The sequence below is a fragment of the Pelobates fuscus genome, chromosome 1 (assembly GCF_036172605.1).
Source record: "Pelobates fuscus isolate aPelFus1 chromosome 1, aPelFus1.pri, whole genome shotgun sequence".
In the NCBI taxonomy this organism is placed as follows: domain Eukaryota; kingdom Metazoa; phylum Chordata; class Amphibia; order Anura; family Pelobatidae; genus Pelobates; species Pelobates fuscus.
In genome coordinates this window covers 78,140,948-78,285,126 of record NC_086317.1, presented here as the reverse complement: position 1 = coordinate 78,285,126, position 144,179 = coordinate 78,140,948, and the positions used below count along the sequence as shown (strand labels likewise).

General features: G+C 40.2%; 2 protein-coding genes across 2 annotated transcripts; one reads left to right on the top strand and one right to left on the bottom strand.

Annotated features, from left to right (window-relative positions):
* The first annotated feature begins 54,887 nt into the window (after window positions 1-54,887).
* Window positions 54,888-70,570, top strand: IFT22 (intraflagellar transport 22). Its single transcript, XM_063444102.1, has 5 exons — window positions 54,888-55,155; window positions 56,961-57,043; window positions 62,216-62,302; window positions 64,120-64,322; window positions 70,127-70,570. The coding sequence occupies exons 1-5, from the start codon at window positions 55,117-55,119 to the stop codon at window positions 70,273-70,275; spliced, it is 561 nt and encodes a 186-aa protein (XP_063300172.1). The 5' UTR covers window positions 54,888-55,116; the 3' UTR covers window positions 70,276-70,570.
* A 7,822-nt stretch (window positions 70,571-78,392) lies between these two features.
* Window positions 78,393-119,211, bottom strand: NOS2 (nitric oxide synthase 2). The gene is made up of 27 exons (XM_063444089.1): window positions 119,153-119,211; window positions 117,360-117,535; window positions 111,674-111,746; window positions 111,120-111,239; window positions 109,753-109,901; window positions 109,337-109,499; window positions 108,220-108,311; window positions 107,200-107,341; window positions 106,707-106,846; window positions 103,885-104,059; window positions 103,193-103,294; window positions 101,264-101,458; window positions 100,799-100,881; window positions 99,565-99,709; window positions 98,735-98,839; window positions 97,304-97,353; window positions 96,085-96,259; window positions 95,332-95,464; window positions 92,560-92,635; window positions 91,295-91,476; window positions 88,558-88,721; window positions 86,207-86,417; window positions 85,160-85,247; window positions 84,083-84,204; window positions 82,761-82,909; window positions 81,211-81,405; window positions 78,393-80,087 (listed from the first exon to the last, which is right to left on the bottom strand). The coding sequence occupies exons 2-27, from the start codon at window positions 117,470-117,472 to the stop codon at window positions 80,001-80,003; spliced, it is 3,429 nt and encodes a 1,142-aa protein (XP_063300159.1). The 5' UTR covers window positions 117,473-117,535; window positions 119,153-119,211; the 3' UTR covers window positions 78,393-80,000.
* Between the last annotated feature and the right edge of the window lie 24,968 nt (window positions 119,212-144,179).

Sequence of the window (144,179 nt, the reverse complement as noted above, 5' to 3'; positions counted from 1 at the left end):
AAACCCTCCTCTCTATCTCAGATGGACAGCTATGCACCTGTCACAGATGGCGCGCCTATTCCACCACCGCGCAAAAGAGCCACTAGCCGGGCAAAATCGGCTAGGTTATGGAAGAGGGCAAAAGCCCAACTAGACTCTGAGTCGGATCTCAGTGATATTGAGGAGGATACTTATCAGGATTCTGAAGATCCCTCGGATCTAGAATCAGATAGTCTGGCTGAAGGTTACGATCCTGACTGAGACCGCACTGCGTCTCAAGCCGATGTATATCAGGTGCACCAACAAACCCCAGGGGACACGGATACGGTCCTGGACCCCCACGGGGAGCCCCTGTTTGACCCTGTTGACGTGCGTCACCCGCGATCAGCGGAATGGTCACCCTCGGACCATGTGGCCAGATATATTGCATCTAGAGTGCGCAAGCCTTTGGATAAGGCGACACGCAATAAACTCCGGGCAGAATGCCCACGACCCACGGTCCCTGATGATGCTTGCAGAACACCTGCAGTAGACCCAAAAATTATACAATTCCTGAGTAAAACAGGTTGGAAGCCTAACAAAGGCTTGGATTTTTCCCTGCGCAATTGCCAGGATAAAGTGTTAGACATACTTGGTCCAGCAACCAAGATTTTTGAGATGGTCGAAGACGACCAGGAGTTGGACCGAGCCGCCATAAGCGGGTGGATCCAAAGACTGATTTGCTTAATTGGCAATGCCAACACTGTGATGGCTACGGAGCGTTGCAAATCAATATTGCTTAAAATTGAACCAAAATTAATTAATATGGCTCTGAATGAGCCGGGCACCCAAGCCAAAGGTCTCCTGTTCGGAGACAACTTTGTTAAGGAACTGGGCCCTTGATAAGGCGCAATCTGACATGCGCAAAGTATTCCACCCTAAGGTTTTTGGTGGGGCCGGAAGAGCCAGGAGCCGCCTGTCCGGCCGTGTTAACAGGAGTTCTTTCAGACAGAACCGAGGCTCCTACATTGGGCGAGCTACCTTCCAGGAACATCGCAACGCCCCGGCCTTCTTCCCACAACGTGGGCGGCCATGGGTTGCTCGCGAACCACGAAGTGCCCATTCAGGACGACGACCTTATGGTAAGTCCTCTTACGTTTCATTCTTCCCTAGGGGCAGTGGGGGGCAGACTCCGTCATTTTTCCCATGTATGGGCACACATTACATCAGATGTCTGGGTACTGAACACTGTAAAGGGATATGGCATAGACTTCCTATCCACACCAATACAACACTACCCCCCACGGGAAATCCATTTTTCCCAACAAGACACAACCCTTGTCACCAAGGAGATACGAGATTTGGTAAGAAAACAGGCCATTACAGAAATCCCTGTGAACACACCAGGGTATGTGAGCAACCTATTCCTAGTTGCCAAAAAAGGTGGCGGTGTTCGCCCAGTGATCAATTTGAAGCATCTCAACACTTATGTAGCATACAACCATTTCAAAATGGAGGGAATACATTGTCTAAGAGACCTCCTCCACCCATCAGATTGGATGGTAAAGTTAGACCTACAAGATGCGTACCTCACGGTACCGGTTGCCCTACAACACCAGGACTTCCTGCAATTCATATGGCAGGGCAGGAAATGGAGATTCTCATGTATCCCGTTCGGACTATCTTCAGCTCCGTGGTGCTTCACCAAACTGAAGAAGCCCATTAGTCGCCTTATTGCGCAATCGAGGAGTACGTCTCGTAATCTACTTAGACGACATCCTCGTTATGGGCCAATCTTCACAACTTGCCGAAACCCATCTATACTGGACTCAGACTCTGCTACAAAACCTGGGTTTTCTCGTCAATTGGGAGAAATCCATTCTGGTTCCCACACAACACAGAATTCTTGGGCCTCATCGTGGACTCTACGTCTCAAACCTTACATCTGCCAATAACGAAACTGAACGGTATAAAGAAAGAAATCAGACGCACGCTGGCAACGCCCCAGCTCACCATCAGACAATTGGCAAGGATGATAGGTCTTCTAGCGGCCTGTATACAAGCCATTTTTCCAGGCCCTCTACATTATCGGGCACTACAACGCCTACAGGCTTCCCATTTGAGAGACGGGGTAGCCTACTCGGACTGGATCACCCTAAACGCAGAAGCAAAAGAAGAACTAAAATGGTGGCTCCTCCATATGGAAGCCTGGAATGGTCGCGCCATCTTTGGCACCACACCAGACCTCATTATAGAATCCGACGCGAGTTTACTCGGTTGGGGTGCATGCTGTGGGAATGTATCTACAGGTGGCAGATAGTCCGACATGGAATCATCCCTCCATATCAATTGCCTGGAACTTCTCGCTGGATCCTTCGCGATCCGCAGCTTTTCGCCAACCCATGCCCAGTGCTCTATTCTTTTGAAGATGGACAATATATCAGCAGTTCGGTATATCAACCATCTAGGGGGCACGAAATCGAGGATTCTGGCGAACATGGCACGAGATTTCTGGCAATTCTGCCTGTCACAAGGCATTTCAGTCACAGCAGAATACATTCCCGGTCTATGCAACACCACTGCGGATTGGTGCTCACGACACCTCAGGGACCCCAGCGACTGGCGACTGAGCCCCAGGGTCTTCAAAGAGATCCGGTCATTATGGGGCCCCTTGGACAAAGATCTCTTTGCTTCCCGCTTGAATGCACAAATACCCAGATTTGTCAGCTGGAGACCGGACCCATCTGCACTGGCAACAGATGCATTCACCCAAGATTGGGCGTCCACAAGGAATTATGCCTTTCCACCGTTCGCATTGATCCCACGTTGCCTACTGCAACTACGTCGCCAGACGGGAACAATGGTGATTGTGACACCGTTATGGCCTTCCCAACCATGGTTCCCTCCCCTCTTAGAGATGGCGATAGATATACCCCGCATTCTCCCACACTTCGAGTACCTCCTCCAGGACCCGGACGGATCTCCTCATCCCTTGATACAACAAGGTCTTCTCCATCTCACAGCGTGGTTGATTTAAGGGGACCTTGGGCAATCCAGGGAGTTTCGGAGGCAACTCTCCAGCTTCTCGAGGGCGCATGGGCACCCGGCACGAGACAGGCTTATAAGTCTGCTTGGAACAGATGGCGTGATTGGTGCTTGGAACGAGGTTTGAATCCCATATCGGCTCCTTTGACTTCGATCCTTCAGTTCCTGACTTCACTATTTCAAGATGGCAAGGCAAGATGATACGGTAAACCTGTATCGTTCGGCCATTTCGGCTTCACATCGGGGTCTAGATGGAATCCCGATAGGAAGACAGCCAATGATATGTAGACTTTTACGCGGCATGAAATTTGCACGCCCACCGTTACCACGATATTCAGTATTATGGGACGTCTCCATCGTTCTCACTTTTCTAGAAGCATGGCCAGACAATGCAGTCATGTCTCTGAAACAACTATCTGCTAAACTAGTGATGCTCCTGTGCCTCATATCCTGTAAGAGGGTTTCTGATGTCAGGGCTTTAGACCTCACCACACGCTCCTACACCCCCGAAGGGGTCACTTTCGATATTTCTCGAAGAACAAAGACATCATCTAAGAGTGTGTCATACCCAGCATTTCCAGACAGGCCACTCCTATGCCCGGTCAAATGCTTACAAACTTACTAATCTCGTACCTCAACAATACGAGACATAACGAAACATGAACTCTTCATCTCATTCCAAAAACCACACCTTCCAGTTTCCACTCGGACACTAGCTTGCTGGGTTAAGTGGATTATGTCCTCAGCGGGCATTGACACTTCATTGTTCGCACCTCACTCTGTTCGGGGAGCAATGGCCTCCAAGGCCTCCTCGATTGGTTGCCGACTTGAAGACATTATGAAAGCGGACGATTGGTCATCAGAATCCACCTTTCGTGATTTCTATTTTAAACCTATTCAACACTTTGCGGGAACGGTAGTCTCCCAGCTTTAAACCAGCATAATAGGAGCCTCCGTGTCTTAATAAAATTCACAGATTTTACTATTACCATGACGTAAAGTCATGATTTTATTAATGACACGGAGGCGAGTATTATCCCTCCCACCCAACCCGAGGAAGGAGGGAATTTGGGTAAGTTGATCTCAAGGTAAGTCCTGACTTGGGAAGTTTCTTCGTAATGTTATAAATGTTTGCTTGATCTTAACCACAAAGGTCGGATTAGTGGTAAGTGGGTGCATGGTAAGTCCTGATGTCATGGAGTTTCCCTCCGGTTATGTTTCTCAACCATTACTACGTTTTCACATTAGCGTAAAATACAGACACTATATCCACAATGCCTGGTAATGTTGCATACATCCAGTTTTATACTAGAATATTACCATATTTCTCCTTTTTCTACAGCCTAACCTACGTCTTATTATGGATATTACATTGGTACCCGGATTAATTTTTCTCATTTTGACGGTTATCATTCTTCGGGATCGCAAATAAAGAGGAATAGGATTGGTTGACAGAACCTATTATGCTGGAGAGAAGAACCTGATTGGCTGTTACCGTTGCTAAGGAGACACTGCTCTCAGACTGTTAATGTTATGTACTGGTTATATTTTCAAATTTTTTCTTTGCTGCTGAGGGAAATAAAGAAAGAGTGCAGCATAATACTCGCCTCCGTGTCATTAATAAAATCATGACTTTACGTCATGGTAATAGTAAAATCTGTGAATTTCGATTATATTCACAGATCTAGTGAGTAAGAAATAACCAATAGAGGGGGAAAAGGAGGAGCAGTAAAAAAAAACTATATATTTTATAGCAGGGATCTGCTTCGATTTTAATTACTAATGAGGAAGAATTCTGTGTGTAAGTGTAACCATTACTATGCTTGTGTGGGAGAGGCCAACCCCCGGAGCGAATAGGGAGGGGGGAGCATGACTGCTGCCCTGAAGAGTTGGCATAGCAACCAAAAGGATACAGTTGATTTTACAGTTGAAAGCATGGAATTCTGGGAAAAATTACCAGACTACTGGTGAACAATGCTGAGGGAGCCTGGCAGTGTCTTTCCTCTGGTAGTCTCTGTAAAAATGACTTTATTAAATTGAGTTTCCCTCCCTGAGGAAACCTGGCAGTGCTGTTTCTCCTTAAAAAAAAAAAGAAAAAAAAGACTGAAATAACTTTTACCTTCTACTGGGAGTACAGGATGGCCCACACCCCAGCTGGGTCTAGAGAGGCCCTGCTTACTCTATTGCAGGCCTTCCAGAGGACCCATTGGGCTGAATCCTTCAACTCGCTGCTCCACAGGGCCCAGGGCGAGCAGGCTGCTTAGGAGGGTCCGGTGAAGGAAGTGCAGACTAGGAGTGGACTGGACATCGGGCCCACCGTTCCAGACTGCATTCCAGACTGTCCCCTAGTCCAGTGCGGAGGTCCAGGGTCGGAATACCACAAAAGGGTCCGGGGCCAAGTGAGGCTGGCTCCAGGCGGCAGGATGCGGGCAGCGCGAGGCAGAGGAATGGCAGCAGGTGCTGCAGAAGTCAAGATGGCCGGGCTGGGCCTGGGCAGCAAGATAGCAGTCCCCAAGATGGCGCCAGAGGCAAGGTGAGGTCCCACAGTCCTCAACCTTCTCTTCTGGTGGCTGTGGAAGTGACGTTGGTGTGTGCAGCCGCACGCAGGAAGAGGCAGAGCGCCTCTCGCCGGAACTCGGGGGGCACGTACGTGACGTCTGCAAATCTCGCGACGCAGACGTCACAGGCCCCCGCCGAATCCGGAATTCCCAGAACTCCTTGGACTGGGGAATCGGAGGAGAAGCACAGCTGGCTCCCGACAAGTGGGGCAGGCCAGCGGGTGGTGACGTGCTGGTGGAGGATCTCACCAGATTCTGGACTGGAGGCCAAGGAGCACCAGGGAGGGACGCAGGATTCCCCTCCACATGCCTGGCATGGACGGACTGGAACTCCCTGGGGTGTGAGCCTCCGCTTCACTGGCAGAATAGCAGGTACGCGGACTGAAGAACCGTCACAGCAAGAAGGACCGGAATTATAGCCTGGGATAGAGAGACCCCTTCTCCTGAACCATGAGTTGGAGTGCACTTGCGCTTGGCAGGAATTAGGGGGGGACTAAGGGCTAGTGGGGGAGGGTCAAGGAGACTTGGTGTAATTGCTGCGCTTAGCGCTTGGCCGGTCGGCACCTGCAGGGACCGTTGGGGCAGCAGACATGCACAGGGCTCAGCGCTTCCTTCTGGGGCTCCCCCTTCAGGTACAAGTGAGGTGAGTACTTCAGGGGGAACTGTCTGTGACATTGCACCCCTGGGGTTACATGTGTCTTTGGAGGTGAGAGAAAAGATACTTAAGGGTGTGTATGTGGATCTACTATCCTTGGTACCATTTGACAAGGAGTAGGTGGAAAGACTGCGTCGGTGTGACGCAGCTGAGGGCGAAAAGGTAAGCAGATCCCCCATACCTCAGGGAATTGGTTGCATCCTATCAGCTAGGTTTCCGGAAAAGGCCCTGTCACATTTTTTTGCATCTGGACATGATTTGGGGGGCTTATAAGGTGTACAGGAGGCAATGCTGGTTTAAATACGACCAGCAGTTAAAAAAAAATAAAAAAAATACAGCGGTTAGGCCAAACTTGGATTTCGGTGTGAAAGACGGAAACCTATGGTTGCTTCTCATTAATCCCTGTCATCCGTCGTGTTCTTACTATCCGTCGGCCGCCGGCACTTCCGGAGGAGCATCGGCGGGTCACAAGAAGGGCATCTGTTGGCTCTTTAACGTTTAAGCATGAGTGCTCCCACTGTGGTGGGGCTCACCTAGCCTCCGTTGTTTTAACAGGTGAAAACCCCACCCGATGTCAGAGTCCAAGGTTTACGTTCCTTGGGGAAAGGACGCCATTGAGGGCAAAAAGACAGGTGCCGTGGCTCTCACTCTGTCTCAGGCGTTCCCATTTACTCCATCGGGGGAGGCGTCGTTGCGCCTAGCCTGTCCTTGGTTCGGGGTAAGGAGGGGGTCCTGGCAGCCAATCTAGGGGAGGAGGTGGAGCTGTAGGAATCTGTCTTATCCGTCGGGGTCCTCGGTTCATGATGGGACTGGGGACTATTTGTCTTAAGTAGGTTTCCTACGCCCGACCATCTATGACCAGTGAAAGAGCAAAGTGTGCTCCATTTCCTTTCCTCCATGTTCTTGCGATGCCTCCTTTCCGTATTCCTGAACGCAGGCAAAACTACAGAATTTCGCCCTAACAGAATGAGAGCAGTTCGTTCAATCGTATTAGGATGAAATTCAGGACTTTTGTTCGGTTCAGAATTTCATTTGAATGAATGAAATTCTGATCAGTGCTGTGGCTGCATCTTGCAGCCACTTAGTAGATAGCTCCCTAATTCCCACGGTATAAGGGAGCTATCTACCAAAATGCTGAACACCAAGATTGTTTTTTCAGCCAACCTAACTAATACCAACTAAAAATTACTTGGTATTAGTAATTTATCTGCCCCTACTCGCTATATCATGAGTAGGGGCATGTCTAGTAAACAGTGAGTAGCCTGTGGCCCTAAGTTCTTTGGAATTTTACCATGCTGTGTAATTTGACTCATAACCCTCTGATTGGTTGCTTTCATTTAGCCCCCACCTGTCGCCCATGGGTGGAGCCGGGAGGGAGGACAATAGGTCCCACCCATTTTCATTAAGGGCCCCCACCCGCCACTCATGGGTGGGGGCTATGGGGGAGGACAATGGGTCCCCCCCATTTTAATTTATGGCCCCCACCCATCGCTCAAAGGTGGGGGCCGGGGGAGAGAACAATAGGTCCACCTCACATTTTTATTTAAGGCCATGAGCGATGGGTGGGGGCCCCATTTAGTTGCATAGCCCCCACTCGCGGGCATGGATGGGAGTATGGGGGGGACAGTATGTCCCCCTGCTAGTTAATAGATGCCCCACCATGGATCCATTTTTTTAAATGGGGGGGGGGCTTTTTTTTTTTTTTTACAACAGTGAGCAGCCACTCAGCATAGCGAGTAGTGGCATTCTGGAGATTTTAATCTCCCTTATGCTGTTATGGGGGTCATATTGACCCCCATAGAGTGAGGGAGAACATGGGGGCTTAGGAAGTGGCCTGCCGCTTCTATTTTAACATATTACAAGGAGGGAGCTGCCTGCCAGTTGCTCCCTCCTTGTAATAAACCAAATGAAGGAATGAAGAGCTCTTCGTTCATTGGTTTGAAATTTATTTTCATTTATTTGTTTTTCTGATGAATGAATGAATAGATGAAATTTCACTTTGAATGCCCAAGTGTTTAACTGGGCATGCGCGAGAATTTCATAGCACTATCTAGTGTGGGTAGATAACCTTTCATCTACCCACACAAAGATGGCGTCGCCCAGGACCTAGGTCCGGGTAGAAAATAAAGATAAAAAAATATCTTTAGGGGCATTTGTGGGTGACTAGGGGGCGTCACCAGGGGGGGCCAGAGGGGACTTGCCCCCCCCCTACATTATGTAGTGCCCCCCCTTGTGCTCCCCCAATTTAAATTAAAGTCGGGAGCTCTGCGTCTCCCTTCTCACGCTGGAGCAGCACTGTAACTGGTGGACTTTTCCTGCCTGCGGCCAGAGAGGGCGCTGTGTGCTGGGAGGACTTCCTCCAGGATCACAGAGAGCAGCGCAGGGAAGAGACAGGGAGAGGAAGATCAGCTCTGCACAGAGGCATCCAGGCAGCTGCTGGTAAGTGTTACTCAGTCTGTGGGGGGTGGGGGGGTGGGGGGGAGTGGGTCAGTCTGTGTGTGTATGGATCAGTCTGTGTGTGTATGGATCAGTCTGTGTGTGTATAGGTCAGTCTGTGTGTATGGATCAGTCTGTGTGTAGGGGGGTCAGTCTGTGTGTGTATGGATCAGTCTGTGTATGTATGGGTCAGTTTGTGTATGTATGGATCATTCTGTGTGTAGGGGGGTCAGTCTGTGTGTGTATAGGTCAGTCTGTGTGTAGGGGGGTGGCCAGTCTGTGTATGTATGGGTCAGTCTGTGTGTGTATGGATCAGCCTGTGTATGTATAGGTCAGTCTGTGTGTAGGGGGGTTAGTCTGTGTGTATAGGTCAGTCTGTGTGTAGGGGGGTCAGTCTGTGTATGTATGGATCAGTCAGTGTGTATGGATCAGTCTGTGTGTAGGGGGGGTCAGTATGTGTGTGTATGGATCAGTCTGTGTATGTATGGGTCAGTCTGTGTGTAGGGGAGTCAGTCTGTGTGTGGGGTGGTCAGTCTGTGTGTGGGGTGGGGGGGGGGGGCAGTGTCTCACCAGTGTTCTGTACAATGGCATGAGCACTTCCCTCTTTCTACTGCTAATACCATACCCTATACAACCAAGCATTCTGCTAGCATTTCCTTTTACATTGTCTGCCTACCTTTAAGTCATCAGAAATAATCACCCCTAAATCCCTTTCCTCAGATGATAATATAATCAAGTTGGCATGCCATCATCTTCTCTTAGGAGCACTTGAAGGGTTTTGCTATAAATTATTTTTGCTGACTAAATTAAACACAGTTCGAAGCAAAGTGTTTCACCAAAGAACATGCAAACACTTGGGCTCGTCCAGGATTTGAACCCGGGACCTCTCACACCCTAAGCAAGAATCATACTCCTAGACCAACGAGCCATTATAATAAAGTATTTAACCAGGAAAGGCACATTCAGATTACTCTGGTTTTCAAGTACGTCCTGGGGATGTTGCGATTACCTAATTTAATGGTACTCATTTTATCTACCTCGGAAGGATGAAGGTCAAGCCTGTTGGGATTTAAACCTGCGACCCAAAGGTTGAACAGATAATGTAGTCAGTGAGTGTATGGGTGTCTGGGGGGTAAGTCTCTGTGTGTATGGATCAGTCTGTGTATGTATGGGTCAGTCTGTGTGTGGGGGGGGTAGTCTGTGAGTGTATGGGTCAGCCAGTGAGTGTATGGGTGTGGGGGGGTCAGTCTGTGTATGTATGGGTCAGTCTGTGAGTGTATGGGTCAGTCTGTGTATGGGTGTGGGGCGTCAGTCTGTGTATGTATGGGTTAGTCTGTGTAAGGGAGCAGTCTGTGTGTGGGGGGCAGAGTGTGTGTGTATGGGTCTATCTGTGTATGGGTATGTCTGTGTATGTGTATGGGTATGTCTGTGTATGGGTCTGTCTGTGTATGTGTATGGGTCAGTCTGTGGGTTTGTATGGGTCAGCCTCTGTAAGTGCTTGAGCTCCAAGAGACAGAATTCTCATCTCGTGACCCCCCTGTACCCGATGGATAGGCAGCCTTCTCAACCACCATGGATCTGATTGTGACACCTCCTCCCTGTAAGGTAAGATGAGGGAAAGTGGAATACAGTATTCTTTTTTTTTTTTGTAAACAATTATTAAAGTAAAAATTGTAAAGCTGTTCACTGTCCCACTCTCTACACCCGCTGAACACAGTACACCCTCACAGACAGTGAAACCCCCCCACATACAGTACACTCCCACCAACACAGAGTACACCTTTGCATACACACACAATGCACACCTGACACATCATCTCTTCACCCACATACCTTTATCCCCACAAACACATGCATACATACATACATGCTTTACCCCATTACACACCATATCTCACATATATATTAATTAAAGGACCACTATAGGCACCCAGACAACTTCACCACATCATCTCAATTAAGTGGTCTGGGTGCCAGGTCACTCTAGTGTTAACCCTGCAGCTGTAAACATAGCAGTTTCAGAGAAACTGCTATGTTTACACTAGGGTTAATCCAGCCTCTAATGGCTGTCTTACAGACAGTCGCTAGAGGCGCTTCCGCGCTTCTAACTGTGAAAATCAAAGTGAGGAGACGCTGACGTCCATAGGAAAGCATTGAGAAATGCTTTTCTATGGGCGGTTTGAATGTGCGCGCGGGTCTTGCCCCGCATGCACATTTGGCGCTGACATGGGCAGAAGGAGGAGAGTTCCCAGCGCCGAGGGAGCCCGGCGCTGGAGAAAGGTAAGTGTTTCTAACCCCTTCAGCCCAGCGGGAGTGGGACCCTGAGGGTAGGGGGGGACCTAAAGACCCTATAGTGCCAGGAAAACGAGTTTGTTTTCCTGGCACTATAGTGGTCCTTTAAATATATATATATATATATATATATATATATATATATATATATATAACAACAACTACAACTCCTTAATAAGCACACAGTGCAAACCCAATACACATATACTCACAATGCAGCCCTTAAATGCACACGCACACACTTTACAGGCCCTTCCAGCACACACACACACATATTTTCTCACACAATCACAATTTAATATTTTTGTTTCAAAAATCCACCCAGCCTTTGGGAGAGCTGAGTGGATCTTTCCCTGGCGTCCAGTGTGTCTACTCCCAGTCTTCCTGCAGTTTCTCTCTGCTCCTCTGCGCGTTCTCTGAAGTGATGCTGGGGGCGGAGTGGCGTCATGTTACTAAACAGTGCACAAGGGAGCAGAGAGGAACTTCAGGATGGTTACTGCTCCCTCACGCACCATCTCCATACTCCCTGCGGCGGCCGGCTCTAATGTTTCCTGCGTGGCTTAGCAAAGGGCTGACAAATGCAAGGTGCCAGGGTGAAATGTCTAGTCGTCATGGCGACCTGGCACCTGGAATTTGTCGAGCCCTCTGTGGGTATATGTATGTGCCCCCCTAATTTTGTCCCTGGCCCCTTATGTGCCCCCCCTAAGTATGAATCCTGGAGACGCCACTGCTAGGGGGACAATTAGATATAGTCGAGTCGCTTTAACCGCTTTAACCAATCTGCTTTAACCAACAGAGGTGAAGATTTGGATAATGGAGACAAAACATACATTGAGAAAGTACTTAGGTACCAACTGAAGATTTGAAATAAGGATGTAAAAGACACAAGCAGACAGTGTTAAACCAGCTGGAATATCAATGAGATACACACACATGTATCTTGAATTAAATCAATAAGGACTTGACATAATAGAGATAAAAACTTTTCCAGAGGGAAGTGCTTCCTACATTAAAAAGTGTTAACAACAATACAAGGTGCACTTTGCCTTTAAAACCAACCATTTTGTATATGTGATCACATCAGTGATACTCGAATATAACCTTCAAAATCACAAAAAAAAATATATCAACCACAAGTGCACAGTGTGTATGTGATCACCAACAAAAGGAAAACAACATTACATTAATAGTTAAGAATATTTAAGAATATCTCCATAAAATTGTACATAAAAAAAAAAAAAAAAAAAAATGGATGTACTATAAATAAGAAGGAAATGTTAATGTTAAGAAGCAAATGCTGGTTATTTTAATAACTTGTAATATATGTTATTCTGTACTGTTGAAAAAAGTGGTGCCCAATGAAAATTATGTGTAAGCTCGTGCTAAGACTACCTTTCATCAGCCAGCAATCAAAAGAAAGTTACCGTAGCAGCAGACTGTGAGGTCCCTGCTGAACTGGAAAATGCACTTGTGATCGTGTCTCATAGGAGGTTATGTATAAGGAATTATTCTGGGACAAAGTTCTAAAAGTGAAGCAGTAAGCAGGTACATTCCATTGGCTTCCATGGTTACTGGTCAACATTTAGAACAGGGGTTCCCAAATGGTAGATCCCCAGATGTTGTAGAACTACAACTCCCATGATGCTTTGCAGGCCTTTAGAATGGCAAAGTATCATGGAAGCTGTAGTTTTAAAACATCTGGGGATCTACCTTTTGGGCACACCTGGTTTAGACTTACTCTTTGTACATAACTCCCATGGAGTTTGGTGAGATGAATCCACTAACAAAAAAATATTTTTCACTTTCAAGAGATTATGGGTTGTTGATTTTTTTTTTCACTAAACTAGTATTCTGGTGACTTGAGAAATAATAGCAAATGTTAATCTGAATTATTTGAGATGAAATCATTGCTGCACATGATAATTTTGCAGTTAGGCTATTTTGGCCTATAATTTGCAATTTCCTTTTTTTGTTTCCACAGTTTCCGGTTTACTTAGTAAACTCCTATAGGGGAGTTGCATTTTAATTAGTAATGTCTACACAGAAAAATCCTATATTTTCCTGTGTACTACCTGGAAGCAGTGTCATCATGTGGCTCTAAGCTTCTCTGCTGTCCATAGTCATGTATTTTATGGCCTGAGTTAACCTTTCTACTAAGACTGGGCAATTTTCATCAGGCGAAGAAACTTTGAAATATTTTTTCTGGATGTGTATGTATGTCTGAGTCTCTGATGAAAACAAATCCATATATTCAAACAATGTATATTTTTATGCCTAACCAAAAATGAATGCATTTTTGTGTTCATGACAGAAAATATTATTAACTTTAAACAAAATCAAGATGTGTCTTTTGTTGTAGCAGATGCCTTTAAGTTAGCATATATCTCCCCTGGATCCCCATCTCTCATACTAATGTAGCCTCAAACCACTACATTGATATTGCATGAGACCCTTCTCCAGCTAGCTAAATACATTTGTACTTGGCTTTCAGCTACACTAGACGTTGTGGCTAACTGCTAATGTACACAAGCAGTTATGCATAGATCTTTTATTGTGTACTCTATAAAGGGGTCAATACAGCAACATTTCAAATATTATGTACAGGAAAAAATGTAACCAACCAAAAATAAATATAAAGGAGGTTTCTAAGCACCATAGTCACTATTGTAGTGGTCATGGACCAGAGTGTTAAGGTCAGTGGCAAAACTAACACAGAGAGGGTCCTGGTGCCAGACCTTTTTTTGGCCCCTATGGATCATTATATCCATAGGCAGGGATTGTACTGCCCAGGTGCTACATCTAGAGCTAAGAGATAGCTCCCTACACTGTAAGTGTAGTTCCTTCTGATTTTAATTTGGATATTTGACATACTGCACTATACATTTCTCCTCTCTTTTCCCACTACATGTCACTTGGAATTTGTGGACCCCTACAAGGCACTTCTCCCAATTTTTCATCTCCTCTACTCAATATCAACGATCAGATAAGAGAGATTCTGGTTTGGGGGTAATAGCTGCATTTTACATTTGGACACTGTAAGTGCTAGAAACCTCTTTTCTCTTTTATTACACTGAGACATAGATACACACACTGGCACACAGATACACAGACAGATACATCCACTGACACACAGAAACACACACAGATACACACTCTGACACACATGCAGTTACACAGATACACAGACATACACAGAGTGGCACACACAGATACAATGACTCACACAAATACCCACACTTACACACACATGCAGTTACACAGACAGACTGAACACATGTAGTTACATAGAGACACAGACATATACACAGATACACACACAGGTGCTGCTCCCTCCAAAATGGGTCTCTTCTAAGACCAAAAGTCCAGCTAATTGACAGCACATCAGATAAGTTTGGGGGCGAGACATTAGCTGTCATAAGCCACTTACTTATATCTGCTCACAAATAGTTTGAGGGGAAAAAAGAGCATGATACCCAAAGAGTCTTTTGCACCATACATGAGATGTATTAGTTATGGTGTTTAGAGTGTCCATTTAAGGAACAGTCATTGAATATTCATTGCAAAAATTCTTATAATTTAAATAATACAATTTTTGTCACTTTCTAAAGTGTTGTAAAGAAATAGACATGATGGCTGAAAAAAATATTGTTTTATGAATTTCACCTTCGTAGAGAAAACATCCTAATCACAGAAAAAGGTAACAAGGATTTAGACTGATAGTTAAAAGAAAACTTTCAGTGCTCATTTTCAAATAAAAGAATCTCAGTGAGGTGGATCCCTGCATTTACCTTCCCTTTGTGCATGAGCTGACATCTTTACAGATTCTTTCAGCGGCCACACAGCAAACTGCACAAAGAGTTTAAAAGCTATAGATGTGCTCTCACACACAGGATGATATCACATAAAATATATTTTCTTAAAGGGATAATCTGTACAACAACAGTTTAATATTAGGTCATTTAACTCTTCTGCGTTATCAATGTCAGTTGCGTCCAACTTGGACGAAATTGGGAGTGGGTTAGCTAATCTCCAATAAACACTTCTGTGTCTCTCCCCTAACCAGTGTTGTGCATCTTTCTCCTCATCTCCCTATCAACCTTGTGCCCCTCTCCAAATATCCAGATGCTATTCATCAGTATCCAATGCTATTTATATTAATATTTTAAGGTCCTGTCCTGCTGTCCAGAATTAGTTCCTTGGTCTCCAGCATCTGAGGACATCTGGGGACACCAAGGAACTGTCCTCATGGAGCACAGCGTGAAAGCATTTTTAGACATGCGGTAGGCTCTAGGACCAGGGCACTTCACCAGGGCTTTCTGAGTGGTCCTGTATGTTGGAGGGCCAGCAAGAAGGCTGTCTGTCAAGCAAGTTGCATCACTGGAACATCCTTGAGAAGGCCTTCTGATATTAGGATGTATGTGCACTAGATGCACTGAACCCCTCCACCTCCTGCCCCCAGCAGGAGAGGGGCTGAAGAGCCTGAAGAAAGAGGAGAAGGAAGAGAGTTTGAGTGCTGTAAAAATAAAAGGAGTAAATTAAAAGTGCTAAAAAAGGAAAAGAAAGTGATAAAGGAGAGGCGGAAGTTGATGAAGAAAGTGAATAAGTAGGAGGGCTTAAGAGCGGTGTTAAAAGGTGGACTGTGCAGTGCCCCTATTTAACAAGTGCAGCATGTCTCTTCATCGAAGAGTATGATGATTGATGATAATTTGATGAAGATTTCAATATGCTATGGATTCCTTTAACATTCCAACAATATAAAGGTTTTTGCTATGCTTTCATTTTGTATTTGTACCTAATAATTTAGGTTTTCAATGGTAAAATGTGTTGGTCAGGAATGGAACCCAAGTGTATTACATTGTGTCTAAGGGAAATTAGTTCTCACTTTATGAACTGAGAGAATGAGGGGTGGTTTGGATGGATGGATGGATCAAAGGGTGGATGGGTAGACAGTTGTAACTTTACAATTGTAAAGTTCATGAACTTGCTCGGTAAGGCTAAATTTAGGCAGGATTCCAGGGTGAATTAGTAAATAAACATTTCTAAATTTACCATGGTCAACATAAAAATAAAGCAAAAAATACTCCCTTCCTTTAGTTGCTTGCGTGTTTGGAGAGCGTTTAGGCCAAAATCAAGGATCATAGTCCAGAGGGAAGGAAGTCGTCTTTTAACATGTTGCATTCGGGTTTGCCTAAGCCTTTCACAGTGGGCAGATGTAGCAATGCAAAAGATGTTCTGTTTCACAGTGAACTATTTAATGCTCAAGGTGCATTACTGCTTATGTCCTCTTAAAGAGACACTAGGCTATTATTTTAGCGTTTGCTTCCACGACATAACCAAATTTTAAAAGAAAGATGCAGATTAGGCTGTGTAAAACAGACATGTATTGACTCAGATATGTGCTACTTTACTCAAACCACTGGTCCGGTAGGAGGCATGTGCTGAATGCATCAGTAATCTCCCCTGTCAATCATTAGAGAGGTCAGTGAGGCAGCTGTCAACAGGTGAGAGACCTGCAGCTCAGGTACTGCATCAGGTGAGTGGCTGAGTCTTAAATGTAGAGTTAAATTGCCTGTATAAGCTTAGTGCAAGCTTCTACTGTGTGACTTTACCTATTGCACACCCCACATCAGTCTGTGTTCTCCTGCTCCCTGGTGCACTCTTTCCTAGTCCAAGATGCAGCAAAACGGGAGAGTTGGGAGGCCTGCCATGGAACTCCTCAATACCAGACCACATAGAATCCTTAGTAATGTTTTCGATACTGTTATTTGCAAATAGTAATTACCGTATGTCACTGAATGCAATGGCAAAGTAAAGTGTCTGTGTATAGGGGAAATAGGGCATTTCTGTTCATAGGTGATGTAGTGTGTATGTAATATATATTTATGTATATATATATATATACTTGTAGAAAGCTTGGCACTCACCTCTAAAGTTAAAACATATTTCTTGTACCCTGGTGCAAACCCTCGTTATAAATAAATTCCAAAAAGTAGGGTGCACTCCACGTTTTTTTTAATCACTGTATTAAATATATAACTTATTTAAAAAACATATACTCAAATTCCTAATCAATGTTTTGACCCCAGTGGGTCTTTCTCAAGATGATCTTAAAAAAGACCCACTGGGGTCAAAACGTTGTTACCTTGGGCCAGGGAGGGGTAATATGGCTATACATGGTGCTCTAGTGTAAAGTGCGTCTGGTCTCACACCCTTTTATAGCTGGAGTTCCAGAAGGGTCCAGTTCGGTGTTAAAAGAGATTATGTATTTGTTTATGTCTCTTTTAACACCATTCTATAGCCTCCTGGAAGTTTTATAAGAAGATTTTATCAAGAGGAAAACTCCAGCTATATTCTTTATGGGGATTATACCATGCGATTGGAATTGAGCAAAAAAACTTTTTTTGATCCCCTTTTTTGAGTACCTCTTATTTTATTTACTTTTAAGTTTGATTTTATACCTTTGAACACTATTTGCTGTTTTATTTTTTCCATACAAATCTACAACAGTGACCCACCGCTTTCAGGTTTGGAGATACACACAATTTCTACTGCGATCAAATCGAGATACATCTGCTAAGGCCCTACAGCACCACCACATCCATAGGCGGGGATGGTACCGCTCAGGAGCTACCATCTGGAGCTGATCTATAACTCCTGAAAATTGAACGTGTGTTTTTATACTCCTTTCACCAGCTGTCAGAAGATATTACGCTATATTATTTTTCTTGTTTCTTTTCTCTTCATCTCCTGGATTCGAGACTATCAATAAAGGCGCTGATACATCATTTACATACCGAATGACACTCAAAGTGTCTTTGCATGGCACGCAAGGCTGCCTGAGCCAAACAGGCTCTGGCCTAATAGGAGTTCTAGTGGCCCTTCAGATATCTACTAGTGCAACCCAAGCAGTGATTGCAGGTGGTGAGAGACAATCCTTAATTAATGTGTTGAAGCACTTCCTCCCAGCACTTGTAAATGGGAATCCACACTGCAGTTAAGGAGCCAACAGCTGCTATCACAGCTCATGCCCTTGACCTTCAGCTGGCCAGTCCGATCCCCACTGGACCCAAGGGAAGCCACCCACACTGCTACATATACACAGAGCTGCAAAAGAAGCCTCCCCTTCATACATATAACACAAAAAGCCCACTCACATTCCTCACAACACCACTGAGAACCCATATACACGCAAACAACCCCACAAGCAGCCTCATGTGCAATACCACAAGCAGCCCCCCCCCACACACACCATCAAACACACTATGTGACTAATCATCTACACATACAATTCCACAAGCAGCCCCCATACAAAGTTCACATTCATAGGTTTCATACACAATACCACAAAATACTCATGAACATATGCAATATAACAACCCACATACACACAATCACAATGCTACAAAGCAACTGCAGCACACATAAATAACACAAGCAGAATACAACAACATATACACCTCAATTTTAGTACTACTAAAATCCTCTGATGAAGTGGTGTAGATAGTCACGAAACGCGTCAGGCAGTTTTACTGTACACCAATCTGTCTGGAGGAGAACATCCGTGGAGCGCAGCAGTGGTATCCCAGTGGAACGCATGCGGCAGCTCATCAACATCTTTCCTACTGACTATAGCCTGGCTCCTCTTCAAGCCGGCGAAGTAAAGGAAGAAGGGACTTTACAGTCTTTTTTTTTTTGAACATCTGGATCGAGGACTCCTTTTGTTACCACAGATATGCTCGTAACTCCAGAGATTTTGTAAGTGTTTTTACCGTATGTTAATTTGAATAAAGGGCAAACAGAGAGCACTATGTCTCCATTTTCTGTTCCCTGTAGATCATAAGACATCCACGATTGAAGAGACCGATTTAATGGTCAACATCTATTTAGGAATAAGAAGACTTTGTACCTATACCTTATTTTTGCCAATATAGGTTCTATATTATATATATATATATATATATATATGTGACAGGTGACTACAGCTCCTATGATTTTGTAGCAGGAGTCTGACATCTTTTAGCTGATACATGTTGATACATTGACTTTATTACCATTTGTTCTTGGTTTCACATTTTATATTTCTTGCTACATTGGGACTATGGACTGATATTTTATTTTATTCTATTGCATTTTACTCATGTTTTATATCTTATATTTGATGCACCAACAATTTTTCCACTATTTGATTGTGGACTTATTTAGTTGTGGTTTCAGGGCAGCATTTTTCCGGTCCATTTCCTCACATTTTAACTATGTGCACCTTTTGTATCCTCAACTTAGAGGTATTTTACTCTATGCTTTACCTAGCACTGATATTTAGAAGATTGTGTACTTTCCATTTGTTTTTTCAGGGCAGCCCTTTTCCTGTCCAATCCCTTATTTTTGCATCATTTGAAACATTTGCATCCCCTACTTAGAGGAATCTCCACTCCATTTCTCCTGGTTTTTTTTTTTATTATTATTGTTAATCATCCTAATATGTATACTACTAAAAGGTTGCCTACCCCTGGCCTAAAATAAAATCCTTAACATCTGGACATGTGTATAGTGAAACAAATTCAGGTAGAAAAAAAATTATAATTATATATATATATATATATATATATATATATATATATATATATATATATATATATATTAAATGTACCAAATAAAAAAAAATAATAATAAGAAAATCAATCAGCTAGACAGTGGGTTATAGCAGCACCAGGACACTTGTGGCTCCATCATAACTACAGTTTGCTGTAGTGGTTATGGTGTTTGCAGTGTCCCTTTAATTAAAAAGACATTGGAAACGTGCTTGTTTAGCTACAAAACCAGTTAATGACCTCATGTGTCCTTGAACCACTCAGTCAGCACTGACTGAAAAGCACAATTTAGCACAGTGAGATGCTAACATACTCGGGTCCCTTCCTGAGGGGAGACACAGTTGCAGTCCTCATACCAACCCAGCCCACTGGGTGTCTACTCGATATGCCCGATGATTAGTCCGGGCCCGCTGTGAGTGACACCATGGTACTGTGCCTGTAACGTAAGTTTTCATGCAGTATAGACAGCATAGTATATACAATTCCTGGTGTTCTGGCATTTTGACATTTATATTTGACATCAAAAAAAGGAATTATTAGAATGTTTGTGTTTCATCCTTTCGACTATCAACAAGATTAACATGTGTCATTCTGCCGTTGAGAACCACAAGGCCTTATAATAGAAAAGGGGAAAAAAGTGACCTATGTAGGATCAAAAGAGGCACGGCCCACCCAGTCATACATTAAGAAGGGCAGAACAAGAACGCTGCATTTAAGCCAACAGGGATGATAAAAAATAAACATTGTTTTGCTCCGACTTTCTTATCTGCTTCAATATCTGAAAAGAAAACAGAACCAACCACCTAAAAATCACAAAACAATATAAGCATTAGCTTGAATTTAATAAAACGGATGGTGTACTTCTTGCGCTGAAGTATTAATAGAAGCTGTTAAAAAAACAAGTTTGAGATGAACATGAAAGGGATTATTCTTGAGTCCTGGGGCTATTTATGTGTGCAGTGTTCATTTAATATAGCTGATATATATATATACACTGCAAGTATGAGAACGTTAGTCCTGGATTGGTGGGTTCTTAGAGTAAGAGCAGTTCGAATGCAAACACTGCAGAAGGTTTGGAATGTTCAATAGTTTTATCAAGTACAATGTGGCATTGTACTTTGGTACTCACTGAGACCCTGCTCTGACTTTATGAACTCATCAAAAAGGATTATGTATGTCCAAGAATATTACAGCACACAAGTGTGTGCTATTGATGGGATTATGGGCTAAAGTTAATAATGATTTAATGTCCATTATTGAATATGTCAGGAAACTCAAAGGACACTGATACATTGTTATTTACATACTGCTCCTCCCAGTGTACCTTGCAATGCATAAAGATAAAAAGATTCCTTTCTCTGGAGTAAAATATTTCTAATGTAAAATACCAGGTTATACTTCAACCTGCTGTGTTTCTATGTCCACGCTCACTTAATCTGATCTTTTACCTCTCTCTCCCCCCATGGTCTATCTGGCCAAACTCTGGTAGATTCTCTGAATGTTGCCTTTGTTCGCTAACTTCAGACATTATACTCAATTTGCATTGCCACCTGCCCGGAGTATGACATTTAAGAGAGAGTGGGATTTGTAAGATTTATTTAGATTAAATCCGCCCTGGACAAATCTGAGTGTATGTACAGTGTGAGGTCATTAACATTGTGATGTCACAGGACAGAACCTGTGTGGATCAAATATTGCTATTATTCGTCTTACACTGTCTAAACACAAAGTTTATGAACCAAGACTATTAAAGGGGCACTAAAAGCACCAAAACAACATTAGCTTAATAGAGGTTTTTTTTTAATTCTTTATTTTTGTTGTGTATGTGAAAATACAGGTTTGCACAAGATACAAATATAACAGTGAAGTGGTTTGTCAAATATAAACTGTTGTACATAGTATTCAGCACACGTTTTTTTTTTTCGTTCTTTTGTTGTCCTTGTGGTTGTGTATGTGAAAATACAGGTTTGCACAAGATACAGATGTAACAGTAAAACTGTTTGTCAGATATAAACAGTTGTACATAGTAATTAACACACATTTTTGTTTTTTGTTGTTTTTAGTTGTTTATTTATTTTTCGTTCCATTGTTGTTAGTTTTGCTGTGGCGTGATGAGCTTGGCGGAGATTTGGGAAGACTTTTGCAGTAAGGTCTGAGTGATAAGTGAAGTAGATTGGTGATAGATAAGAGCCCACTGGGTCGTGGTCAATGTTTGCTTTGACATTAGAGTGACCGAGTGACACGCCCGATAGACTCCTGCAGCCAGGTAGAGACTATACCTGGGATGTCTATCCTTACGTGTGTTGAGCTGTGGCTGTGTGGATAGGCTAAATGTGGGTCAGTGGTGCTGTTGCAATGAATGCCTCTGATATGCCTCACTTGTGAGCTAATCTGGCTTCTAGGCCTTGGTCTGCTATATGTGGTTTGTAGTTCTGTCGTGGTTATGAGTTATGGTTTGTTAGCGAGGTTGTGGCTTGTGCGGATGTTTCATGCACCTCCAATGCATTACTACTAAGTACAAAAAGAAAAGTCCTGCGCTCACTCCCATCACTGCTGGGCGGCAGCAACGACCACAGTACACATCAGCTCCAATACATATAGTAAAAACCAAAGGAAAAAAGTTACCTGCGCTCTCTCCTTAATCCCTATATATATATTTAAACAAATGGAGGTGATTTAGTTACTCCAATGGCCACTGGAGGGAATGCCCGCCTGCCAACGTCAAGGCAAACCCACCCAGATGGGGACGGGCCCTACTCTGAGCCTTCACCTTGCTTTCTTGAGCTTCTGGCAAAAATATATCTAATGAGATAGAAAGGGGTATTTTTTATATACACCCCAATATACTTTTAACCCTTAATAGGGAACACATGCCGCCCAGGAGTGATGGGAGTGAGCGCAGGACTTTTCTTTTTGTATTTGGATTCACTTTTTGTGTCACACAGCTAGGTTAGAATGCTGCCGCCCATCCCATGTATTCCCTATTAAGGGTTAATAAGTATCTAGGGGTGTATATAAAAAATACCCCTTTCTGTCTCATTAGAGATATCTTTGCCAGAATCTCAAGGAAGCAAGGTGAAGGGTCAGAGTAGGACCCGTCCCCATCTAGGGGGGGTCTGCCTTGACGTTGGCAGGTGGGCATTCCCTCCAGTGGCTATTGGAGTAACTAAATTACCTCCATTTGTTTAAATATACATAGGGATTAAGGAGAGAGCACAGGTAACTTTTTTCCTTTGTTTTTTACATTACTACTTAGTGTCAATTTAATCTTATTGGATTGTCCATGGTGTCACTTCAACCTTTCCTTGCCGGGTGGTGGTCTGTTATGGTGTTTGAGTCGTGGTTCCCGGTAGGCATAGCGGTGCCTTTGGGCAATGTCCTGGTATAATCTTCTGCAGAGTTCTATATCGTACAGTATCAGAGTACTGTTAGTGTGGTGGTTTAATGTTGTTGGCCCTCTATGCCCATAGTGCAGAGTAAGCAACACTGCTATTCAGTGTCTTCACCCTCTGCGTGGAGACACTGAACTTTCCTCATAGAGATGCATTGATTTTATTTATCTCTAATGCTGATTGGCCAGGGCTGTCTTTGAATCATGCTGGCTCTGCCCCTGATCTGCCTCCTTGACAGTCTCAGCCAATCCTATAGAAGCATTGTGATTGGATCAGGCTACCACTTCTAATTATTTCAGCAGACAAAGGCAGTTCAGAGGCAGAGCCAGCAGCTTCAGACTTGAATACAAGTAAGATTTTACTATATTTAGGTAGGCATGAGGCTGCACGAGCATGATATTTACCTTAAAACTGCTTTATTGAGCTAAAGTTGTTTGACAGTATCCCTTGAAGCATTGGCACTTATCAAAATTAACCAAAAACTAAACAAGGAAGCAAAGACAGAGATATAGGATACTGACTCTTCATAACACAAGCCCTTATCTAATGACTTACAGTTTAGTTTAGTTTAGTTTTTTTTAAAGTAGCTTTTTCTTCTACTGGCAGTTGTTTTTAAGCTCTGCACTTGCTACTCTGTGTGTAATTATTTTGTATATGCATCACACTGTGACACAGTCTAGTAACATTTTAATTGCAATATTGACATGCCACTGCACCTGGGTACGGGTTATAACGCTTTGCACCATGCTGGCATGAACACTCTGATGTTCACATTGGTTGAGTTATTTTGAGGGGACAGCAAATTTACACTGTTATACAGGCTGTACACTTACTAATTTACATTGTAGCAGAGTGTCATTTCTTCAGTGTTGTCACATGAAAAGAAATAAAAAAAATTACAGAAATGTGAGGGGTTTACTCACTTTTGTGAGATACTGTATATAACTGTGCACATTGCCAATAAGCACTGAGAAGTTGTACATTGTGATATCCATAGGCGTGCGCACGGGGTGTGCCGGGTGTGCCTGGGCACACCCTAATCACACCCCCGTGCTGCACTGCCTCTGGGCAGACTGACATGTCGGGTCCTCAGGACCCGACACAGGAGGGGGCCGGCGGCGTGCACACAATGCCGCCGGGTGCGAGGCCCCTCCTGTCCGTCTGCCCTGATTGAGATTCAGCCTCAGTCTGCAGCTCCGCCGGGAGTGAGCTGCAGACTGAGGTGTCTCGCGATCTCCAGCCTGTCAGAGCGTTGCCACGGCAACGCTCTGCCTGGAGATCGCGAGACTCACCATGTGGTCTGCAGCTCACTCCCGGCGGAGCTGCAGACTGAAGAGACCACCAGGACCACTGGACCACCAGGGCAGGTATTTAAACCCCCCTCTGCCCCCTGTCACTCACTGCCCCCCCACCCTGCCTCTGCACCCATACCCCCCCCTAACCCCTGTCCCTAGTCCTCTAACCCCCTAACCCCTGTCACTCACTGCCCCCCACCCCCCTAACCCCTGTCCCTACCCCTCTAACCCCTGTCACTACCCCCCTAACCCCTGTCACTACCCCCCAACCCCTGTCCCTAACCCCTGTCACTACCCCCCAACCCCTGTCACTACCCCTCTAACCCCCTAACCCCTGTCACTACCCTCTTAACCCCTGTCACTACCCCCTTAACCCCTGTCACTACCCCTAACCCCTTTCACTACCCCTCTAACCCCTGTCACTACCCCTCTACCTCCCTAACCCCTGTCACTACCCCTAACCCCTTTCACTACCCCTCTAACCCCTGTCACTACCCCTCTACCTCCCTAACCCCTGTCACTACCCCCCTAACCCCTTTCACTACCCCTCTAACCCCTGTCACTACCCCTCTACCTCCCTAACCCCTGTCACTACCCCCCTAACCCCTGTCACTACCCCTCTAACCCCTAACCCCCGTCACTACCCCCTAACCCCCATCACTACCCCCTAACCCCGTCACTACCCCCCAACCCCTGTCACTACCCCTCTACCCCCCTAACCCCTGTCACTACCCCCCTAACCCCTGTCACTACCCCCCTAACTCCTGTCACTACCCCCCAACTCCTGTCACTACCCCCTAACCCCTGTCACTTTCCCTCTACTCCCCTAACCCATGTCACTGCCTCTCCACCCCCCAACCCCTGTCACTGCCCCTCTACCCCCCTAACTCCTGTCTCTACCCCTCTAACCCCTTTCACTACCCCTAACCCCTTTCACTACCCCTCTAACCCCTGTCACTACCCCTCTACCTCCCTAACCCCTGTCACTACCCCCCTAACCCCTGTCACTACCCCTTTAACCCCCTAACCCCTGTCACTACCCCTCTACCCCCCTAACCCCCGTCACTACCCCCCTAACCCCCATCACTACCCCCTAACCCCGTCACTACCCCCCCAACCCCTGTCACTACCCCTTTCCCCCCCTAACCCCTGTCACTACCCCCCTAACTCCTGTCACTACCCCCCTAACTCCTGTCACTACCCCCTAACCCCTGTCACTTTCCCTCTACTCCCCTAACCCATGTCACTGCCTCTCCACCCCCCAACCCCTGTCACTGCCCCTCTACCCCCCTAACTCCTGTCTCTACCCCCCCAACCCTTGTCACTACCCCTCTACCCCAACCCCGTTCACTGCCCCTCTACCCCCTAACCCCTGTCACTACCCCAACCCCTGTCACTACCCCTCTACCCCCCAACCCCTGTCACACCACTCTACCCCCTAACCCCTGTCACTGCCCCTTTACCCCCCTAACCCATGTCACTGCCTCTCCAACCCCCTTAACCCCTGTTACTGCCCATCCACTCCCCCACCCCCTGTCACTGCCCCTCTACCCAAACCCCTGTCATTACCCCTCTATCCCCAACCCCTGTCATTACCCCTCTATCCCCCTAACCCGTCACTACCCCTCTACCACCCCTAACCCCTGTTACTACCCCCTAACCCCTGTCACTAACCGTCTACCCCCGCTACCTCCTGTCACTGCCCCTCCACCCCCCCACCTCCTGTCCCTCTACCCCCCCAACCCCTGTTGCTGCCCCTCCACCCTCCTAACCCCTGTCGCCCACACAGTGCACCCCTCACAATCATACACACTGTACCCAACACACACACTTAATCCCTCACAATTACACAAACTGTACCCCTTACAATCACACACTGCACCCTTCACAATTACACCACACTGTACCCCTCGCAATCACACACACTGCACCCCTTACACGCTGCACCGCTCACAATCACACACACTGCACAGCTCAGCTCACAATCACACATACACTGCACCTACGTATACTTGTATTTGTGTGTGTGTATGTGTATATATATATATATATATATATATATATATATATATATATATATATGTGTATATAAAAATACATATATACGCGGCGTGTGTGTTTGTGCTTTAGGGTGCACACCCTAATGCAACAGGCTGCGCACGCCTATGGTGATATCATTACTTAATTTTACAATTATAGTTTTGATAAAGAACAAACATGTTTTTTTATATGCATTAGATTACATGGATAGCCTTTGTTAATCCGGTTGAGACCTTTTTCAAACAGCTCTATCTACCAACCAGACAATGCATGCAAAATGATGATTCAATTAATTTTTTTTTTTTTTTTTTTTTAATTCTTTATTTTTGTAGTGCATAACAAGGTGACATACTTGCGCGAGGTACCCCGACGGCAGTCCTCTTGCATTGTCAAAGAATACATAACAGTGGGGTTAACAATAATACATGCACCATTTTTATATTTATAAATGAACAGTTGCTCAGTAGGAACCTTCAGTTAAATTACATTGAGTATGCTTGGCATGGTTAGGTCATCAGGCTTGGAAAACATTTTTAAGAGAGTGACAATAGTGAGATTGGGGTAGCCCTGCTAGGCTGCATTCAAGTACAGTTAACTGTGATAGCAAGTTCGTTTAGTTGTTGCAAGAAGGATTTATGTAAGTTAGGTCATTGCCCTATGGCCCTGAGTTAAACTCCCCTTTCCCTGTATCAGGCTACTACCTGTTGCTTCAAGTACATTTGTGGGTCTATGCCCCCATTAATTTTCAGTGGGCTGCTATCAGCAGGAACTGGCTCAGTCGCATTTAAATAAAATCGTGTTGCCTACAGGGGGTTTACCACTTGGGGCAGCTTATACAATTTTAAATAGTACAGGTAGGGATGCGTTATCTATGGGTCATCATAAGATGAATCATATTATGTACAAACTTATGTATATCAAGTTAAACCAGGCGAGCGTATGGCCACACAGAAATGTGAACATTAATATTATTATGGGTGAGGGTGATCATCGGAGCCTTGGGTGTCTGCCAGCGATTGCAATGTCCTGCATTGGGTAGGTTGTAGGTACCGACCCCCAACACCTCACGCCACTCGGATTAGCCCCGTTTAGCCGATGCCCACCGGGTATATAAAGTTGTCCAGTATGGTGGTGGCTTTCCAAGGGCTGGTAACATCGCTTGGTGAGGAGATGTCCAGCTGTAAGCGGCAAGGATGTTGGCCCTGCAGTGGTTTAGTCGTGCGGTATAGGACTGGCTTTCGTGTGTTGGTGCACGGCACTCGTCGGCGGCTTTGTGCACGACGTCCGGCCGTAGTTCTCCTCCTCCTCTGATAGCATTGCCTCCGGAGTTTTCGTCGCTTTGCTGCAATCAGGTGAGTGCGGGATCTCTGTCTTTCCTCAGGGAGCCCCCTAGGTTTCTTCTTAGTGCCCACACGTGGTTTCATGTTCGGCTTCTGCATGGCTGTTATTTGCCCTGTATTGCAGCTCAGCATGGCCCATATTTTGCCTATTATGGCGCTTAGTGTAACGGTCTGTCCAGTGCTTGGTTCAGCAGGTTCAGGCCGCGGCAGTTTCAGACCACGTGTTGAGCTGGGGATATCCGCCATCTTTGGTGTCTCCATCCCTCTCTGCTTGGGAGTTTTATGGGGCCCCCAGATGTATCCGAGACCGTGGCAGTTCAGGTCTTCGGGGACCGGGATGACCCCCACCGGTCCATAGGGGGGGGGAGGGATTTTGGAGTGCTCCTTTGTCCACCAGAGAACCGGGAGAGCGGCCGTCTCTCCTCGGCTCCCACCCGTGTAGGCCATTAAACTCGATCGGGTCAGTCCGGCACCGGAATACCTTGAATTGGGTATCCCCCGGTGCAGTGTCTTCTCCCCGGTACGAATCTTGCGGTAAGCTGTCGGTAAGATCAGGTGGTCGGGCAATAAACCCTGAATCTGGGCTCCAGACTCAGGAGCTCTCGGCATGTGCGTCTAGTCTGCTTAGGAGTCAGGCTCCGCCCCCCCCCATTAATTTTAATCAGGCAGTAAACAAAATGATACTGCCCTTAATTCAGTAACTCATAATTCACATGCGGAATTTGTTGGCGCTATATAAATTATAACATAATAATAATAACATATAACATGTGAGTAATTAATAAGTGGAAAACATATAAACAGATCTTCTTTTAGCAATCATTATATCTGGGTTCAATGCGAAGGGTCACAAACCACTTAAAAAGCATGTCTACACATTTACTAATGGAAACAATTTCTATATAAAGATTCTGCTGAAAAATGTATTTCGCTTGCTTATCCCACGGGCGTTCTCAGTAAAAGAATTCAATGTTTATTATCCTATTTAACATTGCATGGTAAATAATATTATCTACTTACAACTTTATTGTTCTGCCATTTCTAAGTGTTTATACTTTAAAGTGTGTATTGTGTATAATTGTCAAACATGTATGTTTTAACAATTTCAGTTCTAAAGAATTCTATAAATTGGATATAAATCAAACTGGCAGTTATAATATTAAAGGGGGACTCCAGGCAACCATGCTTGTTAAGTACAATGTGTATGGCATGTTACAGCAAGTTATGCTGGTGTTTTGATTTAAAAAAGCAAAATAATTAGTTTTCTTCCATGAGCCCACAGTTACTACCACTACTAGCAGTTTCTCTTTTTCATCCAAAATTACTGTTGCCAGGATACTTTCCGAGAGTTGTAGTTCTGCTATTAGCTTTGTACACTAGATAAAACTATATATCCCAGAAACCCTTGCTGTGCCCATAAATTGCTACTTATGGGACAAGCTCAGCAGCAGAACTGCAAGTTAAAGGACCACTATAGGCACCCAGACCACTTCAGATTAATGAAGTGGTATGGGTGCCAGGTCCAGCTAGGTTTAACCCTTTCTTCTATAAACATGGCAGTTTCAGAGAACTGCTATGTTTATAATAGGGTTAATCCAGCCTCTAGTGGCTGTCTCATTGACAGCCGCTAGAGGCGCTTCCGCGCTTCTCACTGTGATTTTCACAGTGAGAAGACGCCAGAGTCCATAGGAAAGAATTGAGAATGCTTTCCTATGGACTGGCTGAATGCGCGCGCGGCTCTTGCCGCACATGCGCATTCAGCCGATGACAGCGATATGAAGGAGGAGAGGAGGAGTAGAGTTCCCCGCCCGGCGTTGGAGAAAGAGGTACATTTAACCCCTTCCACCACCTAGAGCCCGGCGGGGGGGGGGGGGCCCTGAGGGTGGGGGCACCGTCAGGGCACTATAGTGCCAGGAAACGAGTATGTTTTCCCGGCACTATAGTGGTCCTTTAAGAGAGCATCAACATTGGCTAGTTACATCCTGGTGTCGGCATTTCTCACTGCAGACGCTACAAAACATACGGATACACAGCAAATACTAGTAACTCAAATATTAGCATTTTTTAAATGTATTTTATTGTTAATTGTTTTAATGCATTCCGTTTGAATATATTTAGTAGATTATCTGTATGACTAAATTTACAAAAATAACTCTCTATCCTAAAGAGTCACTTTAAACTTTTACTGCAAATCCATGGTACTGGCGTTTGAGTTGTCTGCCATACTCCTGGGAAACACTTTTCATGTGTTGCAAGCCAGTTCGAAGAAGTGATATGGATTTAAGAAACATGGCAGATCTAGCAACCCTATTCTCCACTCTTAAAACAGTGACAACTCAAAGATCATCACTTTGTCCATTGTTTTTACAGAGATAATCAGCAACATCGGTCCAAACATTAAGTATTAAAGTACTTATACACATTTCTAAAAGCATGTCAGACATTTATTAGACATTACCTAAAACATCTGATTTTGCTTAGTCCATCCTGTCCATAAAATGGTAACATCTTTACACACTCGCCAGTGAGTTCGCTGTTGTCTTGAGTCCTTTCCAAACATAAGGAAAGCGTGACCATTTTTCTTAATATTCCAAGTACTCTAATATTGTCTCAGTTACTGCATTGCCTCACCACCACGGATTTAGGCATGAACCTTATCAGTAACGTCAGACTTCAAGGAGCAAGATCACCCTGGGTTGACGCTGTTGGACCAGAAAATGCATTTAAATGGAAAAGTGCTGGCATTTTAGAACTGATGTCTGAAACCTGTGGATCAAGATATCATTGAAACTGACAAATCACAAACACACAATAACATTTTGTAGGGGTGACTAAAGGTTACTCGGCATGCTAGATTATCAACAGTATGGACTTGATTATCAGTCATGATAAAATATGTAAACGCTTTCTTTAAGGTGGTTTGAACAATAAATCAAGCATATGACATTTCTAATATGTTGCAGAGGATGTGAGTTTAGCCCATTCATATAGAATAGAAGCCAATTAGATTTTAGATCTTACAAATAAATGCATATCTTGTTTTAACCCATTCAGAGTCATTGTTACATTATTGCATGATAAAAAAAAAGTCCACAAAGGACCACTAAACTACCCATACTGCAATACATTAAATGGACACTCCAGATCCTGAAAGCACTGCAGCTTGCTGTACTTTATGTGTGAAGAGCGTGTCTTCTTTCTTTCTTTCACTTTACATTAAGTGCAGATTTCAATAGAAATATGCACGTTTATATATTAAGCTTGTTACACCCCCCTGGCTGTCAATTAGGCAACTGGTTACTTCCTGGTCTGTTTAGCTCAGTGGAGCACAACTGAAGAGGCAGCAGTTGTACAAAGCACCTTCTCATTGAGCTGCATTGGGAGTTGTGATCTGTGATTGGACAGCCACAGAAAGTCTAAGTGGGGTCTGAAGGGGAGGGCTTGCAAAGGCTGCAGACAAGAAATCTGCAGCTTTTCACAAGCTGTTTGTAGATATACCCCAAGTGTAAACATGCATAATTAAATGCACAAAAGTTTCTTCTAAATAACTCTAATCCAACATGTTGATGGTCCCTTGCCACAGTCTGCCAGGAGATTGTCAGTATTGGTCAATCTGACGCTTCTCTATTTGAAGCATAGTCTTCCACTTTGAGTAAGGGCATAAAGCAATCAGGAAAGCACTTCCCAGCTGTCTGATTGACATCTTGGCATTGGGGTGTGGGGGGTGCATACTTGCCTCATTATAAAAGTACCAATTTCACTTGGAATTGGCATCTTAATAAAATGACAAACAGGCAACACTATATTAACCCCTAAACCACTTCAGCAAGATAAAGTGCTTTAGGGGCTTGGAGAGTCCCTTTAAGTTGACCACATGACCTTTACTGTGATCACCAGCTCCTGGGCCAAATCGGTGATAAAAAGTCCTCTTACCGCCATTTGACAGCATGACAACCGTGGGAGAAGAGCAGAGGAAGACACGCTCCCTCCTCCTGACATCATCAGGAGAGGCTGGCTGACTTCAATGACTGCTGGATGCAGGCTCCAGCTCCTGTTTCACCCCTCCATGGCCCAAGGTAAGTCTCAGGGGCGGGAGGGGACCTTTTTTTTTTAATCCATTTTTTTTTAAGCAGGCCCTGTCCTAGCCCCTTGTGTCCAATGCCTTCTCTTTCAGCCCCTGTGCCCGGCTCTTTCAGCCCCTGTGCCCTCCTCACTTAGCCCATGTGCCCCTCCTCACCACAGCCCCTGTGCCCCTCCACACCACAGCCCATGTGCCCCCTCCTCACCACAGCCCCTGTGCCTCCTCCCCACTACAGCTCCTGTGCTTCTTCATCACCACAGCCCCTGTGCCCCCTCCTCACCACAGCCCCTGTGCTCCTCCTCACCACAGCCCCTGTGCTCCCTCCTCACCACAGCCCCTGTGCCCTTCCTCACCACAGCCCATGTGCCCCCTCCTCACCACAGCCCCTGTGCCCCCTCTTCACCACAGCCCGTGCCCCTCCTCACCCCAGCCCATGTGCTGCCTTCTCACGACAGCCCCTGTGACCCTCCTCACCACAGCCCCTGTGCCCCCTCCTCACCACAGCCCCTGTGCCCCCCCTCACCACAGCCCATGTGCTCCCTTCTCACCACAGCCCATGTGCTCCCTTCTCACCACAGCCCATGTGCTCCCTTCTCACCACAACCCCTGTTGTGCCCCCTCCTCACCACAGCTCTTGTGCCCCCTCCTTACCACAGCCACTGTGCCCCCTTCTCACCACAGCCCATGTGCCCCCTCCTCACCACAGCCCCTGTGACCCCTCCTTACCACAGCTTCTGTGCCCCCTCCTCACAACAGCCCATGTGCCCCCTCCTCAACACAGCCCCTGTGCCCCCTCCTCACCTCCAGCTCCTGTGCCCCCTCCTCACCAGCTCCTGTCCACCCTCCTCTCCAGCTTCTGTCCACCCTCCTCTCCAGCTCCTGTTCCCCCTTTACAGCTCATGTGCCCCTGTTCACCAATCTCTTTCCCCAGCCCCTGGAGAGAGGAAAGAGAAACACAAAGGGGCTGGGTTTAGTAACAGATACACTCAGGCAGTCACTAGAGGTGCTTCCTGTATGGAGACACTGAACTTTCCCTATAGAGATGCCTTAATTCAATCCATCTCTATGAGGAGATGAGCAGTAGCCTCCCAATGTTAACCTTAGCCATGGAGCAGGGTTGCCATCAGACATTTTGAGCCCCCCACCCTCCCGGGCCCACCCACGCCGTACCTAGTCCGCTGACAATGATGCAGGACTGAATGTGTATAGTGGAAGTGAATTAGAATGTGTGTAATGGATGTAGTGTGTGTGTGTATTAGATACTGTTTGTGCAGTGAATGCAGAGTGTGTGTTTGTGTAGCGGATGCAGTGTGTATAGTGAATGCAGAGTGTGTTTGAGTAGTGGATGTAGTGTGTGTACAGTTATGTAGTGTGTGTTTGTGTAGTGGATGTAGTGTTTGTATGTACTAGATGAAATGTGGATGCAGTGTCTGTAGTGGATGTAGTGTGTGTATTAGACGCAGTGTCTGTGTATAGTGAATGCAGAGTGTTTCAATTTGTGGTGGATGTAGTGTGTGTACTGTGAATACAGGATGTTTGTGTAGTGGATGCTGTGTGTACAGTTAATGCAGAGTGTGTGTCAGTATAGTGAATCCAGAGTGTGTGCATAGTTTAATGAATGCAGAGTGTTGTGTTAGTGTATGCAGTGTGTGTGTGTGTTGTGGTAGTGTATGCAGTGTGTGCTGTGTTAGTTTATGCAGAGTGTGTGTTGTGTTGGTGTATACAGTGTGTGTTGTGTCAGTGTATGCAGAGTGTGTGTTGTGTTAGTGTATACAGTGTCTGTTGTGTTAGTGTATGCAGTGTGTGTTGTGTTGGTGTATGCAGAGTGTGTGTTGTGTTAGTGTATGCAGTGTGTGTTTTGTCAGTGTATGCAGTGTGTGTGTGTGTGTTGTGTTAGTGTATGTAGTGTGTGTGTGTTGTGTCAGTGTATGTAGTGTGTGTGTTGTGTTAGTGTATGTAGTGTATGTGTTGTGTCAGTGTATGTAGTGTGCGTGTTGTGTTAGTGTATGTAGTGTGTGTGTTGTGTCAGTGTATGTGTGTTGTGTTAGTGTATGTAGTGTATGTGTGTTGTGTCAGTGTATGTAGTGTGTGTGTGTTGTGTCAGTGTATGTAGTGTGTTTGTTGTGTCAGTGTATGTAGTTTGTGTGTGTTGTGTCAGTGTATGTAGTGTGTGTGTGTAAATGTGCAATCTGGGGGGGGAGGGGGAGGGGGAGGAAGGGGCATTTTCACAAATTTAATTAAATGTTTCTCCCCCCTCCCTGCTTACCTGTGTCCAGGGAGGGGGGAGATTCCATCCCTGGTGGTCCAGTGGGGGCCCCCTCCCGGCTCCCTGTTGCCACAAAGGGGGCCCAGGCAGCACACTGCTTCTCCTCTTCTCTCCTCTCTTCCAATAATTCTCGCGAGACCCGCGGAGCGTTGCCATGGCAACCGGGTCTCGCAAGAGTTATTAGAAGAGAGGAGAAGCTGTGTGCTGCCTGGGCCCCATCTGCGGTAACAGGGAGCCGGGGGCCCGCGGCTGCACACATAGATAGCGATATTCGCTATCTATGTCTGCAGAGAAAGAAAGTGGGGCCCAGGACTGCTAGAGCAGTCCGGGCCCCCCAGGGCCGCCGGGCCCGTGACAACCGTCATGGTTGTCACCCCCTGATGGCGGCCCTGCCATGGAGACCGATATAGCGTGGGAGAAAAGATGAGTAAAATCCCCTTTATACAGAGATTGAAGGGGGCGGAGCCTGACTACCTAGCTATGCAGACGTGGGTAACACGAGCTCCTGCCTGGCGGGCAGAAATTGGAGTAAAATCGGCGGCTACATAGCCCACGGACTTACCAGGGTGCACTACCCACGTTGGGTGAATCGAGAGACACCTCTTTGGAGCCCGTCGGGGCCAGGGGCATGGAATGCGAAGTGCGGCCTACTGGAGTTGGAGCCGGGGAGAGGCGGACGCTCTCCCCGACACCGGACCCCCCAAAGCGACTTCTCTGGTCTCCTACCCCCCGCCCCCTTTGGACCGGTGGGGGTTATCCCGGTCCCCACTGGGTAAACGGACCAGGACTGCTGACGGGCAGGAGAACGCTTTACCGACAAATGCCAGAGCTGGATCCAAGCACAGGGGGGGCCTACAATGACAGAATACAAAACTTTCCTGCACTGAGCATAGGCTGAAGCGCCCATTACTCTGCCCCACAGCTGATGTGCCTTACTTTAAACACGTTCTCGGCTGTCGCTATAACCAGTTTACCATGATGCATCATTTAGTATATATCCCAAGTGAATAATGTTTTCTCTTTTATTTAACCTGAAGCAACCTTTGCCATCATTATAGCTTACTACCCAGCTACCTTTAACTACTATGAAGTCTCTCATATAACTAGCTATGCTGATTCTGCTTCATTACCTGATACTAGACTGCCTCTCATTAGCTGGTCAAAGAGAGGCACAGGCTAAAGGCAAATAGGCAGATTCCACGATTACCTCTGCAACTAGCTTTAAGCACTGCAGTAGTTCCTTTAATTTAAATGTATTAATTTTATTTTTGATAATACTTGTTCCCAGTGGTCTTACATTTTGTTGGATCTTGATAAAGCATAATCACTTATATGTCTAGATATTACTGCGATGATACTCTACACTATAAGCAAGGTCTACTAGATATGTTCACTTAGCATGTTAACTTCAAAGGTTACAGGATTAGCCAGTTACTATATTACTAAACGCTGAGACATGTAGGCTTTTCGTGGAACCATGTTTTTCCTCATTAATATAAAATGTGCACTGTTCCTCATGTCACACAACTGTTATAATATATTCAATGATATGCATGCACCAGCTGTTGTGGCAGTGGAACCCCGCTTGTCTAATCTATGCACGAATAAAATAAAAACATTTGGAAAATACAGAGATTGAAGCCATTTCAGGACTATAGTGTCAGAAATAATGTTCCTTTAATGTTAGAATCTGAAATACATAATTAATATAGACTGCACTGGATTACCAAATCCTGACTCAATGAAAATATAGAAACACGAAAATATAGAAACATATTCATTGCTTAAATTTGGTGGAATGCCATTTTAAACTTCTATTTAGGTGGTATTTTACCCCGGCAAGAATTGCCAAAATGTATGATAATTATGACTCTACATGTTGGAGATGTGGAACCCATACAGGTTCTTATTTACACATATGGTGGTCCTGTCCGATGGTCCGCTCTTTATGGTCTTGGGCTTTTTCCATTTTTGGGTCTTTGTCTCATACAACCTTAGATCAGAATCCGGCAGTTGCTCTTCTGCATTTAAACTGGAATCTTAAATCAAGAAATGTTGTAATAGCTATTCATTGCTTTATTGCGGCAAAAATCCTAATTGCTAGAAGTTGGAGATCATCCATCCCCTTTCAAAAATCTCTCCTGACTAAGCAAATCAGGTTTCAGGTGACGATGGAAAAAGGCTTAATAAATAATATAGGCCTATTGTCTAATAGAAAAGAAGAACTGTTCTCCGAATTACTTTTAAACCTTTCTTGATGAAATGATAAGATAAGGCTTTTTTTTTTTTCTTTTCTTTGGATGGTAGTCTCTTAATATCAATGGTTTGATTTGATTTGGTTTAGCTACTCTCTCCGGCTCTGATGGGTTTTGGGTGTATTTTTATTTTTATTTTTTTCCTGACTGTACTTATGTTTTATGTTGTGAATTCAAATGATATTAATGTCAGCTGATACATTACCAACTCGGTTGATATGGCAATGTATGCCCTACGGTTGGAAAGGATACTCACAATGAATTTATTGTTTTTCTTTTTGGATGTGTTATATGTTATTTGTTTTGTTGTAAAGAAAGAAAAAAAAAATTTCAATAAATAATTATTAAAAAGAAAAGAAAATATAGAAGATAAAGCAAGGCTTTCTTACATCTGGACACTACCTGCATCTTATAATTCACCTGATACCTACTCTCTCCCAATCACTTTAATATTATTCACTTCTCATCCACCATCCTCCCCATATGTTAAACCCCAGCATTTTAGTTATTAATTTACTTTATATGTGTGGCTATGAAGAATTTTAGATATTTGCTTCATGATTGATGTGGAAGGTCCTAGCCACTTCCTATACAACCGCACTATATATTTAAACATTTGCATTATCTTAATAGTATAGCCATAATATTTACTATAGCCCACTTAGTCTAATCTTACTTAACTGTATACAAATATCCAGATCACAGAGCGTAATGTTTAGAAAATATATTATCCCAGATTACGGCTACACTAACTATTAGCTCATAGTTCAACTCGCTCCCACCTTCATGCTATATTCACATTATTTTACCCATTCTACCACTCTCTTCTTATTAGCTTTGCCTTCATCTTTCTTCTACCACTACTGTCCTAATATCTTCTTATCAACTTTTCACCAATTATGCAGAATCTCAGTACTGTAAAATAGTTAGGATCCTCAATATGCATTTAAAGGGACGCTCCAGACCACTAAAGCACTTTGGATTGTTGAAACGCTTTATTTGCGCAGAGTGTGTCCTATTTATTTAATTTTGCAAAAAGTGCAGCTTTCAACAGAAATTTATACTTTTATAAATTAACCTGGTTACACTCCCCTGGCCTCCAAGTATACAAAAGGTCCTGTTACTTCCAGGTTTGTTTAGCTCAGTGGAGCTAAACTCAAGATGCAGCAATTGCTCAGAGCATCTGCCTTACAAAAATGTCCCATTGAGCTGCATTAGGAAGTCTGTGATTGGACAGACACAGAAAGTCTGGGCGTGGTTAGTAGGGGAGAGTTTGCAAAGTCTACAGACAAAGAAATAGATTTTTAGACGTACCCTAATTTAAAAAAATGCATATTTATATGCATGCATATTTTAGTTTGGGGTATATCTACTAAACAGTGGTTTATATTTAATTTGTATTTGGGCAGTGGAGTGTCTCTTTAAGTGTTGCTATTAACCCCTTAAGGACACATGACATGTGTGACATGTCATGATTCCCTTTTATTCCAGAAGTTTGGTCCTTAAGGGGTTAAGGATTTCATAAATCCATTATGTAAATGAATGTGGTAGGTCCTAATTACATACTAAAAATGGCACCACAAATGTATTAATATTTACATTAATAGTACAGCCATGATATATATTATAAACCATTTAGTGTAATCTTCGTAAGTTGTATACAAAATCAAAAATGTCAATTTCTTGCCAGAACACATACCAAGATTCATAAAACACATTATCTGTGTTTACTTGCTGTAAATATTTTGCTGTACTATGTTGTATACCCAGATGCACCCTGTACTGGTGCTGTTTAGTAAAAACCCATCTTATGATCTACTTTCCTGCTCATGGCACTCATATCCAGTTCAACAAGTACATTAGAATTTTACCTGTTTTTATATAGAGACTTTAACGTTGAACAGGTGTATAAAATTGTTTGCGGAGGGAGAAGGGGTTAATGCAGAATAAGCTAATTTAGCAGTATTAACCTCTGGAGGGATTCCCCTACAATCCACTAGAAATTTCAGTTTCGTAAATGACTTTCATTAAAGTTATAATCCTATACATGTCAAAACTATAGATTTTTTCCCCTCCACTGAGACATGTAGAGAACGAGTAGTGAGAAGTGGCCAGGAGGGAATGCAGAGAAGCATGAAGGTTTGGAGTCATTAATAGTGCTGGAAGACTGTGAAGGAGTTAGTTAAAGGGACAGTGTAGCATTAGGAATACATATCTGTCTTCATGTCCCTTGCTGTCTGTACATTTTAAAAACGCTTGAAGCCACATTTTAGAGCCTTCTAATTATAAAAATAAAGCAATTTTGACCACTAAGGAGGGGGAACTCATGTAGGCACTATAACAACTTCATTTAGACAAAGTTTTTATAGTAAGTACAGAATTATTTTAAGTGGGAAGAATAGAGCACCAGTCCCAAACACATGGTGCACCCATTGGCAAGAGTGCCCTAACTGGGCAGGTCTCACAGTTACACTTCTGGATGCCAAGGAGAACATTAATAACATTAATCACTTGTAACCCGGCTCAGATACTTTAGTGTTAGCTTAGCAGTGAAAAGAGTTACTGTCAGTAATTCCCAATGATATTTTAACATTAAAAGATGGTGTGGTTGCTGGGATGAGAGATCACATTCGGGGACCTGCTCCCTGTTGAATGTACCGCTCACTGAGGGCGCATATTGGGAAGGACAAAAAGGCTATGTTGCTCAATTAACAACTTTTATGCTCCCTGACAGGGGAAACTGTAAAATGTAGTTTAAATGCTTCCAAAACAAATCTGTGTTGAAGTATGGACTCCATCAGGGAACATCATTGCTTTGTGAATGTACAAAAATGGGATACAGCTGAATAACTAAAAAACAAAAGAATACATAGCACATAGTGAAGTACAATAACAATAATTGGATTTAACCCACAATGATTGCACTCACAAAATAGTGTAGGGTAATGCGCCTTTAAGCCCAAAATGGGCTGAAGTGGTATTCGCCTTCCACGGGTAGGTTGCTCTGTCTTTCCAAGAAATGGGAGTATGCCAGTTGGAATGTAAAAACATTTTTTATTCAAAGGCAATAAATAGCCTTAAAGAATCAATCGATAACATTTTAAATTAACTGCAATCTAACGCGTTTCGTCCATACAACTTGGACTTCATCAGAGAAAATTCTGCAGTTTAAACAATCATATAAAATACAAAGCATGCATCATTGCTTTAATGGGTGTACATGATCTGCAAGAATCTCTAGGTAGGTGGTACATGTCAAAGTAACATCCACAAGAATGCCAGAACCCAAGGTTTTCCAGCAGAATATTGCCCCAGCTTCTGCTGGCCTGGCTTCTTTCCTGCTTCCTGTTGCCATTAAGTAAAAAAAAAAAAAAAAAATAACAGACAAAATAACACTTTATACTGGTGACACACAACATGTGAATATAAGAAATAAAATACTGTTCTCCTGTATTTCAGGTAGCAGGCAAATGCTAGGCCTGGTTAGTAACATAAAGACACAATGGCGTTAGGGCATTGCAGGTGTAATGGTATATTGAGGTGTGTAAGATGATGGCTGAAACTCCATACTCAGCAATTGTACAAAACACCAGCATTTAGCCATACTTCCCAACAATGGAAGATACAGATGCAGGATGCCATGCCAGGGTGACATTGAGGAGTGGGTCCACCCAATAAATAGGCAGGTACAGAGTTGACTGACAGCTACTCTGTTTGGCCTGATTGGCTGGTTAATGAGAGTTAAGCTTAATTAAGGCTAGCTATGGTTAGATATGGTTAGTGCTAGATAGAGTTAGATTGGGTTAGCAGTAGGGTCAAGTTTTAACAGCTGTCATCAAACACCTTCTCTGGGAAACAAACAAAGAAAAATGTCAACATTAGGGCTGGTCTTGGCCATATATGTTCCCCAATAATCTGGCAAAGGTATACATGTGGGATGTTACTGTAATTATGAGATGCAGCAGAATAAAAAAGAAATAAATGCAATTTCCTGATGTATTCAGCAGATATTGGTGATGAAATGGCAAGTCATGAAGGGGTAAAGATGTATATTTTGTCTCAAAAGTGGCATGGATGCAGTTTACCACTTCACTATGAAAGTCAAGTATAAACATTTTCTTTTAATCTATTTTGCAGTATGAAAGTGAGTCCATAAAGCCTCACTCACACTCATTTATACTCTAGGAATGATTGCAAATCTGTAGAGGAACAGCAAAGCTTGTGGGGTGTACCTGGTATACAGTGGTTAGTACCTACGAGATTTGGTACAAGGAAGGACTATGAGTGAACCGGCGTCAGGATCATGGGTGCCCAAACCTTATTGATGCATGTGGGCAGCAAAGGCTAACCCGTTTGGTCCAATAACACAGAAAAGCTACTGCAGCTCAAATTGCTGTAAAACGTAATGCTGGCTATGATAGAAAGGTGTCAGAATACATAGTGCATTGCAGTTTGCTGTGTATGGGCCTTCGAGTCCATGATCATAGGCGTGCGCACCGGGTGTGCCTGGGCACACCCTAATCCCCGCGGCACACCTATGGATTGAGGCCGGCAGATGAGATCTCAGGATCTCCCCTGTCGGCTCATGCAGAGCCGGCGCTATCCGAGCACCGGCTCTGCTCAAAGCCTCCATGGTCCGGTGGGGAGATCAAAGATCTATCTCACCGGCCCACAGCAGCATGGAGGGAGGCAGGAGAGTACCCGGGGAGCTCTAGCCAGCAGCTCCGCTGGGTTCCTCTCGCAAGATCTGAGCGTTGCCTAGCCTGCGGGGCTAGAGTTCACTCTCCACTGGACCACCAGGAAAGGCACATGGCAGCAAGGATCCCCCCTCCCTACATAAGGTAAGAAGGTAGGAGGGATATTTACTAATATGCCCCCACCTCCACCCCCACAATCCCTTAAAACATACAGCACACACACACACATACAGCACCCTCATACACACAGCACACAAACAGCACCCACACACAGCAGCCACACACACACAGCACCTACACACAAACAGCACCCTCACACACACAGCACACAAACAGCACCCTAACACACACACACACAGCACCTTCACACACACTGTACACTAACAGCACCCTCACAAACACACACACACAGCACCCTCACACACACAGCACACAAAAAGCACACTCACACACAGCACACTAACAGCACCCTCACAAACACACAAACACACAAACATCACCCTCACACATACAGCACCCTGACACACACACATCACACAAACAGCACCCTCACACACACAGCACACTAACAGGACCCTAATAAACACACACACAAACACGCTCACACACAGCACCCTCACAAACAGCACCCTCACACACAGCAGACTAACAGCACCCTCACAAACACACACACACACAAACACCCTCACCCACATAGCACACTACCAGCACCCACACATCACACTAAATGCACCCTCACACACAGCAGCCTCACACAGCACACTAACAGCACACACACACACAGCAGTGTATGTATGTGTGTGTATATATGTGTATATATATATATATATATATATATATATATATACATACATACATATACACACGGTGTGTGTTTGTGCTTTAGGGTGCACACCCTAATGCAATAGGCTGCGCACACCTATGTCCATGATGATCCCTGTTCACTGTTGAAAGTGCCTTCAAAGGGTTACTTGAGCATCAGAACTTCACCATGAAATGGAAAAAGGTTATCTAGTCTGATGAATTATGTTTTCTTTTAGATTAAGTGGGTGGCCAGGTGCATTTGTGTCGTTTACCTGGAGAAGAGATGGCAACAGGATGCACTATGGAAAGAAGGCAGGCGTGGGGGGAAGCAGCATTATGCTCTGGGCAATGTTCTGCTGTGAAACCTGGCATTCATGTGGAGGTCACTTTGACACGTAACACCCACCTAGATATTGTTTCAGACCACGTACACCCCTTCATAGCAATGGTGTTCCCTGATGGCCTCTGTGAGATGTACTGGAACAACAAATCCAATCCATGGAAGCTACACCTCGCAACTTGCAGGACTTAAAGGATCTGCTGCTAATGCCTTGGTGCCACATACCACAGTACACGATCAGAGGTCTTGTGGAGTCCATGCCTTAAAACATTAGATATGTTTTGGCAGCACGAGGGGTACCTACATGATACTAGGCAAATGGTTTTAACTTTGTGGCTGATCAGTGTATGTGGGAAAATTTGTCTCTTTACTTTTATACTTACATATCAGGCACTGTGTGGAATTCTGCAAAATAAAGGATACTGTATAGTATCTAAAGCTTTGAACTTCTTAAATATTATTATAATAAAATAAAAAAGTGAAAAATAAAAATTGAGGAAAGGCCTCTCCTTAATTTTGATCTGTCTGCTCTTCAGTAGATAGCTAATATCACATAATAATTAATAATAACTAATTTACCATAATTATGTGAGGTTGCTATATTTAGGATACCAAATTAGTGAGCTTTTGAGCAGATCCCTGATTTGATCATTGGCATCCCTATGGCAATACAAAATAGGGAAATATGCACTAAAAAGCTGAAAGATCAAAATTATGAAAAGGACTTTACTTAAACACCCTATAGTGTTAAAACCACCATCTAGCCCCCCTGGCCCCTCATGACTCCATAAATATAGTAAAAATCTTACTGTATTCAAGACTCAGAAAAACAAGCAGTCTGCTGACATCATCAGAAGTGGTAGCCTGATCCAATCACAATGCTTCCCCATAGGATTGGCTGAGACTGGCAAGGAGGCAGATCAGGGGCAGAGCCAGTACAATTCAAACACAGCCCTGGGCAATCAGCATCTCCTCATAGAGATGAATTGAATCAATGAATCTCTATGAGGAAATTTCAGTGTCTGCATGCAGAGGGAGGAGACACTGAATGTTTGGATGCATTTTAGGCAGCCATGACAGAGGAAAGATCTCTAACAGCCATCTGACGAGTGGCCAGTGAAGTTATCACTAGGCTGTAATGTAAACACTGCATTTTCTCTGAAAAGACAGTGTTTACAGCAAAAAAGCCTGAAGATAATGATTCCACTCACCAGAACCAATTCAATAAGCTGTAGTTGTTCTGGAGACTATAGTGTCCCTTTAAGTCTGATATTTCATCTGTTTAGCACATAACTCCATAAGTTGGTACTTTTGTTGGCAAATTTGTGACTGCCATCTTCATTCAATACCCCTAAGCCAGAATAATGGGCTTCCGAAATTAGAAAATTAACAAATTATATGAGCCGATATTCGGGTCCTTTGAATGAATATTTTCCTAATTTCGGATGACCCAAAATTCGAAAAATAACGAATTGCGAAAGTATATAAATTTAGGAACAATACTTTTCATTCAACCATTTTATCACCAATCTCTGCCAGTTTGCTTATCATATTTACAGGGTTATTCACTGCAGCGAGAAATCAAAGCGAAATTCAAATGTAAGGTCCAGAGAGCCAAAGTCGAAACATTCTCAAAGTCAAAGTCAAAGTCAATTGTGCTTTCCTTTTGGCTATTCTGGCTTTAAATTTGAAATTCACTATGATTTGACTTTGACTTACAATTCTCGGTTTAGTGAATGAATAGTGTCACTATTGTAAAACCCCCAGATTTAAATTCTGCTACAGCTGCACTATACAATCCAATCACTGTACTAACATTGAGTTCTGTGGTGGAATCTCGGTAAAAATAAATTTAGTAGGCCGAGATTACCACGTGGCATGTGTACGTGCATATGCTGACGTATCGATCAGTTGGTTGCACGAGGCAAGATACGATCAGTAGTGTACGGAGCATGTGCAAGAATACAGGATGTAGTATTCCCCCTCCTCCATTGTGCTGGACAGGCCATGCGGTCAAGCAGGAAGTTAATTCTTATTTGTATTGATTGGTCAAGAGAATGTGCGGGTGGAGCTTAATATGGGAGGAGTTATGTGCCTATATAAGGAGCCTGCACTATTGTCCGGGGCTCAGAACTTGCTGTATTTTGGTGACATTAGTCCCTCTGAGTCCCGATCGGTGATCCAATAAAGAATCTCTTCCTTCCTGAAGAAACCTGTGTCCATCTCTCTGTGCTTTGCTTCCGTCAGTTTCTCCGGTATCATTTGGTGCATTGGCCGGGAAGCTCATCGTTCAACGGTAGCTGAGAGGCAGAGGCGTGAGACGGTCTATCTTTGCCCACGTTCTCTACGGCTGCACCCCTGAACTTCTGCGTGGACCTCCCTTCGTCTCGGCGCCACTGGTCTGTTGTCCATGAGATCATCGGCCTCTACGTAAGAAGTGCTGGGGTGTCCCCGTCGATGAGTGTGAACTCAGGTTCAGGAACGAGGAGGTAAGACAACTGCTGTTTTAGACGGCAGACCCACTAGGGGTATACCGATTGTGCGGTAGGCCCATAAGGGGTTATTTGTGTATGGAATCTGCCCCCTCTGTCGGAGGGAAGGAGCGAAGGCGCACCGCTCGATCGAACGCTCTTTAGTCAGACCGTTTGATTTTGTTAGTCAGGTGGGGTTCTGGTGTAAATAGCCCTAGCCGGACACCGGTGTCTTGTCTAGACTAGCGTTCTAGGGTGTATATTTTGTTCGCTAGGTCGGAGGGACCGGGAGACTAAGCGGCGTCTGTGTAAATTCGGTTCGCTAGCTCTCAACCTATCTTGGCTAAGTGGGAAGGCGTGTAAATTTGGAACCCACTAGATTTTTGATAGTAATCGACTAAGAGGCGTCTGTGTAAATTCGGTCCTCTAGCTCGCTATATGTGGTGCTTGGGCAGTGTGGCTAACCAAAACGGATGTAGATAGTTTTAGGTAGTCCATTCAAGGTACTGGCCAATAGTTTAGTTGGGAATTGTAAATGTGTTAAAGATTGTTTAGTAAAGTGTATATCTTGTTAGATAGCGCTGTCGGTTGACAGCACATGTGTTTGTTCTAATTTAACTTTAGCCTTGTGGAAATGTCATTGAAAGTGTAACGTTTTCAAATCTAAGCAAAAGGGCCTACAATATGAAAATACACCCATTGTATACAGCTAAATGTACATTCGTATTATATATATATATATGCACCATACCATATAATACACATATATATTGCAAACTACACATTAAATAATGATCAATACTCCACAAGCGCGAGCTCAGCCGTCTAGCGAGAGTGTTAATAGTGTGTTGCTGTATTATAGTGCACGGTACCATAACCCTGTATATTTACTGACACTGTATATAAGTACTAATCACTGTCGTCCATTGCATGTTTAACACCATAACCACTAATAATTGTATTGTGACCTTAAATTGTGCTTTGACCTATGCTAACCGTACTGTAACCGCTATTTGTAAAAGACGATGTTACTGGGGTGTGTTATAGACGGGTAATTCATATATAGAGAATTATAGCGTGGGTGACTGTATAGTTTCGCCAAAGGGCATAATATTGATTATCTAGTGACTGGTGTAACAGCTGTGCGTGTACGGGAATTCCCTGAGTGTTTATTGTGTTATTGTGTACGTTTCACTTGGTAACCGTACCACGTGGTGCTGTTGCCAGAGGAAACGGGTGTGACTGTTGAAAAGTACGCGTGCATAGTATTCGTTGTCAACGACGTTCCATTGATAAGTATGGGCGCGTCGGAGTCAACGATTCCGGATCCCTTAGGTTGTATGGTGAAGAATTTTAAAAAGGGATTCAAAACATGTGATTTTGGGGTTAAAATATCTCCTGTACGTTTGGTCACTTTGTGTACTAGGGAGTGGCCTACTTTGGTTGCGGCATGGCCGCCACGTGGCAGTTTGGATACAACTCTGGTACAGCGCTTACACGTGGCTGTATCGGGTAGGCCTGAACTTTACGGGCAGTTTCCTTATATTGATTGTTGGAGACAGGCCGTAAATGACTCGCCAAAATGGATTCAGACATGCCACGAGGAGCAATGTCGCCTCATGGTGGCTAGGACTTGTTTGTCCACTAGGACTGGTGTTAGGCCCATTTTGGACACGCCCCCTGAGTCCGAGATCCCTTTGCCGCCCCCTTACTTTCCTTTAAGAGGAAGTGACGCGAATGCAGGAAGTCCTGCACCCCTTCCCCCATTGCCCCCATCCACTTCCGCTTCCTCCTCCAGTACAGAATCCACCCCCTCTCGTACTAAATCTCCCCTTCCGGAACCAGAACCAACCCCCATTAGATCTGAATATCCTGATTTGGCGCCACTTCAGACTTCCGGTCAAGCTTCTTCTAGCTCGGCTCGAAGTGTTCTATTTACTAACTTTTCCCAAAACCAAGCTCCCACATCCTCATGCTTTATTACCCCCCGACCGGAACCTCTAACTGACGCCCCTCTACGTAGCCCCATACTAACCCGACAACTGACCGGTACCCAACAATTAAAACATTATCAGATGCCTCTTCGTCTGAATCCCGGGTCAGCCTATATCGATGCCGCAGGTCAAATGGCACATGCTGACCCAGTCTTCGTATATGTCCCGTTCACGACTACCGATCTCTTGAATTGGAAGACCCGCAATTCCTCGTACACTGAGAAACCACAAGCTATGACCGATCTGTTCACCTCGATAGTTCAGACACATAACCCGACATGGGCTGATTGCCAGCAGTTATTAATGACTTTGTTCAATAATGAGGAAAGGACAAGGATTAACCAAGCGGCCATTAAAGCGCTAGAGGATAGAGCCCGTGCTTTGAATCAAGCCAATCCAGCAGCATGGGCCGCAACACATTATCCTAACACCGATCCCGACTGGAATGTAAATGGTGCTGATATGGTTCAACTCAGAGCCTATAGAGACGCTTTAATTGCTGGCATGAAAGCCGGAGGAAAGAAAGCCATTAATATGTCGAAGACAGTTGAGGTGATTCAGAAAAGTGATGAAGCGCCCAGTGTTTTTTATGACCGATTATTGGAGGCATACCGCTTGTATACCCCCTTTAATCCGGAAGACGCAGATAATTCCCGAATGGTGAACTCCGCCTTTGTCAGCCAAGCTTACGGAGATATTAAGCGCAAGCTACAGAAGTTAGAAGGGTTTGCAGGTATGTCTATCACCCAACTAATGGAGGTAGCGAATAAAGTATACATGAACAGGGAAACAGAGACTAAGAAAGAGGAAGAGCGTAAGATGCGTAGAAAGGCAGATATGTTAGCGGTAGCGATCGCAGGCGTAGATAGACGGGGCCCAGATAGAGGCGATAGTAAGTGGAATGAGGAACCTCTAAGTAGAAATCAGTGCGCATACTGTAGGGAAGAAGGGCATTGGAGAAATGAGTGTCCGCGAAGAGAACAGTATGAGAGAGACAGACCTAGGACAGGTTATGGAAACTTTAGAGGCAGAGCGAGAGGTAGAGGAGGCCCCGGAGGGAGTAATGGTAATAGAGGGAGCAATGGGAACAGAGGAAGTGTTAGGGAAGATAGGTATTTTCCAGCAGCGCAAAGGTCCCGCGATAGAGAAGGTAGGGACTTTGTAGGATTGGCTGACACGGTCATGGAGGACTATTGATACCGACCGGGCTCCATCCCCCTTGGTCGAGCGGAGCCTATGGTCGATGTATCAATAGGGGGAAAAAGGAGTGCGTTCATGATCGACACTGGTGCTGAACATTCAGTGGTGACTAATCTAGTTGCTCCTCCATCTGGAAGGACTATTACTGTAATAGGAGCAACTGGAAGAAGTGCTGAAAAACCGGTTCTTAAAAGTCGACTCTGTACATTGGGAGGCCACGTAGTAAAACATCAATTCCTTTATATGCCTGAATGTCCAGTCGAATTGCTGGGACGTGATATGCTATCTAAGTTACAAGCGCAGATTACGTTCCTACCAAATGGAACAACATCCTTAAAGTTTAATGGACCTTCAGGTATTATGACATTATCCGTACCAAAGGAAGAAGAGTGGCGACTTTATACAGCGTTGACTAGCCAAAACCCTAGGAGTGATGAGTCCTTATTCAACATACCAGGAGTTTGGGCAGAGAACAACCCACCAGGACTGGCCCGCAATATTCCACCTATTAAAATCGAACTAAAACTTGGGGTTTATCCAGTGAGCCTAAGACAATATCACATCCCGCAGAAGGCTAAGAAGAACATACAATCTTATCTGGATAAGTTCATACGGTATGGTATCCTAAAATTCTGTACTTCCCCCTGGAACACCCCATTGCTGCCTGTTCAAAAGCCCGGTACAGATGAGTATCGACCTGTGCAGGACTTGAGAGCAGTCAATGATGCGGTTGTTAGTATACATCCAGTTGTACCCAATCCATATAACCTGCTTGCTTTAATTCCGGGCGGGGCTACTTACTTTACAGTCTTAGACCTCAAAGATGCCTTCTTTTGCCTCCGAATTGCCGCAGAAAGTCAATGTATCTTCGCTTTCCAATGGGAAAATGCTGTAACGGGCTCAAAACGCCAAATGACCTGGACAAGACTGCCCCAAGGGTTTAAAAATTCACCTACCCTATTTGGTTCAGCTCAAAGTCAAGATTTATTGGATTTCGAGTCCATCCCAGGAGAGTGTGTATTGTTACAATATGTAGATGACTTGTTGATAGCAGCAGTTACAAAGGAAATATGTCAGCAAGCGACGCACGATCTACTACACATTCTCTGGAAGGCAGGATACAAGGTGTCTAGAAAGAAGGCTCAGTTGTGTTTGCCAACTGTCAAATATCTGGGATTCCATATCTCTGAAGGTCAAAGAATTATGGGGCCAGAGAGAAAAGAAGCTGTGTGCCAAATACCGATACCCAAGAATAGAAGACAAGTGCGAGAATTCTTGGGGGCAGCAGGCTTCTGTAGGATATGGATTCCCAGCTACGCGATACTGGCGAAACCTCTGTATGCAGCTATCAAAGGTACAGAGCACGACCCCTTCTTATGGACTCAAGAACAGCAAACGGCATTTGAAGATGTGAAGAAGGCTTTGATGAGTGCCCCAGCATTAGGTCTACCTGATCACACACGACCATTCTACCTGTATGTACATGAGCAAAGAAGAATGGCTGTGGGAGTATTGACACAGTACTTGGGATCATGGCAAAGACCTGTCGCCTACATGTCTAAGCAACTGGATGCAGTGGCCAGCGGACTTCCACCTTGTCTAAGAGCCGTAGCTGCAGCCGCCCTGCTAGTAGCTGAAGCCGATAAACTCACTCTGGGTCAAGAACTTTATGTACGAGTCCCACATGCAGTACAGACGTTGTTGGATTACAAAGGAAATCATTGGTTTAGTAACAGCCGTATGACCAAGTATCAAGCAATGTTGTGTGAAAACCCAAGAGTGCATTTAGAGACTGTAAACACCTTAAATCCAGCTACCCTTTTGCCACAACCTACTGAAAGTCAACATGATTGTTTGGAAGTAATGGATGAAGTATTTTCAAGTAGACCAGATCTTCGTGATTTTCCCATCCAGAACCCCGATGTTCAATATTACACCGACGGCAGTAGTTATGTGAAAGAAGGGATCCGCTATGCAGGATATGCAGTAACAACAATAGACAAGGTGATAGAAGCTCGGCCACTGGCGAAAGGAACATCAGCACAAAAGGCAGAATTAATAGCACTGACACGAGCGTTACAATTGCCTTAAGGTTTAAGAGTGAACATCTACACGGACTCCAAATATGCGTTTTTAAGCACTCATGCCCACGGAGCTTTGTATAAAGAAAGAGGACTATTGAATTCAGAAGGCAAAGAAATCAAGTATGCAGCTGAAATCCTACAACTATTGGAAGCAGTGTGGAAGCCGAAAGAAGTCGGTATTATTCATTGTCGAGCGCATCTGAGAGGAGATGGTGATGTAACCAAAGGAAATCGGATGGCAGATAGTGCAGCTAAGCGTGCCGCTGAATCAGGAAGACAGGAGTATGTGGGGCATATAGCTGCTCTTATACCAACTCCACTGTCTCAATGGACTCCAGTTTATACAGCTCAAGAAGAGGAGTGGTTAAAGACTGAACCTGGAAAGTATTTGGAGAACAAATGGTATCAGTTAGAAGATGGAAGAATAGTCATTCCAGCATCACTAGCGGTAGAAATTGTCCAAAACTATCACAACGGGACACATTCTGGGAGAGACAGCACAGAAGAATCTCTCAGAAAACATTTCTACATACCAAGATTGTCCAACTTGACTCAGGCCATTGTACGAAGATGTGTAACGTGTGCTAAAAATAATGCAAGGCAAGGACCAGTAAAGCCACCAGGAGTCCAGTTTATGGGGGGACTCCCCATGTCCGATTTACAAATTGACTATACAGTGATGCCTAAATCGGGTGGACATCGTTACCTGCTGGTAATTGTGTGCACCTATTCAGGCTGGGTAGAAGCATGTCCTACTCGTACAGAGAAAGCAGGAGAAGTTGTGAGATTCCTGCTACGAGAAATAATACCCCGATATGGACTACCCTGCTCTATAGGATCGGACAATGGTCCAGCTTTTGTTCACCAGTGCCTACAACAACTGACTCATATGCTTGGTATAAAGTGGAGGCTTCATACGGCATATAGACCCCAGAGTTCTGGTAAGGTAGAGAGAATGAATAGAACTATTAAGAATCAGTTGGCTAAAATGTGTCAGGAAACCCAACTTAAGTGGAACGTTCTCTTACCCATAGCTCTATTGCGAATCCGCAGTACACCTACCAGAAGGATGGGCCTCTCTCCTTTTGAAATTATGTATGGGCGACCACCTCCCGTACTTGATAACTTAAGGGGGGATTTGAGTCAGTTGGGAGAAGGAATTACCCGGCAGCAGGTTGTAGAGTTGGGTAAGACTATGGAGGAAGAACAGAAATGGGTACAAGATAGATTACCTGTGAATATTTATCCCCCAGTTCATAGTTACCACCCAGGAGACCAAGTGTGGATTAAAGAGTGGAATAATGTACCGTTAGGACCCAAGTGGAGAGGTCCTTATGTTGTTCTTTTGTCTACCCCTACAGCGATAAAAGTAGCCGAAGTGACTCCGTAGATACATCACTCCAGGGTTAAACCAGCAGCAGTCGATTCTTGGCAAGTTACAGCAGATCCAGAGAATCCCTGCAAGATCCGGTTAAAACGCACGACTCAGTCGGAGTGACGAGGAACCTTGTGGATTACAAATTTTATTGTTTCGGAGATTTGGTACGTGAGTGAGAGGGCCATAATAAAGCCTGTCCGCTCACCGACGTACAGCATATAAGCCAGGAAAGTCTCGAAGGGACTCCTGTGAAGACGAGCAGAACTCCATTCCCTGCAGCCCTTACATCCTGGAAGCTGAGGTGCCTTCGCACGGACGAAGACTGAGGATGACGACGAAAGATGTGTTTATGATAATGTTTATTTATGTGTATTTTTATATTCAGGAAGGTAGAGGTACCGACACTCCTAGCTGTGAGGTATGCATTAAGACTACAAGAACAGGTAACCATATTTCCCAAACCCTAATTTGGCATTCACAATACGAGTGTAAAGGAGATGTATCAAGATGTAGATACCTAAATATAGAATATAGTGTGTGCCATTTAGGAGTAGGAGAACCTAAGTGCTTCAGTCCGGAGTATCAACCTCGTACAATTTGGTTGACTCTCAGGAATGGAGATCCTCAGGGGACCCTAATTAATAAGACGGTGTTAGAATCCGTACATTCTTCGGGTGTTCTGCTATTTGATGCGTGTAAGGCGATATCAAGTGGTAGAAAGCCGTGGAATGTATGTGGGGATCTTAGATGGGAGAGGACGTATGGGTCTAACGATAAATATATTTGTCCCAGTAGTAAAAATAAATATGTGAGTCCTAGATGCCCAAATAGAGATTATAACTTTTGCCCATATTGGTCTTGTGTGGGGTGGGCAACTTGGGGACAGACAGTAGACAAGGACATGATTGTGACTAAGTTGCCTAGCAGCCCATATTGTAAGTCTATGGAATGCAATCCAGTCCATATACTTATAAATAACCCCGACAAGTTCTTAGATACATATGGTAATTTATTTGGGTTTCAAATATATGGGACGGGTTTAGATCCTGGGACAGTATTGTTTATAGGGATAGAGACTGATACGGTATCCTCCCAAACTCATCAAGTATACCATTCCTTTTATGAAGAGATGAGTATAGATAATAAGATCCCCCATAATGCTAAAAACCTGTTCATTGATTTAGCCGAAAGTATTGCCGGTAGTCTTAATGTTACCAACTGCTATGTGTGTGGAGGTACTAACATGGGAGACCAATGGCCTTGGGAAGCAAAGGAGGTAATGTCCGGTTCTGAGGCAGTTGACCAATTAATATCTACACAAGCCGATTATCATATGAGTGTTAGAGGTAAATCTGAGTGGAGATTAAAGACCTCCATCATAGGTTATGTTTGCATAGCAAGGAAAGGAATGATGTATAATACTTCTGTAGGAGAATTAACTTGTCTAGGGCAAAAAGCTTATGATGATGATACAAAGAATACAACTTGGTGGTCGGCTTCAAATGTCTCAGAACCATCTAACCCGTTTGCTAGATACGCCAATTTAAAGGATGTGTGGTTTGACCTATCCATCACATCTACTTGGAGAGCCCCAGCAAATTTGTACTGGATCTGTGGTAAGAAAGCCTATTCGGAGTTGCCACAGGACTGGGAAGGGGCATGTGTGTTGGGTATGCTCAAACCATCCTTCTTCTTGTTACCTATTGAAACAGGTGAGACTTTAGGTGTTAAAGTGTATGATGTGAATCATAGGAAGAAAAGGGGACCCATAGAGATAGGCGCCTGGGAAGATAATGAATGGCCTCCCCAGCGTATTATAGATTATTATGGGCCAGCCACGTGGGCAGAAGATGGTACCTTTGGTTATAGAACCCCTATTTATATGCTCAACCGTATTATACGATTACAGGCGGTGGTTGAGATTATTACTAACGAGACATCACAAGCGCTCAATCTTCTAGCGAAGCATAATACCAGGATGAGGACAGCAGTCTACCAAAATAGATTAGCTTTGGATTACCTTTTGGCAGTAGAGGGAGGTGTATGTGGGAAGTTTAACCTGAGCAATTGCTGTCTTCAAATAGATGACGAAGGGCAAGCAATAGCTGAGCTTACTAGCCATATGGTTAAATTAGCGCATGTGCCTACTCAGGTATGGAAAGGGTATAATCCAAGTAGTTGGTTTGGTAGCTGGTATGAGTGGTTTGGAGGGCTTAAGGCAGTGGTAGGTGGAGTCCTACTGATTTTAATGGTGTGTCTACTCCTGCCGTGTCTTATACCCTTAGTAGTTAGGTCTGTGCAAAGCCTGATAGAAAATATAGCAGAGAGGAAGGCTGCTGCACAGATAATGGCAATTTATAAATATAAGGCTCTAGATCAAGGAGAACCAATGCAAGATGAGTGTTGAAGATTCACATCATAAGATAAGTCTGGTCTGGTTCAAGGTAACTTGCGGTGTATGCAAACTAAGGTTAAGTGATGCCTCAAGTAATTGTGAAATATCAAGAGGCATCAAAGGGGGGAATGTGGTGGAATCTCGGTAAAAATAAATTTAGTAGGCCGAGATTACCACGTGGCATGTGTACGTGCATATGCTGACGTATCGATCAGTTGGTTGCACGAGGCAAGATACGATCAGTAGTGTACGGAGCATGTGCAAGAATACAGGATGTAGTATTCCCCTCCTCCATTGTGCTGGACAGGCCATGCGGTCAAGCAGGAAGTTAATTCTTATTTGTATTGATTGGTCAAGAGAATGTGCGGGTGGAGCTTAATATGGGAGGAGTTATGTGCCTATATAAGGAGCCTGCACTATTGTCCGGGGCTCAGAACTTGCTGTATTTTGGTGACATTAGTCCCTCTGAGTCCCGATCGGTGATCCAATAAAGAATCTCTTCCTTCCTGAAGAAACCTGTGTCCATCTCTCTGTGCTTTGCTTCCGTCAGTTTCTCCGGTATCAGTTCAATTTCTTCAGTTGCGGTATTTTTTTTTGTAAATATTAAAATAATTTCTTACCTTACTTTGAAATATGTTTATGTATTCATGTAGGATACCAGAAGAAAACAACTATCTGTCCTTTAAAAAAAAAAAAAAAAAAAAACTATTTATACAAATTATATATTATACAATTTATACTAATTATACATATAGTGTCTATGATATAGTTGTACTTTTAGTTAAAGCTGTGAAAATGTAAAGAAAAGAAAATGACAGTAAACTGAACACATAGTAAAATCTAGGACACTAAGGAATTACACGTTTTGGGTTTTTTAGCGGGTGGGGGTGGAGAGAGATTGCATATTTTGTAATGGCTTATCTGCAGAACATATTCAAAACAAGGGATCTCATTCATTTTTATCAGTTGAAAACTAGAGAAAGGTTTTTGGTGTTAATTGCTGGAGATTTAATATTAATTCCCAAATTTAGGCGAAAAAAATTAAAATTGAAATACATTTGTTTTCACTTCGACTATTTAGGCCGAAAATGTCACATATACCGTATGTTAATCTAATTCCAAAAATGCATACTTCATTAACCTAGCCCAGGAGGCAGGCTATGAAAATGCTAACTAGCTCTGCCCTGCTGTGGGCCGCTAGGGGCAGCCGCTACAGGGAGAATGAAGCTGGGTAGGCGTCGAATGTGCCGCTGAATTCTAGAACTGCTGTTTACCTCGTGCGGTCTCCTAGGAAACGGCATGTGGCCAATCGGCAGGTAGAGTTCTCTTCGTCATGGCAACACTGGAGACGCGTTCGGAGATGAAGGCCTGGCAAGTCCTGGCACCGCGTTGATCCAGAGCCTGGGGGAGAGCGGGGATTAGCCGCTTACTAGCTGCTGGGACAGAGCGTGGTATTGGAGGCTCAGTATCCGTGCACAGGCCCGAGTAATAGTCACCCTGCTGTTTGGGACATATTGATTCTGTGCATGCTGATAGAAACACCTAGTGTAAAATGTTCAAGGCAAAAGTGCTTATTGTTGGACCCAGTGAGGTATGGATGTCACTTATTTGCTTTAATGTGGAATTAGTATTATTGTCATAAAAACTACACACTCAGGCTCCTTGTCATGTGCAGCACTCTCACTGTGTGTGTGTGAATGTAGGTATATGTATGTATATTTGGGGAGGTGGGCAGTTATACTATATAATGCACTTTTGAAAATTTGCTTTATAGTTTTACATTATCTTTAATAATATACATATGCAATAATGGGGCAGCTGTTTCTAGTGGGCATAATTGCATGCAAAGTAATGCAGATGCCAGTGTTGTTACTATGATACATTCAGGGCCGGTGCAAGGATTTGTGCTGCCCTAGGCAATGATCCATTTTGCCGCCCCCTCATGTCACTCACTCACTGACAGACACACAGACATACACTCACTGACAGATATACACTCACTGACTGACACACACACACAAACAGACATATACTCACTCACTCACTGACAGACACACACAGACACTTACTGACAGACATACACTCACTAACTGACACACAGAGACACTCACTAACATACATGCTCACTGACAGACACACACACACACAGAAACTCACTCACTAACAGACACACACACACACACACACTGATATACATACACTCACTCACACACACACACTGACAGTCAAACACTCACACACTCACTGACACACAGACTCACACAATTTTATTTTTTGAGGCCCATCCAGTCTCTCCCTCCCTGGGGTCCAGTGTGGGGCAGCTCCTCACTCCTCCAGCGCGCTGTTTAGTATGCCTTTGCGGAATGATGTCATATTCTGGCTCCTGGCATCACAGAGGGCGCGCAAGGGAGGAGTGAGAGGCTGCAAGAACAGCTCCCTCGCCGCCTGCCTTCTCCGCCCCCCTCTCCTCATGTCACCGGCATTTGTTGGCAGAGCAGGCGCCTGCCATCAAGATAAACAGGTGCCTGCTCTGTCTTACCTAGCACTGAATCGGGGGGCCAGATGGCCACCTCCTGGCCCCCCTGTGACAGGGCTCTTCTTGGCGCCCCCACCTTCAGGCACTTTGAGGATCGGCCCAGCGTTGAGGACGGCTCAAGAGCCGCTCGACGGGCAGGCAGCTCACCAGGAAACATCCTGGTGGGTGCCCCCAGCAGGCCAGCGCCCTAGGTGAATGCCTAGTTCGCCTAACGGTGGCGCCGTCCCTGGATACAGTAAAGGGAAACTTTAGGCGCCCAGACCACTTCAGCTCATTGAAGTGGTCTGGGTGCAGTGTTCAGGTTCCCCTTATTTTATTTATTGTTTTATAGAAACTGCATTGTTTACATTACAACACTAAGACAGCTTCTAGTGGCTGTCTACCAGACAGATATAAGAGGCGTTTCCGGGATTTTACTGGACTTTAGGCCTCCTAACTGACACTGGACATCCTGATGCTCTGCATGAGGACATCCAGCATCATTGAAATCCCCGTAGTACTTTCCTATGGGGAGGGCCTAATGCACTCGCATGCGAGGGACACCAGCACTGGAGTAGGGTAAGTGATTAAAGGGTTTTTAACCCTTTATTGTCTGGTTGGACCAGAGGGCTATAATGTTAGGAATATCACTAATGTCATTGATGTGTATTTATCTTTTGAAAGTCTATTGCATATTTCCTTGCATCAAGTGTTCACTAATTGCTTCAGATCAAAGGGAAACACGCATACTTAAGGCATTGTATGGCAGTAAAATTCTAACTTGATTTTTTTTTTTGGTGGGTGTGGGGGCTGTGTTTTTAATACATGTGATTGAATTAAGTGATTACTATTTATTTATTTTTTTGTTTCTTTACATGCAGTGTGGCAAAACAGTTTTAGCTAATTTCTTGGCAGATGCTACCGAAAGTATAGGTGGAGAATACAACCCAACTCAAGGTGTTAGGTAAGTTGCCAGTATTTTAAAGTTTACATCTGTCAGATTTTTTAAAAATTATTTCTTCAAGGATTTATTGATATACTAACCATCATTTAAATGTAAATAACAAAACCTTCTATGATCGGCGGTGTGTTTACCTGCACGATTTCCCATTTTTCCTTTTAAAAAGAGAGACGCAACTGGAGCATCTTGTAAAAAATACTCCTATTTGTTTTAAGCTGCCTCCCTAAGGACTCCCATTTCCCAGGTGTATCATTTTTCTTCAGTTCTAGAGCAGTCAGACAGGGAGCACATTACTCACTCACAATTATTCATTAAACACAAGATTTTGTTTGGTTGCATAAAATCTGGTGGAAAAGACAGAATTCTGATTGCAATGCCAATTCTCCTATATACTAAAGCTAAATAAGGTCGGGACGCGCAAATGAGCAGCATCTTATTAGAGCGCTCTGATTGGTTGGTTTTAAAGCCCTTTGTCAGACAAGTCTCAGTTTTCTCAATACTTGACGCTGGAAAAATTATCTAATAAGAATGTAAAGCATTTGAAAGCCTTTATAAAGACCTCATAGGGCGAAGATGAATTTATCTGTTTGCATCATGGTTTTGTATTTTTGCATCCAGGTTTTTTTTTTTTTTTTTTTAAATGTTGTTGCGCAGGATTATAGGTTTTTTTTATTTGGCTTTTTTTGGGACAACAAATGAAGTTAAGAAGAAAGAAGACTTCAGATGATACGTATAATTTATTTATTAAAGGAGCACTATAGGGTCAGGAACACAAACATGAAAACCACTATCCAGCCCCCTTTGCCTTCCTAAAGATAGTAAAATCGTACTTGTATTCAAGTCTGAAGCTGCTGCCTCTGCCTGTGAACTTCCTCTGACATCATCAGAAGTAGTGGCCTGATCCAATCACAATACTTCCCCATAGGATTGGCTGAGACTGACAAAGAGGCAGATCAGGGGCAGAGCCAGCACAATTCAAACACAGCCCTGGCCAATCAGCATCTCCTCATAGAGATGAATTGAATCAATGAATCTCTATGAGGAAAGTTCAGTGTCTGCATGCAGTGGGAGGAGATACTGAATGTTTGGATGCATTTTAGGCAGCCATGACCCAGGAAGGATCTCTAACAGCCATCTGAGGAGGGGCCAGTGAAGTTCTCACTAGGCTGTAATGTAAACACTGCTTTTTCTCTGAAAAGACAGTGTTTACAGCAAAAAGCCTGAAGGTAATGATTCTACACACCAGAATAAATTCAATAAGCTGTAGTTGTTCTGGTGACGATAGTGTCCCTTTAACACTTGTCGGCTTCCGATGAGCCTTTTATCAGTTCAAATTAATTTAATTTCCTCTGTTTAAGGTTCATGTTGCTATGAATAATATTGATGCAGGATTACCATGTTCTGAGTGGCTTAACCCCTTAAGGACCAAACTTCTGGAATAAAAGGGAATCATGCCATGTCACACATGTCATGTGTCCTTAAGGGGTTAAATGACTGAGTGGCTGCTTTTTGGGTTTATTGATACTGCCACGGAGCTGTATTTTGAGGAACTATAGACATATTGTGGGGGTTTTTTTTGTTTGTTTTTTTCCATCTTTAACCCTTTAAGACCGGAGGGCGTACTATTACGCCCTATTTTAAGCAGCTCTAAACGCCGCCGGGCGTAATAGTACACCCTCTGTTTGATTTTTTAACTTACCCGGTCGCCGGCGATCCCACGCGGCACGTCCGTCCTCCTGGGGACCCCCCTGGCCATGTGAGAGTGAGGTCCTTGCGAGGACCTCACAATCACATGGCCGGGTTAGCTGGCTGAGGCATTGCCACCAGGGGGACTAACTGTAATGACAGTTAGTCCCCCTGCTGGCTGAATTCAAATAAAATAAAATTAAATCAGTGTAAAAAAAAAAAAAAAAAAAAAATGATATACTTAGATCATATATATATATATATATATATATATATATATATATATATATATATATATATATATATATATATATACACTGTCTACGTGTATTTTACTATTAATATATATAATTATATATTAATATCAAATTACACGTAGACTGATGCTGATCAAATATATATATATATAATTATTGTTATATATATATATATATATATATAATATAAAAAAAATGTAAATACGCTAAATAAAATTAAAAAAATAATTAAAAATAAATAATTAAAACATATATAGATGTGTGTTATTTCGTTCTAACTGTATTGTCATATTAATATATATTTATTTCAAAATACACGTAGAACGAAATAATATATATATCTATATACATAAATATATATGTATATATCACTATATATATACCTATATATAAATAAATTTTTTTATTCACTCTATCCTGAGGAAGGTCCCTGTGTGGACCGAAACGTTGATTTTGATACATGGAATAAAACCGATTTTTTTACATTTGAAACCAAAGTCCGTGAGTGCAGCCTCTACTTTTCTTCAATTGTGTATATATAAATAAAAATATTTTTTAAAAATTATATATATATATATATATATATATATATATATATATATATATATATATATATATATATATATTATGTAATATTGTTACATAACTAGGTATCCTAGTTAATTACAATTAGCGGGACCTGCCTGACAACCCATGCCGAAAGTATAGGGAATTTAATTTGCTAGCACTATATTTAACCCTATAACTTTCCAAGACACCATAAAACCTGTACATGGGTACTGTTCTACTCGGGTGACTTCGCTGAACACAAATATTAGTGTTTCAAAACAGTAAAATGTATTACAACGATGATATCGCCAGCAAAAGGGACGTTGTTTGCATTTTTCACGCACAAACAGCACTTACACGGACGATATTATTGCTGCAATACTTTTTACTGTTTTAAAACACAAATATTTGTGTTCAGCGAAGTCTCCCGAGTACAACAGTACCCCTCATGTACAGGCTTTATGGTGTTTTCAAAAGTTACAGCGTCAAATATAAGGCTTGTGTTTCATTTTTTTCACATTAAAATTCGCCAGATTGGTTATGTTGCCTTTGAGACCCTATGGTAGCCCAAGAATGAAAATTACCCCTATGATGGCATACCATTTGCAATAGTAGACAACCCAAGGTATTGCAAACTGGGTATATCCAGTCTTTTTTAGTAGCCACTTAGTCACAAACACTGGCCAAAATTGGCGTTTTTTGCATTTTTCACACACAAACAAATACTAACGCTAACTTTGGCCAGTGTTTGTGACCAAATGGCTACTAAAAAAGACTGGACATACTCCATTTGCAATACTTTGGGTTGTCTACTATTGCAAATGGAATGCCATTATGGGTGTAAATTTTATTCCTGGGCTACTATACAGTCCCAAAGGCAACGTAACCTGGCGAATTTCAATTTCAAATGTAACGTGCTATATTTGACCCTGTAGCTTCCCAAAACACCATAAAACCTGTACATAGGGGGTACTGTTTTACACGTGAGACTTTGCTGAATACAAATATGTGTATTTTATTGCAGTAAAAGCAAACAGTATTATGACATTGACAGTTAAAATGTAATGTAGAACTAAATAAATAACAACATTTCTTATTTTCTCCCATTTTTTTCATATTAAATTATGTTTCATAGCTAAATATTTGATATTAAATGAAAGCCCTGTTTCCCCTGAATAAAATGATATATATATTAAGGGGGGATGCATTTAATATAAAAGAGGTGAATTACGGTTGGACAGACATATAGCGCAAATGCCAGGTTTTGTTTACGTTTTGTTTTGTTCACAACGTGTACATTTGGCTCAGTCCTTAAGGGGTTAATTAAATGAACTCTGTAGTGTTAGGAATAAAAAGATGTATTCCAACACTAATCTGTTCCTCAGCACCAACGGTAGATAGGGACTACATTGAATAAGAAGATTCTGAAGGACACTTAGTTGGAGAAGTAGGGTGGGAAATTGAGATCCCAAAGAGGAAATTAGTAACTTTTCTGTAAGCAGAATACTATAATTTAGTGGCTTGTTGTTAATGTGTATGGACCAATGCCAGTTCAAATATTCCCTTAAGTACATGGATAATCCACTTATATATTTATGTAGGAGGATAAAACACGGGCTTCCTGGTTCCATGCTCTCTAATGTGGAAAAATGTATATGCTCGATTTACATGAAAACCATATGGCCTAGACATTAATGTGTTCACTTATTATTGGAGAGTGTGTGTGCCCTATTAATTATCAGTTAATACCATGTCAAATCAGATTAAGTGGTTTTCTTGGTTTATATGTGGATATTATGGTATTTGACCTGAGTTTTTGATACAAAACAGCTTGGTATTTTATTTTATTTTTGCTATATATGCCAGTTTATGGGTTTATTCATTTGAATTCAATCTTATTGAAAGTGTTATTCCATGTAGTCATACCTTAAAATGGGAAGGGAATTTAACACATTACCTCTGTTCAACTTGGTATGTCCAATGAGAAATCAGACTCCCATTCCAATGTTTGATTCCATAGTATGTTATCGGTTGCTGTTTATTATAGGAAAAGCTAGCTATACCGATCAGGGTACCAGCAAGGTCAACCTGCTTTTTTACTCCTTTTTTTTGCAGCTTTATTAGGGGTTTAATTCTCCTCCATCCCATTTGAGGTGGGAATGCACTCAACGATTTATTGTAGATTTAAGCTGATCTAATGCTACAAGTTGGTGTTTATATTATTATTATTATTATTATTATTATGATATTTATAGAGTGCCGTCAAATTCCGCAGCACTTTACAATGGGTGGACGAACAGACATGTAGTTGTAACCAGACAAGTTGGACACACAGGAACAGAGGGGTTGAGGGCCCTGCTCAATGAGCTTACATGCTAGAGGGAGTGGGGTAAAATGACACAAAAAGGTAAGGATAGTATTAGACTAGTGACAGTTGCAGAAGAGGAATGCCTGTATACCTGTATACAGTTAATTTCAGCAAAATGAAGCTCCTCAATTTACTTTCTTCTTTGCGTGTATTTCTGACAGATTTTTTTCTGTTTAATATTTGATTCATATCATATTTAGTAAAACTTAACATTTTAACAAAACCTTTTACATGTTTTGATTCATTTTATAAAACTGTGTAGTCTATTCATCTCAAGCTCTTCATAATATAAGATAAAATTGTTCTTAATTCCAGAATTCTAGAATTCGACTGTCCAAGTGTAAATGAGAAAAAAGGCCCTGGTTGTGAAGTTGAACTATGGGACTGTGGAGGAGATCACAAGTAAGTGGAATGCTGAGTGTAAATATATACGTTGAGTCGTTTTTGTGAGTATAGCACGATAGACCATGTTAAAACATCTCTGGGGGCCACTCTAAAGGTGTGCCATTGCAGTTACAGTAAGACTTAATGAGCTATGGGGAAAAGGGTTAAATAAATGAAGTGAAAATGATTAAACTAGGAGATATCAAGGGCAGACAATTATTTAAGAAACCTCTCATTTACAACCCTTTTCGACCTTTCTTATTACTCAGGTTTAGCCATAAAATAGCTCATTCTAAGGTTAGCGATTACAAGCTTTTTTCAAACACCAATATTTAAAGAGTTGGTGGTAGGAATCTCTATGTGCAGCCTTTCAGCGTGAAAAGCTGCACATACAAATAAATAGGCACTTGTGTGCCAGGAGCTAGTTACACCTTCGACACATGTGATTTACGCTGCCCATAACTCTGTTCCAGGCTGCCTAATGTCAATTCTGTCCATGTTTTACATCTGTCATCAGCGTGCTGGCGACAGACGTGCTTAACTTCCACTCTGCCTGCAAGAGGACGCTCATTCTCCACTAATATTGGCAATAATAAGGCTGTAAAAAACATTGTCTTTACTGCTTAACCTTTTTATCTTTTGTTAAAAAAATACACAAAAATAATCTGCTTTTATGGATATAAAACAATTGCAAACACCGATTTATCAAAAAAAATAATTTGTTAAATATATGTGTGTCACCATTATTGTCACCTTTTTAGTTCATACTTTGTGCTACCTCCCGTTCCCCAGAAAATCTTGAGTCTTTTCAGTGCAAAAACAACTTTCTTACAGTAGGTAATGCTGTAAAATCATTTTGCCCATCATAAACCCCATTCAAAATATTGGATTTTCCTCAGATCAAAGTGACAAGAGTGGCTGTAGTTGTATATATCGTTGTTGGTAACCTAATGCCTTAATATGTAAATATATATATATATATATATATATATATATATATTTATTTATTTATTTATTTTTGGGGATAACCACAGCCCCCAGTAATTCTACATATTATTTACTAAAGGCATAGAGCTGGCAATTGTAATTCATTTTTTATAGCTCATGCTATCCCTCTGGCCTTGTGCAGATCTTCGCATCTAAGAACTGTAAATATTATAGCTAGTATATTAAAATATTGCCAATAAATTTGATGGAACTGTCCTGCAAAATGGATCAGATTTATAGAAAACCATGTATCTTTCATCCAGTAAACAGTGTTTGTTTACACACTTTTTTTTACTTTACTTTGAAATAATGCATTCTGTCCTTTTCTAAATTAAGTTGTTATGGTGCCACGAGGCCCCTGAGCACACTCTTACCTTAAGAGGTTAAACTGTTCTCAAATGGTTTAACCCCAAAAGTTGCATCCGGCGCCAATCTCTAGGTTCTGAATCTCAGTTACAAGAAGAGTAAAGTTCCACCAGGCAGGGGCGCTGCTGATTGGCTAGAGCGGTCAGCTGATGTTTTAACCAACAGTCCCCTTGCTCGGTGGAACTCTGCGTTTCCTGTAACTGAGATCAGCGCTGAAGGCAACTTTTGGGGTTAAACTGTTCAAGAACGGTTTAACCCAGTAAGGTTAGAGTGCATTTGGGGGCCTCTTGGCACCATAACAACTTAATTTAGATGTAGTTGCTATGGTGACTAGAGTGTCCCTTTAAGTCTTCAAAGAAAGCCTATAATAATACATTGTTAAATCTATGACTGTATGCTATGTTTTCCTTACAGAATGTTTAGCCTTTAAAGAAGTTCTAGACAATGTACAAATAACACATGATTCTCTGCTGTTTAAATAGGTTTGAAAGTTGCTGGCCAGCCTTAATGAAGGATTCCCATGGGGTAATTATTGTTTTTAATCCTGACATTCCAAGTCACCTTAAGGAGATTGACATGTGGCACAGCACCTTTATACAGAAGCAACGATTGCAGGAAAATCAGTGCCTCCTAATTGCTCACCACAAGCCTGGATCAGGTGATGATGGAGAACGCCCAGATTTATGTAAGTATATTCCATTCTTCAGCTCATAGGTGGAATGTCATAATTAATCTTTAGAGGCATTCATTTCTAATAGTGAGGCCTTAACGAAAGGTGTCACTTTACCGCCTGTGGCACACCTACACTGGATGTCGCAACTCCAAATTAATGTGATGTCAGAGCAAAATGTCACATATTGGTGATTTTTATCTAGTGCCCAAGAGGGTATTACCCTTGCCGTGTGAGAATATGTTACTGAGTTGTTGTGGTTCGACTTAAAGTTAATTCTAATGAATTTGGAGAGCCTCCAATTCCTGTCTAATTTAGAATAATTCCACAGTGGGTTTTAGTAATTTATTCCATATAAATATGCCCACATTTTTATTGCCTACAAACATAGAAAAGTTATATGATTAATGTTGCATTTCCCTCTTTTGAGATTAGCTTTTGCAGCGATATGAGCACTGTGCCTCCTCACCAAGTAGATCACTGACTTAGATTTGTTGCTTTCGTTGGCATCCAGTGAATAAAACTGAACTTTAAAAGGGCGCTATAGGCACCCAGGCCACATAATCTCAAATAAGTTGTCTGGGTGCCATGCCTCCTCCCCCCATTTTAACCCTGCAGTTGAAAACATTGCCATTCTGTTGAACAGCAATGATTTAATTGCAGGGTTTACCTTTCGGCTGTCACTCAGACAAATAGAGCTTTACTCTGCTATGTGTATCAGATAGTCCCAGAGAGTCCATCTGATTAGCGCACCGTGGCATTTTGCAGTGCATGCACATTAGCCTCCCAATGCAAGGAAAGCATTGGATTGGCTAGGTTTTTTTAAAGGAGGCATGCCAGAATGGCCGAGATCGCACTGCGAGAGAGAATAGTTAAGTAACATGCACCTTCCTGCAGGTGGGGGACAGTCACCTAAATGGCCACCGTGGTACTATAGCATTAGGAATAAACAATAATACACATAATGCTATAGTATTCCTTTAAATATAAAATAGTTACATTGTTTTGCTAGTGGTACTCTTACATGGAATGTAAACTGTTATAGAAGGAAATCCACCACAGTTTCTGTTTGCTTTTTAATCTAACTCTGTTTTTAATTGTTTATTTTATTTTATCCAACACATGCATGGACACAGGCTTCCTAGTAGATTGTTTTATAACCAGCAATCTGTGTGTTTCCAAACAGCCAGAAAACAAGTTAAATTTACCTCACAGCAACGCAGACTGCACAGGGGATATTTATCAGAGTTTTCTGAAGAGGGGAGATCATTCCCATCATTATTTTGATTGTATTTGTAAAGTGGCTTAGACATAAAGTTTTTCTAAATGACACCAGTTGTAGCAGAAAATTCCTTTTCAGAAGTCTGCCAAATTTATAGTGGTGGAAAAAAATCTAAAAGAATGCATTATGATTTTTTTTTTTTTATTATTATTAAAGGAGCACCTTAACATTAGGAGTACAAACATACCCTGAAACCTAAAAAATACATAAAAAGCAGGACAACATTCTAATGTACCAATGAGCATGGGAAAATTTGGTGTCTTCATGCAAAGCGTGAAGATGCCAAATTTCGGTCCTGCAAAGATTGCAGGACAGCAATAGGAAGCATCTTTAGTAGCTGACTGAATGACAGCCACTAGAGGTGTTCTTAGAGATGAATGTAAACACTGCCTTTTCTCAGAAAAGACCATGTTTACAATTGAGAGATTGCAAGGACAGTCTCTGTGCACCAGAACCAGTACACTGAACTGTTCTAGTGCATAACCCTTCTTAAATAAAATCTATAATCCATTGCACAGTAACCACATTGTGATGAACCTTCTATTAGAAAGGAAAATGTAGTGAGCGAAAAGTAAAATTTTGCAACATGAATGTATGGACTCTAGGTGGCAGTGTAACACAACTTTAAAGATGAACATTTTTGGTTTGACACTGCAAAAACTTAAATTTTTTCATTTATATATGAAACATAATACAATATGAATAACATCTAAAACAACGTGTAAGAAATTGAGTCATGATTGAGTGTTATTTTCCAAGTTCTGCATGGCATTTTAACTGGGAATGTCAAAATACTGTTAGTTTTTACTGCAATAAAACACATATTTGTATTATGTTGTACAATGATCCAGAATAACATAGATAGTCACATAGAGAGTGTTTTGAATTAATAGTTTAACTCTGTATGGTACACTTTAAAACATTCAGACGTGCATAGGCCAGGTAAGGGAAATAATATGTAAAGTATCCACTAACGCCTATTTTTCTGGGGTGACTTTTTTTGTGGGCAGTGGGTGGGATTCTACTAGGGAAGTGTCTTCAACAGTCTTTAAATGTTTAGATTGCAATGATGAGGGATTATGGGCTGACAAAATAAAATAACTAAGTAGCAAAGAACACAGGTGACACTCCAAGGTCTATGATGGTGTGTTTATTAGAGGGTAAGTCTCCTCACAGATAAGTGCAACGTTTTGTATCTATATCGCCTTAATTACCCCCCTCTAAATAAACACACCATCATAGACCTTGGAGTGTCGCCTGTGTTCTTTGCTACTTTGTTTGACTTTGACAGATTGCCGTGTCATCTGCCTTCACAGGGCACCTCCCAGGTCGATGACCAGTGATTGAGCGTAACCAGAGTGCGGGTGGTGAATTGTTTCTTGTGAAATATAATAACTGACCGAAGCTTCAGGGTGAATTCCAGGAGAGTTAGTTGCTTCCCTTTGGCTGCTCTTTTGTACAGTATATATACTGCAATCTAGACAAAGCAGGTGACAACATTTTTATATAGGTCTTTGTTTTATGGTGAACAAGATATGGCTGCATATCATCAAAATCTACTCCCTCCATATGCTTGTTTTATTCAACAATACACTTTGGCTTCTCGATTTGTGTATTGTTTCTGCAGACTTATAATAAATAGAGTATGGAGAAACAATCAGTAAATAAAGACTATAACCACCTGGGTGCTATTACTCAATGGTACTCCCTCAAATACCAATATAAACAATAATTAAACAAAAAAAGGAGAATGCACACCAGAACCCACAAGTAATGTATAACTTGGTTTAATAAACCAACAATAGGTTTAAACATACAAATAACATATAAAGTGACAAAAAAATAGGCAACATGTAAAGAATGAACAATAATAGTTTACCAGATTTCTCACAAGCCTAATAGGGCAGAAACACGAATCCAAAATAACCCCCCAACGTTTCGGCACCACCTGGCTGCCTTTATCAATGGTGTTTATAAACCCTTGTGTTTATTAGAGGGTAAGTCTCCTCACAGATAAGTGCAACGTTTCGTATCTATATCGCCTTAATTATTACCCTCTAAATAAACACACCATCATAGACCTTGGAGTGTCGTCTGTGTTCTTTGCTACTTTGTTTGACTTTGACAGAGTGCGGTGTCATCTGCCTTTACAGGGCACCTCCCAGGTCGATGACCAGTGATTGAGCGTAACCGTAGTGCAGGTGCTGAATTGTTTCTTGTGAAATATAATAACTGACCGAAGCTGCAGGGTGAATTCCAGGAGAGTTAGTTGCTTCCCTTTGGCTGCTCTTTTATGTTTATAAACACCCTTATGACACCGCACTCTGTCAAAGTCAAACAAAGTAGCAAAGAACACAGGCGACACTCCAAGGTCTATGATGGTGTGTTTATTTAGAGGGTAATAATTAAGGCGATATAGATACGAAACGTTGCACTTATCTGTGAGGAGACTTACCCTCTAATAAACACAAGGGTTTATAAACACCCTTGATAAAGGCAGCCAGGTGGTGCCGAAACGTTGGGGGGTTATTTTGGATTCGTGTTTCTGCCCTATTAGGCTTGTGAGAAATCTGGTAAACTATTATTGTTCATTCTTTACATGTTGCCTATTTTTTGTCACTTTATATGTTATTTGTATGTTTAAACCTATTGTTGCTTTATTAAACCAAGTTATACATTACTTGTGGGTTCTGGTGTGCATTCTCCTTTTTTGTTTAATTATTGTTTCTGCAGACTGACATTGTGCACTCATCATGAAGTGTGGAAAAAATGTACATGTCCTTTCTATCTGTGTACTTAAGGGCCAGCACCTCATCATGGCGCAAAGCAGTTGTTGTCCTTTTGCGGTTTTTGCCAGCGGTCAGCTTCTGGGGGAAACTGTTATGGTTTTTCTGCACTGTGCCACAGGCTATAGTATCAAGGTAAAATCAATTTTAAAATAAATCGCAAAAGCCTCCCAATGCTTTCCTATGGGAAAGCATTGGATATGTTCAGATCATCAATATTGAGGAGGGTGAGGTAAGTTTTAACTTTTTAATAGGGGAAAGGGCCACCTTAAATGTGTTTTTAACACTATATTGCTCCTTTAATTGGAGGAGAAGATCACATACAATTTTGCTGATGGTTCCAACAAAATCAGGGCAGCCTGGTGGATCTAGTTGAATGTCTTTTATTGCATAAATGCAAAATTCCCAGTTATTACCCAGTGTTGTATTCTTACAACTTATAAAATATTATTAAATAGGTAACCTGCTTTAATGGAATGTACTGCTTGAACTTCAAAAGGGACTCGTCAATGCAGATAATTTGATCGGGTGTAATTTTCTGAAATTTTTAACAAGTTATCAATTAGGGGCCTAATTTTATGTAGAAAGTCATACTGTGGTTTATTTCTTGGTGGAAAGTGGGTGTTATTACTGAAATGGAAGAAGCTGTTAATACCTATCCCTCTTCATAATTCACAGAAAAAGATGGGTAGCTAGGATGGGGTGCTTGTGCCAGTAATTCCCAATCCATTTTTTTTTTCACAATCCGCATTACTAGCATGAGTTCCCAGAACCTCCTTAAGTGCTGTCACATATTCTTGCTACTGTAGTGAGAAATGCTGGCTGGAATTCAAATTAGTTTGCGCAGCCATGAGCTCAAACATGCCATCCATCATAAACAGGCTAAAATAATTTTCTTTCTCACAATGATCAATTCTAGTTATGATGCCAGTGGTTGGCAAAATGGGGGCCTTTCAGGGTCACGGGGGCACCATCACCAGAAGGCTCGCCTAGGGGCTTTACATATAACGCAGTAAGTGTCTCACTGTCAGCTCAAAGGAGTCACTCTCTTCTGACTCACGCATCAACATGGCGTTGGCTTTCTCCGCAGTGTAGTAACTGGACATGATGACTTTTTAATGGATGAAATCATTTTTTTCTCTACCTGACTAACAGTCCCTCTACACCCCCTCCCCCTCCCCCCAATGCCACTGTCCGCTGCAGAACCCAAAACCCAAAAAGCAAAATTGACGACTGATCACAGAATAAAATTCTAAGATTAGCTCTAAAACTGTTATATATATTTTTTTTTTTTTTTTTTTTTTTTTTTTAATAAAAGTGGGGTAAAAAAAAAAGGCCAGCATTGGTAAGATAAAATGCTCTGATACACTATACCGCCATTAGGGCATTGGAAAGGGTTAAAAAAACAACTAAAAATAGTTAAAATAATAAAAATCTGCCCCCCCCCCAATAAAAAAAATCAAAGCAGTACTAGTGTACTGTTCACTCTGATCACATTATTAACATTGTGATCAGCAGTAAAAGGATTGAATAGAATAATGTTTATTTATATTTGTTTAGACACAGTAAAACAATGATCACGGTGACAAATAAAAGTATGTAATTTAAAAAGCATACTTCACGCAATTGTTTAAAATTATTCTGATGTTAAGCTAGACCACAAATGTGAAATAAAAATTACAGGTCATCATTTTTTGTGTGTGATCTTTAGTAACAGTATAATAATACCGTGCTGTACTTGTTTTTCACAGCCTCTGCACTTTCCAGATTGACACTTGCACATTCCAACCTTGAGGAAGACCCTGAAGATTTAAGAATGGAATTTATCAAATTTCTAAGAAGTGTTGTAAGTTCATTATCGGAAAGCAGAGACATAGAAGAGATGTCCATTATTACCTAATCCTGCAGTGACTACCGCTAAATTATGCCGGGTGTTAACATCAGGCTGGTTTTAGATTGAGCATAACCAATTACTGGAAAAGAAACTGATAACAGCAGTTTTGTAACGATGGAAAAAAGCCCAACATGCAATTTCTCAAAATAACATGTCAGATGTTTATGTAAATATGTTATTTTTCAATCATGTGTTTTTTTTCTTACAGGACATGTTTGGTTTTCAAATTAAGAGATGTGTGTTGTAATTAAAAATAAGCACTGTATAACATGCAAAGTTCTTACAAAAATAATAAATTATTAGGCACAATGCTTTCTATTTTTTCCTATGTTAGGTTAGATGGAGGGAAAACACATTAATACGATATTGAAAGTTTCCTTTTCTTGAAGGGGCAAATAGTCAGAGTTAAATGGTAGAAAAATCTGATATATTGGTTTTCTCAGAATGACTTTAGTAGATGGATTTGAGGAGCATGGAGATGCATATTTGTAATAGAGAACACACCTTTGGTGATTACAAAAGACAATGTCAGGAGATCTTACAGTACAGGCAGCCACCAGAGATTCAAATTCATGAAACAAATGTCTAAGAACAGGAGATCAGATGGAATAAGGAGAGTGAACGGAGATAGAATTGTAATAATTTGGCACTGACTAGTTTGCATCATGGAGTCGCATTAAATCCAACATGCTGTCGAGGTCTAGTGGTGTCATACATAACGCATGGCAATATTAGGTCTGCATCAGGGTCCGATTGCTTTTTTTTTTTTTTTTTTTTTATCATGTTGGAAAGGACATAGAAAACCTATACTACATATCATGCACAAAACTGCCATCTTTGATAAATGGCACATTTATATACCATTTGTATACTCAAGTCAAGATGAGCTTGTCTGGAGGTGCCCAATGCAGTGACGGTTACCTGGATTTGAGATTTGACGTTATGCTTAGTGGTGGTTCTCAAATATAATGCTTTATAGGAAGGCTCCATACCCAACAACCAGAACATTTTCTACATTAACTGGCAAGTTTAGATAACCAATAAAATGATATGCCTGGAGACAATGTGTAAGTCAGATGTTAATGTTTATATGAAAAATGTCAGAATGCAGATATCAAAGTTTATATTTATATATATATATATATATTTGATGTTGTAGAACAGTGGCATAGTCACTAAGATCATCTAACCAAATTAGTACCACCAAGTAAATATGTGCATGCTCATAATACACAACTAGAAAAATGGGAAGATAATCACAAACCATTTAACCAGTAAGGGTTGCATATAGCTTTGACTGGTTTCTCTGTTCTGGGATCTGAATATCATATATATTTGGATAGATATAAATACTTTGAATACAGTGTTCTAGAAGATACGTCTGATGATATGTCACCTATGAACGTGCTGTGTTGTGAGATGTTTGGTTAGTGGAGCCTAGACACCAGAGATGCACACTTGTACAAACACTGTACTAAAACACTGAGATGTTCGCCTCCATAGAGAATGAGTAGAAACACATTACCAAAGAATAACCGAGAATAATCAACATTTCTAGAGGATCATGTCAACAAAGACTTGTAATCAAGAGAAATATTCCTAATGTCAGAGCAGGTAGCATTGATTCAGAGTTGCTAAATGTAGTCAGAAAACTGGATATTTAACTCAAGTCATAGAGTACCCATAAACATGAAATGTTATAAATTGCAGAGGAATCAGGCCAACACAGAGACAGCATGAAGAGACTGTATAAATCACAGTAGCTGCTGGGTGCTGTGAAAAGTGAGAATTGAAGAACGATGCATAGAAAGTGCAGAAATGGAGATAAGTTATTTTATTGAGCATTCGTGGCAGTTTGAAGACTCGGTTCTCTAGTAAGACATGCAGTTTTCACTGTACTGCGTCATTTATTTGTAAATACCCACATTAAGATAAAAGAAGACATGCGTTGTGCTATTACGTTTCAAGAGGGCACTCTTGCAGCAATGCAACTTGCACACTATCCCAATGCACATTTAAATATATGATTTTTTTTTTCCAATATATAATTTTTATTGATTTACAAAAAATAAAGAAATCGGTAAAAGGTAACAAACATTGAGGAAATATCCTCATTTGAAAAACAGTTGTATAAAAATATGTATGTTAAAGAATCTACATCAAAATTTTTAACATATGAGTATTATTAAGTAACAAACTACATAAACATATGTATATCTTCCGGACCAGCTTTGGTCACCTTTAAAACAAAGTATCACAGGATCAACTATAGTTACATTCCTATTTTAAGTTTGACAGTCATTAGAAAACCTTCTGTTACAAGATGCATGGGTGTGTGCTGCTAAGCATGGTTTATGATAATAAAACATTTTGATAACAATTAGGTATTTGAGTAAACGCTGTTACAGAAGAGACTTTTAATTACTGAAACAATGCTTGCAATGGATATGCCCAGGGGTGGGCTCCTGTTTTGTTAGCTATATAACATGTCAGGTTTCGATATCTTGCTCAGGTATGATCCTAATAAAATTACGCTTACAGTTTAAGATCACCGTGAGCTTTTACCTTTGGGGTCGGGGGGAGGGAGTATAACTGTGAGGTGATTAATAAGGTTGATAAAGCAGGAATTGAGTATAGTAGGGGGAGGGTGGTAGAGGGTAGATAAAGTAAAAAGTAATAAAGTAATTATAGTACACTTCCCGTGCACAACATTAATTCGTAAGTTACAATTAATTTACAGATTAACATGTTGTGTTAATTGTATTGTTGGTAAAAGAGTTCCCAACCTTTCCAGTTATCTTGGAATTGTAACATTTAAAAAAAAATTTTTTTTAGTATCTCTCCAATGGCTGTTTAATTGTAAGCTCACCTGCCACGTCACAGCAAAACCTCTTAGGTGAGTCCTATGCTAACAATTCAACTTACTGCTTTCAGCTAAAGGAAAAATCTCTAATGAGACAGAAATGGGTATTTATCTAAACCCCCTACATACTTATTAACCCTTAATAGGGGACACATGGGGTGGGCGGCAGCACTGTAACATGGCTGTGTGATATAAAAGCAAATACAAATATACAAAATTTAGCCCTGTGCTCAAACTCCCACTACTCCTGAGCAGCAGTAATGACTTAGGAACACACCAGCCCCATTACATACAATAAAACAAATTAAAGAAAGAAGTTACTTGCACACTATCCCAGATCCCCATGCGCATGTAAATAACTTTAGCTATTCAAGCCAATAAGGTGTAAGCTCCCCTGCCACATCAAGGCAATACCTCTTAGGTGAGTCCTACACTAACAATTAATCTTGCTTCTCTCAGCTAAAAGGCAAAATCTCTAATAAGACAGAGATGGGTGTTTTTCTAAAATTCTACCCACTTATTAACCGTTAATAGAGAACATTTAATTTTGTATGTTTTTTATTTTGTATATTTGCACTTGCTTTTGTCTTACACAACCATGTTACAGTGCTGCAGTCCACCCAATGTGTTCCCTATTAAGGGTTAATAAGGGTGTAGTGGTTTAGAAAAAAATAATTTCTGTCGTTATTATCATTATTATTATTGCATGTGAAGGACAAAAGTCACAATTCTCTTCTCCAATCTTCACATGTTCATTGGGTGTATTTTCCTTCCTTATCTGTTTTCACATTACTTAAAATTCTAGTAAGCTACTGGATTTCCCAGTAGTATTGAATAAGTTCCCTAATTTACTTTTTGGAATTAGTTATTACAGTAAGATATTATTATGACACTGGGCTTGTTATTATGACAGTGAATCCATGCCACTATTAAACCAATATTTAACCTGGTAGACGGTTAGAGTCCAAATAGGTAGAGATACATACAAAATTCCGTTAGTTTACAAAAGTTTTACATAGGACGATGTGTCAGTAAATCTCAGGTGCACATTAAATGACCAGGTGCAAATATGCAGACGTCTGGTAAGATCAGAGGACAGGTTTTCCAATAAGCTTCTGTGTATCCATGTCTAATAATTCATCACATTTTTCATTTGCTGGATGGTATGCAAAATATTCCCATTTTAGATGTGATGGAAAAGTCTGATCAGGGACATTTTAATACAGTATACTGTTTGGAACACATTTCAAAGCTTTGAAATAAAAAAATTTAATTATGCAAAGAAGATAATGCCTTTTAAAGCTGAAAGTCCCAGAATAAATCTCACATAAGAAAGGTAAAGAAAATGTATCTGTACAGATTTCAGTGATATAAATTACCAAAGTTACCTGTTTTAATGTAATGTTTCCTCAAAATTTGCTAATTTTGTTGTACTTTTTTTTTATTAGAGTTGATGTCCATATTTGTGTTTGTTTGTCGATTTTTTTTTATTATTTGTTATGCTTTTTATTCAATAGAAATATAGCTAAAAATGTTTTTATAAAATGTCATGAAATCAATTTCAAATATAGAAATATAAATAAAATTTAAGGGGGAAAACAATCACCAACTCATAGTGAGTGTGTGTGCTCGGGAGGACTTTGTTGCCCTTTGCTCATTGTATTATCCCACATCCCATAACATAGGGGTTTAGGGGACTATCACTTATTGCTGATGGAGGACTTCTTGTTTGTTTTTTTGACAGTGCTCATTGGCTACTGCATGCTTCTAGAGTGATGATTTTTTTTAATGAGTTTCATATTCAACACATTTTCAGTTCTTTATTCGTGTGTTTGTTTTTCACAATATATGGTGAGTTGTGTTTATTTAAGAATGTATATGTATTTGACACATAATTAAGTGCAAGGAGTTTTTGACAATTGTTTTGCCCCAAAAAAGAAAAATTAACAGGTTTCCAAGAAATCAAATGCTGGATGGCCTTATCCCATTTTATGCCTTCCCCTGATTATGTGTGCATTACAACACCTACAAAGGATATCCACCTTTACCAGTGATGATGGGTAACCTTGAAAGTGAAGATATTTATCGACTACTTCTGTACAACTAATATTCAGGATGACTCCAGACGCACAACAGATGGTATCATGCAGACTTTAATACAATCCTCAAATTATAAAATACTATGTTTCACCTCACTATGAGACCTTTGACAAAGATAATATTTGAATAAGATTATATATTCTCACTTAATATGTGACTAAAATTGATGGAAGTCCTCTAACCATGAATCATCTCTTTTCCATCAATCGTATCTTTTTTTGGCGCAAAATGAAACTCTGGATCATGACTCGAATTAAACTGTTCATCGATTGTCCATGTCATTTGTTTTGTGATACGTCCATATGGTGCTTCAGAGTTTTAAAATTCTGATGACCCGACAATCACCCAAAATTCATACAAATTGCACTTTGAAACCAAATGAACAAGTCTATCAAGCAGTGTGGGAAACAGTTTTCAAACATTTGCAGTGCAAAGAATAGCCGTTGCTGGCCACTTTCACTGAAGGATTATTACCACAACCAATTTGTAGCCACATAGCCTTTTTTTAATGGTATGTATATACTTTAAATGCCCCAAAGATAGTTTTATCATTCTGCAAAATATCACAATATTTGTTGTGTTATTTATATTTTCAATAATTTTATTTTGAAAAATACATATGTGTGATATAATAAAATGTTAAATCATTTCCAATGCTACATCTTTAAAAATATCAGATATATTTATTTGCAAATATAACCAACAAATAAAGGTACATCATCTTAAATTACTTTTATTGTATGTATCTTCCATTTACAAAGAGGTTCATTAGGTGTTTGCCGCTTGAATGTACGTGAATTTGAATGGTTTAAATTCATAAGTTACTATGGTTGTATTGTTATTAAAACATTATTGTAAGTGATACAATTGTAGCACGCTTCATTCCCTTTTGTTCGGTTGTCCGTACCCCCTTGTTCGTCTCCCGAATGGATGGTGTGTGGTCCCCCTTTTATACCTCCCCGAACACCGACCTCCCCTGGCTGTTAACCACAAACTAAGTGATTAACTCAAGTGGATGGTCATTCGTGTAACTGAAAGCACGTGTTCTGGTGTATAGTTGCCATTTTGTCTCCCGAACACAGGCAGCGGTACATGGTCGTCGAACACCTAGAACTATTTTCGGCCATGCGAGTACACGAATGCAGGCGGAGTTCGTACCGCTTCCCGTCCTACTTCCCGACCAACTAGACGAATGACGTTCGGGAGATATGAACTACCGACTGGGGGGAGCATTCACTCCCTAAAAGCCAGAGGGATCATTCGTTGGTGTTCGCACAGGAACCCCTGAAAGCAGACCGGCCGCCACACTAATTTCTCTGGAATAGTTTTGGGCCATCGCCTCGTTGCTGGTTGGTCAGAGCTTTACCCGAATGGTGATTCCGTTCTACCAAACGGATCTGAGTGCTATTTGGACAACTTGGGTGCTTAGATCCGGGCTATTCAAGGGTATAAGACTTGTGGGGTTTCTGTAAAATACTACTGTTTTTGGGGTGTTTTATGTATGTTCATGTATTTTCCTGTAACTGAGAGATAATTGAGTTACTTAGTTTGTGACTCAATTATCTCTCAGACAATGGAATGCCTGGGAGGGGCTTGTGTACTTTTGAATGGAGACCTCATGCTGGGGGTCTGTGAATAAAAGGCTGTGTTGGAGCTAAATAAAACAGTTGTACTCCCAGAACTATCAGTTTTACTATTCACATTTCAGCGCCTTGTTCCTGAGTTCCTCTCTTCACAGATCCAGCGGAGGAAAAGTCCTTATCAGGACTAGCGCTATGCTACAATATCAAAATGTAGCATGCAAAAGTTAAATATTGACTGTTGTGATTAGTTCAATGTACAGCTGTTAATGGATCATAACTACCTCTTTTAGTTCTTCTTTTGCTCAATATTTCTTTTACTTAACACACAGTGTCTATAAGTTTTAGACATAGACCTCATGAGAAGATGATACAAGATTTTGTTAGTTATATAATTACAAAAGGGAAGAAAACGAGAAATTCTAAAGAAAATGAATAAAAACATGGCTATGATTAATTAATAAAGAATGTCATGGGATTGCTACCCCTTACCTACCTGGTCAGGCTCCATGGCTTTGATCACTGCAAAGTCACAAAACACATATTAGTAACATCCAAATGTATAATTTAATTCTGCATGCACTTCAAGGGACCTTGAGCCAAATTCAAATGGACTTTATTTTTGTCTCACGGCATGCTTTGTGCATTATTATACACACATGTGCACATAGCATAAAGTCCACCACAGAACTGTAAAATAAGAAGACCTTGCTATCCACTCATTGATTAGTTGTTAAAGAACTATTCCTGCAACTGTTATCCTAATGCCAGTCCATTGTACCACATTATTCCCTTCTCCCAACTCTGTCTCCCATGATTCTAAGCTGCCAATTACCAGATCCTTGGCTTGTATTATAATTCTAGATTTTGTTCTGCAGGTCCTGATCCGTGATTGGATACTCCTTGTTTGTACCTCACCTCTGCTGCCTTCTCATACAGATCCCAGTTCTATTTCTTCTTCTAACCTGACTATTGCATGGAGTGGGAACAGAGAAGAGTGGAAATAGAAGAAAAATATAATATAATTATAAGTAGTTTGATTGTGTGAAGTTCAAATTATAAGAATTATAAATTAACATTATACTTTCATATCATTGTAACTGATCTATTATTCATACATGTATGCATCAATGTTACATCAGTTATCTTGGGCCATACAGGCTTCCATGCAGTGTGGTAGAGAGAAGATGACACATACTTTAAAGTCCCTCTGTGTGACAAATGCGTTCATCTGCTACGTAATGGCCAGCACTAGAATATGGGGCAAGGTAAGTTTGTGTTGCTTCTTAAAAATGTCAAGACTAAGCTATATAAAACAAAACCAGCCCTGCGGGTAAGGGGTTATATTAACAATTTTATAGCACACACCATTGTTTATTATTTTTTCATAAGGAAAATAAAATACTGGTGTGATCTGAATCAGCCACTAATTTAACTTGCAAAAACATTTAAATCACAACACTTTAAGCAATTCAACAAGCAATTTAAATCTATGAAATTGTTATTTCCAGGCAGCGTTTCTAGTGTTTTATTTTTTTTATTTATTAAATTTGAAATTTACAGTAAAATGTATTGCGATTCATACATTGTTAAATAAAAGACACTTCGTAAGAATGTTTATTGAGAGCCATATGAAACTTTCAAAACCATTCACAATATTTTAACCCTTATAATAATATACAACAAGATGGGTTCTGACAAAATTCAGATACAATGTGGGATAGAATAGTATGAGATAATAAAAATATTGTCCTACCCTACAAACAAACTACAAGATTGTCAGAGGAGAATATGGACCAGCCATCACACGTACAATCTGCAATCTGTTTTTATGTAAACGTAAAATGTAAAACATTATTCTGTAACGTCTAATCTACATATTAAATCAAAGTCCATGCTCACATTTTGTAAAATGTGATTGTTTACACAAATAGTATACAAAAATTTTCCTATAAGTGAGAGATACAAAAAATAATAAAATTCACCAAAGGTCAAAATTCTAAAGTGCATTTGTCATATACATTGTCTACAATTTTATATATACATTTGTATTTATTTTATAGTGTTTTGCATGCGTGTATGTGTGTTGTGGGGCCTCTGAGGGCAGATTTCTAAAGTGTTGTATTGAAAAATATTTAAATAACTCTTTGCTATTTAATATATATTAACACTATATATTTATATAATGCATATAGTAAATATACATACACCATTATGACACTTTAATGTTCTCATTGGTCTCATAAATCTCTGCGTCTTGGTATTGATCAATTTAGATGCAAACCAGTGGATGTGAATTACATAGAAGACTGTTGTAAATAGCAATGTGGGACGATGACTGACCAAGCTGTTTGCTCACATTGAGTGGAATTATTGGATTGTTGTGGAAAGAGTCTTTCGAAGATGCTGGCAGGTTTTCAAATTTGCTTTAAGATGGGTGTTGTACATCATCATATGTGAATATTTTCATAAATACACAAAGAGTTGCGGGAAAAAAATGTAGACAATTTAAAGTGCCAGGTATGGTTGTTCCAATGACTTTTAGCTATTTCAGTGCCGAGCGTCCAGAGAAAACATCAGGATGGTTGTGTTGAGTTTTACATCTAAAAACATTGTAGGAAAAAAAAGACATCCACAGGGCTCCACTTGTGCTGTCTTTATTTTGGAATGGAAGCATTGCTAAATCCCGAATAAGCAGTGCAGTAAATTGTCTTTAGCAATAAAAACTAATCTAGTACAACAGATACTTTAATTTGGTTTTCAGTAACACGTTCATAAATCTCAAACAGGTTATTGTGCCAAAAACAGCACAGATATATAGAAAGGCAAGGAATGTTTTTTTTTTTCCAATACACGCTGTGAACATCAGAACTAGGGCAGCTCTTCAGTTTGCATTAGTTTTGTATGTTGGTTATTTTTTTTTTATAAGTGAGGTTTGGGCTGGTCTTGAAAATTGGAATTATCTAATTGAGTACAAAATTTCACATCCCTGCAAGTTGTCTGTAAAATATGTGTACAAGTATGCAGTGACTCAGATAACAGGGGTAGATTTTCAGAATGTGCACTTCTTACATTATTTCCACTTCATATATCGGATTGTGTCAGTCTAGTAGATAACTTCTAGAAGATGTAACTGGTTTGAAAGGAATACACAACTGATAGATCAAACCCTCTATCATCACTGTATTTTAAAAGGTCAAAGGCTGAAATCCATTTTTTGGCTGTGAAGGTTTATAGGTTGCACCAAATATGTCTTCATGGTACCGCATTTCACTCTGCAACACAAAACAAAATGATCAGAGAATTCCTTCTGAAAAATTGTCTTGGCATTTTCTTTAATGTGAAGCTACAAATTCATTTCCATTACAACTTTCTTGTAATTTCCTGCTGTGTCATTATCATATAAAGACGAACCGGCACTGTGCATTCCACCTAATAACATCCTCTAAAGCAGTATGGGTAGATAATCTTATTGAGCTTATCACTGAAGGGAAACTATTGTGCTAGGAATATAAATCTGAATTCCTAACAGTATACTCTTCTCTGCCCTTCCCTAATGCCACCATTAGTTTAAGGGTTAATTAACCATTACAGTACTCACCCAATTCCAGTGCAGGTGTCCCTCGACTCTGGGTCGGCGCTTCTCCTCCTTCAACATCATCCGAAGGAGGGGGGGCGCACTGATGCTCATGTGCTGCGAGACCGGCAAGTCCCTTAGTCCCTCCCCATAAGAAATCATTTTCCTGGGTGCCTATAGTGTCCCTTTAAAACTGCCTTTTGAAGCTCTCATGTCACAGGACAGTCATGCACTTAAAAGCACATGCATCACTTTGAGACAACTGTCTCATGTAGAAACTTTAGTTTTAAAAAGCCTTACTATGCAGGCTGAAAAAAACAAGTAAATATGTTTTTTTCATATTTACTTGCTTTTTTTATTTCTAATGCTTTCCACATCCAGTTCAGGTGAGGGTACCTTGTTACTGCTAAACAATGATGTCCTGTTTCTGTCATTAGTCGACTGGTCTGGACTTGATTAGTGTGTGGTAAGAAGGTGGGGGAAGGCTGAACAAAATCTCCTGCCTGAGAGGTGTGCCCAACAATGCAATCTGACCAAGTTTACAGTAGTTTTATGGATGTTTATTACATAATTTTCTAAGATTTTTTTTTTCGCTTGTTTGCTGGTTTAAGAGATGGAAGTGAGGACATATGTAACTATATGAAATCCTTTGTGTTTTGACATAAGAAGGAGATAGAGTAAAAATAACAATACTAAAGATTTGTTATGGCAGTAATAATCCATGGCAGTTACTTTATAATATTTAAAATAATAAACAGAGCTTTCCAAAACATAAGCTAGGTTTGTTGAAAGTAGAAAAAACACAGTTTATACTTATATACCTTTAGTTTGGAGAAAAAAATATCTATTTCCTCTTCATTTAATCCCTTCTTGTTAGCGATCATGGCCTTAAGTGTTGCAGTCACATCTCTGGCCATCTGAATATTCCCACAAACATACAGGTGCCCCTGTTCTTCAAGAACAATTTTTAAAATTTCCTGCTCAAGATTTTGTTTCAGAATGTCCTGGACGTATGTCTGTGGACAGGAAGGAGGTAAAAACTGTTAGAGGTTGCAATAAGCCAACATTTTACTCAGTCATCTGAAAATATTAAAATGCTAGCACATCTATAAGTCATGGGATAGTTTTATCTAAAGTTTACATATTTTGACCACTACCACACTGGCGGCTAAGCCATATTACACTCTCAGTGTCAATCTGCAATGCACAATGTTGCTAATTCTTGCATTGTGCAACAAGTAGTGGTTGAAGACTAACTTTATTGATGAAATTAGTAATTTATGAAATGTTTTACCAGGAAAAATACGTAAGACATTTCCCTAATTTTCAAGGATTTTCTGTGATACTTAAAAGATACAATCTTGTTGCACATTCTATTTGGTTTTGTTAAATGATAGTTGATTTTGTTTCTCAAATATTGCATTCTTGTGAAAGATTTTATGTTTTCTGGTAGTTCACAGTTACAGGGTATGAAAATGCTGATTGGTCTGCTTCCTTATTGCAATAGTAAATTGAGTGTAAGTTCCTGTATGTGGTTATAGATGCTATAGCAAGATATGAGAAGGGGTGTCTTGAGTCCAATGTTAGGTATTTTAATTCATCTATTGTATCACAGTGATCGTTCTGTAACCAATAGAGTTGAACTGAACTAATGGTGCCATGCCTCGTCTGGTCCATTTAAGGATCATTTGTAAAGATTAGAAAAATGTAAACTAGAAATGTCTGATTAATCAAAGTAACATTCAGTACTTCAAGCAAGAATAGTAATAAAGACTTGTTTTAAAGGGACACTATGAGCACCTAAAACAACTTTAACTTGATGGAGTGGTTTTGGTGTATAGACAATGCCCCTGCAGTCTAACTGCTCAGTACTCTGCCATTAATTAGTTAAATCACAGTGTTTATGCAGCCCCAGCCACACCTCCCTGCATGTGACTCACACAGCCTCCCTAAACACTTCCTGTAAAGTGACAGCTTATGTTTAAACATCCTTTATTGCACCATCTCTTTTATTTAGAATGTATTTAGAATGTATCTCCAACTTTGTTACTAGCCTTCTAGACCCTGCAGAAACATCCTGTCTGTAATTAAAGTTGAATTAACAGAGGAGGAGATAAAAACTTCTAAAGTGAAAACACAGTACTGACCGAAAATTAAACCACTTTTTTCATGTTGGCTGTGTCATTCACAGCCAACAGAGGTGAGGCTAAGGCTGCATGGACAGGATCAAAAGTGATTTAACTAATGGCAGAGAATTGATTAGTGAGACAGCAGAGGCTTGGTCTAAATACTCAAACTGCTTCATTAGTTTTTTTGGTACTTAGAGTATCCCTTTAATATAAAGTACCATGTTAACCAAGTCTCCACTCACCTTGGCCAAGCCTGGCTCTCTGGAATAGGCAGTGTACACCTCCTTCAGTATTCCTTTGCTCTTCAAATATAATGTCTCTTCTTTGTAGACCTCATCCAAGCCCGATTGCCGGCATCCGGACACTAATATCATAGAACCTGCCTTTTTTCCTGCAATTAATACACAATTTGTTACTTTATTTATTTAGCTAAAGGAAATATGTTATAGTGTGTATTTATTTATTGTTATGTCCTTCTATGGTCTGTGTGCTCTACTGTAGCCACTTTCCAGTTGCTGCTGGACTACACAATCGCTAGTGTTATCTTTAAATTAGAAAAGCACATTTGCATTCTACAGCATTCTGCAGAGCCCAATAGCAGTTGCCCCTTGTGCACAACAGCTATTTGTGTATCGACTTCTAGTGGACTATGTTGATGCTAGGTTCCTTGGTAAGTGGGTGGTTCTGCTGCAATGAAAGATGTTGGAGTTCTGAAATAAAAGCAATGGGACTTTCAGGGCAAGGTACTGTGGGGAGATGTCTGAGGATAGCATACCTCCCAAATGTGCCTATTTGAAATGGACAGTCCTTATTTTGGGCCCAAATCCCTGTGTTCTTTTATATTCTGCGTAAATAAGTTACATTGTTCTTGTTCTAAATTACACTTTAGTTGCATAAATTATTTTTTTTAAGTAACCTAAAATTTCTCATTACAGCCCCGCTTGTGGCCATACCCCCACTCAGACCCCTAAAATATCCCTCTTTGTCATTTGAAATTTTGGGAGGTATGGGATAGTGTGAGTAATGGGGAGTGGGGGGGGGGGGGGAGTCAAATTGCAAGAAAGGATGCTACAATGCAAGAAGCAAGGGAAATGATACTGGAATGGAGGGGCATTCAAATATTGGGTATGGAAGAAGTAAACGAAGTGTGGGATAAAGGCAAGTGAAAGTGGAAACAAGTAGGAGTGTTTCAAAGGAGGCAGTTAGTGCTGAGAATAATGCAAAGTATGTAAAAGGTCATGAGATAGGAAGAGGATGGGGAGTGTTGGTATAAAGTGACAAAGGGAAATGTGGAGATTAAACAATAGCAATATATGACTGTAGTAGTCCCCTCTGACCCTACAAGAAAAGTTTCTTTTTTCAACTTGATTCTACAATTGTTAATGAATTGTCTAGTTCAGTGGTACCCCAGCCAGTCCTGAAAGAATACCAGTTGTCCAGGTTTTTCACTATACCTAGAAAAACAGAATTAGCCTAAATCCCTGACTTTTGGTTTGAGAACCACTGATCTAGATAGTGCCACAATAGACCCTCCAGTGACCCTTTCAGTGTAATTTTGTTATACCTTTCTTTTCTAGGTCATAGGTTCGCTGTTGCCAAAACCCTCTGTATGGAGCAATTCCTGTCCCCGTACCAATTAGTATACATGGAGATGATGAGTTCTCAGGCAGGTGGAATGCATTTGAACTAGGAGAAAGAAAAAAAAACATGACATGAATGAATGCTCATCTTCTGCTTTCATTAAGTCCTTTTTGCTTCAAAGGCTTCGGGCTGTTATGTTTGTGGCATTGGATGTTAATATTAAATAAAAATTCCCATTAAAAAAACAAAATAAAAAAATCCCAATTAAAAAATTGTGTACAAAAACTACTGTGTGTTCACACTAATTAACAATTTGTGCTTGTATTGTAGACCGTAAAGTTCTATTTTATTCATATATGTAAATCGAGGAGACCCTTGAAACACAGAAAAAACATGTAATAATGTGTAATAATCAGATAATAATAGGGAAGATGGGGGCACACATGAATGGGTAAACAGATGGTAAAGGTGGAAGGGAGTAGACAGAAAAAAACCCTATTTGCACCTATAAACCGTCTAAGGCTTGCTGTCTGCAGGAGGGGAAATCCCTTCCCAAAAAACATACACACACCAGCAGCGAGTAGCACAGCATATAAAGAGAAAAGGGAGCGGTAAAAAAAGCCCCAACCGTTCCTTCCAATATAAATGGTAGAATCTCCTATACTTCAAACTACTCAGACTGTGTAGACTAGCTAAAGCTAATACCCAAAAGAAAAAGAGAAAGTCCCCACAGAGAAAGTCCCTGCTTGACGAAATAGGGGTATCTTCTGGGGTGAAAAAACCTAACCCCAAATACTGAGGTTTGTTCGGTATTTGGGGTTAGGTTTATTCACCCCAGAAGATACCCCTATTTCGTCAAGCAGGACTCCCACTTGTCAACCTGAAGCCAGTGTGGCGACTTCAGCAGACGTACATAGGAACATTTTACAGCTAATTAAATCTTACATTAGTGTGGTGTAGAGAAAATTAACCTCTGTTGAGTTCTTATTTATGCAGAAAGTGACAAACTGTTTACCAGCCTTGCCCTAAGGTGTACGATGATATGTTTTTGGATATTTACCTACGTACAAAGCACGGCACTATATCATTGATGTTTATGGTATTCAGCCATGTGCTACACACTCCCTCATGCAATGGACCCGAGCCATCTATGGAAAGAGGTTTAAACAATGTAAAAGGATAGAAAAAGATCTGTAATGCACAATAGTTAATACAAACAGTAAGTATATTTCAACTTACGCCACAGCCTATCAGGGATGGTAGATCGTATATGTAACATATAGGTAAAGAGACAGAGTCACGCTATAAATACACATATATAGAGGTTTTCAAAGTCCATTTTGCTACAGGTTGCTATTTTTTCCACAGTGAATACGGTTGAACATAATGGGAGCCATAGCACAAAGCAGGTTGCTAATCTTAAATCAGTGGATTAATTAATCAATGGATCAAATAATTATCAAATAGTCTAGCTTTAGTAGTATATTTTTCCCAAGTTAATATTGTCCTAAATAGGTTACTAGATCTATAACTGAATTAAGGGAATCTTAATTAATTAACAACCCAACAAACAAAATAAACATGCATTAGGGTGTTGGTTTAACAAGCACTACTTTGATATATTTTTCAAGGGTGCATCCTTACTCCTGAATGCCATCAGGGGAGACGAATGGGCAAGCTCTCCATACCATTGCTGTTTGGAAGAGCTGTTTGGGAGTATTGCATTGATCTCGAAGAATGCCAAAGGGCCTCGTTGAATTTAAAAGGGCAGGCCTATCTGTAGAATTGACAGGTCACCATAACGTGTATGCTGCCATGCTGACTGACAATCAACTAGTCTGAGCCTCCAAGGGTGGACCATGCAAGGAGAACTATTTCAGGGGTCCTAATGCCCCGACCATAACTATGTTTGTTAGGGACAGTTCTCCAGTGCCCCCAAAAGTGGAACACCAGGAAACAAAGTCAGGACAGTGGTACAAGACCTGAAAATTGGGACTGGGACTTATAAATAGTATTAACAGCGATGTGAGAACTTTACCAATAACTAATTAGTACTGATTAAAAATAGCTAATTTCACAAAGCAATATACAAATAAATTAAATGTACCTTGTGTCTTGTAGTTTACAACACCAACAGTTAGATGGATCTCCCCAGGTGTCACGTCCGTGGAGGAGCTGACAGAATAGTACCTTGGCTTTAGAGATGGAAGCTGTGTTATCAGAAACGTAGGATGTACCTCAAGGGATGGGAACATTTTTAGCACCTCAAGGAATGTTGGGAAATAGTAGGACTTCCATGCATTATATTTATCTGTGCTCTGAAAGAATTAAGTAGAGATACTTATTAAAAGGAAGACCTAAAGAATATGATGGTGTTTAAGACATAAAGGAGCAAAACAACATGAGCAAGATGCTTAGCTGGGGAAAATAAATACATGTTTTTTAAAATGCTTTTTTTTTTGTGTTCCCACAGAATGCAGCCCCTATTTTACACAATATATTTACACACACAGCATCCACTACACAAACACACACTCTGCATTCACTATACACACAGCATCCACTACACAAACACACACTCTGCATTCACTATACACACTGCATCCACTACACAAACACACACTCTGCAATCACTATACACACTGAATCCACTACATAAACACACACTCTGCATTCACTATACTCACACTGCATCCTCAACACATTTAAGCCACCCCTAGCGCCTCAAGGCTCCGAGAGGAGTAGGGGCGCCGAGAGGAGCCCTGTCACTGGGTGACCAGGAGGTGGCCATCTGGCCACCTCAGGGCGCCCCCGAAACTGTGCTAGGTAAGGCAGAGCAGGCATCTGCTTACCTTGATGGCAGATGCCTGCTCTGCCAACAAATGCCAGTGACCGTCTGGAGGAGAGGGGGACAGAAAAGCCAGGCAGTCAGGAGCACCCCCACATTGGACCCCAGGGAGGTGAGTGTTTGAGTGTTTAACTGTCAGTCTAACTGTCATGGTGTGTGTGTGTGTGTATGTGTGTCAGTGAGTGAGTGTATGTATGTGAGTGAGTGTCTGCCTGTGTAATTGTATGTGTATGTGTGTGTCAGTGAATGTGTGAGTGTTTGACTGTCAGTGAGTGTCTGCCTGTGTGTGTGTCTGTCAGTGAGTGAGTGTATGTCAGTGAGTGTCTGTGTGTGCGCGCGTGTCTGTCAGTGAGTGTGTGTGTGTATGTATGTATGTATGTATGTCAGTGTGTGTGTGTGTGTGTGTCTGTCAGTGAGTGTCTGTGTGTGTGTGTGTGTGTGTGTGAGTAAGTGAGTGAGTGTATGTCTGTCAGTGAGTGTGTGTGTGTGTGTGTGTCTCTCAGTGAGTGTGTGTGTGGCAGTGAGTGAGTGTTTGTCTGTCAGTGAGTGTGTGTTTGTGTGTCTGTCAGTGAGTGAATGTACGTTGGTCAGTGAGTTTCTGTGTGTGTGTGTGTGTGTGTGTCAGTGAGTGAGTGTATGTCTGTCAGTGAGTGTGTGTGTCTGCCAGTGTGTATCTGTCAGTGAGTGAGTGACATGAGGGGGCGGCAAAATGGATCTTTGCCTAGGGCAGCAGAAATTCTTGCACTGACCCTGCCCACAGTGCATCCACTACACAAACTTACAATCTGCATTCACTATAGAAATACAAACTTTGCATCCACTATACACACTCTATCCATTACACGCACTGCATCCGCTTTACATACACACTACATCCACTACATATACCGCATCCAATTTACACACACACTTTGCATCCACTATACACCCCTCCTCATCCACTACACACAATCTCTGCATCCACTATACACACACTCTCTACATCCACTATAAACACCACATTCGGAACACACGCACACTGCATCCTTGTGGGCGAACCCAGAATGTTCCTTGTAGGCAGACCTAGGGGAGGACACCAGGATCCCAGATCTTGATCTGTGTTTTGGGTCCACACATTTCTGATGGCAGCTCTGCATGCTTATCGCATAAAAATAAACGGACAAAAAATAGTGGGACTACAATCATAGTCTCCTAGGACCATAATCACTACAATATGCCACAATGCTTACTGTGTTTGAAGCATACCTCTAAAAATATATCATTATCACACCAGAGAAAGAAAATGAGGAAATACATATCTCTGTCCAGGGAACTCAAAGATTTTAGTGATGCATTGTAAGTGTTCCCTGTAGACTTATAATATGATCTGTACAATTCCTTCTGTCAAAGCGTAACACACTGTTTAAAACTGTGGTTAAAGGGTGAATGCTGTGCAAAGTGAGATTTGGAATAACAATTACATGTCACTTTGACTGCAAAAAAAAATATTAGTTTAAGCAGTGCCTAGAGCTAGAATATATACACGATACTGATACCAAAGCCAGTACTACTGCATTGTGAAAGAACCTGACTAACATGCCATTTAGATAAACAATGAATATGATCCGTACATTGCACAACTCTTCAAGACGCGTTTTATCTGTAATGTCAGCAGCCAGCAAAGACAATTTTTTCAGCAGCAGCTGGGTTGGTGGGGTAGTTAAATCAAGGAAGTATGTCAGCATTTGGAACAGAGAACAAGAAGGGATTTTCTCGCTGATTGTCCAAAAGTTTCCTAAAAAAAAAAAAAGGAAATCTGTAATTATATAACCCAAAGTGTTCCTGTTAACGAATCTAACTTCCTTACGCCTAGTGAGACTTTTGGGGGTTTTCTTAATCAAATAAATCAATCAGGATATTAAACATCTTCTCGTAACTGACTATCCTGGCACGATTGCAATAATAGCTCCTTTTTTTATATTAATTTATTCAAAATCAAAATCATTTACAGTAATGGAATATACAACATATTATGTTTGCAGTATCAACTATGTATAAACAATGCTAGACAGATAATTGTTGCAACTGATTGTTTGGATTGTTTGATTGTAAATGTGGCAAATAAAGATTTTTTATTTTCATCTCCTATCTTTCTATATTATTAATGGAATGTTCTAAAATATTAGTAAGGAAGCATTTCTAAAGTGATTTTTTTAATAAGAAAACGAGGATATTTTGTTATTCCTGATAAGTAAAATACTGCATTTTGTATAGCTACTGTGCATATTATTTTGTTATGAATACATTTAAGTGAACACATTTTCAGTGTATCTCCTGGCTTAGCCGTAATTAGTGGGGACAGCCATCTTTACTCATCTTTGGTTGAAAGCAAAAAATTAAAAATAATTGGATGCCAAACACTTGCGCACAATGTTAGAATGTTGTGTTTTGTTTGTTTGTTTGTTTTGATGAACAAGCTGTTCATTCCAGAGAAAAGTTTAACATGGCGTCTCCAGAGGACATGGGTAAGTCAGAAGATACACGCAAAAGGATGCGTCTACTTACATGTATGAATTACAAAAAAAATATGAGTAAAGGCTACATGTTGTGCTTTATTTTAAGTAGTCATAAAAAAATTATGACAGTACCTGTAACTTAAACTCACAATGTACTGGAAGTTTGATATCTCTCAAAATTATTACCTGTGGTTTTAGAATTATACATATTTGCATGTCTATCGATGCGAAGTACACAGCGAAATATACATCTTTAAATACTCAGTACAAGGATTTGACGTACTGGTGTTTACCTGTCTTAACCTATAAATGATCATCACTTTCCAGGAATCATTAATGATATCAACAATGTTTGTATTTCACTTCCTCATTTGCAATGTGTGCCCTGTCTATGCCTCAACTGACCTTGATTGTGATCACAGTGATTTCATTTTAAAGTTTTTTTGGGGGGCAGTTTAAGCAGTAAGTAATATTACTAACATGTTTGTCTCTCGTGTTAGAATTTAATTTATACCTACCAGTATATGGGGTGTTTTGACATACTGGTGGGTTCAACACATTAAAGCCATATGATGTGATTAAATGCCAATATTTAGCTTGAAATCAATTAGTTTATGTAGACACAATAGTATGAAACTGATTTTTTTTTCTGTGTGCACTAATGTCTGGTTTTAGATTTTCTGTAAATTCAGATCATTTTACCAGTTATTTTTGTACCTGAAATCCCTATTTTCGCTGTTTTGGTACTGATGACAAAGTGTATTTTTAATGACTTACAACAGTACTTGGTCAGCTAACATATTTAAGAGCTCTTGATTCACAAATATGTATTTTTCAATATGTAGATCTGAATGAACTTAAAGAATGATTTTAGGTTTAAGTGCCCCTTTAAATGTGGAGCTGTTTCACATGCAGGTGCTGAAATGCTGGAGTATGTTGTTATCTATGTGTCTGTTGCCCAAATTCTAATATCAAAATATTATGTATATTCCTAATCTTGATATGGCGGAACCCAAAGCGATTCTAATTTTATGGAATTTTGTCTCTAAATTATTATTAACAGTGTGAATGTGTAACCTAATGTATGAATTCGAAAAATAACCAAGGATCACATTTTGATGACAATTAATTATGTATTTCGCATTTCTAATTTAACATCACTCATGATAGGTGGGAATAGTTTAGATAAATCTTTTGACATTAATAGTTGACATCAATATTTTCTGCATCTGTACTCTAAGTATTAGAGTAAAACATAAACAAAAAAAACCAAAAGAACCACGAGTGAGCACATTCCCCATCCAGCTGGAAATAGAAAAAAAGGAGATTATTTATTCGAACCTCCAATAAATGCCAGTTTTTTCACGTTTTGGTTTTAAAAGGCAAATTAAACCCCCTAATACCATGTAAGGTGATTCATTTACATTCTAGTCTAAGCAGATAAGCAGAGTCTAGTAATAGCAGATAAGCAGAGCAGTCATTCAATGAACAATTTAGCTTTTATCCCATAATATAGACTTTTCGCTGTAATTCTGCCAGTGCATTTTATGGCGTGGGGGATGGACATATACCATGAGTACCGTGATGAGTCATTTGGCTGAGAGATGGTTAATGCATGACCTAAAACACTGTTCGACATTGTTTCACGAATGCTTTGTTTTCTTATTGTTTAGAAGTGAGTGTTGATGACAAGAAGATGATCTGTTAGTGGATTAGCTATTCAGTTGTGTTATTTTTAAAAAACACAAGAGCATCAGGGTCATAATGTGGAACCTGGTTTAGTTGCAGGGATATGAAGAATAGTAATGGTATATGGCATTTGCATTAACCAGAAACATAATAGAAATCTTACCCTGTTCGCTGCGTGTCTCCAGTCGGATGTCCTGATTGCAGGGAGGTGCATCCTTCAGAAGTTTAATTATGCCCGTAACAAGGTTTGGATGGTTTCCAGGGTATACACCAACATGTTCTCCTGGCAGATACTGTACTTCCTGGCTATTCTCGCAGGAAAGTTTGACTAGCAGGGTGGCACGGCTGAGAACAAGAGAAAGATCTCATAATAGGACTAAATACGCATTCAGGATTTCCGTTCTCTCAGCCTGATCAACAACTGGCTTTAGTTACACAGATTAGATGACTGTAGGTTTTTGTATCTTTGTGATTCCATTTACAGGTGAAAAAGGACATTAAAATAGTAACAGCCAGTAAGAAGTTCTGTAACTATAGTAAGCAACTTAATCTACCTCCAAAAACGGGAATAAACTAACAATAAAAACATAAATACACCCCATAACATGGGCTAATATTATGAAAACACTCCAATATTACAGACATTCGGGGTTATTCGCTAAAGTGAGAATTCAAGAGAATATACAATTTAAGGTTAAAATAGCCGAACTAGAAAACATCTCTAAGTTCAGCTAGTCTGGCCTTAAATTTGAAATTCACTTTGAATTTGATTGTTTAGTAGTTAAGAAAAATGCACTGCTCTCTGGCAGGGTACTGAATGGGTTAATGCTACAATGTAAACAATGTTCATAGCACAAACACAAAGTAAAACTAAAGGAAAGGGCATCAGATACCTCACTTGAATACGGCTAAATACCTCCAAAAACCTGGGGTGTGCTCAAAAATATATGTATATTTAAAATTATTAAAAAAGTATATTAATTAAAATAAAATTGTGAAAAAAGTGAAAACACAATATAATGATAATAATTTATATTCTAAAAAAAATCTAATCAAAGATAATGTTAGTAAACCATTATATAAGCTACAAGCAGAAAATGAGTCTATAGCCCTAGTGTCATGCCAGGGAATTTCACATTTTAATTTAAATTGTAATATTTATTCAAGTATATATCAAGATGTTCTGATTGCCCCTTTTACTTTTGAATGTTAATATGGAATTAACATTGCTGGTTCCATGCTTTTCAATTGTGATTTTTGTCTTTGGACGGAGAATGCTTAAAACTGGCATCACAGCTACACTGGCTAGTAAATATTTTTGGCATATAATCTAGGACAACACCGGTTTTCTCTGACAACAACTAGTAAACATTTGAGTAAAAATTCAATGATTTCTGTAAATATCTTCTATTTTTGTCACTGAATTACCTTGAGTCTTGGCATAGATTTTCTCTGTGTTTCAGCCTCATTGGAAGGATGTTCCTAGAATGCATTGTAGTGAGTGCTGCAAGAAATGAATAAAATATATTAACAACAAAACATAGCAAAATAAACAACAAAAAGACCAAACACTTATCTGAACTTTATGCAAAGAAGATAGCAAGCAGTCTGGCCAGGAATCATCATATCCCAACCAAAGGGAATACCATAATACAAAAAGGAGAATGGACCAAGGAACCTCAACAATATGGATTGTCCATAGAGATATGTAGTAAAGACATAAAGGGAATTGGGGGGAACCAGCATCTCTCAGCAATGGTGCTGCCTTAGAGACCAAAACCCAAGGAACAGAGCTGTACCAAAGTCTGTATTTTGCATAGATATGTAGAAACACTCTCTGAGAAACTGCGGCAGTATTATGAAATTCGCTGAATCCTTCCAAGCAATTCAATGTTTGGTGACATTGGTGGAGGTTTATTCATAAAATATTGGATTGGAATGAATTGCAAACGTAATTTGCTAAATGCATGCCAAAGAAGCCCAGTATTTATTTTTGGAATTTTCCAGTTATTGTTTTTCGACTTAAAAAGGCACTTTAGTGTCAGGAACACAAACATGTGTTCCGGACACTATAGATCTAATATCATTATTTAGGCCCTCAGCCCCCCTGTCAGGAAAGTAAATGGTTAAAAAGCACCTTTTTTCAGAGCTGAATCAATGCATCCGTATGAGGAAAGTTCAGTGTCTCAATGCAGAGCCCCAGGAAGCACCTCCAGTTGCCTTCTGAGGAGTGGCCACGAGAGGTGTTCCTAGGCTGTAATGTAAACACTGCATTAAAATGCCAGCAGGGACTGACTATACTCATTAAAACAACTATGTTAAGCTGTAGTTGTTCTGGTGACTATAGTGTCCCTTTAAGTGTGAAAGTATGTTTTTCAGTTCTCCACAATTGACTGAAATCAGAGTTTATTCCCAATTGGGTACTATCAAATATATACAACTTCCTTTTCCAATTTAAAGTCAATATGTGACAAACCTGTGACCATGGGTAAAGGTAAATATTACTGCTTAAAAACTATTTGTCAGATGAGTGATAATTTTAATAGGTGTAAGTTGGCTCATTACTTTGGGTGTGTATTAATTTATTTATGAAAAAATAGCACTGTAAATAGTATGAGTATTTTCAAGGTCAGGTAAAAATACATGTAATGTAAATCTGATAAATTTGCTGCATTTGTAAACCACACAGCGTCCAGAACACGCATTTCTTTGGTTTGGTGAATACAGGACCTAAAGTTGTTTAAAATGTTATGATTCAATGCAAACTACTTCCCAAACCTCATAGGAAGCTGCAATTAAAATACTCTTGCTTAGTAGGTATGTGACAACGACTCTAAATATGCTCTTTTGCTGTAGCAGCAGGCTTGTCATGCAAACATCATGGGCTTTGAACATAAATAAAAAACGATAAGTCTACCATTAAAAGTCACCATGAATTTGCAAGTATGCATCTTGCGTTAAGTAAACAAAAAAACTATGCTGACCTTTATCTCTGTGTGTTAAGGAAATTTTACAGTAAATATTTTACCTCTCAGATTGGGAATGTAGCAGACGTGAGATTACAATGTTTGTTTTCTAAATATCTTATAAATAATTAATACTAAATATGTCTTACTGAAGGAACTGTGAGTGCCATCAGACTGACCCCTTACAAAATAGGTAAGGGGAACATTTCATGCATTTTTAAATATGTGCTATTTTTTCCTCACTCTTGCTATACTGTAAATATAAATATAAGATACATTGTAGTGCCACTTTAATAGAGTTAAAATCCTTTACTCTATTAAAGGAGATAAGACAAACTTTTTAGAGTTCCTGATTTGGGGTAAGCAAATAAATAAATTAAAGAAATACTGTATTTGTATCATTTTCCAGCCTGCAAATCCCCTGCAAATGGTTAACCATAAATATAGTACTAAATAGAAAATCTAATCTGTTCAATGGTTTCTTAAGTGCTTCCTGCGTCCATTTGTCTGTAAGATCATCAACTCAGCCCTATTTCCTTAATACAGAGAGCCAACACCTTTTTCCTGAATACACCGACCACCGAACTGTGGAGTGACAATAATGCAAGTGTGATGTGTTGTGAAAATACTGCATTAACTGCGCCAACAAAAGGACTCCTGACACTTCAGCTCTTGTAGACTATAACTCTCACAATGCTGTACCAGCAAAAAAGTCAACTCAGATGCCTTGTCAGTATAGGAGTTGAACAGCTGCAGTGACCAAGGCCCCCAACCTTTGTGGTTACTCTTACAAGTTCCCATCACCAGCAAGCTGATTCTAGTTCAATGAGTATTATGAACGCATCTATATCAGCAATACAAACCAATGCTCACATAGCCTTTGGCATGAAACATTACATGACAGGAATTATAGATAAACAGTTACTACCCTGTCTTTGCCAGATGCCCTCAGGGATGGAATCGAGAGGGCAGGAAAGACAAGGGAGTGTGGTCAGATGGTAGTGCCAGTCCCACCAGAGGGCTTGTACCCAGATAGATTAATGAACCAAAAGAGAGAAGAGAAAGGAAAATCCCCTAAGGGTGATTACATGACAGGACAGGAAAACCAACCCGTGATAGAAAAGCACCCCATACCCTTAGTAAAGCAAAGTATGATAATCTCTGCGACCCAGCTGTGATATTTTTTTTAATGCATATCTTTCTAGACTTAAAGAAGAATACAAAATGAAGATACCTTTGATGTAGTTCAATGGCTGTGTTTCATTCACAAGGCGGTAGTTTTCAGGACTCCAAGTTTCTGTTGAGGTATAGCACTTTGGCAATACTATACTTTCTCTGTCTCGAATTTTAAATACTTCACATGCCGCCTGCAACACAGTATACAGAAAAATGTTATATATCAATATGTTACAGTCAGTATTTGTAGTTATCTATTCGTTCTTAAGGGCCTCATGTTCGTATTGCCCTATCGATCATCACCTGGACCTCCTTGGTAAGAAGTCCTACAAGAGGTTAGTCAATTGACAGATTGTATCTATACGGCTGCGGAAACTGATTCTATTAAGAGGCACTTGTGAGTTAAAAATGGCACGCACAATTATCCTCCACGTCAATGTTTCGTATTTTTTCAATATAATAATAACAAAACAAAGTTTTGCCAAATAGATCGTCACCGTTCGACAAAGCACCTGTTGTAGAACCTCTAGTCCATACTAGATAAATCCTCTGAATCTTATGTACTTATTTCAACGTATTTTTTGTATGAATGTTTAAATGTTTGTATAGTGTTGTTTATCCCTTGATACCTTGCAGGCAAGGTATAGAGACTAATAGACAGAGAGACAGACACATAGGCTGATAGTTAGACAGTTATGCAGACAAATAGAGAGGTCATCTTATAAATATACTGTATCGTAAAAATTAGTGTGGGTTGGGTAAGAGATGATCATCTCAGAACAAATGTGCATGTACAACTGTTTAGTAATACCTTAAAAGTATGGCCTGCCCAAGAATGGAAAGCCTCATCTTGGCCGTTGAGCTCATCTCCTTCTCCCGTAGAACTAATCTGTAAAGCTCCGAGCTTAGCCAACTTCTCTTCCATAGTGTGAGCAAAGGCACAGAAATGAGGGTACATGCTGGATCCCAGGCCAAAAACAGCAAACCTGTTATGAAAGACAAGAACATCAATGCTATCCTCCAAATATGCCTTTTATTCCACGTACTCTGATAACAAACTACATTCTCACGTGCTCTTCTAAGAAAAGATAGTTATTCTTTCAAGGGGCAATTTGTGTCATTTGTAATGGTTTCATTCCTTCATTGACGCAGCAAACTAGCATTTATGGTATGCGTCCCTGCCATTCAGGTTGTACAGGTGAACATGTAGGTCAAATGCTCAACCCTGTCCTTTCTAATAAGAACAAACATTTTCAAGTTCCTTGGAAATCATTATGAAATGGAGGAACGTATATGGCCTTAATCTATTGTAATGGTCTTCATACCTGTACGCTAAAGTTAAGATTTATAAATGTCTGTACTAAATTACATACTACTTTTTGTTAAATTATTTATTATTATTATTATAATTGTCAAGTAATGTGACTGTACTAGAACAGGGACATTCTGGCTTGTTGATATATCCTGAAGACAGGTGTGAAGAATCTTGGCTTACTGTCCCATACCTAACGACTATAGTAATAATAATCAAAATAAGTAATTACTTGTTCATTTATTTATTTATTTTTCCTACCAAAAAAAAAAAAAAAAAACATAAATTTTTCAAATATAGCATGTTTTGTATTGCTTTTAAATCCTACCATTGAATGATAAGTGGCTAGACAATGTAGAGCTTACATCAGGTAGTTGGTGTACAGTTTTTAGAATCATTGATTCACCTTTTTGCAAAGTAAGGTATCAGTTCAGTTCAAAATAATATTTATATTAAAGACTCTATAGAATTGATTATGGCTGGTTCAGCACTGTTTGTATGTATCTAAGTAAGGGTTTGCAGAACAATATTGAAGTAGCTTCTAAGATATTTCACAGTAACATAACGTAATATCAGGACAAAAATAAAAGTATAGAACATGAAATGCTGAAACATCAAGGCTATTTCAATAAAAAAAATAAGTTCCCTATAATAATTATTTAATGTTAGCATAATTTTGCTAACATAAACACGTTCCTTTGGTGTTACGAATTCCTACCTTAATTTATTTTTCAATTTGCTCATGGCAGAGATCGACTTCTTAAATGTCTGGAAGATAGAAAATTATAAAATGAATGTATGTGTGTGTGTGTGTAAATATATATTTTTAAATTACTTTGGGTTCATAGTTTTTTCTGTAGGTATCTTTGCACTTAACACTTCAGCATGAAATGGGAATTTAAGTCACAACAATGTTGATTCATAATCGGAGTTTAAAACTACGTTATGTCTATTTTTATTTATGATTAAACTAGCAGCATTTTAATGTACAGTTTTTAACACTAGTACACATATGAGGGGTGATGAATATGTATAATTATTTATCCTCTTCATATTTCATGCACTTTGTAATCATCAGTGTAATAAATAAGTCAAGAACCTTATTTTAGCAATAGTACATGCACTTAACAATTTATTGCATGTATTTAGTTATACACAATAACAGAATGGTTTATAACTTGATAAATGTACCTAGGTTCACAGCAGTGCGGCATGTGCAATATATATTTCCAGGGCAAACAATATGGCTTCCAAATAGGGGGTGTGATTAGGGATACGCATGGGCATGTGAGGGGGTTTTACACTGCAGTCAGTTTTCTCTTGTGCAACGCTGTGGCATTACCTTTGGTAATTAATATATTTACTGCACACTTCCATAGGGGACATGGATATGGAGATGTGATTTGCACAACTGGGTGGTAAGTCTTTTAGTTTTCTATAATTAAGTGTATTATATCTGTGTAAAATGTCTCATTGTTCTGATGATAATTCCAGCTGGGAACTGGAATAAAAGTTTAATTACAAATTTATATATACAAATCCTATGAAATGGAAACATATATAATGATACATTGTTAGAATTGTAGGATTTCAATTATCATATGTATGATTTTAAACTGTAATCTCATTGACCACATTCTCCTCTTCTTGATAAACCAAGGTGAAAGAGGCACTTGAGTAAATTTATTTTCCAAATATTTTTTTGCTTTATTGAACTCTGAGATGTTAAATATATTGACAGTGTCAGTATAATGCTTGTTAATAAAGCTTGTTGATCAATGTGCAGTCTTTTAAATGATACTTGACTCCTTCTCCCACAATCCTCAGAGGCAGATATCCATATAGAGGTTGGGGAATGTGATAATGCTCTGGGGAATACAGACTTCGGTTTGTTTAGTCTGTATAAACGGAATACATAACCTCCATTTTTTTTTTCAATTATCATATGGAAAATAAATTATAACTTAAAATATGGTATTGTTACATAATAATTGCGTTTCAGAAATAAAGGACATTTGTTCTTTGTATTTTGCAATCATACATTATCTAGTCTCTTAGCATTCCTCAAACAATCAGACATGCTTTGCCTTGTTAATAATCAACAGACAACAGAAAAAAAACACCAACAAAAAATCTCAGCGCATCCTACCTCCCCATTGCCCGGACAATCCCCATTTCCGAAAGTGCTTGTCACAATCACTAAAAGTGTTTCTTTTTCAAGGTTACTGATGTTATATTCATCCATGCACAGGACCTAAAATATAAAACTCACAATCATAAGAGACAGCGACAGCGGGAGACAAATTTTAATCAGGAGCAAGTTCAGCATTATGTACATAAGTTTGTAAATATTTAAAATTAGCCATTTGAGTGTGGACCTACAGGTTGCCTTGTGTCAAATTCAAAATATTGGAAATCGCTATTAAAATAAATAATTTTTCTAGAACATGAATCCAATGAGTGCCAGATATAAGGAAAGATATTCAGAATTAGCACGTTATGAGAAGAGATTGTTCTGAATTAGTATAATTTCCAAAGCACTGTCATTCATAGTAGCATGTTCACTACCAGTATGGAACTAGGGCATTGGTACTAGATTAGGCAAAGTAGGGGACCTCCTTATTGTTTGTATTTTGGTGTTAAATAAAGAAGAGTTGTATACATTTTTTTATTTTCTTTATTTGTTCTTACTCCAAATTTGAAAACGTGAAACAGTAATAACTATTGAAATCTAGCTTTGCTTTAATTTCTTAACTTGTTTTTACTTGATAAATGAAGGCAAGTGTATAACCATTGCAAATTATAGCAAACAATCCATTTTTATATTTGGGGAAGCGTTGGATTGGCTGAGATCATCTGCAATGATCATCTCTGCCAGGAAAGGAGCAACAACTTTGGCAAGACGTGCTCACCCAATAATCTAAATAGTTAGGATATGTATTCCTAACTTTTGAGTGATCCTTTAAGACAGATGTTTACCTTGGAATTGAAAGCATAGCTAAATAAAGTGTGCAGTTTTTTGGCAAATGTTTCGGATTTTCCAGTTTCTGTTGCATAGATGATAGTTGCCTTGGTTCTGGAAGCCATTGATTTCCTCAGTAGAATGGATGCAAAAAGAAGAGATCTACAATGGTGAAAGTTTTGGTTAAACATGCCAAAAACTGATAGCATATGTAGCGTTCCAACAAATAAGATCAGAATAGCTACTTTGTAATTTGTTATAGCACAGTTTAACAAGAGATACCTATAAAGCAAACAAAATAAAGGAGACAGAACATATGTCTAACTGTAGAACGTTGACAGATTCTACTGTTAAAGAAATACAGTACTGTACGCACTTTAAAAACTGCATCTTATTGTTATAGTGTCTGCAGTCTTCTCCCCCTCCCTTCCCACAACCATTCAACACAGCAAAACACTTTATTTCACTAAATAGAAGATTTGGAAGCACGGCTTCAAGTCACACCTCCAAGCCATCTGGGTATGAGAGCCTGGAATCTTACTTCCTGGCTCTCATACCATAACATACCATGACATCATGCACACATGCAAAGTGCCGTTATGGTCGGCCATAGAGAATCATTAGATACAATATTCTAGGTGCATAGCGGCAAGCGGCTCACATGTGCCTATGTTCTTTAATGCTACTCTATGAGAAGCATTAGATTGGCTTTTTGCCTCCAGGATGACTCAACCCGGGGAGCTGAAGGAATGGTGAGTAATATATTTATTTCTTATTTTTATTTTACCTGGAGGGTGCCTAATTTCTAAGGGCTGTCAGGGCTGTAGTGTTAGGAATACAGATATCTATTCCTAATGCTAGAGTGTTCCTTTAAAAGTGGACAAAAATTTTGTTGTTTTTTTAAAGCTGATTGTTCTGGAATAACCATCATTACTACTTATATTTAGACATATGAAAATAGTGTGTGTGTGTGTGTGTGTGTGTGTGTGTGTATATATATATACGCATATTATACATATAACATATAAATAAGTTGTGATTATATCTGAGCTGGAGAATGTCTGTTATACATCTCCAACCTGGAGTATCTTATTAAATAATGATTAAATTGTAGCTATGCAGCAATTAATTCACATGTAGTTGCTATGGTATTTATTTCTTTATATCCTAAAACTGCTGGTTGTCTATACCCTGATGTGTTCCTTTAAGTTGTTTTCACTAAAAACAAATACAAAAGCTGTATGTTCTTACTTTGCAACAGTACTGAACTTAAATGTCTTCTTTTTTGGCTTAAGGCTCTCATTGTGCCACACATGAGTCTTCCAGGGGTCAATCTAAAAGAAAAAGTGTCGCATAAATATAAATTGAAAACAACAAACAAATAATTAGATAGGCTTATAAAATACATACAAGAATGATAGAACACAACAAGCAAGTGGTACCTAAATTATACCAGTGAATGTGTGCCTTGCTTAGATTATATAGGTGAGTGCAGAATCCAATCAAATGTACAAAGGGTATCCAGTTGGATAAAATTTGGAAATGTGTCCTGACAGAACTATAAAATATACAATACACCTCAACCTTGGAATGTTGGGAAAATAACAAAATGAGAAGTTTTCCATGTATCGTATTAAACAATGAAATAATTCCATTTGTGATATAATTCAAAGTATCTATTATTTCTTGGTTTTAGTATCTAACAAATGGTGATACCTGATAGTAGTAAAAAGGGCTGAGGATGTAATTGAGCATTTCCTGGTGGAAAACTGTAGTGACGCTTCCTGACATTGGTGGAACCAGCCAAACCCAATCAGCCGGGCAACCTCCCCGCAGCCTGTGTTCATTTTCCATGTGTTTAATGAAGGACTCTGCGGCAGAGTGATGATCCGTAATAGTTACATTCTGTTTCTGCAAGATAATAAACCAGTCAGATAAAATGAACTTTCAATCACAGCTATGTGTTATGCTGATTCTCAAAAACACATATTAAGAGTTACATATCAAATAGGTAACGTCCATATTTCAAACAGACCCTTACTGGATCTCAAGATAATGTACAGGATAAATAAATGACATTATTTTCAATAAATAAATAATGTTAAAACACCTTATGCATCTGCTTACTTTTTCCAAATAGTTTTCTATAAACCCCCTATTACCACAACTCATGTGACCTATAGCAGATGAAGCCACAATAAAATAATACTCTAATCACAATAACCACTACAGCTGTTTATGGTGTTAATGGTGCTATACGTGTTTGGATTATTAATTTATTATGGGGTAGGGAAATCAGTTAGGACCAGCTCTTGGGTTTTATTCTGGAGTCTGTCAAAACACAACTTCTTTCGAATTAAACTTTATAACTTAATTTGCACTGGAGCTATACCTGTGAAAACATGGCATCATTTAGTACACAGGATATAGGGTAGCAGATTCTATTATTTTCTATGGAATGATTTCTCTCTGTTCGGGAACGTTTTTTTTTTTTTTTTTTTTATTAAGGCATTTACTAAATAGTAGTTTGGTGCAACTTTGCTGCTACATCAAATCTCAACACATCGGGCTCCATCAAGGTGTAGGTATTTTTATGGGTAAAACACTGTTTAAAGAAAGTTGTAGATTTCTCCTGGAATATTTAATAGATGTTAATGATAATATTTCTTTTTGGTAGCCATATTACACGTGTAAAATAATCCATTATATATGATATCAATAAAAGCACACAGAAAAAAGGAAAAATCTATGTCCTTTACAATTAGAAAATTGATTCCACACTTTTTAGGGCTAGAACATGTCTGCTTTTTTTTTTTTCGTGTAATCTAATTGCAGTTGCCTGCCTGCCAGCGTGTGTGTCAGGCTCACAGCGTATACTGTGACCACTTGCCCAGTGCCACCACTCATATCTGGTGTCACAATAGCTTGCATTTAAAAAAAAAAAACAAAACTTTTTTGACTGTAATATAATAGCAGTCAGTTTCCTTCACACGTGTGCGTTTCAGGGCCTGCCAGGGCACAGTGTCACACCAGTGCAACTCATATCTGGTGTAACAGTAGTGTACATTAAAAAAAAAAATAGAAATTTGACTGTGAAATAATAGCAGTCAGTTTCCTTCACACGTGTGCGTTTTAAAGCACGTTATTCTAAACAATTTAGGAATGTTAGGTGATTTATGCCCTTTATGGATTAAAACCAGACTCTGCATCAACTATGGAATTTTCCATGGGAGTTTTGCCATGGATCCCCCTCCGGCATGCCACAGTCCAGGTGTTAGTCTCATTGAAACAACTTTTCCATCACTATTGTGGCCAGAAAGAGTCCCTGTGGGTTTTAAAATTTGCCTGCCTATTGAAGTCTACGGCGGTTCGCCTGGTTCGCCCGTTCGCGAACATTTGCGGAAATTCGCGTTCGCCATTCGCGAACAGAAAATTTTATGTTCGCGACATCTCTAGTGCCTTGTTGATATGTACTGCTGTAGCTAGGCAGGTTTAAATGTCTACAATGTCAGAGGGCCCAATATTCAGTTCTCAATCCTTACTGCTCAGTAAAATAATACATCATTATCTAAAGCTTGCTCTTACATTCACAGTCTCTAACACTTTAGCTGACTTGATATTACACAATGTATAAGTGGAACTTACTTGAAAGCTATAGAGTACCGCAACATTGATCTCAACCACAGCTAAGTCTTTCCACAAAGATGTAATTTTGCTTGTGTCTAGACCCATTCTTTTTCCTACATCCTGCAAAGAGATAAAACATATGTCGGTTAATATTTATCTAATAATTTTACTTTGTATGCCATCAGTTGATTGCAGTTTCATTAGAACACATTCTTGAGTAAGCTCTACATCAATACAAAGGGGCTATTAATTAATCTGGATTTGTGAGCGAGTAAATTACACATTTTAGATTAAAATAACTAGCAGGAAAAATAGCCGGACTATTTTGAATTCCACTTTTCTAGCCTAAACTACAGAGAGAGATTGATTAAATATTATTGGCAATACTGAGTTTTAACCTGACTAAACAAAACACATATGTTTCATAGATAACTATACTATATTTCTTTCCATATTCACATATTTTTGGAAATCTATTTTCACGTTTTTGCTAACTATAGCCCAAAATGTTATATTTACATCTCTAAATGGCATGCGTTCAAGTTCACTATAAGTCAGTATGTTCTAGTGTACACGTAGGCAGTTCCAAAAAGTTTCAAAAATTATCTAAAAATGTGGTAAAATATATTGAAACAGTGCATGAAACCTATTCCGGAACCAAAATAGTAAAAAAAAAAAGTATATATTCTATTATATTGAAATTAAATTACCTGGAGCACATTATAACGAGAAATATCACAAAAATCCCGAACACCAATTTCTGTCCCCATGTACCAGCCATTGAAAGGACATGCAGGAAATTCAACACCCCCAACTTCAAGAAGCATGTTCGCTACTGCGGGCAATGTGTACCACTTCAAATTGAGTTCTTTGAACCAGTCATATCTTTAAGATAAAAATAACAAGCAACAAAAATAAAATATATTTTTTTAAAGTACAATATGATTAATGACAACATAATCTACTAACTACTTGAGATATCCAAACAAGAGGTAAAAAAACACTTTAGGGTCAGGAACACAAACATGTATTCCTGACCATATAGTGTTAATACAACCATCTAGCCCTCCAGCCCCCTTCCCCCGTGCGCCCATAAATAATGCAAAGTCTTATTTTTAGTCAAGTCTACTGCTGCTGGCTCTGCCCCTTATCTGCTTGCTTAACTGACATGATCAGAAGTGATTGTCTGAGCCAATCTTAATGCTTTCCTATAGGATTGGCTGAGACTGTCAAGTAGGAAGATCAGGGGCAGAGCCAGCAAAAGCCAAATACAGCCCTGGCCAATCTCCCCATTAAATCAATGCATCTCTATGAGAAAACTTCAGTGTCTCCATGCAGAGGGAGGAGACACTGAATGTCAGTGCTACACACTTTGTAGCACTGCCCCAGGAAGCACCTCTACTGATACTGTATATATATTTTGCCTATCCACACTGCATCTTGTTACAATTACAGTAAGCTGTAGTCATTCTGGTGACTACAGTGTCCCTTTAAGTATACTTTCTAAAACTTAATCTGAGAGATCAAGAAATGTATTAGTACCTATTGAATTCTGGTTATTTTAACAACTGAGCAATATTTTTAGCATATAGGTTTTCCCCAGTGTACTTCAGCTGTCAACAAACTACAGCTCCCATAATTGTTAAACAGTTTGTGAAGGTTTACAGGAGTTTTATTCAACTAACAACTGGGTCTAAAATAATGACCATATACAGTCATAATTTTGTTGAATTTATTAAAAAAGTGATGACCATAATTATTACCTACTTGAAGAATCGTGACACACTTTAATCAGAGATATCTATTGTTCTGAACATGGTTGCATAATTTAAGAGGGGCTATCATGATGCCAGCTTCATTCTGATTTATTATTTACAGAGACTACTTTTGATAGTGGCATACCAAAATAACAGTTAAAAGTGCAATTAACAGGGTTATTTGCTTATTAACTATTGTTTTTTTCTGTTTTGTGCAATGGAATGCCTACAAACTGGTACACACACCACAATGTCTACATCTCAGACCCAGTACAATAAGGTCATGCACACATGAAATGTAGAATGCATTGGAATGCATAGCAGTGCATATATCTCACTGCACTAGCAATTCCCAAATCTCAGAGATAGGCAACGTTTGACACTCTAGATGTTTTGGATTACATCTCTTATGATTATTTGCCAGCATAATGTCAGTAAGAGTATTATAGCAGATGTAGTCCACAAAATCTGGACTGCCAAAGGTTTCCTACTCTTGCCATAGTGTATACTTTGGTGCATAAGTCTGTGCTGATGTCACCAATGCATAAACTTAATGATTTGCTTAAAATATTAACTTTGACAGTCAGGTGCTTGTGCAAGTAAAATGGAAGAGGTCAGATGTTCTTATAAAAGAGGATGCATGTTTATTTCAACATGCCAGCTGATAGAAGGGTTTGAACTATCACTTTCTGTTCTGAGAAGAGGAATTCCTGATTTCTTAAACTCAGAAAGAGTACCAACCCACTTGTGCTCGGGTGGTAAGATCATCAGTTTTAGGTATTGCTCCCACATGTTAAAGGGCAGTTAAAGTCCTACAAATCTTAGATTTGTTCCATCTTGAATTCTATCTTGAGTTCTGTCTTGATATGAAGGATGTCTTTGCTAACCCGTCTTGACAGGATGCTTTGCCTGACGAGAATGCAACTAAAAAATGTAAAAAATATATATCTGTAGTTGGGGACAATAAGCCGAGTTATGTTGTCAGTTGTAGTGTGCCGAAACCGATGTTCGGGAAGGCCTGTAAAAAGAGGGACCACCAATTTAAATGGCTTGATAAAGGGAGTGGTGGGTGGGCTGAAACAGACAGTCTGAGCCCAGAGGAAGGGGTAGCCTGTGTATTTTTTAGGCCGGAATATCCCCACCTACAACTACAAGCTATGCCTTTCCATATATACAAATAACTGTTTAGTATCTATACACAAAATGCAGTTTTTCATTGGTAGTAGATCTAAAGCTTAAAGTCAAAATAACGCACGGAACAAACCAGAACAAAAGGATCAAAACCTGTAGCAAATAGTCCTGACAATTATCCTAGCAAGTAAATTAGTTTGCGAATGTGCATCTTACCAGATGCATTCAGTCCAGATTTTTTTTTTTTTTTTAAATTAGTGCTTTGTAAATGTCTAAATCCAATACAGGATTCAGATGTAAAAAACACTGATTTTAAAGATGACACAGAATGCATTAGGCCGAATGGAACAGATTCGGTCAAGCTGACCAAATTCAAACCAGAATTGATTTTAGTAAATATTAGAATTGCCAATCCAGTTGGAATTCGAGCCTTTTCACCAAATTTAGTTAATGTGGACAATATGCAGAGATTAGTAAATAGATCTGTAAATCCTGAAAGTTAGATCCTTAAATCCTGAAATATTTTCAATTGACAGAGCCCATCGTGTTGCATTTGATAGGTGCACAAGCTGGTAGAAAATAGGAATATTTTTAAAATTGCTATAGATCATAAGGAACGTTTGGATGCTTGTAAGACAACTTACCTTGGATGTTCCATTACAACTTCAAGGATGAGTTCTGATGGTATCTCAAACATTTCAGGATCCTGACCATCTGCCTGGAGCACCAATGGAAGGATTTCAAACCGTTCATATTTTGGCTTCCATCCAAGATGAATACATAACTGAAACAGATATATTTGTATATAGTTAAGGAACAATCTATTTATGACCTCGGTATGGGTTCAACATTCTAGCTAAAATATCTAAACTTTCACAATAGTTGAGAATTTTTCCAAACTATCTATTTTGGCCTAAATTTTGCAATTCCATTTTCGATACACCACAATTCACAATTTAGTGAATAAACTTCTAGGTATTTCAATGAATGAAACATAAAAATCTATGGAATTTGTCATGCTTTTTATACAAAATAATACTGATATGACTATATCAATGAAGATTTGAATAGCAGAGATAAAATCAGAATCTTCGTAACCACCTTTGTGTCTTTTGGTAACAAAATAATTTTGCATACCTCCGTAAAGTCTGTGCTGGCTGGATCACCAAGGACAGAGCCATCTTCCATTTCAAAGCCTGCGTAACGAATCAGCTGGCTGTTCCACATGCGAAAATCGTGCTTCCCATCAGTCCTCTGGGGAAATACTGTAATTGCAGACCTTAGAACAAAACAATTAATAGTTTATTTGGTTAGTTGTTGTTTTTTATATGCACATGCATAAGAAAAGATATAGTCTTCAAAATTAAAATTTCAAGCTCATTAAATTGTTTAGTATTCTACTGTATAATTTGTGAGTTTGCTATTAAACCGTGACAGCACGCTATGTAAAAAAAATTTAATAAAATTACAGACCTGGCAAATCACTTTTCATGTTGAGATTTTAAACTTTCTGTAGTAAATTTCACATTCAAGGCTAGATTCTGTTAAATAGGTAATCGAAAAGAAATACTCCCATAGATGTCAATAAAAAAAACTGCTATGGAGTTACTATAAATCCCATGCAATCCTTCTTCTCAATTATCTGTCATTTAGGTATTGAATCACTTTGTTAATTTAGCTGACTCATAGTCTCTCTACACACTTCCTGAAAAAAAGAGTCTATATTTCTTAAGTTCCCTTATAGCACAGTGTGCTTAATTTATCATTTTCTTATCTCCTACTCCGTTAATAGCCTGCTATAGTCTCCTGTGTGTGAGTACAGTTCAAATAACAATGAAATTCTAACGTAAACACACTGTGCTGTAAGATCCAATTGAAGATTAAACAGTTTTATTTTTTTCATGGAGCCTGTGTGATTTAAAGCCTGAGGAAGGTGTGGCTATAGCTATAAATAGAAACAAAAATGATTTAAATCATAAATGGCAGATAACTGAGCAGTGAAACTTTGGGGGCATGGTCTATACACCAAAACTGCTTTATTAAGCTAAAGTTGTTTTGGTGCTTAGAGTATTCCTTTAAGTTTATCACATATAATAGAATCCAGCTGTCATATTGCTACCTTGTGATCTGCATGCATGAATCATAGCAACAGCTCACCTGATATTCCCACCATTCGTGGCATATTTAATGTGTCGACAAATAAGATCAAACATTTCTTTGGCTGTCTTGCAGTTGCGTGCATCAAATACCTTGAACAAAAATAAATAAATGATTACATATGTAGTTTTTTTTTTAGATTTTCTTGATACCTAAGGTTTTTTTCCCACTAAACAGCAAATTGAATTAATATTTTAACTGACTTCTAAACTTGAGGTCATAAAAGTAATTCCTATATCAGAGATTGGTTGAAGCTCTATTCTGGTTATTAAATACAAATATAAAATGAAAGATTGATAGAATTCTAATGAACAATATTAGAGCAGCCTTATGCAATATGGAATTCGCAAACAAACAGCACTGTGGTGAATAAACAAATGACTTCGAAATGTTTGCTGCAATAACTCAGTAGGAAACAAAATACCACAATTGACTGTTTAGTGAATTGATCTAAAATGACATGTTCTTCAAGGGACACTGTAGTCACCCGAACAACTACAGCTTAATGTAGTATAGTTCTGGTGTCTGTAGTCTGTAGTTTTTCAGAGAAAATGCAGTTTTTACATTATTGCCTAGGAACACTTCTAGTGGTAATCACTCAGACGGCCACTAGACGTGCTTCCTGGGTCAGAACTGCACAATGTGCAGCACTGACTTTCAGCGACTCTACACTCTGCATGGACGCGCTGAATGTTTCTCATAGAAATGCATTGATTCAATGCATCTCTGTAAGGAGGTGCTGATTGGCGCAGCACAGCGTTTTGCTGCACATGCGCAATAGCCTCCCAATGCTTTCCTATAGTAAAGCATCGGATTGGCTGACATTGTCAATTTTGAGGATCGCAGCCAAGGAAGCAGAGTGGGAGGTGGAGCCAGCTGCAGCAGACCTGCGCAGTGCTGGAATAAAGGTGAGTTTTAACACTTTTGTACGGGGCACAGGGGGGCCAGCCACCTAAAATATGCTTTTAACACTGTAGTGTCTGGAATACACGTTTGTATTCCTGACACTACATTGTTTTTTTAACGTACAAACTTATGCATCTTTGTTGATATTAAATACAATGTACCTACATAAAAAAATTAAAATGTTCACAAAAGTGTGAATTTGTATTCATACCTGTAAATTAGACCATTGAATCCTTCCGATACACCTGGGAGCGTTTCGCCATGCTTGTTTTGCAGCAAAAACAAGCTCATCGTACGTTAGTTGGTACGTTCCGGTCCTATCGATTTCTTTGACAACAATCTCTAGCCTATTGAGGTGGTTTTCTATTTGTAGACTGAAAAGATGTGTAATTTAGAAAAGCCAACAATAGTAACACAACAGACCGTGTTAACATGTGTCTTGTCAGAGGATTTGGCTTAAGTCGCCAATACTTGAAATTCAACATTTCAAGACAGTTGGTATTTGAATACATAAACTGTGCCTCCTGTAAAACACAAACATTATGTCCCTACTGCTCTACATAAATACAGACATGCCTACGTGACAAGCAACAAAGTATACATTTAAAGAATCAGTGAGTGACTTACTCTTTGAATGAATTGTAATATTGGTTAATGAATTCAATCGCTTGAGGTAATACAACATCAGCAGGTACCCTCTCCTCCCTGGGACCCCTTAAATAATTCTTAGGGTTCATGATTGATCCGTGACAAACTTTGGATTGGCAGCTGAGGTCCTGAAAAGTAAAGTCATTCACATTTTGAATTTTTTTTTTTTTTTTTTTTAAATGCAGATACGCATTTACTGTATTTAACTGAAACCCGTTGCCTAAAATAAACTTTACTTTTAAAGGACAAGAAAGAAAAGCATGTCAGGATGTTTTGTTGAATGTACTAAAATATTTTGGTAATAAATTTCAATTTACCTGCCCCAGAAATGGTTACATTGCTCTATGGACAAGCGAGTTACTTTAAATACAAAAAAAACAGCATAACATTTCTTTGGCAGACACCGAGCTAGTAAATACATTAAGCATACAACAGCAATTTTGTATACATATTATATTATTTTATACAGGGCTACAGATTTTTTTATATATATATTTGTTCATGCTTTAATTAGATATCTCACTATAAGATGTTTTAGAGGCATCACAGTATCCCTTCTTTTATAATACTTCAAACAAAGCATGAAATATTTGCATTGAAGAAAAATACCTATTTTGTTACCTTCAGTAGGTTAGGCAAATTCAGATTAATAACAATGGTCAAGTAGCTTACATATAGTTGTTTGTATGGAGTCTAATGACTTTTCTTGGGAATATAGCTTTCCAAAAACACCACGAGAATGCAAAAATTGTGAATGTATAGCTACACATACAGTCAATTTATATGTACAATAGCCAGTGCTACATTCTTAAGACTGCTGTTGCACCCTGCAATGAAGTTCTGTTGTGTGGTCATTGTGCTTGTAGTACTCAGAGCCCTTGGTACCCTTCCCCCAGCTGGTAGAATGCAGCTTAAAATTTGATCTACACCATTTACTGTAGAGTGTGAAAGAAAGGGAGAAGACAGGTGTTTAAAGGCCGTCTCCATAAATGCAGAAATGTGTTCCTTTACACCAGCAGTGGAACAAAGATGAAACCAATCTGGGCTTTATGGACAAAACTTAATTTAGCATTCATTTGTAGCACAAGTGCAAATATTGGCCTTGACTTAATATTTTTTGGATAAGCTTTTCGATGTATTTAATATTATTGGACAAACTTTTACAGTGATTGTTTTCAATATATGAAAATATCAAAAAATAAATAATATATTTAAAAAAATAACAAATATCAAAATATTATTATTTTTTTAAATTCATACTATTAAATCATTTGAAAAGTGTATCCAATAAATAAGAAATCAAGGCCACTGTGGGAAGGTATAGGATTAATGTAATGATTGCTCACCTTTTTGGCATTGAGGTGTAGTGTGTCTTGCAAGATTTTTCCATTTTCATAGTTCTTTAGTTTCAAATATTTGGGACACGAAATATTTTTATGAAGCTGTTTGAGGTTTTCTGGAGCATCCTTCGCAATGAAAAGAATTAAAATATATTGAACAATCAAAAAAATGATGATATGTATATTGCTGATTATTGTACAGCACATCGGTCTGTCTGTTCGTCTGATCTGTCTGTATATCTATTTGTCTACCGGTAGTGAGTCTGCCAAGAACAACATCTGACTATATGTCCATCCATCCTTCATTCCTTCCATCTATCCCTCCATTTCTCATCAGCCTCTTGATCTTTAAAACATCTCAAGCAATTTACAAATTGCTATAAATGATGGCAATCATTAGCGATCCTGATCCTTACAGATGCCCAGTTTTATCACAAGTTTTTAAATGGTTTTCCATCATGTTGTTGTCTGTATTACAGCTTGTCACTTGTATTTAACCACACACACAAAATCATAAATAATACAAAAACAAATTCGTATCTGTTTGTTGATGCACATACCACTGTTTCAGATTTCAATCCAATTATATCATTTTGCTTAAAATTATTTTTGGCGTCTTCATGTTTGCAGGAACTGAAAAAAAAAATAAGATATATTTTTAAAGCTATATAAATCATATTAAAATACTGCTCAATGTGAATTTAAATCCCACCCGTTGGTCTGTTTGTGTTTTCTTTTTTCCAAATAATAGTTTTTATTTAGGAGGTACTTAAGACTGTTATTTGAGCTTTTATGGTGAACCCTTGTCACATCTACTAAGCTGCAACTTTTTTACGGTTCTCCAATAACTACCTTTTTTGTTCAAATAATTTTCAATGAGCTGCTAGTTATAGGCTCTGTCTGGGCTATGTATGCAGTGATATCCTAGATCAAAGTTCTAAAAGCAGAGCTTATCAGCTGGAACATCCAGCTGGTTTTCTTTGGTGAAGGTTCTAATTTAAGAACTTTGCATCACAGTCCACTTTTTTTTCCTAGAACCACTTTTATTTACTGTTGAATGAAATCATAACACTGCATAGCTCTACATATAGCAATAAACTCAATTCATTCAGTGATGCTAGAAGAAAAAACTCAAAGCAAACGAGTGCATGATTTCATGTCACCATGCCAAACACAACACAACACAACGTGACTGCAATCCAGAAGAACAGTGTTTTCAAACTAGCCAACCTCATTATGTATTATAGTATGACCGTTACCTATCCTGAGCAGTCATACATTCCTCCATCACTTCAATTTCTTCAGTTGTGTGAGCCAAACACAGCAAAGCATTAATTCCAACTTATAGCCACCATGAAATGTAATAAGAGACCTCTTTACTAATGCTATAGTTGGCATATATATGACTGTATCATACTACATTGATCACACTGGATTCTCTTTTATATATCTTCTAAGGGGCTCTTATTAAGCCCTGTAGAAGATGACGCACACATTTGATGATCCATATATGAAAGGCTGACTGTAGGTGATGGAATTTACCGAGGATACAGCCGCAGGGGGCACAGTTAGCCCAACCCTGATATGCTCCCCATGTATGAGCAGAGCAGGGAGTGTTGGAAGAAATGTCTAAATTGATAATCTATGTGACACTGTATTAATGCACATGTGATGTCATCCTTCCTGTACAGTTCGGTTTGATGACTAACATATGGAAAATTGAATTCAACAAAACTACTGTTGCTTGACCACAATAGTCACGATAATATATTATTGTTTAATAAATGTTACACAAGAATCAATAACATACATCTTGATATAAATAAATGAATCTGATAAAAATGTTTTAGAGTTTTGGTATTTAAAAAGAGAGAAAGCTATTGAGCCCAAAAAGGTACTCAAAACATGATAGTTACTAATAAAATGCAAGAACAAACACTTTTAAAGATTATTTATTAAACATTGAATTGCAGAGATTTAAAAATCAAATTGCAAAAATTTGAAGCTGCGTCTGCCAAGCTGCATCTACTTTTTTTTTTTTTAAACCTGCACTTTTTGACACTAAAATTCAGTGTTAAGGGTAGATAATTTAAATCGATTTTTGGAGTTAACCTTGATCCTATACCAGTCCTACCCCTAAATTAACACCAACCCTACCCCTAACCCTAATTCTTACACTAACTCTAACCACACAACAGCCTACCCTAGTCTTACCTGTACACTATCCCTAACCTTAACCCTACATTAATACTAAGCCAGCATTAACCCTACACTAACCCTAAACCTATCCTAACACCAACCCTACCTAACCCTAACTTTAACCCTAGCCCTAACTCAGTACTGACATCAGCACACAGATATCCAAACTCACACAGTACAGGGCACTCTGTGGCACACTCTGCTCTGTGACTGTAGCACTCTCTGCTCTGTGACTGTAGCACTCTCTGCTCTGTGACTGTCCCTCTCCTGCTTCTGCTCCAGAATGATGTCTATGCCAATCACACAGGGATAGTGCTGGGCAGCTGATTTAAATGGGTTTAGTGGGCTATATGCAGCGCTCACTTTGAGCGTGGCATACAGCTCATCTGTCACGTTGGAGCCACTGACGGGGAGGGGGCCCTAGGTATCAAATGATACTTAAGTCTCACTGGATTGAGCAGGGATCTAACCCTGCTCACACCAAAACTGCAGGATGTTTCATGCACATCTAACAGTGTTAATGGCCACTATTTTTAGTACAGCATAAAATGTCCTAACATCCTTAACCCCTTAAGGACACAACTTCTGGAATAAAAGGTAATCATGACGGAATATATCTGTCATGTGTCCTTAAGGGGTTAATGGATTATAGCTCTATTACCGTCTGTATCCTATCCTTAAACATTATTGAGTTGAATTATTGGATGTTTTGTAGGAAGGACTGCAGCATGAAAGAACAGAATGTATTCAAGATACCACTTTCTAGAGCTCAGTCATATTGTAGCATTTCATAGTGGAAAGCTACTATTGTTTTTCTTAAAATGTCCTGGAAATCCGTTCAGTACTGGCAGGAAATTATCAAACCTGTCACTTCAAACAACAGCTGGGAAAGTGGCACTAGAATTAAATAAAAGGCTACTAGTGTAAAATGAGTGATTTATCAGTAATATTAACCCTCTGTATTCAGCATCTCCTAAATTATACTAATGGCAGGCAGTTAACTATTTATGATGCGTTTAATGCATAAGGATCCTTGACAATTCTTCAAGAAACTCTAAATAAAACATGACATTTTTACACTATATCAAACATTTTCTTTTAACTGATTGTGACTAATGATCAGCAGCTAACAAAGACGTGAAGGAACTTCATGGACCTGAGTCTTTTTATTTTACTATTTTTTACCTATGGTGAATCACTAAACTTGCATCTTGGAATTTATATTGACATGTAGAGAAATTAGAAACATGCTTGGAAGGGTGAACATTTTTACATAGCGTTCCGAGATCATCTCAGCTATCAGTGAATATATTAAACTAGAATAGCTTATTTAGTATTTGTATGTTTGTACTTTGTATTGTAGTTGTTTATTGTATTGTGTTCTCATATTAGTAATGTTTACAAAGTTTACAGCACATATCTCTTAGAGATGACCAAAATGGTCTGTGTGTGATGTTTTTTTTTTCTCCAAACTACACAACATATACATATGCTAATATATTCATTGATACCTTTGTTTGTCTTATGTCACATAATTCAAGAGTTACTCCAAGCCCCATGACCACTCCAGTGCTTTGGTCGTGGAGTCTGTTTGTCCACTGTTACATTATGAAACACTCCACATACAGGATTTTAGCTCCTTTGATACTGCAGGTGTATTTCCACCTTCAGCAGCATTATTGGGGCATGGAATACTCAACCAATGAATGACTGACGGTATTGCCATCCGGTTATGGCAACTTTGCAGAAGCCAGATGTTGTTTACCCAGCACCAAAGACGGCCTGTGTCTGGTAGTAGCCCAGGTAAAAGGGCAAACCATTGCAAAACGGGAACTATTGCATTGCAGGAAACGGCAACAGGGTGCTTTTTTTTTTTTTACAACATTACCATTACAGCAGGCTGTAAGTTAAAGCTTTGTGTAAGGCAGGGGATATGAGAGCCCTGAGAATGGCCAAAAGCACAGAGCAATCTTAATTTGAAAGCATATGAACACTCTGAGAGATAAAGAAACCCCAGACTATTGTTTCTGACTTCTGACTTTGGGCCTAATTAGTGGTATCAAGGTGTAACTAATATCCATCTTGGTACAGTGAGTGCAGGGTCCACACTCAGGTCTGAAATGTCCGTGCTAACTGTGCCTAGAGAGGTATCATCTACACCCTGCTGATGAGGCCCAAAAGAAGGCCAACGCGACTGCGGCTGCTGTGTCTTTGGTGCAGAAGGACCTTTCCAGCAATTCAGATCTGGACTGCTCTTATTTTTGAGATCTGAGTGGGGACTAACCAACTGACAAGCTTTTGAGGTTTCTCTGAGCTATTGCCTGTTCCCAAAATTTTTATGGTCTCTATTTTTGCTGTAAGGTTTGCATAAACCAACTATGCTAAGTGTTCTATTCATACTTAAGTAAAGGGTGAAAAGTCACAACAATTCGCACAGTAAAAAACACTGAAAGGTTATAGGGAAAATTTTGAACGCAGGAAAAGCTAGAAAAACTTGCCTGTTGACAGCCTAACCACAGACAACCTCTTCAATGGATGACAGTGCATCTAGATACGGTCATGGGAGTTTCTACTTTATGATAGCTGGGCATGACATGCAATGAAACAATGACTGTATTTGCAAAGATCAATATTGATTTTTTACTAAGTACAAATGCCTTATTATTTTATTTAAGAAGCAAATATAATTTCTAACTTTTTCTGCAAGTACATTGATTGAATAGTCTGTGGTGAGGGGGAGGGGGGAAAAGGGTAAAATCCCAGCTGTTGTGGAACTACAGCTTTCATGATGCCTTATAGCTACAAAAGATGATAATCTAAATGTTGTCCATCATAAGCCTGTGGCATCACACACACAATTTAGGAAGCAAACAATTTTAACGAAAAAGTATTAAAAATAATATCTTATGTAGATATTTTACCTCCATCAAGCAAACTCTGAGCCCTATACCTGTTTAGCAAAAGATGAGGGTTAATTGAAAGAACTTTATAAAATAATTCTAACATTTGTTTAAAAACCTAATTTTAAAATAATTTAAACAATACCAAAACGTTTGCATGTATCAAATCCTACCTGGACTGAATGCAAGCTGGGATAAAATGACTTCAATATCTTTGTCGAAATAAAGCAGTGAGGATCTTTTCACTCTAAATATCTCTAGACTACATTTGACATGCTACACAGCCTGCCTTAGAGCTGGATGTGCGTCTTGGGAACTGCAGTTAAAGAATTTCTAGGAAGCCAAAGTTATTCATTGACTCCTTGCCAGATGGGGCAAGCAGGTGCCACTGAAACAGTTAACGGTATCAAGAAGCACATTCCACAAAATATATGAGGATATCAAATGGATCAGAGTCAGACACCAGTTATAAAATGTTAATTTTCATCAACTGTTGCCAACCTTCAATACAGCACCAGATCAGTGGAGGTTGGTTGGACATTAAGTATAGGTAATTAACTTAACGAGATGTTTCGATAAAAAGAAAAATAATAAGTATTAATAATAACCTTGGTGTGATTTGAAGATGGAAGGTTAACTATCAAATGAGAGCATAACATGCCTCTAAAATATAGTAGATGCATGGAATAACCTTCCAGTGGAAATGGTAAAGGATATGTTGTTCCAAAAATATCATTCAACAGAACATATGAGCAAAGTAACAATTTTTTAACACTTTTTTTTTAATTGACTTCCTAATTTATATTAAACTTGGTTAGGTTTTTTATAAGGACATGTAAGGGTGTTATATACTGATGCAGGATATATTATTTAGAAGCATCCATAGTTAAAGGCATACTGTATAATAACATAGTAGTATATGCTATTCTATACTATACTACACTATACATAAAATAACATAAAATAACAGAATATGCATAAAATAACAGAATCAATAACCAATCCAAATGTTTTCATAAAAAAGTTTATGAATTTTTTAAAATTATTATTCTTTTTTAAATTTCCAGTAGACCCCCACCGATGAATGCACCCACGTGGATTCCTATAAGTAATGGAATTACTGCATTATACATATAGCATGTGTTACCTTTGCGTTATCCCCATGGTGAGGCTGTTGTTATTGTTTATGTCCATAACATTGTAAGAGGTTTTGTCATTGATTTTTGAAGATTTTGTGAACAGCTTCCATGGGCACATCATTTTTCAAGAAAGAATTCTTTTCTCAGACTGGAGGTGCAAAAAAGTCGTCTTTGGGCCAGCCTACTGGATAAAAATAGATGTTGGTTTTAATAAAAATATATAAAAATAATAATAACAATCTTAGCTTTAAAAAAAGGAAGACAACAACGCCCGCTTTAAATGAATTCAGGAAAGGGTTGCTTTCTCACACTTCTAGACGAGAAACATCCTCTGTTGACTCAAAATAAAATGACCTTCTGTGATACGATTACATTGTACTATGATGATCACAATCATTTGTAGTGTTTCTTAAAGTTATTCACCTTCAATGAGGATCAGCATTCAGTATGAATATTTTGCATTGTTTCAATGAAATATTTAACATTTAAATGACTCAATGCAGAATTGCCAGTGTCTTGAGTATATAAAACACCTGTGAGTTTATTCATTATGCAAAGAATTGAATTGATGGGCAAACGACTTGCTAAATTTAAGTTAAAATAGTCAGGTTTGAAAGTATATATCTAAGAGCCCCTAGACCGGTGGCAGGCAGCCTTTTGCTCTTCAGATGTTTTGGACTACACCTCCCATGCTTTACCAGCATTATGGATGTAAGAGTATTATGAGAGATGTAGTCAACGACATGTGGAGTGACAAAGGGTGCATAGCTCTGCCCTAGACCAACCTTCAGCATTTAACAACCTCAGATAGATAATGACAATCAGACTATTAAGACTCATTGCTTAGACCGGCCACACTGATTCCGGTAAATATGGTCCATCCCAAAACACTTAAAAACTATAGTGCCCTAGTGATTGTCTCTGCCACTTGTCCTGTTCATCACCTAGTCACTTCACACAGTCTAGAACTCTGGAGGTAAAACTTGGCCATGTTGCTAGAGAACTGAGGAAACTATACCAGCATCTGAAGAACCAACTAGGTATTGTGAAACTCATTACTATATACAAGAGTAAGCTACTTTATCCTTAGTTCCCTACCCACTTATCATCTTTTATGCAGGGAGTGAATATTTATCAGCCAATCTAGGTTCTTCCATTGTTTTGAAATGATGTACTGCATGTATTACATAAACCGCTGTTAATTAGAGGTTTGTGGGATTTGTAGTTATTTGCCAACTTTCTCTGGAAAGCAATACACAAAAAACACAAACAGGGATTTTCATTGTTAACGTTCTATGTAGCATTTTCATGAATGAAACTACTCGTAGCCATGCACGTTTGTCGTCTTTGAAAGTCTTTCCCTAACTTTACGGTGTGTGCAAGATGTGCCCGCACAAACGTTACATGACCATTAACGATCATTTCAAGATAGCAAATTGCTGCTGAGTTTATATTCTATTAAAGAATAGAGTGGGTAAGAAATAGGGAACTCATTACAGCTTCTACATTATAAACTATACAAGTGTCATATGCGGTTAAGATGCCTGGAACAACCCATTAAGAAGCTTCTCACATTCTATGTATTAAGACTAAAATTTCAAATTACTATGTCAAGTCAAATGATGTACATTCAATTATTGTAGCTTGATATAAGTAAACTTGCATTTTGTTTAAAAAAAAATAAAAATAAACTTCATTGCTACACCTGTATACATGTATACATACTTTACTATGTTTACTTTAGCATGGTTTACAAAATGAAATATAAAAAAAAAAAAACAATATATGTAACCCCACTTACTTCATCTCTGTTCCACCCCTGGTCCCCACCTGGATGAAATTTGTATAGGTCAGGAGGGGATCTAGTCAGTCTCTCTCACTCATGAGAGAGGACAGTAAATTTATGGCACTCCTCTCCCCCCCCCCTCCCCCCCCCCCTGAACAGGGGAGGAGGTAAGTAGTCATCTGTTTGCATTTTAATGGCTTTTTTGGAATTTGCATATCCAGAAATACCTGCAGAATCAATACAAATACCCATAAGAAGTGTATCTGATCATTTTTAATTCCGGTTTTGTTAATAAACACAGCTACGATAAAGTGTTTACTAATATACCTTAAGAATATCTAGTTTTTAAAGTAGTACTTTAGTCATTTGCATTGTTCGGTTCATGCTTTAATTGCAGTGGGATAAAAACAGGATTGGTGAGATTTACGTTAACAACCAATAGTTTACTTTAACCTACAAAGTGTATCACTGCAAGTAAACTGTAATGCGATATCAGTCATCACTAAATCTCAGTTTCTTTTTCTATTATATGTATTTTATTGAATCAAAAGTTAGAGTAACATACTTCAGATTTTTCTTTTTTTTTAAAGCTACATTTAGCAGTTTTAAAAAAAAAAAAAGAAAAAAAAAAAAAACTATGAACAAAGTATTCTAAACAAAACATCCATTAGTTGTTATTTTCATTATTTCAATGTGGAATTACTACTGTTTGGGGAAGATGTATTCAGGGTTGGGTTTTTATTATTAGTAAGCAGCTGGAGGGTGTACAAAAAGTGTAAAAAAGTTTCTATTTTTACGAGACTATGTGTGCGAAAATAATTAAGTTATTTTTTTTTTTTATATTTCCTGTAAAGACTGTGTGATTCTTTGAGCAATGTCGGTCAAGGCTCTGCTAAACCGTTAATTCAATATTTTTCCAGCCAATGTCATGTAAAGTCACCCTTCTAAGTATTCTATTGTTAATAATTTCCTTTATAATATGATTAAACTGTCCAACTAGGGGCTGTCAGTGGACTTGGGTATTAGTTTTTGGACAAACACAAATTTCAAAATTACAACAAAATTAAACGAATTGCTAGTTGGATAAAATGTCATCCTGAAATTCATTCTTTGTGCATTAGTTTAGTTTATTACAAGGAGGGAGCTACCAGCTTGCAGCTGCCTTTCTGTAATATTTAAAAATAGAAGCAGAGGGGAGCTGTGCTCCCTGACACTTCCTAAATCCCCCCCCCCCACCATACCGGCCTCACCCTGCGGGAGTCCATATGACTCTATCAGTATGTGGGAGGTTAAATCCTCCCTCCTGCCTCTACCTGCCTTGCTGTGAGTAGGGGCAGCTCTTCTAAACAGTGAACCAGTGGCTGCTCATTTCCATAATAAAACACTAGAGACTGGGCAGCAATAGCTGTCCAGTCACTAATCCAATGAAGGGGGACCTCTGTGCCCCCATAGTGGGGGAGACACATTAAAATAAATAACTGTCCGAGACTTTTCTTATAACAGTGAGCAGCCACTGGCTGCTCACTGTTTAGTAAACCTGCCCCTATTTGTGCCAGGTAGGGGAAGGAGGGAGGATTTAAACTCCCTCATTTACTAATACTAAGTATTTTTTACTTAGTATTAGTAAAGTTGTCTGAGAGACCAAAATTAAGATGGAAGGGCTTTTCGTAATTTTGGTATTTCAGCTTTTTAGTAGATATCTCCCTAATACTTGTAGTATTGCCATAGGAGTACCAAAAATGAGCTATCTACTAAACAGCTGCGTAATTTGGTACCCTCAAATATGGCAATCCCACAAGGATACAAATATAGGAAGTTATCTACTAAACAGCTTCAAGATGCAGCCGCGGCCCGCAACATGGATCGGAATCTCATTTGTGAGAACGAAATTCCAAAATTTAAATAATTGCTAAAGTATGTCTTAAAAAGAATGAAACTCAGTTCAGGCGATACCATAATATTTTTCGTCCGAATGTATTTAAAGTGTGTTCAAAGCCTTGCTAACAGCGAAACGCTTCTCATCTTTTGACAGTTCATTATACCTGCTTTGTTACCTTCCAAAAATAAACCAGAAAGACATGCCCCTGGGTATAAGTATCGTCATTGTATTTTAAAGAGCTTGACAATCTGCAGACTCACCCATTAGCAGAAGTTCCAGAACCATCAAAGAATTCTGTCAGCCGCAATGTTTCTTTGCCGTGTAATAAGCTGTTAAAATAATTACGTCTGTGGCTAAGTGCTCGTTTACTAGTTTTATTTATAAATCTTCAGGATGAGAAAACTTCCTTCTCTGTGTCATCGCTAACCCTAATTTACATTGGGAGTTTCCATATCTCTGCTTATTGAAGGAAATGCATGAATTGGCTGATAGAGAATTCTAGCCTCTTTCTCTAGGGTTCTGAACATGTTACACAGGTGAGACTGTATCAACGCAGTTTTGTTTCTTTTTGGTCCTTATCATTCCATCATCAGAACAAATGGAATGCTATTCTAGCTCCAAGCTTTTGGCTTTGATACTGTACATGTGCGGGAAGTAAAATAAATAAATAATTAAAATAAAAGACTGTCTTTTGATAACTCGACACACAGTGCCTAAGACTAGCTTGTTTGCTTTATCCACAGTCCATATGTTTAGCACCGTGTACATACTTTTGTATTACAATCTCATATGTGTCAGGCTGTACTACTTACCATATGACCTGTGTTTTATATCCATGACTATACCCTGAGTATACTAGTACCTAACGTCTATGCTTTTCTGTCACAAATGTTTAAACGTGTGATTCTTCTACATACCTCAATAAAAAGTATGATTGGAAAAAAAATTAAAAAAGAAATAAAGAAAATAAAATCTACAAAAATGTTTTAGAAATGTATACTGTGTGCGTGTACTTCCAAAAAAACAATACAAATGTGCCGAAATATCACTTTTATCTCTTGAAGTATGTAATGGGTAACATATCTTTCCCTGAATCTTTCAATAATGTGAATAATTTGTTTTTAAATCCTAAAAATAAGTGTTTTCAACAAAATAACTGGATTGCTGATATTTTAAATACCATTTTATTAATGCAATGCATTTCTCATAAGCCATAGAAGAACTTTTTGTTGGTAAGTCTTTCAAGGAGCATTTTCTTAACAGATATAGCGAGTTCCTATCAATGTGCGTATGCGCAGTTGGCTGAAAGCCAGAGACGCATTTTAAACATGTCTTATATTTCTGTATCTAAAGTACACACTTGTTAATTTTATATTGAGGTTCATAGTTCTCTGTTGTTTCAGTTTGAATGTCACGTTAGCTGGTGACTGTTTTGATAGAAAATATAGTGCACGTTTTGCATTAATAATTAACTTTTTTTTTTTTAAATCAGGAATGCCCAGGAAGTAGATTCTCAATTCTTGCAGGAACTTCAGAACCCTTTATGCTTTGCTAACCTTAGAGCTTTTAAAGCATCAATGTAGTTGTGTCTATGGGCCTGAGGACCTGCTTTATGGCTTCCCATCTGCTAAATGGTAAATTCTGTACATGTGGGATATTTGAGTTGTGGATTGGACTGGACTTTTAGGTTTAGATGATTGATTCCAACGTAATGTAATATTTTAAACTAAGTGTTAACAAGTATGTGAATGTGTAATTTTTCTAAGGCATTTAAAAAATGCCTTTGAGCATCTCCCTTTCGCTTTCTCTTTTTATTATTCTAAAGTTATCTTAGTTATTTCCCTCATTTGGGGGCTTTATTGGATGTAGCCCCATATTCTACTTCTACTTCAGACACAAATTTATATGCCCCTTTAAACGCCCTTCCCCCATACCCCATTGTTTAAGTGCAGTGCTACCTATCTGTGAGCTGTAGCAGCACCTTGTCAATGATCTACAATTAAAACGACACATTTTAATGACTTTTAAAGAAAAAATTGGGGCATAGCCGAGCTGACATTATGATGCATAGGTGCACACTAGCACACATTAGCAAGCATGTCTGGATGCAAGAGAGGACAATGACCAGGCAGGGAATATATATATGGTGTATGCACGTGCAACATTAATTACTAAAGTCTGGGATCAGGAGAGGGAGAGTGTGTTTATGAGTGAAGTAGTGCGATTATGTGTGCATGTGTTTACAAAGGACAGAGAGAGAGAATGTGATGTGCATGAAGATGGTTGTATGGAACACAACAATAAAAAAAAAACCTTTTGAGAACAGTGGGAGTAATGAAAATGGAGTTCAAGGGAAACTGAAATGAGAAGAAAATGAAGATAAGAGTTAAGAGGAAAATAGAAAAGGGTAAACAGGAATAAAAGAGAGGGAAACAAATGTGGCAGAAGGCAGGAGAATGACACAGAAAAAGCATAAGAACAAAAAGTATGAGAAAAATAAAAAAGATGTGGTTAATGTGATGGAGAAGATGGACATGGAGCATGAAAGGTAAGTGTGGATAGCAACTGGAAAAGAGGGGAGAGACCATGGAAGAGAGCTGGGGAGAACATGGAAGATAGCTGGGGAGAGGAAGCTAAATGATGGACAAAGACAACAGGAGAAATTGAAAGAACATGGAGAAACAAAGGGAAAAATTAAAACATTAAAAATCACCGATTTCTTGTATGGATTTTTTTTTTTTACAAAATGCTTCCTTCTTCTTTTAAACGTATATTAAAGATTTAGCATAATCCAGTTCAGACAAGGCAAAGCCAGCCCAAACATTGAAAGTGAAGGGGTAAAATTGCATGGTTATAGGCATTTTAACTAAAATTGTTTAGAGGACGTTAACACATAATCTTAGTGGATTTACCTGTGACTGCGGTGTCACTCTTAGGAGAACCAAAACCTAAAGCATTGATACATACTATATACTATATATATTAACAATGAAATATCACACATTTTCCACAGTAATAGTGTCCTATAAGCTTTTGTATTTTTTAGGATATTTATGGTATTTGAGTCAGGGTAGGATGAATTTATTAAAGCACCATTTCGGAAGGAAATATAGAATATAATATAGAATATTAAGTATGAATATGAAAAAGTACAGAAGTAAAAATAAATAAATAAATAATAATTTTGAATTCGCCATTAAGAACATTGACAATTCCCCAAAAGGCAGTGTAATTGAATGTTTCTATCAGCCTTACCTGTCTGACTATCTCTGTTTCGATCTGGTATTTAACAGGTCGGATATATCATACTGTGAGGACAGTGGCAGCCTTTTATAAAGCTTCTCCACAGTGTTCACATAACAGAGTATGCAAATCAGGTTAATAGAAAGGAGGAAACTCGATTGGAAAAGTCCTTTGTACAGTGATGTGATGTAACATTTTGCTTTGCATGACTCAAATGTTTTCATTTTCATTTTTGTATTTTTGTTTCTCTTTTTTTAGAAAGTTGGGAAATATTGGAGATTAATGTTAAAAATAAAATGTGTGGAAAGCTGGCTTATTCAAAATGCCTCACTGCCACCTAAGAGGATCTTAAGCAATAGGCTCTCATACCGTATATTACTAACCTGTTTTGTATTTTATTTTTATTTTTTGGGGGGGCGTAGTATTTACTTTCGTTTTCATTTTGGTTGTTTTTTTCCTTCAACCCTTTTTTCACTTCATAATGATGTTTGAAGCTTTATGTCTGGGAAAATAAACATAGTCACAAATATCCCCTCTGTAATAAGTGTTTTGAATTAAGAGCAGAAGTCAGTGAAAATGATTCTTTATGTTGTGTTATCAATTGATGTGTTCACATGTCAAAATGTGAAGTTAAATAGTAGATAATTGGAACTATGATGGTCATTTCAAAAAAGCATAATTTCATCAAAACCTAGATACCTTCTGGTGATTTTCCAGTCAAAGTATCTTGGTTCAAGCACTGACAAAGGTGCTTTACCAGACAAACACTATGAGTACCATTATGGATTATTGCAGGGTAGATGTGTTGTTAGGTGTTGTGGCGAACAGAAACTTGCCATGGGATTCTGGAGGGGCCTGCTAGCCAGCCTCCTGCCTCAGGACTATGGCCCATATGTTAGACTTTGGTTTAGGACTGTGGAAAGGCTTTGTTCATGCCTTTTCCTTTGTCTGGTTCGGTGTATGGGATCCACCAAATGGATTAGACTTATGCTGATTGTATGCCGAACCAACTGCCGAACAGTGAGACCACCAAGGGAAATCGTGTACCGCTGGTTGACACTTTTGACCCATATCAACACCTTAACTGCAAAGTTCTAAGCGGTCAGCTATGTGGCCACCATTCGCATGGACGAACACGTGGCGCCTGCCATCTTTATCATCGAACGCATACAGCGGTGTTTGGTCGTTAAGTGTATTGAACTATAATTGGGAACTCAACGGCGCGAACACCGCTGAGACTTCCACCTCCAGTTTAGTTTGGGAAATTATGTGCGAATGGAACAGCGTTCGGTGGAAGCAAACTCCTGAACAAGGGGCACATGACCAGCTCACATTTCAAACTGTTGTAGTCCTTATTTTAATGTGTTTCGTACTCTCAAAAGAGACCGACCACTCAGCCTTAATTCATGGAACTCTTTTGGGCAGGCACATTGTGTGCCTTTGGTCTAAACTATACCCCAATGGCGTTTCGGCTGCGTTCATGGGATTTGAGTGCATTTGGGACATGTTGGGCGCTCAGATCCAAGCTTTCTGGGGATATAGGACTTGAGGGGGTACCTTATTGTTGGGGTGTTATTGATAAGTATGTCCTGGACCTGAGAGTTAATGTCATTAAGTTGTGTACTTTGTCACAGTCTCCTCTCAGGTCCAGTGGGGAATGCCCCTGGAATATGTATTAGGAATGGTGACCTGCATATGAGGCCAGTTGGGCTGCCAATAAATCAGTTCTCCTTCACCCTCAACATAGAGCCTCATCTCATGCTGGGAGGGAACAGCTATATTTGCTACTCTGGGGATTGCTATAAGCACTATACTCCCTTGGATTATAATCACTTGCTCTTTTAAGAGCATACTGCTACACTCTCTTGGAGAAGAGGTCATCTCTGAGAAACCCTCAGGATTTATGGAAAGGACAGTCTCAGAGCCTTGTTAGCCCTATTCTTTTGGGAATTGAAAAGTAAAATTAAAAACGAATACACTTATTAAAATATGGCTGTGAAAAAAACATAATGTAAAAAGACAGTGACATAAACATATATACTGGAGAAAAGTGATAAAATCTTTATCTTTCTAATATATATGTTATGTCTAAAAGTAAAATTTTTAAAAATGTATTTAATTAACCTCATTTTTCGCTCTATAAGATGCACTTAACCATAAGACGCACCTAGTTTTTAGAGTAGGAAAACAAGAAGAAGAAAAAAAAGTGTTCCTTACCACTCACTCCCCTCCCCCATAGTGTTCCTTATCACCCACTCCCCTCCCCTGTCCCATAGTGTTCTCCCCCCCATCCCATAGTGTTCCTTATCACCCACTCCCATCCCCTGTGCCATAGTGTTCCTTATCACCCACTCCCCTTCCCTGTCCCATAGTGTTCCTTATCACCCACTCCCCTCCCTCTCCTGTCCTATAGTGTTCTTCCACCCACTCCCCCCGTCCCATAGTATTCTTCCACCCACCCCCGTCCTATAGTGTTCCTTACCACCCCTCCACCTGTCCCTTAGTGCCCTTCTCTCTCCCCCCCTTGGTCCCCGGTAGGTCTCCTACCTTTATGTAGCGTGGCGGAGCAGAGCAGTGCACACCGCAGTACAGGTACGGGAGATTCAGCTTCCTGTTCCTGGCCGGACTGAAAGGAAGTGAGCACTGAGTGCTCACTTCCTTTCAGTCCGGCCGGGTACAGGAAACAGAGGTTCCTGTAGTGCGGTGCGCACTGCTCCGCTCGGCCACACTACATAAAGGTAGGAGACCTACCGAGGACCAAGGAGGGGAGAGAGAAGGGCACATTCGCTCCATAAGACGCACAGACATTTCCCCTCACTTTTGTGAAAAATACGATCAGTTTCGTAATGTTATAATATGTCTACAACAAGCAGTAGAGGATTGTATATCTTAATCCTGTTTAGCCATTGTACACTGAATCACATAATTTCACACGATTTATTGCATGTTTGCATGAACAAAAATATCAGAATCACACACTGAACCTCTCTTTCAAAAATAAATATATATATATATATATATATATATATATATATATAGAACACCCCTCACATTTTTGTAAATATTTTATTATAACTTTTCATGTGACAACACTGAAGAAATGACACTCTGATACAATGTAAAGTAGTAAGTGTACAGCCTGTATAAAAGAGTAAATTTGCTGTCCCCTCAAAATAACTCAACACACAGCCATCAATGTCTAAACCGTTGGTAACAAAAGTGAGTAAACCCCTAAGTGGAAATGTCCAAATTGGGCCCAATTAGCCATTATACCTCCCCGGTGTCATGTGACTTGTTGGTGTTACAAGGTCTCAGGTGTGAATGGGGAGTAGGTGTGTTAAATGTAGTGTTATCGCTCTCACACACTCTCATTCTGGTCACTGGAAGTTCAACATGGAACTGTTAGTACTGCATATATAATGAAAGCACCATTGCAGGTCAGGGGACAGAGATACGATTCTTGTTGTGACAGCAAGCAATATATATATATTACTTGAATCTGATTACTACATTCACAGTATCTTTTGTTAGTCAGTATTGACATTAAATTATATCTGTACCATAGATTGCAACGTGTAGCTTCTGATGACTATGGATAAAAGTAGATATAAAACAACAAAATAGTGGGTAATAATAATCAATTATTAAAATAAACAATATCGGCTGACACCCTGCTAAATATTGTATGCCACTCTTGCTAAACCTATGAATGCATCAATAAAAAACGAGTGACACAAAAAAAAAAAAAAAAATTACTAAAGTCTGAACAGTGGGGAAAAAACAATTGCTCCTTATCAATGATCTATTTTAACTAAGCATCAGCTAGTACGGTAATACATTTGTTTTTTTAACTCCTTCGCAGTATTATCATTTGTCTTGGAACATCCCTAATGTAATCAGATTTGTTTTGGATCTCCTTTATTTGAAGGTTTAAAATTGCTTTTATTGTTATTTTTTAATACATTTAATGTATGTATATATTATGCTTTGCTAACCTTACAGCTTTCAAAGCATCAATGTAGTTGTGTCTATGGGCCTGAGGACCTGCTTTATGGCTTCCCATCTGCTAAATGGTAAATTCTGTACATGTGGGATATTTGAGTTGTGGACTGGACTTTCAGGTTGTAGATGATTGATTCCAACGTAATGTAATATTTTAAACTAAGTGTTAACAAGTATGTGAATGTAAAGATGCACATGTAGATTTCAGCGCTTAGTGGATAGTCCCCTTTTTAGTAATAAGGGTGTCTCAATATAAAGAGCATTAAAAACAATAAAACATATGTAAACAAGGTAGAGAATAAAATGGAAAATCAAAAGTACAAACAACTAAAGTCCAAAATAATTGTGGACAAATACCAACAACAGAAAAAAGAAAAAAGAAAATCCAAAGTCTGCAAAATCTGGGTATAAGTCCTGCACAAAAATAGTCCAATAATGTAGTGGATCATGGGGGTCCAAATATATGTGGAAATACCTTAGATAGAAGGAGACAAAACTGTATATAGTGTAACTCTGTGACAAAAGTTTATTTCTCCAGATATAAAAGATTCCCCCCCTACATAAATACTCTTACATGAATAAAAACGTAATACTCATCGTGAAGCAGTGAAAAAAACTCCGTGCTCGCTCGTGTAAAGTCCAGATGGAGCTCCGGTTTCCCAAAGAAGACAGCTGCTACCCGGTGCACTCGGGAGGGCTGTCTATGTTTCACTATTAGTGGTTTAGAACGTTTTTTTGATGTGAAAACATAAAATAAGTAAAATAAATAAAATAAATGAGCAGTCTTTATCTTAGAGGTTGCATTAATAATACAATGCAAAATTAGATTGTTTAGTAATATCGCATTTTTCTTTAGAGACAAAAGTTGGATTATCTCTTAAAGAATCAGTGCTTGATATAGCCCTAGACTCCCCACATAACATAAAATATAAGGGACATAGTAAAATTCTATATTGAGACTGAAACCTAAAGCGCCATGTTTTAGATATAAAGTTTTTAAATACTATACAATTTTGATAACTTCAGGTTTTTCTCTAAAGGTACACATCCCAGATGGATTATAACTTTTTGAAATCCTAACCAGAAATGAGGTATATATACTGATACTAGTGTATCTAAAATGAGGTGTATAGAAAAAGATGAAACACATAAATCAATCAACTAAAACCTATAATATATTTGCTAGTTCTAGTTCTGCCTTCAAGCCTGAGGGGGTAAGGGTCTTCAAATTGTAGATTGTAGTATGTGAATGTGTAATTATTCTAAGGCATTTAAAAAATGCCTTTGAGCATCTCCCTTTCGCTTTCTCTTTTTATTAATCTAAAGTTATCTTAGTTATTTCCCTCGTTTGGGGGCTTTATTGGATGTAGCCCCATATTCTACTTCTACTTCAGACACAAATTTATATGCCCCTTTAAACGCCCTTCCCCCATACCCCATTGTTGGTATGCTTTTAGTGTATGTATATATATATATACTAAAAGCACCATTGCAGGTCAGAGAACACAGATACTGTTATTGTTGTGACAGTAAGCAATACAAATATAATGCTTTTGTTGGTCAGTATTGCCATTAAATTAAAGTAGATATAAAACAACACAAAAAAAAGTTACATAAAATATAGAAAGAGTATTTGTAAAAAGTCCACCACAAGACTGAGGAGTTTAAGCCCTCCAACTTTATTAGAGAAAGTAACAAAAACTTTCCAAAAAATTTGAGTTTTAAAACGTAACCTTTTTTTTTTCAAAGTCTCATTTTCATTTATTTTGAATTGTAAACAAAAATTTCCTTTGATGGGAGGGATAACTCTTTTTGGAGGTCAGGGAATGACTTAATGCCTTCTGTATCACACCACTTACCGGTATCTACGGCATGGATCCTCAAGTCTGCCCATTGTGTAACTGAGAGGTCTGTTTGTTTGGACCGATTAGGTTCGGTGTCCAGGTATTCCATGTTTTTAGTGTGTGTTTTGTGCGAGAGAGTTTGGTTTTCTGCGCGGCCTGTAAGGGTTCGGCTCTCCATAATAATGATGTCATATAATTCGGTGCCATGGAAGTACTCTCTAGAGATAGCACAGAGGAGTCTAAAGACTTGTCAGGAGATGTATCCCTTGTGAGAGTGCAGATGCTATATAATATGATCGGACTCATGGTATTTCCAAGATCCCCTTCTGTGTGGGTCTCCTGACTCTTCAATGTGAGATGCGTGGAGGACATTTTTTCCAAACATGAGCATTGATGAGAGCTTGAAATTTCTTCAGTATAGCATTAGGTATCTCAATTTGGATTGTCCGGAATATGTACAATATCTGTGGCATGACCATCATCTTGATGGTATTTACGCGACCCAGCCACAACACTTCCAGGTTTCCCCATTTTTTAATTCTTGGTCCAACTTATTTAGCATGGGTACACAGTTTTCTGCTATTTAAAGGCTAGATGTTCTTGTCATTTGGATACCCAGGTAGGTAAGGGACTTTTATTTGCCAGCCAAAGGTGTATTTGTCCCGCAATGTTTGATTGACTTGTGTCGGTAGTCTTACAGGGAGTGCTTGAGTCTTTCTAATATTATTTTCATAATATGACATGCAACTATATCTATCTATCAGTTGCATTAATCTCGATAGGGATGTGTCTGGGTTGGAGAAAAATAACAGCACGTCGTTTGCGAATAGCGCTTCTTTTTGTTCCCCTAGGATGTATCATTACCCGAGATTGCTGTTGATTTTTTATTATGTTGAATGAGGGTCTCTAGGCATAAACCTTTATATATTTTAGTTGGAAAGAATAGTCAATGCCCCAATTGGTGAACACCATTTATGTTCATTTAATACTTGACTAATAATTAGAACATCCAAGAAAACCAAATAATTTAAATACAATGAGAATTTGATCAGTTCTAATTGCTAGTAGTCAAATCCAAACCACTTGGGGATAATTATAAATAATTGAATTAGATTCCTATGTAACAATTATGTAGCATTTCACAAAATAATTTTACCTGTATTGACTCGCATTCCACCTGACCAATATTACCAGGATCCTCAGGAGTGCTGTACTATGTCTAATATATCTAATAATATGTAAGTTTTTAAAAGTACATTTTTTTTACCACTTTTTTGTTATTTTCTCAATATAAAAGAACAAAATAGAGGGTAATAATAATCAGTAATTAATATTTAAAATAAACAATATTGGCTGCCACCATACTAAATATAGGCAAGTTTGTGGATGTCATATATAAACAAATGAAGGGGGCACCATTATATACAAAATCCAAATATTTATTATACATTAAGTATCATAATCATGTACAGATATTTAAAAGGGTGTGACAGAGCAGTGTAAAATTACAGAAGAGAAAAGCAGACAAACAACAAACTTCCTTTCACAATATTCCTTTTGTGTACAGTATATTAATAATTAATGTTCTCAGTAGGGGCATGGCTTCTGCAAAGGGATATGGCACATGTGCGGCCATAACAGTTGACATCTGGCAATTGAAGAAATGTCCCAGCACAAACTGATTGTCCAAAACGGCCTTTATTGGATAACAGAGTGGACAACATTAAGAGACTTTCTAAATGCATGTCATTCCCCACAACAAATTACACGTTTATAGTGCATAATCAACTATTGCAATTATTCACAATCATGTTATCACTCCAGGTAACAACCACACAAACAGTGGAAATAACAACAGACGTGGTATTATCACCTCAATCCTACTTGACATACACAATAAACACGCCCCAAGCCCCCAGGGCAGAAATAATACAAGCAGGTGCATGAGAGCATAACTGCAGTGATTTAACAAACCATTGGATGAAGTATCATCGGTAATACCAAAGTTGCAAAAGATCTCATAATGAACAAGTGTAATTGCTTATTAAATAGTTGTTGTTTTAGTTACATCCTTTAGTTACTAATAGAGGTAGTGACATCAGGTATGACAATAGCAACTATCCTGTATGTCCAGAAAAAAATCCCAACGTTCAGAGTGGAAATTATGCATGCTCGTCTGTGAGGTCACATAGTTATCGCAACCCAAAACCACACATTCAATATAACCAGGAAGTAAAACAGCATCAATACTACTTAGTTCCAATATTAGTTTCTTATTACAAAATATGTTACATTCCCTCAAATCACAAATAGTCTGAAATCCCATGCCTAAAAGAGAAACAAATATATTAGTGAACTCTTACTAAAGGGAAAATTCAAGGTGAATTCAAAGTGAATTTCAAATTCAAGTAAAAAATGTGCCAAACTGGAGAATTCTCTAAGCCAGATATGCTTCCACTTCAGATACTTTAGCCTTACATGTGAAATTTACTATGAATTCTCACTTTTAATTCTCGTGTAATGAAAACCCCTGTTAAAGTACTTAAATCAAATAAGTGCAAATATATAATTAATAATACACAGAGATGCACTAGGGAATTAATCTTAAAATGTAATGATTAGAAGTTAATATAGTTCATATGTATATAAAGTGCAAGTGAACAAATGTATATTATTGAATTTTTTTTTATGAATCTAAATTCAGATTTGTGAAGCTATCTTTATAGAAATTGTATGGCTATTGGTGTAAATATTCCAAAGTGATAAATAATACTGCTTAATTTGAATGAGCTTAATACGCTGAATACATAATGTAAGAATTCAAATTAAATAAACCTATGTCTTGTGTAAAAAAAAAAAGTGTGTCCCTATGATTATCAAGGAAGAATGTGACAGAAAGCCAGAACCAATTTGACACAATTATTATAAACCTTAAAAAAATGTGTTAAAAATCAAACAATCAAAAAGGCATGAAAAGCATCTTAATATATTCTAAATCAAAGGGGATACATCATAGCCATAAGTTACGCATTTTGGATTCAGGGAGTCAAGCTCTTTGATTGAAAAGGCGTCTGGTAATTTTTTAATTTTTGACAATCTTTATTTATTATTATTTTTTATTTAATTACACAACAGTTTTCCAAGGGCAGTAACAATTGAAAAGAAAAGCATAGCCTCAGTCATTGAACAGAAAGGTGAAACATCCATCTTGAGAAATAGAGAGCTTCTCTCAAAGCTCGGACACATATAAGTGAAGCAGTAGTTTATGTGCAGAGGCAAATAAACAGGCCCACCAAAAGTAAAGGGCCTTCGCATAGAACATGCATTAAGTGCTGAAGGACAAGGGGGCAGCTCATGACCATGCACCATTTCGGTACGTGAGAGGGCATGGGTTTTGAAATGGCGCTCCCCTTAATTTAACCTGAAAATGTAACTGAATGTCGCTGTTGTTGGATTCAAGCTCCAGGTATCAAAGTGGTCCAGACCTCTTTTAAAAGGGGGAGTGCATCTTGCGATAAGGAAGTAAAGGACAGAAGCAGAGAGGCGTGAGAATAAGAGAGAGAGAAAAACTAAAAGGGGGAGGTGAGAGATCACGAATGGAGGAAAGGGATAGTGGGTTTGTGGTGTCGGTGGAGAGCGTGAGCGCCGGAGCATATTGGAATTCAGTGATCTACTCCAGGAGCGCAGATCCCTACTTCTGAGGTGTCTGCCCCACCACTTGTTCAGCTCCACCAACTCCCCCACTACACTGCAGAGAAAGTATTGCCATGTCTGCCAAATTTCATCATGCCAAACGATCGGGCCCTGGTATCAGTGAACGAGCTGCGGTAAGTAAGTGTTTAGAGAGTATCTTCTTGAATTTAGAAAATGTTGGCTTCTGGTAATTTTAACCTCTTCATCCTGACACCACCTCTCCTTGCCTTCAGTATGTGTTCAATTATTTGAATTGTTTATATGTTATTTTACTCCTTCAAATGGGCAGGGATCAGAAGGTCCACTAGTGCAATGCCCATAGAGTTCTTTCATTTTTTGCGTTGTTTGCCCAACATAAATAAGATCACATGGGTATTGTTAGAGATATACTAGAAAGGTGGTGATGCAGGTAACAAAATATGTTTACACAAGATGAAACCCTTTGTTGTGTGTTGTTTTTGTATTACACAGCCATGTTATAGTGCTGCTGGCCACCAATGTGTACCCTATTAAGTGTTCATACGTGTGTAAAGGTTTAGGAAAATACCCCTTTCTGTCTCATCAGACATTTTGCCTATTAGCTGAAAGAAGCAAGGTTTTTGGCTTGATGTGGCCAGCAAGCTTACAATTTAATGGCTATTGGAGTGCCACTGAAAACCCCTTGTTGTTTAAATGTGCATATAGATTTTGATAGTGTGCAGCTAATTACTTGTCTTGTAACAAACTAGTTTACCATATATTTCTATTTATTATAAGAGTGAAAAATAAGGTATGGAATGTGGTCACTAGTGATGTCGCGAACACAAAATTTTCGGTTCGCGAACGGCGAACGCGAACTGCCGCAAACGTTCGCGAACCGGCAAACCGGGCGAACCGCCATAGACTTCAATGGCCAGGCGAATTTTAAAACCCACAGGGACTCTTTCTGGCCACAAAAGTGATGGAAAAGTTGTTTCAAGGGGACTAACACCTGGACTGTGGCATGCCAGAGGGGGGTCCATGGCAAAACTCCCATGGAAAATTACACAGTTGATGCAGAGTCTGGTTTTAATCCATAAAGGGCAGAAATCACCTAACATTCCTAAATCACAATGGATATGGATTGACACCTGACATATGACATATTGACACCTTGACATATGGATTGACACCTGTCCTCAGAGACCCTGATACACACTGACACAGAGCAGAATAGGGACTGTTCACCCTACATAGGGTCACTTGGCAGATATGGATTGACACCTGTCCTCAGAGACCATGATACACACTGACACAGAGCAGAATAGAGACTGTTCCCCCCACATAGGGTCACTTGGCAGATATGGATTGACACCTGTCCTCAGAGACCATGATACACACTGACACAGAGCAGAATAGAGACTGTTCCCCCTACATAGGGTCACTTGGCAGATATGGATTGACACCTGTCCTCAGAGACCATGATACACACTGACACAGAGCAGAATAAAGACTGTTCCCCCTACATAGGGTCACTTGGCAGATATGGATTGACACCTGTCCTCAGAGACCATGATACACACTGACACAGAGCAGAATAGAGACTGTTCCCCCTACATAGGGTCACTTGGCAGATATGGATTGACACCTGTCCTCAGAGACCTTGATACACACTGAAACAGAGCAGAATATAGACTGTTCCCCCTACATAGGGTCACTTGGCAGATATGGATTGACACCTGTCCTCAGAGACCATGATACACACTGACACAGAGCAGAATAGAGACTGTTCCCCCTACATAGGGTCACTTGACAGATATGGATTGACACCTGTCCTCAGAGACCATGATACACACTGACACAGAGCAGAATAGAGACTGTTCCCCCTACATAGGGTCACTTGGCAGATATGGATTGACACCTGTCCTCAGAGACCATGATACACACTGACACAGAGCAGAATAGAGACTGTCCCCCCTACATAGGGTCACTTGGCAGATATGGATTGACACCTGTCCTCAGAGATCATGATACACACTGACACAGAGCAGAATAGAGACTGTTCCCCCTACATAGGGTCACGTGGCAGATATGGATTGACACCTGTCCTCAGAGACCATGATACACACTGACACAGAGCAGAATAGAGACTGTTCCCCCTACATAGGGTCACTTGGCAGATATGGATTGACACCTGTCCTCAGAGACCATGATACACACTGACACAGAGCAGAATAGAGACTGTCCCCCCTACATAGGGTCACTTGGCAGATATGGATTGACACCTGTCCTCAGAGACCATGATACACACTGACACAGAGCAGAATAGAGACTGTCCCCCCTACATAGGGTCACTTGGCAGATATGGATTGACACCTGTCCTCAGAGACCATGATACACACTGACACAGAGCAGAATAGAGACTGTTCCCCCTACATAGGGTCACTTGGCAGATATGGATTGACACCTGTCCTCAGAGACCTTGATACACACTGAAACAGAGCAGAATATAGACTGTTCCCCCTACATAGGGTCACTTGGCAGATATGGATTGACACCTGTCCTCAGAGACCATGATACACACTGACACAGAGCAGAATAGAGACTGTTCCCCCTACATAGGGTCACTTGACAGATATGGATTGACACCTGTCCTCAGAGACCATGATACACACTGACACAGAGCAGAATAGAGACTGTTCCCCCTACATAGGGTCACTTGGCAGATATGGATTGACACCTGTCCTCAGAGACCATGATACACACTGACACAGAGCAGAATAGAGACTGTCCCCCCTACATAGGGTCACTTGGCAGATATGGATTGACACCTGTCCTCAGAGATCATGATACACACTGACACAGAGCAGAATAGAGACTGTTCCCCCTACATAGGGTCACGTGGCAGATATGGATTGACACCTGTCCTCAGAGACCATGATACACACTGACACAGAGCAGAATAGAGACTGTTCCCCCTACATAGGGTCACTTGGCAGATATGGATTGACACCTGTCCTCAGAGACCATGATACACACTGACACAGAGCAGAATAGAGACTGTTCCCCCTACATAGGGTCACTTGGCAGATATGGATTGACACCTGTCCTCAGAGATCATGATACACACTGACACAGAGCAGAATAGAGACTGTTCCCCCTACATAGAGTCACTTGGTAGATATGGATTGACACCTGTCCTCAGAGTCCCTGATACACACTGACACAGAGCAGAATAGGGACTGTTCCCCCTACATAGGGACACTTGGCAGGTATAGATTAACACCTATCCTAAGGATCCCTGATACACACTGACACAGAGCAGAATAGAGACTGCCCCCCCTACATAGGGTCACTTGGCAGATATGGATTGACACCTGTCCTCAGAGATCATGATACACACTGACACAGAGCAGAATAGAGACTGTTCCCCCTACATAGGGTCACTTGGCAGATATGGATTGACACCTGTCCTCAGAGACCATGATACACACCGACACAGAGCAGAATAGAGACTGGCCCCCCTACATAGGGTCACTTGGCAGATATGGATTGACACCTGTCCTCAGAGATCATGATACACACTGACACAGAGCAGAATAGAGACTGTTCCCCCTACATAGGGTCACTTGGCAGATATGGATTGACACCTGTCCTCAGAGACCATGATACACACTGACACAGAGCAGAATAGAGACTGTTCCCCCTACATAGGGTCACTTGGCAGATATGGATTGACACCTGTCCTCAGAGACCATAATACACACTGACACAGAGCAGAATAGAGACTGTTCCCCCTACATAGGGTCACTTGGCAGATATGGATTGACACCTGTCCTCAGAGATCATGATACACACTGACACAGAGCAGAATAGAGACTGTTCCCCCTACATAGAGTCACTTGGCAGATATGGATTGACACCTGTCCTCAGAGATCATGATACACACTGACACAGAGCAGAATAGAGACTGTTCCCCCTACACAGGGTCACTTGGCAGATATGGATTGACTCCTGTCCTCAGAGTCCCTGATACACACTGACACAGAGCAGAATAGGGACTGTTCCCCCTACATATGGTCACTTGGCAGGTATGGATTAACACCTATCCTAAGGATCCCTGATACACACAGACACAGAGCAGAATAGGGACTGTTCCCCCTACATAGGGTCACTTGGCAGATATGGATTGACACCTGTCCTCTGGGACCCTGATACACACTGACACAGAGCAGAATAGGGACTGTTCCCCCTACATAGGGTCACTTGGCAGATATGGATTGACACCTTTCCTCAGAGACCTAATTGTGTAATAATGGTAATACTATTACCTATTATATAACATTGGCAGGGGCATAGATGGGCATAGGCAGAGAGTATGGAGACCGGAGTGATAAAGTGTCAATAAGGTGATATAAAGTTAAATGTATCACAGACACACAGCCACCCTTTCTCTTAGAAATGCTGGATAGGTAGAAGGGCTATAAAGACTCAGAGAGGTCTAAGAAGAATCCTCTAAACTATCCCTAATCTCCTTAAACACCTTCAAGGGTGTTCTAAGCTAAAGCTCAATCTAAACGTTTAGATGACTGCCTGATTTCCCATCACAGATGCTGGCTAGGAATATCAGTGTGCAAGACAAAGAGTGGGTCTAAGTGCACATAGTGCAGTAAAGTGTCCCAAGTGAAGTGAAAAAGAGAATAACGAGCTGGCGCCCAAGAGAATAACGAGCTGGCGCCCTATCAGGGTACGTGTATATGGCATCTATTTTAGGAACCGGGAGATGGAAAAAGATGCTTGGTCGGTCCTCCTACTTCAAATTTGGGGCACTGCGCGTGCAATCTAATGTGCCACCAGATAGGAGTGGTGTGTTAAGTAGTAATATTCCTATCAGTTTAATCCCTGTTATGTGCCTTTTTTTTTGGTTTGTTTTTTGAAGCCACAGTGCAGCACCAGAGGGCCGAAAAAATAGGCATGTACACATGCCTGAAAAATTAGGTATTGTTGCATCCGCTGCTGTAGCAGCGGCCATAAAAATCGATGTTTGTTTCCCCCTCAGAAAGTGCCCTAAAACATTGCGGCTTGAACCCTAGTTGGTGGCGGATAAGTCACGCAACTCAACCGGCATTCAGAGCTAAAATACAGCAGCGTGTGGACCATTTTTAGCCCAAGGCAGCTCATCAGGCCTTTTTTAGTCAAATGTATCGCCCAGTGTCAGTCCCTTCGGGATCCATCCCTCATTCATCTTAATAAAGGTGAGGTAATCTAGACTTTTTTGACCTAGGCAACTTCTCTTCTCAGTGACAATACCTCCTGCTGCACTGAAGGTCCTTTCTGACAGGACACTTGAAGCGGGGCAGGCCAGAAGTTCTATCGCAAATTGGGATAGCTCAGGCCACAGGTCAAGCCTGCACACCCAGTAGTCAAGGGGTTCATCGCTCCTCAGAGTGTCGATATCTGCAGTTAAGGCGAGGTAGTCTGCTACCTGTCAGTCGAGTCGTTCTCTGAGGGTGGATCCCGAAGGGCTGTGGCGATGCGTAGGACTTAAAAAGCTCCGCATGTCCTCCATCAACAACACGTCTTTAGAGCGTCCTGTCCTTGCCGGCGTGGTCGTGGGAGGAGGAGGATGACTTTCACCTCTTCCCCTGTTAGATTCCCGTTGTGCTGTGACACCACACTTATACGCTGTGTGAAGCATACTTTTTAATTTATTTAGCAAATGCTGCATCCTTTCTGACTTGTTGTAATTTGGTAACATTTCTGCCACTTTCTGCTTATACCGGGGGTCTAGTAGCGTGGACACCCAGTACAGGTCGTTCTCCTTCAGCCTTTTTATACGAGGGTCCCACAACAGGCACGACAGCATGAAAGACCCCATTTGCACAAGGTTGGATGCCGAGCTACTCATTTCCCGTTCCTCCTCCTCAGTGATCTCAATGAAGGTATGTTCTTCCCCCCAGCCACGTACAACACCACGGGTACCAGATAGGTGACAACGAGCACCCTGGGATGCTTGTTGTGGTTGGTCTTCCTCCTCCTCCTCAAACCCACATTCCTCCTCTGACTCCTCTTCCTCACAATCCTCTTCCAGCGTTGCCGCAGGTCCAGCAAGCGATGCTGATAAGGCTGTTTCTGGTGGTGATGGTGACCACAACTCTTCCTCTTCCTCTTCCCGCTGATCTACGGCCTGATCCAGCACTCTTCGCAGGGCACGCTCCAGGAAGAAAACAAATGGTATGATGTCGCTGATGGTGCCTTCGGTTCAACTGACTAGGTTTGTCACCTCCTCAAAAGGACGCATGAGCCTACAGGCATTGCGCATGAGCATCCAGTAACGTGGCAAAAAAATTCCCAGCTCCCCAGAGGCTGTCCTAGCACCCCCGGTCATACAAATATTCATTAACGGCTTTTTCTTGTTGGAGCAGGCGGTCGAACATTAGGAGTGTTGAATTCCAACGTGTCGGGCTGTCGCAAATCAAGCGCCTCACTGGCATGTTGTTTCGCCGCTGGATATCTGCAAAGTGCGCCATGGGCGTGTAGGAACGCCTGAAATGGCCACACACCTTCCTGGCCTGCTTCAGGACGTCCTGTAAGCCTGTGTACTTATGCACAAAGCGTTGTACGATCAGATTACACACATGTGCCATGCACGGCACATGTGTCAACTTGCCCAACTTCAATGCCGCCAACAAATTTGTTCCGTTGTCACAAACCACTTTGCCGATATCCAGTTGCTGCGGAGTCAGCCACTTTTCCACCTGTGCGTTCAGGGAGGACAGGAGTGCTTGTCCGGTGTGACTCTCTGCTTTCAAGCAAGTCAAACCCAAGACTTCGTGACACTGCCGTATCCGGGATGTGGAATAGTACCTGGGGAGCTGGGGGGGTGCCGTTGATGTGGAGCAAGACGCAGCAGCAGAAGAGGACTCAGCCAAGGAGGTTATGGAAGAGGATGGAGTAGGAGGAGTAGAGGAGGTGGCAGCAGGCCTGCCTGCAAGTCATGGTGGTGTCACCAACTCCTCTGCAGAGCCACGCATTCCATGCTTGGCAGCCGTCAGCAGGTTTACCCAATGCGCAGTGTAGGTGATATACCTGCCCTGACCATGCTTTGCAGACCAGGTATCAGTGGTCAGATGGATCCTTGCCCCAACACTGTGTGCCAGACATGCCATTACTTCCTTTTGCACAATCGAGTACAGGTTGGGGATTGCCTTTTGTGAAAAGAAATTTCGTCCGGGTACCTTCCACTGCGGTGTCCCAATAGCTACAAATTTTTTTAACGCCTCAGACTCCACCACCTTGTATGGTAAAAGCTGGCGGGCTAATAGTTCAGACAAGCCAGCTGTCAGACGCTGGGCAAGGGGGTGACTTTCTGACATTGGCTTCTTACGCTCAAACATGTCCTTGACAGACACCTGACTGTGGGCAGATGAGCGGGAACTGCTCAAGGCTAGAGACGGAGTGGCGGATGGTTGAGAGGGGGTAAGGAGGACAGCAGTGGTTGACGTGGCTGAAGATGCTGGACCAGGAGGAGGATGGCGGCTTTGAGTTTGTGTGCTGCTTGTACTCATGTGTTGATCCCATAGGCGTTTGTGATGTGCGATCATGTGCCTACGCAAAGCAGTTGTACCTAGGTGGGTGTTGGACTTCCCACGACTCAGTTTCTTTTGGCACAGGTTGCAAATGGCATTGCTGTTGTCAGAGGCAGACACACAAAAAAAATGCCACACTGCTGAGCTCTGCAATGACGGCATTCTGGTGGTGGACACAGCATGCGTTGATTGGCGTGCTGTCGGGCTGACCCCGGGTGCCGATGCATGCTGTCTGACTGTGCCACTAGCTCCTTGCGACGACCTCCCCTTGCTTGCAACTCGTCTCGTCCTCCTCCTCTCTGTCTCCCCATCTGAAATTTCGCCCTGTTCTTCTTCTTGCCGAGCGGGCACCCACGTGACATCCATGGACGCATCGTCATCATCAACCGCTTCACTTGTATCTGACAACTCAGCAAAGGAAGCAGCAGCGGGTACAACATCATCATCATCACACCGTACGTCCATGTGTGTGATGCTGCCTGCCTGACATATATCCCTGTTATCTACATCCTCTGGCAATAATAGTTGCGCATCACTCATTTCTTCAAACGCATGTGTAAATAACTCCTCTGACATACCAAGTGAAGCGGCTGTGGTGCTACTGTTGGTGGTGGCGGCAGGCGGGTGAGTGGTATCTTGAGAGGTGCCCGAAGCTAAGCTGGAGGAGGATGGTGCGTCAAGGTTCCGAGCAGAAGCTGTAGAAGATTGGGTGTCCTGTGTTAGCCAGTCAACTATGTCCTCAGAACTTTTCAAGTTCAGGGTACGTGGCCTCTGAAAACTGGGCATTATTCTAGGGCAAAAGGGAATCACAGCACCACAACCACGATGGCCCCTGTGGGGTGGCCTGCCTCTGCCTGTAATTTTTTTTGGATTAGTGGTACTATGCGTGCAAGCTACTGTGCGACCAGATATGAGTGGCACTGTGCAGTGGCAGAGGTTGGCAGAGTACACGCTGTAGGCCTGACACACCCGCTTGAAGACAACTAACTGCTATTCAATCTATAACAGTGAAAAAATTTTGTTTTTAAATCAACGCTATTGTGACACCAGATATGAGTGGCAATGTGCACTTGCAGAGGTTGGCAGAGTACACGCTGAAGGCCTGACATCCGCTTTAAGGACACTGACTGCTATTAGCTTACAGTGAAAAACTTTTTTTTCTTTTTAAAGGCACGCTATAGTGACACCAGATATGAGTGGCAAAGTGCACTTGCAGAGGTTGGCAGAGGACACGCTGAAGGCCTGACACCCGCTTTAAGGACACTGACTGCTATTAGCTTACAGTGGAAAACTTTTTTTTATTTTTAAAGGCGCGCTATAGTGACACCAGATATGAGTTGTAAAGTGCACTTGCAGAGGTTGGCAGAGCACACGCTGAAGGCCTGACACCCAGACGCTTGCAGACAACTAACTGCTATTCAATCTATTACAGTGAAAAACAAATGTTTGTTTTTAAATGCAAGCTTAAGCTATTGTGACACCAGATATGAGTGGTGGCACTGGGCAAGTGGGCACAGTATCCACTGTGAGACTGACACAGAAGCTGGTAGGCAGGCAACTGCAATTACATTACACAGAAAAAAAAAGAAAAAAAAAAAAAGCAGACTGATGTTCTAGCCCTAAAACGGGCTTTTTGGGGTGCTGTCCTTACAGTAGAGATCAGATGAGTCCTTCAGGACTTTAGTGGACACTGAATACCCTAGTCTAGCTATCAATTTCCCTATCAAATGAGCAGCAGCTACACTTTCCCTCCTCTATCTAAGAATGCAGCTTCAGTATGAATCTAAAATGGATGCTGTACAGGAGGTGGGAGGGTCTGGAAGGGAGGGTCTGCTGCTAATTTGCTGGAATGTGTCTGCTGACCGTGAGGCACAGGGTCAAAGTTTACTCAATGATGACGAATAGGGGGCGGATCGAACCGCGCATGTGTTCGCCCGCCGTGGCGAACGCGAACACGCTATGTTCGCCGGGAACTATTCGCCAGCGAACAGTTCGGTACATCACTAGTGGTCACTGCAATTTCAACAAAACAAAAAACATCCACACTAGGGCAGCATATGTGTAAGGCTGATGTGAGCATTGAGCAGCTTGGTTGATACGGGTCACTTGTGTGACCCGAACAAAAAATACCATACCATGACAAAGGATAAAGCATCTATATAATTATTATGCAGCAGTGCTACATACATAATTCAGAGAATGGACAAAATGAGAGGATCACAAAGCCTGGTATGAGACTGAACAAAGTGTGGTTAAAGTACATGTGGTTAAAGTACTGTTACACACCCTTCCAAGGCAACAGTGCTCTATTAAGCAACGGACAACCCACTGGTGGTACCTGCCCTTAGAGTTTGGAGGAAGGGGGAGGCGCAGATTAATTATCCCATGTGATTTCCCTGGTATACCCACTAGTGGACAATCCACAAGTCCAACTGTGCATGGGGAAACATGGCCCTGAAGGCACTGAAAAAACAGAATGCCAGACACTATTCTCAATAAAAGATGACAATGGACTCAGACCCATAACCCATATAGTGATTGACATGTCCCCAAACTTCTTGGAGACCTTTAGTTGGTTTCAAATTACACATTTTCTGAGATCTGAAGTTTGGCCAAGATGAACTTCCAGGAAACTAACTAAATTTGAGAGGCATTGCAAACCTCAAATGGTATTAAAGAGGCAATTATCGCAGATGTACTAGGTAATGCAAAACATTACCCCACCCCCCACACCTTTATTTCAAACTCATATTCAACTCACTTCTATTGACTGGAAGTACATGTATGTTAAGGTTACTCAGTCCTTTACTAGCATTCATAGACAAGTGGCCCTA

Coding starts and splice junctions, on each gene's coding strand:
- IFT22 (XM_063444102.1), top strand. CDS start 55,117: ATGTTCAAGGCAAAAGTGCTTATTGTTGGACCCAGTGAG. Junction 57,044..62,215: donor AACCCAACTCAAGGTGTTAG/GTAAGTTGCCAG, acceptor TCTTAATTCCAG/AATTCTAGAATTCGACTGTC. Junction 62,303..64,119: donor GACTGTGGAGGAGATCACAA/GTAAGTGGAATG, acceptor CTGTTTAAATAG/GTTTGAAAGTTGCTGGCCAG.
- NOS2 (XM_063444089.1), bottom strand. CDS start 117,472: ATGATGTGCCCATGGAAGCTGTTCACAAAATCTTCAAAAATCAATGAC. Junction 100,882..101,263: donor GCCCTTTTTACTACTATCAG/GTATCACCATTT, acceptor TTTTTCTTTTAG/ATTGACCCCTGGAAGACTCA. Junction 95,465..96,084: donor GGGCAGGCCATACTTTTAAG/GTATTACTAAAC, acceptor ACTGTGTTGCAG/GCGGCATGTGAAGTATTTAA.